This window comes from Chelonia mydas, chromosome 2 (genome assembly GCF_015237465.2).
Source record: "Chelonia mydas isolate rCheMyd1 chromosome 2, rCheMyd1.pri.v2, whole genome shotgun sequence".
NCBI lineage: Eukaryota > Metazoa > Chordata > Testudines > Cheloniidae > Chelonia > Chelonia mydas.
The window spans coordinates 118,654,468-118,787,652 of NC_057850.1; the positions used below are offsets into that span (position 1 = coordinate 118,654,468).

At 42.3% G+C, this 133,185-nt stretch overlaps 4 protein-coding genes and 1 long non-coding RNA gene across 5 annotated transcripts; 2 read left to right on the plus strand and 3 right to left on the minus strand.

Moving 5' to 3' along the window:
• Window positions 1-6,412: 6,412 nt before the first annotated feature.
• On the minus strand, window positions 6,413-21,392 carry LOC102941857 (serpin B3). Its single transcript, XM_043538826.1, has 9 exons — window positions 21,360-21,392; window positions 20,084-20,143; window positions 17,210-17,392; window positions 15,364-15,486; window positions 14,589-14,759; window positions 10,669-10,786; window positions 9,525-9,667; window positions 7,887-8,042; window positions 6,413-6,832 (listed from the first exon to the last, which is right to left on the minus strand). Exons 1-9 carry the CDS (start codon window positions 21,390-21,392, stop codon window positions 6,428-6,430), a joined length of 1,392 nt encoding a protein of 463 aa, XP_043394761.1. The 3' UTR covers window positions 6,413-6,427.
• Window positions 21,393-28,321: 6,929 nt separating this feature from the next.
• LOC102942075 (leukocyte elastase inhibitor) lies at window positions 28,322-50,008 on the minus strand. Its single transcript, XM_007058816.4, has 8 exons — window positions 49,990-50,008; window positions 41,046-41,230; window positions 38,040-38,171; window positions 37,297-37,440; window positions 35,199-35,316; window positions 33,823-33,965; window positions 29,273-29,428; window positions 28,322-29,122 (listed from the first exon to the last, which is right to left on the minus strand). The coding sequence occupies exons 2-8, from the start codon at window positions 41,211-41,213 to the stop codon at window positions 28,718-28,720; spliced, it is 1,266 nt and encodes a 421-aa protein (XP_007058878.1). The 5' UTR covers window positions 41,214-41,230; window positions 49,990-50,008; the 3' UTR covers window positions 28,322-28,717.
• An 8,605-nt stretch (window positions 50,009-58,613) lies between these two features.
• Window positions 58,614-83,207, minus strand: SERPINB5 (serpin family B member 5). Its single transcript, XM_007058815.4, has 7 exons — window positions 83,131-83,207; window positions 74,431-74,608; window positions 70,316-70,453; window positions 67,278-67,395; window positions 65,409-65,551; window positions 61,942-62,109; window positions 58,614-60,194 (listed from the first exon to the last, which is right to left on the minus strand). The coding sequence occupies exons 2-7, from the start codon at window positions 74,602-74,604 to the stop codon at window positions 59,802-59,804; spliced, it is 1,134 nt and encodes a 377-aa protein (XP_007058877.1). The 5' UTR covers window positions 74,605-74,608; window positions 83,131-83,207; the 3' UTR covers window positions 58,614-59,801.
• On the plus strand, window positions 59,197-93,190 carry LOC122464569. Its single transcript, XR_006288735.1, has 3 exons — window positions 59,197-59,395; window positions 59,505-59,613; window positions 93,089-93,190. It is a non-coding gene; the product is annotated as an uncharacterized LOC122464569 (long non-coding RNA).
• A 3,828-nt stretch (window positions 93,191-97,018) lies between these two features.
• VPS4B (vacuolar protein sorting 4 homolog B) lies at window positions 97,019-130,784 on the plus strand. Its single transcript, XM_037893260.2, has 11 exons — window positions 97,019-97,228; window positions 104,141-104,252; window positions 108,204-108,354; window positions 110,539-110,606; window positions 111,323-111,442; window positions 111,976-112,132; window positions 114,008-114,156; window positions 114,328-114,409; window positions 116,969-117,188; window positions 124,828-124,968; window positions 129,194-130,784. The coding sequence occupies exons 1-11, from the start codon at window positions 97,205-97,207 to the stop codon at window positions 129,293-129,295; spliced, it is 1,326 nt and encodes a 441-aa protein (XP_037749188.1). The 5' UTR covers window positions 97,019-97,204; the 3' UTR covers window positions 129,296-130,784.
• The last annotated feature ends 2,401 nt before the right edge of the window (window positions 130,785-133,185 follow it).

A 133,185-nucleotide genomic window follows, 5' to 3' on the forward strand; every position in this document is an offset into this window, starting at 1 on the left:
TAGTAGAAGATGCTATGGGTTTTGCATCCATGCTGCTCCCAGGCCTCCTTCTGAGGCATCACGTTGCAGTGCTAGCTATTCCATGGGGTTTTAGTACTTTAGGACTGGTGGCTTACTTTGGATTTTTCTTTACTCTTTCAAATGCCTGTGTCACTCTGTCTGGAGTGGTTCACAACCATGTGTGCCAACCTTAGGGCAGACTGTCAAGAAGCAGGGCCGAGACGCCAAACTGGTTAGATGTTATAATTAGATTTCACAAACCCACTAACAAATGTGAATTCCTAAATCTCTGTAACAGTCTTACCGTGGAGTCACAGGCCGTCCTCTTGGGCATTCCGATCTATCTTGCCACCAAGGCAAACTGGATTATGTGGCAGATGGTTGCTATACACCACAGATTACAAAATATTCAGGTTGCTCCCAGTCCCGAGAGACCAGTCACTTACCCCAGGTCAATTTGTACCTTAGATCTTTCACCAAAAACAAACACTTATAGCCAATCCTGTAATTAATTAACTAAAGATTTATTAACTAAGAAAAGAAATGAGAGGGTTTTTACAAGGTTAAAGCAAGCAAACTTATTTCCTTCTTCCAGAATTCAAGCTGATGGGACAAGTCCTTTTGCATGTAGCCTCTTCATGGGTATGCTGGAACATTTAGAAAAGTCTTTGTACCCTGATGTCTCACACTGGCCCATTTAGTTTCGGATAGCCCCTCCTGATGGGCAAGAGGTAAAACCTTTCATAGGGATTTAGCATTTTGCACTAGGTAACGGGGTTTTTTCTTGGTTCATAAGTTAGATATTTCAGAACAAACCTTTTACAACTGTATAGCAAATACTTAAGTATTACCTTACAGCATGGAAAACAGACATTATAAGTAGGATTAATACATGCAGCAACTTACAAGCATTTTATAAAGACTAAACACATGTTATAAGTCTAATATCCATCTTAACCATACTAACACACAGGTGAGCTGGTCTGGTTTCCAGTAGGAAATTTCTCAGTGCTCAGCTGAGGCCTAAAGCCTTGGCGAGAACTGACACCTGGTTTGCCAGCATCAAAGCCTGATTTGGGGTCTCTGATCATTCCTAGGGTGGGTCATTATATGTTAACGGTCTCAAAGGATCATAGGCTTCTAACAGTTGGGAACAGAATCTGGAAAAATTGTTGGCCATCCCTATAAATTGCTGGACTCCCTTTGGTCTGAGCATTTCCTTAATGGCAGTCAAAACGTCTCTCACCAAATCCCTCAGAAATCAAATTCCTGGAGTAGAGAACCTCAGTTCTTCTCATTTTCAGCCTGTCTGTATTCAGCGTAATATTGCACTCCTGGCACCTGTTTAGAAGTTGCCACAGCTTAATATTGAGGATTAGGATTGCCGCTTCCTTAATATCTCCTTCCTCTGCAATAAGAATGTTGTCAGCTATGCTCTTGAGGTGCCCAGTTGAATTTTCAGTGGAACACTTCTGGGGCCAGGCTGATGCCCATAAGCTTTTATAGCCACGGCACCTGCCAAAAAGTGTGACACAGGTTGTCAGGTGGCTGGATGGCTCGTCTAGCTCAGTACACTAGAACCCATTCTTGACATCACAAGCAGCGACAGCATTTCCCCTGGATACATCACGTAGTATGTCCTCAGTAACTGGCAATGGCTAGTGACTTGTTTTCAATGGTTTGGGGTCCATGGAGATCCTCAGTTTACCTGTTAGTTTTCTCACCAGGACTAGGCAGCTTATCCACTCTGTGCTAGTTTCTATGGGTGTAATGATGCCTCTTCTTTGAAGGCTTGTCAGATCCTTCTTCAGTGACTTCAACAGTGGTAATGAAACTCTGCATTTCAGTAGTATCCTGGGCTGCACGTGGGGATGTATTTCTAACTTCAGCTTGCCCTCTAGGTGTTCATCTCCTTGCTTTTCATCCTTACATTCTGTTAGAATGCTGGACAGCGCGCATGGTGACTGGTATCTCTCCTCTCTCACATTAAAGATATTCTAGTGTTATACTAAGATCAAATCCATGGCTTACACTGTCCAGCAATGGGTGGTGCATCTATGTGTCAACTACTATAAGTTCCAAGCTGTCTCTCATTTTGTGGGTTTCTTATCAACCATCTGTATTTTCCCACTGACCTCCAAATGGTTTTATTGTACATAACCACATCTGCTCACATTTCTCCGGTCTAATAGTGCTGTTTATCAGGGTTGAAGTACCCTACAAAGTTAGGTCAGTTTAGCTACATTGCTCAGGGCTGTGAAAAATTTCACACCCTGTGCAATGTAGTTAAGACACTGCTAGATTGACAGAAGCATTCTTCCATCAACCTAGCCACCGCCACTCAGAGAGGTGGGTTTACTACAGCAATGGAAGAACCCCTTCTATTCCTGTAGCGAGTGTTGACATAACAGTACTACAGAGGTGCAGCTACATCTGTAGTGTTTCTGGTGTAGACACAGCCTCTATGTTCCAGTTAATCTGCCTGGAATGGAAGCAATCCCTGATCTACTGCTGTAGCTGCAAGTATGGCAGTTGAATGGCTGTCAACCTTTTTGCTGTTCTGACTACCTGCATGCCGCATGTTTCCTCTCTTTCTAGGTGCTGCTTTGTAGGCCTGTTAATCACACACTCTTCCTTATTGTCTCTTTCTAGACTGACCATTGACACCATGTTTCATGTACCATGTACAGGGCAATAAGATGAGAAGACTCCACGATCCTAAAACTAAATTTCTCTTTTTGTTTACCTCACACAGGTGATGAAATGGTTAATGTGGGCCTGAGAGATCATTACACGCAGGTGATGGCACTTGGAGAGCAGGCCAGGACCAGTTAAAGATGACCTCTCAGCTGGTGGAGGATGTGGGTGGTTTTTATAAAGAGAGGAAGCCCAGAGTAGAAAAGGGCTTTAGGGAGAAAGAGAAAGGGGAAGAAACCTGTAGTCTGGGAAGTAGAGCATGGAGGAAGTTCAGGAGGGAGTTGGATGGAAGAGGGAGCAGGGGTGATGGGGAATCTTGAAGTGGGCCTGAGAGAAGGCCACCCCACAGGCAGAAAGCCTTAGGAGGGACTGGAGTTGAGGAGCCAAACAGGGCAAGACTTAAGGAGGACAGTCCCTGAAAGTCAGCACTTTGCAGAAGAATAAAAAGCTGCAGTGGGAAAGGGAGCAGACACAGGATGGTTTAAAAGTTCAAGGCAGGAAAAGGGCCTGACGCTGCTTTCCCTGAAATTTGTGGTTTTGCTTTTGAGTTGGGTTAACAAACTCCAGGGAGAAGCCCTCAGGCTGCTAGTCTGATAGAAGAGAAGAGTGGAAGAGGAGTCTGGGAGGGGAGGAAGATGGCAGATCGATTACCAGTATTGTGTAGGGCATTGTCCATGTAGCACACAGAAACCCTGGCAGGAGAGAGACTTTAAAGAGACCTGGCAGGAAGGCCAAGTCATGAGAAAAGAGGCTACCCCGAGGCCGTAGCAGCTGTCAGCAAGGAATGCTAGATGATGAGCTGCTACACAACACCCAGCCACTAGGGTGAACCTGTGATGAGTGCAACTTTTACACAATGCTGTAACTGCAGTGACATTTCCAGCCATGTGCACACAGACTGGCTTCCCAGTGCCTGCTCCAAACTCTTCCCTCCCAGTTCCATGCAGATTGCTACAAGCCCTAATTTATGCACAGGAGGCTGCTTTCTTGTTTCTCACCTCATATATGAGGAACGCTTAGTACCTTGTAGATTAGAGCTTCTTTCTTTTGATCATTTCTCAGGGGACATAAATTATCTAAACACTGGTCTAGGTAGATTGTTTCTGTAATAAACCAGTATAATGTTTTAAGACTAACCATTTATGGTTAGGAACCAAGGAAGTATAAAACTGAAAAATGAAACTGAGTAGAATTGCCAAAACATCAATATGTATTAGTAATACTCACTTGTCTACTTAAGAATGATTAGAAGAAGGTGTATGTTATGGCCCCAAGGAGTGCATCTGTATTCAGAACAGCACTTAAACACATGCTAAACACCTGCTGGAGTCCCATTGCAATCAGTGGGACATAAATGCATGGCCAAGTGCTGTCTGGAACAGGGGTCAATATGCTGTCTATCACCATGTGACCACTAGCCGTATGTTATACACTTGCTGCTTCTGTCTTACGTGAATGCACACAGATATGTCTTCAACTTCTCTTCCGCTTATTTCCCTGCCACTACTGAAAAGGGCAAAATATGTAGTGATTTATTGAATCTTTGACTTGATAGCAGTATAGATGCATTGCAATTGCACAAATTAAAAGGTCAAAAGCAAAATACATCTATAATACTTCACCAAAGAAAAGCCATAAAATTACAATCTCGAGAGCGCTGCAGAAAGAGAGTTATTTTCCCCAGTTGCCCTTTTGGAAGACAATTGGTTAATTGCAATTTAAATTTTTCTGACAAGTCAACAAAATTTTCTAATTTTGTGTTAAACGCTAAACAACTGGCAGGAAATCGCTACATGAAATTTGGAAGATCCCATATTCTTGTTCACAATAATCTCTCAGCTGGTGGCAAACACCTGGACTTAGTTAAATTATAACAAACTAAATGATTTTTAAAAGTGCTAATGCAACCGTGACACTTCCTCGGGGTACCCAGGATTGTGAGGCACTTCACCACCACCTGCCCTTAGGGTGAAGAAGTCATGTCTGGGCCTGCTGTGGATCAGCTCCCTGAAACCAACAGCCTCTTACAACATAAGCACTGCCCTCCAGCCCTTGTTTTCTCTGCACAAGTAGTGATGGACACGCATCAACCTTCGAGTCCTCAGAGCGTTCCCTGCAGCGTCCGGTCCCTGATCCACTGACCACGCACAGAATTACCAAGCCTGCCGTTCCCAAAGAAACGTTAAACACCAGCTTGTAAAATTCAACTCAGGATCATCACTTTACTTAACACGCCAGCACTCAGATATGTTTATAGTGAAAACAAGAATACATTTATTATCAAAGATTAGAGATTCAAGTAAAAGTGAGCAAGAATATTAGAATCAAATGGTTACATATAAAGCAAAATAACGCTCTTTCTATAGACTAGCTAGACTTAACTAACAGGTTGACCTCCTGCTAAAGAAGCTTATCTCACCCAAAGTTCTCTCCAGTGTTTTCAGCCCAGCCTGGCTGAGATCCCATTTTCATGAAGCAAATCCGCTGTCCATTTGCTTCCTAGCTGATGGATGCCTGGGTGTTGTCTTTGCCCCCCAAATATAGTAGAAAAAGCCTTTGAGGTGCACTTCAAGATAAGGTTCTCCCTCCCTGCTGTTTTCTTCCTATTAGTTCCTTTCTGAAGTTCTCACAATCCTTTTATTTGCATTCCATTCAGACTGGTGATAGGAGACCCATTGTGAATGAGACAATGCTCAATGTACATGTAAATATGTAGGTGGCTGAACATCTCTTGTTTGACAAAAAACCTGTTTTTTACCTTTGCTGGTGACCAGCCCCCAGACACAGACTTTAAGAACATATGTTCAGTATAGATACACTACTCCTTACATAGTATCCTTACATACATTTCACAACAATATCGATGAAGAGTGCAACACGGACTCTTATTTCTGACCTCACATGACACCCTTTTGATGAATGAGAATCAGGAGGACCCTGGAGCCCTCTGCACCCCATTGCCTGCTGGTATTAAGAGGTTCTTGGGTCACAGCAACATTTGTGTTAATTATCAATGCATGTGTCAGGAAGTACAAAGTTCCCACAGCATCCCTAATTCACACCCTGTCTGTAGGAGTTTGTATCAGTGTACAGTGTTAACTTTATATTCAAGTACTAAGAGGTCAGACTCTGTTTTCCAGCTCTCCCTTCTCCCTCCTTCTCCCTCAGTGCATAGTGCCTTCCTCCATGGTAGTCCTACTCACCTCAGCAGAATACCTTATGAAGTAAGCACAACTCTCTCTGAGTACAGGTGGCTGAAGGGCAATAGCAATAACCAAGAACAATGAGCCTGATCCTTCACCATTACATAGCTTCAACTCTGGGCCAGGTTCTCCACTGCAAGTGTTTGATCAATGTTTGTGTCAATACCCATTCAGTTCAGGATCACTACTGATTATCAAAGCTTTGGTTCAAGGTGATTCCTAGTGAGCTGGGACTTAGCAGAGGTGCCCTTCCTTAGGTGTTGAGAGAGTGGGGCATTCTTTAAGTAGGAACCAGAAGCAACCTTGTGAGGGAGAGAAACAACAGACAGTGTAGGACATGTTCATCAAAAGAATGTCACATGAGTCCTGCCATGAGTATAGTGTGCATTTTCACCCGCAACTATGGAGTCACTGGCAAGACACAGTGGAAGGAAAAGAGAAAAATGAAGAAAATAAACATTTCCATTGTATTTTCCATATCATGGTTCCATGGTCCAGAATCTCATTCATGTTAAATAGAAATTTTCTTAAGGGGAAGAGACTCTACCATAGAAGAGAATGCATTTGGTTTTTTGGTGTCTGATGAAGAAGAGGAAAGGGTGATCAGCCACAAACTGTACAGGTATTCTTACTGAGGTTATACCTACGCTAACTGCAGTTGCAGCTGCTGCCACAGTGCCCTCTTCATTGACCTCTATATAAGCTTTATGGATAGCTTCACTGACAGACAGGCCATCTGTTTTTACCATTCCAGATAAATCTGATACTCCTGGGCGAAACATATCGGTCATTCCTAAAGCTTCTAAATATTTCTTAAGTTGAGCGCTTGTCTCAATTTTGAACCGAGGAAGAAACACCTCCACTTCAACTTCTTTCAAATGGTCGGGGCTAATCCAAGTTGTTAATTTCTCATAAGTAAGTTCTTTTTCCAGCTACAGGTATAAAGATACATGGGAATCAGAATCTTGTGGTTATGCATCAAAATCAACAAGACATGCAACTGTGTGAGAAATTGGAAAAAATGATTTTTCATTCACAGTGTGGTAGCCACATCAGGCATGATTCTTACAATACTACTGGGGTCAGTAGCATGACGTACACTAACAGTATGCCTACAAAGGAATAAAAACCCCACAGCTGGCCCATCTCAACTGACTCGGGCTACATGGCTGAAAAATTGCTGTGTGGACATTTGGACGCAGGCTGGAGCCCAACCTCTGGGACCCTCCACCCTCACAGAGTCCTAGAACTCAGGCTCCAGCCTAAGCCTGAACATGTACACCACAATTTTTAGCCCCTCAGCCGCAGGGCTTTTATCTCCATGTAGCTATACAGCTGTAAAGATTTCCAAATAAGTGTTTGTCCAGTGTTGATTATAGAATCTTGTTTTCTTTTTTTTAATGTAAATATAATGACCACAATGCTGGGTCAACAGTGGGAGTCAATGGTGAAACTTTTAACTTCAGTGCTCAGACCTCTACCATTAAAGCTAAAGGACCTGATCCTGCACCAGTGAAGTCAATGGGTGTTTTGCAATTAAATTGTATGGGAGAAGGGTTAGGGAGATGGATCAGATGTTAAGTCTGGCAGCAATACGTGGCAGACAGCCTCTGTGGATCTGCCGATGCGTTACCTATATTGTTTGCATTTATTATTCATTCATTTTTAGACGAGTCTGTGTGGGTATTAACTGTTTAGAAAGGTTGATAATACAAAAATGTAGCAATTAGCTATTAATTACATTGTCACTGTTCCCCATTTGGAGAATAAAAAGGCTGGCTCATTGTTTGTTTCCTGAAAATTCAATAGACACAGGAACAGCATAAGCAGCCTGCCTTCAGATTTACTATTCAACATGCTGCATACTCTGCAACAAGGAGGAGGAAAGGTAATTTTCTTCTATACTGCCTGTCCACGTGGTCAGAGATATATTGCCATGTTCATATTCTGGTTATAAGGTTATCATCTCATCATAGGTAACTTTACCTGTGTTAGACCCGTGTAGTCTTTTGGCAGCAGTATATACATACTCAGGTCATCACCCTTGTATGGGAGTTCAAGCACCTGACAATCATGCTCCTCTATTGTAGCTATTTTATACTCGCCCATTTTGTGCATCATCTGCACAGGTTTGCTTGTAGTCTGAAAGCAATGACAATTAGTAACAAATTAAATTCATACAATATATCCTCCTGTATTTACATGTTTTTCCTTGTATTATATCTTCACTTGGACCCAAATGCTGCAGTGATTGTTTAGGGCCAGATTAGCACCTTCTAAAGAAAGGTGTATATAGTCCCCTTGAATCTCTTCAAGCATCTCACAACAGGTTCATCTCTATCTTGGACTCAAGGGAAAGGGGTCAGTGAGGCATCGGGGGAGGGGAGACTGGGAAACCCCGTAAAGCCCATCCCCATGATCCAGGATTCCACCATGTTGCTTCTCCCCTGACCCTTTAAAGCTAAGATACCATTTATCATCTCCCTGTGTCTGCACTCAGGCGCACCCACCCCACAACGAATAGAAGGTTTAGAAGAACAGTTAATGCTATTTCCTTGGACCAACACTTTCAGTAGTTGCCACTGATAGTGTGTGCCTCACAGTTAGGTTGTCGAGCTTGAGAACCATGCTAAGGACATTAAAACTACAGGCTTTCCATCTTCTGTTTAATTTAAATTTCAATATAATAGCATGTTCTTAGGTCAAGTTGACCCAGAAATGTACAAAACCTAAAAGCAACAGACATCCACAAAACAATTTCATGGAAACAAATTCCACTAGGAACAATTTTCCTTTAGCTAAACAAATGTTTCCCTCGCAACGTTGCCAACCTGTTTTTGCTACATTGTGCTAATGTGTGACCAACAGAAGGTGAAATGGAACTGAAGCAATACGAAGCTGGCTACTCTACATTCATTGCCCACCCAACATGGGGGGATGGGGGTGGGGGGAGTAGCACTGGGACAATGTGCAGAATGTCACCAAAAAAAACCCACTTTCAGTATTCAACCTTAATGAGGAGAGAGCTCAATCTGGTGACAGAATGTGGAAACCGAACACAGACTAAATGGATCGCTTGGTGGCCGTCATTGTAAATGTGGCAGCAGAACAGTTCATTGTAGGTCTGAATACAATGGAAACCAGTTAAGGGTCTATGAAGAAAATGATTAGAGGCCAGACTGTGGACTGCTCCAAATTAGGGGTGTAGTGGGGGAAGGTACAAGAAGCACCCTTATGCTAGGCCTCTGCTCAGGGGCCAGTCGGTCTTTGCTCACATGAGTGCAAATCTTTACAAGGGTAGTAAACCTAACTGCACCCGCAACCCCAAAGGGGAAGGGGAAAAGCAGGGCTTTGTCCTGAGCACTTCCACTCCTGAATGAAGAGCTGACAGGCCACAGCTTCTTATACACTGACTTCCCCTGTGCCCCAAGTGGCTTTGTGAGGCATTGTACATGTGTCAGGCATGATGCACTCTTCTAGCAGAAGCTTTGGGAAACAGCTCCCTCTCCACCCACAGAGCTGGTCTCCAGGCAGAGGGCCATATCCCATGGTAGCTCCCCATTTTCTGCCAAGCGTGTAAAACAATAGAAGCAATGATGTGATATGTGTATTTCTGTACTCTACCTTATTAATCTGAAAAGCTCTTTCTTTGGTGTTTTTTCCGTTAAATTCCACTTCCCATTGCCCTTTGAAGTAGACAGCATTCACGAGGACTAACTTAGTACCAGCAGAAACAGTGCCTGGGGCAAGGAGGTTCTTGATTTTACCTTAAAAAAATGGAGGCAAATTATTTCATTTTGGCAGTTCAGTAACTCTAGTTCCATTTATCTGTTGTAATAACATTGATGTACAGTGCATCTATGTACCTGGGTGTAAGAATATACACATGACCCTGGACACACATGAAAGATATTAGACTGACAGGCCTAAGAGGCTGAAGTCTTCTATCTATTCACAGAACAAGTGCAACACAAGCAGCATCTTTTTCACTTCCCCACACTGATGTGCTTCAAGTGAATAATGGAGAATAGATGCCATCTCCTAAAATGGCCAGTTTTAGGAGATGCTGACTAGTCTTGGATCCAAGTCAATTTTAAGTAGTGTGCTGTCATCTACCTTATCTGTAGATTTCAAAGTAGCAGCCGTGTTAGTCTGTATTCGCAAAAAGAAAAGGAGGACTTGTGGCACTTTAGAGACTAACGAATTTATTTGAGCATAAGCTTTCGTGAGCTACAGCTCACTTCACTGAATGCATCCGATGAAGTGAGCTGTAGCTCACGAAAGCTTATGCTCAAATAAATTTGTTAGTGTCTAAGGTGCCACAAGTCCTCCTTTTCTTTTTGCTTCTCTGTGGAGGAGCTCATAAATCAAGGTACTTTTTGAAGGTTCCCTCTCCTTGCTCCAATACCTCTTGCATCTGACTGAATAATTCCTTAAACTCCATGCAGTCAATCACACTGGTGGTCTCATCCAGTGCTCACTGAAGTTGTCAGAAGAATTCCTATTGATTTCAATGGGTGTTGTACTAGGTCCAGAGTCTGCTGGCTACTCTGTTCTCCTCAAATATGTTTTCTCTGTGGGAATTAATGATCCATCTTCAGGTCACTCAGGTGGTCAAATTGCTGAGAGCTGCCACTGCATACTGGGCATGCTCCAATTATGACAAAATAGTTTTCTCCTCCAGGTTTTTAAGCACCTTGTACACTTTACCTCATTGTTTTTTTATTAAATATCAAGAAATAGCAGCCAATGGCTGACTTGTCCTTACCCTTTGTAAAGGTTTCAACCCACAAATTTATCTGCTCCCTGGTTTCCTCTGCAGCATTCAGAAAATCAGCTGGTTTCAATTCAGCCTGGTATAACTTTTGGATGCAGGACAGGTATTGCTGTACAATAAGAGAGAAGATCAGAAGAATATATCAGAAAACAGGTCTCTTTTTAGGCTGTCTCCTGAATAGAATAAAATGTCGCTGTTTTTTAGTTCTGCAACACTGCAAGAAATATACAAAATATTCAAAAGTGTGTTTGTACATGCTAGAGACAGTGTGGGGACGAGCAGAAGGAACTGGACCAGATGGGTAGAGCGTAGATACAGGGCCACATAGGTTTGGACAGTTTACATAAAAGAGTCAAACACTGAACCTTTTTGAAGTTCCGCCAGCTGATTGACTCTGTCACAGACTCATTGTATGACCTTGAGAGAGTCATTTAATCTTTGTGTCTCAGTTCCCCATCTGTGAAATAAGGATAGTGATACTGCTTTTCTCCTACCCCTGTGTCTGTCCTGTCTATTTATATTGTAAGTTGTGGGGAAGGGACTGTCTTTTACTATGTTTCTACAGCATTCTAGCAGAACAGGGCCCTGACCCTGGTCGGGGCCAGTGGTGAGCTGGAGCCGGTTCGCATCGGTTCACTAGAACCAGTTATTAAATTTAGAAGCCCTTTTAGAACCGGTTGTTCCGCGAGGGGTAACCGGTTCTAAAAGGGCTTCTAAATTTAACCAGCCAAAAGTGGCGCCTTAGGCGCCGACTCCACGGGTGCTCCAGCCCTGGAGCACCCAAGGGGAAAATTTGGTGGGTGCAGAGCACCCATCGGCAGCTCCTCGCCCCACCCCCAGCCCCAGCTCACCTCCGCTCCGCCTCCATCTCCTCCCCTGAACGCGCCGCCCCGCTCTCCTTCTCCGCCCCCCCAGACTTCCCGCGAATCAGCTGTTCGCGCGTGAAGCCGGGGTGGGCTGAGAAGCAAGCGGCGGCTTCCCGCTCAGGTCCAGGGAGGTGGAAGTGAGCTCGGGCGGGGGAGGGGGGCATGAGGAGGGCCGCCCGTGCTGCAGCAGGTAACCAGGGGGGGCGCGCAGGGAAACCTCACCTCCGCCACTCTCGGCCTGAGTGGGAAGCCGCAACCTGCTTCTCTGCCCTCCCTGGCTTCCCGCGGAACCGCTGTTTTGCGGGAAGCCGGCAGGGGTGGGGGCGCGGAGAAGCAAAGCAGGGCGGTGGGTTCAGGGGAGGAGGCGGAGCGGAGGCGAACTGGGCCTGGGCGCAGGGTGGGGAGCTGCCGGTGGGTGCTCTGCACCCACCAATTTTTCCCCGTGGGTGCTCTAGCCCTGGAGCACCCAGGGAGTCAGCGCCTAAGGCACCACTTTTGATGTGATCAGTGGGGGGAGCAGGCGCTCTCCCTGCTCCCCTCCTAGCTACGCTCCCCTGCACTGAGGAGCCAGATGGACCTGCTGGATGCTTCCTGGGAGCTGCCCCAGGAAAGCACCGCCAGGACTCCCCACCTCGCCCCCTGGCAGGTGCCTCTGGCTCTTAGGGGTGGGGTGGGCACCCACTACGGTGGCCCATGAGACCCTCCTGCCCGGTTCTGGGGGCAGTCAGGGGACAGGGGAGAGGGGTGGATGGGGCAGGGATCCTGGGGGGGGGCGTCAAGGAATGCGGGGGGGTTGGATGGGGCAGGAGTCCCGGAGGGTGGGGGTGGGCAACAACCCCCTCGTGGGGTGAGGAGGGAACCTGTTGTTAAGATTTTGGCAGCTCATCACTGGTTGGGGCCCCTATGTTATACTGCTCATCACAAATAATAATGACTTCTCCCCAGACTTCTCACTACTGCTGTGGTGAGGCTGGTGTTTGCTTTTCCATGTGATCTTGTTATGTAAGGCTGATTTACTCTCTGTTTTTTAGATGCAATAAACATATACAGCCCCCTGGCAACCTAGCCACTTTAGCAGGCATTTAGAGAACATCAGGTTCTGGTTACACAATGGAAGGTGGACCTAGGTCGCTCTTGAATAACCAGAATATCTGGTTGTCACAAGTCCTCTTGTGGTCCTTAAATGGCTGCTTATGCCCTAAAGGACTGGGGGACCATTTTCACGTAGGCCACTTCCTACTCCCATTCAGAGGAAAGATGTGATAGATGCGCCTCCTCTTGCAGCAACCAATCCTTAGGTCTCTCAGGTTTACTTTCCATCCTGGGTAGACTGCGGAACAGGAGAAACTGGTGGAACAGGACCCACTACAAGTCTTTCTGTTAGTTCTACAGGTAGAACCCTGAATTTATCTTGGAAGTAGAAACCAATATATACTGTCTGGCCACTTCTGTCGCTGTCTAACTTAGTGTGTCCATGACTGTATTTTATAGCTTATGCTCAAATAAATTGATTAGTCTCTAAGGTGCCACAAGTACTCCTTTTCTTTTTGTATATTTATATGTAATTCATGAATGTTTTGAAGCACTGTCCTGTAATGTTTCTTTTTCCCCACCAGCCAAAATAACTGAAGATGACTGCAATGGTGCTGCCACATAAAATTTAAAACTAGATGCAAATTTTGAAAGCTGATTTGTGAATAGTTTTTGGGCCTATGAAATTTCACACAAATGAAATGGTGAGGCCTTGTAAATAATGTGAAATAAACTGGTTAAAAATGTAGCATGAAACCCCAGAACATAGCTAGCAATTTTATTGAATTTGCATGAGCCAGAATAATTCTAGCTCACTTTTCCATCATTGTATTGCTTCTAGAGTGCTAACAAGAGTAAAAAGCATTAAAATCTTAATTTTGTCAATGAAATAAACAAATACAACTCTGAATATATATCTGAGTATCTGGTGCCATGATTAAACAGTTACTTTTTTGACTATAGCTACCCTCTAAACTTTATTTTGCTGTTGATGTACTGAAGTAATTATTTAAGTAATAGTTACAAAGCTGAAGACAAACCTGGGTAACAATAATGTACTGTATAAAACAGCTTTTCAGGGTGAGGTTTACATAACGCTGTCTCTTTGTTATATTTTTGTACAGTGTCTAGCCCAGTGAGATCCTGGCCTGTAGGCACTACCATAATATAAATAGTAATAGTAAACACTTAGAAATTTTGCTTTCAGTGCTTTACAAGACACCTAATTACAGTTAGGTTATAATGCTCTATGACCAGGGGAGAAATGAGCAGAGCCTGTAACTAAGGCCTTAGATTGAAGTTATCTTAAATATTCCATTCCGGAACCACTTTATTTTAAGATGATTGGCTGTTCTGCCCTACTGTTCAGTACCTCCATGGGATCAACTCCACCCCTTGTCTAAGTGGACACAACTCATTGTGGTAAACCCAGGACAAACAGCTACAAAAAAGGGAGAAGTAGTAATTAGTCCCAGGGGATTAAAAGGCCTCTCCCTGTCCACTGAGGAGAACCATGAGGAAATAAGGTTCAGCTGGAAAAGGGGTTGCTAGAGAACTAATTAGGTTCATCTGGCTCCAACTGCTGGAGACCTTTTTTTTTTTCTTTTTCTTTCTTTTTTTTTTTTTTTAACCCTCCCCGGGGTGGAAGTAGGGGGAGGAGGTGAGAGAGTGAGAGAAGCAGGGAAGCTGCCAGTAGAACAAGGGCAGCAAGACACAGAACCCTTCCAGGAAGGGAGGCTGCACTCCCTGCCCAGAAGGGAGGGAAACTAAGCACCAGGGACTGACCAGGGAAAGGACTAACCAGACCCTGTGCTACCTGTAAGGATTTGCCTTGCCCAAGCCAGTGTCTCCCAGGCTAAAAAGGACTGAGTCTGCTGAGGAGAACAAGGTACGTTGCCACATCACATACAAGTCAGCAGGAAATGGGACCTCAGCTGAACTAAGCCCATGTTGTTCATCTCTATCTGTCCTACAATGTCCCAGGCCATTAATGTGAATCCCAGTGCAACTCACCTGAAGAAAATTGAATGTCTTTTCTCCATACAGTCTGTTGGCATTAGCCAGTTCGTAAGAAGTGGTAGGTTTGTTGATTGCGGAGAAGATGTCATTAAACTGGGAATGAATCCCTCCAGATATATCACACTGATCATCAGGAACCTTCAAATAACACAAAGCTGCTGTAGTTTATTTCTGACTGAAGAAGGCTGAGAGTAACAGAGACACTGGTTTTTTTAAAATAATTGTTCTCCTATTAAACCATTCAGATTCAATAACTTAACAAGCTTTGCCTTGTCTGACTTGTTCTTGTTCCTGACAGTGCAAATCTGTTATAAGGCCTAAGTATTTCGTGGCTCTTTTGGGATGTTCCACTCGTTACTTATGGAGCACCACATGTGAAAATTTGTTGAATAATGAAAAATGTTCAGGGTAGAAGAGTTTCAAATGCTTTCTGTATGTCTGATTTATACATGCAAATGTGCTCAGAATCATGGTAGAAGCTCGTAAAATAACAAGATGCAAACTGAACTCATCACTTGTAAATGCGGTTATGACTCTTGCATTCAGAAATCAAGCATATAATTGTACAATATTTTCAATAAAAAAACCCTCTAAAACTTACTTACTGTGATCTTGTATACATTTTTATCCTTCTCTCTGTACTTTCTGTCACCCAACATCACAGCATTCCCCCCCCCCCATTTTTATGTTTTAATTCAAATCTGCCAATTTTGAATTTGTATTCAAATTCCCCAAAGTTTCTCCAACTCCAACACTTGTTCTAAGATACCGGCTGCTGGAGAGGAAGAGGTTGTCTGTGACTGCTTTCTGAATTGCCATCACTTCTTGTTGCTTCAAAAGAGCTTCTTGTTCCTGGATTTTCATTTTCTGCAAATTCTCGGAAATGAAGCACCTGAGGTGGAAATGTAACATTGCAACAGTCATACGCTATTTTGATTTACTTATGACAATGTGTGAAACTGAACTTGTTACAGAGAATTCAGTTGTCTGTCTTACCTACTGTCCTTTCTACTGGAGATGGACATCACACTTTCAAAACGCAGGTGTTCTCAACTTTTATCACTGAACGCTCCAGTCCATCCATTGACATCAAAATCAGCAAGCCATTTTGTGAATACTACTTAAAATCACTAGAAGGGTGAGCTATATTTTTATGATTGTGGTAATCACTTCCTATTTCTGCCCATAATATTCAGTTTGTTAGATCTTTTTGCACTGTGTTGCAATAGGGCAATAAATTCAGTAGGATTCTGCAGGCACGCAGCAATCTGCAAGAGTGGATCCTATCACATGATTGGGACTTGGATAAAAGCTTATTTTTTACAAAACCTAAATGTAAGGAACAATCTGAAGACCACTGGAAATGCTTTCAGAGTTTGCTAGGTTTAATTCCAACAAATGCAGTGTTTGTCTGTCAAATGTAGAATTAGTTGCTGCCCATATTTAAGTGGACATGAGTTTTGCCTTTGACTTCAGTGCCAGCATCATTGGAACCTGTGTGGTTATTTTTTAATTTCATTCCTCTCATCTGCAGATCCCTTTACATCCCCTAACTGTATTGGGTCACACATCTAGCCTTCAAAGAAAAATATTCATCTCAAAGCTCTAATAATGACAGTTGATTTATTCAGACTGATGATACGTGATTCTTGATTCGTACTAACTCCTGTGCAATCCAAGCTTGAGCAGTACAAATAATTTTCCAATGAAAAAAGTTGACTCATACAGGCTCATGGGATCCGAAATAAGTTAATACTTTTGCCAAACTAGATGTTCAATTTATTTTTTTAATAACTATGACCCAAAATTGTGACACTTCCGTACTAGTAAGTCTGATGCTCAGCATGTCCATAGTAAGCAACTAAAAAGGACCTTCCGTCTGAGATACACACGTTTCTGAAATAACCATTTACTCTATGTATCTCCCTTTTTGGTACAATGCAGAACACAAAAATGTCACCAAAACAAAATAAATAAAAATGCCTTTAAAACCAGAGGCACCAGGCAGTGCACAATAACGTTACCACAGAAATGTATATGTAAAGTGAATGTGAGAGGCTGGAAATTGCAAACATTGAGGAAATGTTTCTCTGGGTTTTATCAAAGATGACCTCTTCTGCTGCTGGGGCTGTGCCTATTGGCCAAGAGGCTCAAACATTCCTATGGGGTAGACCAGCCTAGGCAGAAGGTAAGTGAAGCTGTACCATAGGCCATAGTCTCACAAACAATAACACACCCAGGTACCATTGTGCACTACTCATGTTCATGATGACACTCATGTATGGAGCGGTTTGCAGGATCAGGGCTTGAGGGGGAAAATCTCTTGCTCTTGGACTGGAAATGTTATTTCCAGTTTATAATAATGTTCTCAGCCTGCAGCTTCTGCCAGGCACCTTTTCAACTACATAAAGTTTAATTCCATTCAATATAAAAGTGCCTTTGAGACCTTAACTAGGACAATTGCTACTTGTGCAGGCTATGTTACACGTGGAAAAGGAAAACGCTCTGCATTAAAAGAAAAGCCTTGAGGAGCTCAACTAACATTGCACATGGGAATGGTCTGCCATTGCTGAACAAATACGAAGGAATAAAACAAATGATTTATTGTTGCCTACCGTTTCTGTCTGGGTGGCAGTATTACCTCTGGCCGCAAGAAGGACCATGCCCAGGGCAGCTGAGATACTCAGAGGAGAATAGATGATATTGTCAGACGGAAAATCTTTGTTCAGTACTTTGAAAAAGTCAAGGCAAAATTTTGTAGTTGCTTCACTGATGGAGTTCATTGTGAAAATGAAAAGCTGTCGAGAAAAAAAATAAACCAAATCAATAGAGTTCAACAATATCTTTTCTCAACCTCTTACTGCATCAGATGTTTTCAGTGGCTTTCTTGCTAGTTATACACTCGTGTCTAGCCTCAGGGTGGGCATGGGCATAAGTTTTGGGAACACTGTGATACAGACTTTTGAAAAAAGAATTCCCATTAAGAAAACAGCCTCATCTCCAATCCTCCTCCCAGGAAATTGAGACTCTCCTTTTTCTTCCACTTCTGGGGCTAATGTACAGTGCTACAAGGAGTAAAATCTTCTACCCACACAGTTTCTTAGAGCAATGAAACCCACTGATGCATCTCCCCATCTGACTTCAGGGGAGTTACTCATGATTTATAGCAGTCTGAGTTCAAAATCAGGCATCCTGAGAGGGATTATTGGATGTTCCAATTTCTGTTTGTATGTGATCAGGGCCACACTAGGCTCGCTTTTGCACCCAGTTATAGCTGGAGCAACTTCAGAGGAGTGAATCCAGATATACACGGGTGTAAATGAGAGTCTAATTTGACCCCTAGTATCTAGGTAACAAAAACAGACAATGGGTAGAAAATGATTTGAATAATATGGGATAAGGTATCACCAAATCAGTTTATTCTATTGTAAAATAAATCTACACTATGTAAGATGTGTGAACATCTATTTATTGCAATACATTTTGCAACTGGGATTGACTGAGAGGAAGATTATACTCTAATCCATCTCCATTAACTCTGAAAAGGGGTACCCTTGATTTCTTCCCAGATAGCTATTTCAAGACTTTCACAAATTGATAAAAAAGATCCGGGGGGGAAGTTTTTCTGACAAATAGTTTATCTGCTAAAAAATGTAATCTTGGTTGACCTGAAACTATTTGTAAATTTGACCCAAATTTACCAGAGTTTGGGCCAAAAAAACATTTCAGGTTAGATTTGTTAAGTGGTTGGTGGTGTGGTCCTTGCTCCTCTATAGCTTTAGCCCAGTATTTAGGTGGTGGTGCTCTCCCTTATAACTTCTGCCTGAAGGTTAGGGCATTCACCTGGATGTGGGAGACCCAGGTTCAATTCTCCCCTCTCCCTGGTTTGGAACAGAGAGTTCAATTTTGAATCTCTCACTGATCAGGAGATTACCATAATGATTAGGCTATCAGATATTCTGGAGTGAGTGTCTCCCACTGAAGCTGTTCAACTTTGTGTAAATTAAATAGTCATTGGTCAGGGACTTGAATCTGAGTCCCCCGTCTTCTTCTCTACACAAGTGAACAATGTAGTGGTTTTCCTTTTCCAAATTCTAATCCACTGTTCCTCTGAAATTGTGTTATACACATCACCTTTCATTTTGTAAGAAAGACATGAGAAATAATTTTTCCATTCTACTCACCACTGTTAAGGCCCCAACTGGAGTACTGTGTCCAGTTCTGGGCACCACAATTGGGAAAGATGTGAACAAATTGGAGAAAGTCCAGAGAAGAGCAAAAAAAGTGATTAAAAGTCTAGAAAACATGACCAATAAGGAAAGATTGGAAAAGTTGGGTTTGTTTAGTCTGGAGAAGAGAAGACTGAGGGGGGACATGATCACAGCCTTCAAGTACATAAAAGGTTGTTATAATGAGGAGAATGATAAATTGTTCTCCTTAGTCACTGAGGACAGGACAAGAAGTAAGGGGCTAAATCGCAGCAAGGGATATTTAGATTTAACATTAGGAAAAATTTCCTAACTGCAAGAATATTAGAGAGACAAGGTGAGCAAGGTAATATCTTTTATTGGACCAACTTCTGTTGGTGAGAGAGACAGGCCTTTGAGCCACACAGAGCTCTTCTTCGGGTCTGGAAAAGTTCTCCTAGCATCATAGCAAAATGCAAGGTGGAACAAATCATGGACTGACAGCCCAACACTGAGTTTTTAAAAACCAGTTAGACAAACGTGTCAGGGATGACCTAGATTATACTTAGGCCTGCCTCAGGGCAGGAGACTGGACTAGATGACCTGTTGAGTTCCCTTCTGGTCTTTCATTATATGATTTCCTTACTTAAATATATTGTTTCCATCTCAGACTCTTTTCAAAAATATGCACAGATTTACTGCCGTCTGAAGTTGAGAAGAAAATTTGTGTATTATTGTTAATACAACATGCTTTGTTACGGAAAAAGTAAGAAGATTGCTGACAATTTCTTTTCCTAATCAAAAGCTGGCAAATTACAGATTTCACAAGAGTTGATGATTATCTGTAGCAATGTGATATGCTTTGGAAAGTGGTGACACCTGCAACATCTTATGTAAATTCTGCAAGCCAAATTTTGCTCTTACACTGATATAAATGCATCATAATTTACCTTAAACCAACAAGATCTGTGGGGGGATCAGGCATTCTGAAAATCATGCTGTTTATTTAGGTACATAAATCTGGGTTTAAGTGAGTACCTTTAGGCACCCACATCTGAAAATTTTGCCAAAGTGACTTGCCCACAGTCACGCTGGAATATAATGGCAGAGTCAGGAATAGACTCCTGAGCCCCAGCCTTGTACCATTAGCACACGCTCCACTGGGGATGTAACATTCTGGACAGCTGGACTAATCCATGCAATCCTAAAATGGACTGGGTATAGCAAAAGGATTTACAAATATTCCCTTCACAAATCATAACAGTAACTAAAACCATAAACTTACAAAGAAGAAATGCTTACCTGGCTATAGAGAGGAAGTTTGAAACTTGCTAGATATTTGGTGTGGTGTCTTGCAGGGTGCTGGAATATAAAGCATTTGCAACACCAACTGGCATTATCATGTGTCGAAATTATTAGATGTATGATTTCTTAACGGTATCTTGCATAACTAATTAGAATGCAATCCACAGAATATTTTTTGTTAGTCATAAAATATAATTATCATTCTTATACTCCTGGAAAGATAAAACACTATTTGTCAGAGGCTACCTCTGCTGTATATTTTCACTGATCCTCCAACACAAATCTGCCCTAAATATGGTGGATTAGGCCCCCTTCGGAATCCTCCTCCACTGCCATAGAGCCACCATAGCCAGGACTAATGAACAGAGTTTGGCTAGGGAAAAGTGAATGTGCATAACTTTATTCACATGAGAAGGCCCATTTAATTTCACATGAATTAAGTTGTGTATGTGCTTAAGTTTTTGTAGGATTGGGACCTGAATCTTTATACTTTCACCAATCGCATAAATAATCTCAGAACAGAGATAGGATAATCTAGTGGTGTTTTATTTCGTAGCTGAGAGATCTGACAAGGCACGGGACTGGATAACAGATTTGTCAGTTTTAAGGCCACAAGGGACCATTATGATCATCCGGCTCAGAGGTTCCCAAATATTGCACCAAGGCAACCACCAACTGCATTTTCTTTTCTTTTCTTTTCTTTTTTTTTTTGTAATCCATTAATACACGTGTGCACCCTCTGCCTGGCTCCACAACCCAAATCCCAGCCTGGTGTAGAGGGAAGCCCCACCGGGGACAGGATTTGGAAAGAAAGCCTGCCCCAGCTGTTGTGGGGTGAGCAAGGGGTGGGCTTGCTCTCCAAGCCTGCACCCTCCCCCAGGGCTTCCCCTCCAAACTGGCTGGGCTGGGAGAAGTATATGTTTGTCTAGGCCAGTTCTGGCCCTGGACATGATAACCGATCTGTAACCTTCCAGGACCCACTGGTGGGTCAGGACCCACCGTCTGGGAAACACTGATCTAGCTGGCCTCCTGCATAACACAGGCCAAAGAACCTCCCCCATTAAACTCTTCTTCAAGCCCATATCTTGCGTCTGAGCTATGTATAGCGTATCGTTCAGAAAAATCACCAGTCTTGATTTAACGATGTCATGTGATGGAGAATCTTACCCATGTAGGTAGATGTAGACTGTGATTAAGTCAACGCTTAACCTTCTCTTGGATAAACTAACCAGGTTGACCTTAAGTGTCTCACAACGTGGTATGTTCTCCATACCTCAAAACGTTCTTGTAGCTCTTTTCTGAACATATTCCGATTTTCAGCATCCCTTTTAAGGTGTGGACTCTGCCAGCTGAACTACTTAAGCTGCTGCACTTCTTACTGTTGCTGCAAGGGTCTGTCCAATTTAACCAAAACTCTAGAATTTTGTTATGTTTTGAAGAAATTTATATTTTTGCAAAATTTTTTATGTATATTTTCACAATGGGGTATTTACTTTTTAAATGATTTCTAACAAAATGGATGTCCCTTCTGTGCAAATAATAAAGAATCTTGTGTAACAAGTATAATTTCCTACCCACCTGGGGCTCAGAAAGGTCAGAAGAGTAGCCGGGTCAGGAAACTCCAGGATAGGGTTTGATGCAGGGAGTCAAGAAACAGCTGGAGCTGATTGGCCTCTCAGGGAGCCAGGCTGTGGCAGGTAAAAGGAAGAGGAAGTTAGCTTCTAGGATCTGACATTGACTAGCTAACAGTATGAAACTGCTGGGCCACAAAGGGGCTTTTTCTAAGGTGCTCATTCATTTGTTTAAGATCTGTCTGGAATTTCCTTATACATTTTCTATGAAGGAAGAAAAAATTGGAGACTTTATTAAATATCATTTGGAACTTTTCCCAGATCTCTTCCCTGAAGGAAATAGAAGCTAAAAACTTGGTTTAAATCCTGAGGAGAAGGTTGTTGGAATTGTGCTACTATCCTCTGAAAGAAAAGAGGCACTAGATATTTTGTTTTCCCAGTTCTCACAGGGACGCAGCCTTTGTTTGTTCAATGTGGAGGCAAGGTAACTTTGGGGACTGTTTTATGGATGTCTTGCTCTACTTCTTTCACCATACTAATCGTGATAAGGAGAGGGGGGTGTGCCTCTGAATTTGATTATCCTTCAAGATGATCTACAACTAGTCAGAACACTGGGGCTGGTGGGGCAATAGCCTCCTTAGAGCCAGTTTTTTTGAGTTAGGACTTGGTTCCCAGATGGGTGGTAACCAAGCACAGCCCACATGATGTGGGATCTTGATCTCCTGAGGGAGTGCCTTGAGGCTGACCACAAGGTTTCCCATAGTAGAGGGGACTGGAAGTTATCAAAAGACCAGGACTGCTTAGAGCAGCGTCCGCTTTCCCTCACCAACCAGAACAGAAAGAGACCCCCGTGCTGGTGGAATGACATGCAGGACTGGGTACATTCCGGAGTGGTGAGGAAACTGAGGCAGGGAATGACATACAAGTGTCCTGTATTTTGCATGGAGGTGTAGCATTTTGCTTGTGCTGTTGAAAAGAAAGTGTGATCGGCAGCGCTGTCAACTCTTGCAGTACCTCCCTGATTCACAAGAGTTGGGCTGGGGTTGCAGCCAGCCTGGTGTTAACATCATAAGCTCCAGCTTGCCTGGGGGGAAAATACCCAGAATGCCTGAATCAGGCAGAGCTCACTTCCCCCTTTCCTCAGGAGCTGATGCCATTCTCAGAGGGCGAGGATAAGGAAGAAGCAGAAAGAGCCTTGCAGCTCAGGGTGGCTCCCCCTTCCCCTGTGAGCAATGGGGACAACTCCTCAGCTCCTCCCCTCTCTCCCTGCAGCATCTGGCCTGGGAAGGGGCAACAGGGGATGAAAATCCCTCAGAGCTGCCCCCAGTCTATAAAGGGAAAAAGGGGGACCTGCTGCAATCCCCCCTCCTAGGGAGAGAGGAGTGAAGAGCCCCCAAAGCTTCAGGAAGAGCAGAGGTGAGGCTGTGGGTGAAACACAATTGATAAGGGGTGGGGGACGGGAGTGAGAGTTCCTGCAGCAGGGGTGAAAATCACTTTAATAAATACGGGAGTATTGGCAATGCTAATTCTCTCTCTCTCTCTCTCTCACACACACACACACACACACACACACACACACACACACACACACACAATGAGCAATGGGAGGTCAAATATCAAAAGTCAGATTAAAATAAATACAAAATTATCTCTCCCCCACTTTAAAGCTCATTGGGCTGGGGGACAGACTCATGATTTTTGAGTCTTGGGGATTGGCAATACTGGATTGGTTTAGAAATCCCTCTGCAAAGTGTCTTATTGGCTTCATCAAGGGTTCCCAGAAGGGTTAAACTGTAAACCAGAGTGCCCACTGGGAGGGTGGAGCTGTGGGCAGAGTGAACTTGCCTGTGGGGGTTCAGCTGTGGCCATCGGGCTGAGGCCTCTTCCGAGAAGGGGTATCAAGTAGTCTAACCTCAGAGGGCTGTTGACTGGGGCTGTGACATTGACTAAAAGATTTTACAAAAAGCGCCTGCTTTGTGCAGAAAATGTTGACTTTATGTTCTAGCCCAAAACCTAAAACATTTTGGTTTTCAGCTGAAAACTGAAAAACTCTTATTCAAAAAGCCTGCTGCGGTGCCTCCTTGGAGTTGTCGTGCAGTAGATGAGCCAGATGGGAGTCAGGATGGTTCCACAGGATGGACTTGCTGGGGGTTTGGTTTGGGCTTGGGTATTCGTATCAGGTACAGTAACTCCTCACTTAACGTTGTAATTATGTTCCTGAAAAATGCAACTTTAAGTGAAATGATGTTAAGCGAATCCAATTTCCCCATAAGAATTAATATAAACGGGGGAGGTTAGGTTCCAGGGGAAAAAAATTTTGCCAGACAAAAGGCATTATATACATTTTAAACAAGCAGTTTAATACTGCAATCATCATTGCTGAGTATGAAGCTTGGTTGAGGTAGTGGAGTCAGAGAGTGGAAGAGGGTGTATTGTCCGGCTGCTCCTCTGCTGAACTTTCCGAACTCGAAAAAACACATCTAGAGATTGTTGTTTTGATTTCCTTTTTTTTTTTTTTTCTTGGTAAATTTCTTTATAGCAAGTCATTAGATGACCAACTCCCCTAATTACTTTGGATCTGCGTTCCCTGTCAGGATTGCCATCACTCAACCCTCAGCCCGCCCACTCCACCCCTTCCCCCAAACCCCCACCCTTGACCCGCCTCTTCTCCCCCCCCCTTTACTTTGCACGCTGCATCCTCGCTTCTCCCCCCCTCCCCCTGAACGCGGCAAGCCAGCTGATTACCGCGGGCAGGAGGCAGGGGAGGGAAGGGGGAGGCATGCCGAGTCCTCGCTCCTCCCACCTCCCTCCTGCCCAGGGCAATCAGCTGGCTTGCCGTGTTTAGGAGGGAGGGGGGTGGAATGAGGACTCGGGGCGCAGGCTCCTCCACCCTCTCCCCGTCTCCTGCCCGGGGCAATCAGCTGGTTCGCGGTGTTCAGGAGGGAGGGGGAGCCTGAGTGCTGAGTCCTTGCTTCTCCCCACTCCCTCCTGCCTCCTAAATGCCACAAGCCAGCTGATTGCCACGGGCAGGAGGTGGGGGGAGGAGGGGAAAGGCGCTGATCCGTGGGGTCTGCCAGCAGGCAGGAGGCGCTGTGGGGGGGAGGGAGGCTGTCAATTGTGGAGAAAGCAGGTAGCCAAACAACGTAATAGTGGAGCATTGCACAACTTTAAATGATCATGTTCCCTAATTGATCGGGGATGACTTTAAGTGAGGAGTTACTGTAATTAAAGACTGTTTCATAGCCACAAAGGTGCAAAATTAAGGTTTCAGAGGCAACTTTAAGTTGAGCATTTCCTAGCTTCTGAATGTTTGACTTTGCCACCTGAATGTCCCTTTAATATTGCCTTTTAGTATAACAAATGATTTCACCAGTTCTACTTTCTGCTGTAACTGTACACATCAAAACTTGCAGTTTTTTGGTCTACTTACAGGTTTTTTGATCTAGTAGAGAACAAAACTGTAATTCACGGGAGCTTGCTCCAAGGAACTTCCATAAAGATTATAGTGTACTTTATGCCAGAACTGCCCAAACTACAGTCTGCAAGCCAGCTCCCACCCACAGTCTTGTTAAATGGGGCCCGTGAGTTGGACAGAGTGCAGAGGGCTCTCACCTACTGCATATTTGCAGCACTGCTAGTAGCTTTACAGGTCCTGGGAGGAGTACTAAATGCTTCTCTTTATTAGTGCAAATAAATGAATTAAGTCAGTCTAATGTTAATCCATGCATTTTGTTGCAATGCCTCTGTTACATGCATTTTTAACCATAATTTTCTGAATTCCCTACAGTTTGTGGGGTCTCTGCCACTGACTTTCACAGAAAGATGAAAAGGGAACACACCTCGTCTCTTCCCATTATCTGAAAATGTGAGAAAAGGAATAATGTCTTCAAAGTCAAATCAAAATAACTCAGGCCAGGTAATGGGAAACACTTATTTGCAGATGTATCAGGCTTTGGGCTAGAGCATGGATAGTGGCTGAGGAGCTGTCCCTGGAGATGCTCAAAAGAAGATTGGCTAAAACAAGGGGCATTATGTCTTGCATTAAAATCTGAGGGTTGTTCACATGCTTCCATCTATAACAACTGCATTGCTACTGGCTTTGTTGCTCAGCAAAGACTGGGCACTTTGTCGCTGCAAGGCTGGAGGAAGATCCATTGCCTGAGCCATTTAAAGTTGGGCTGGATAAACCACTAATAATATACTGTCAACACTCTGCACACATAGATTAGATGCCTAATAATAAATATTAAGCAGTGGCACAGTGCACTTAATTCATGTCGAGTAGTTGATAATTGCTGCCTTCCAAAGAATTACCATGGCAGAGTGAAACTTCACTGTAAATATAGTGAAGCTTTTTTTTTTATAGGCCCAATCTAGCTCTCGTGGAAAGAATCCCATTGACGGGAGTGAATATTGGGTCAAGACCAATAAGTAAGATGAAATTCTATTGACATGTACCAATTTCACTCCTTTCTAGGCCAAAGCCTGGCAGCCTTTTATAAAGATTTTTCTCTAGCTGAGGTCCCTGGCAGTTGCCTAATGACTGGAGAATTTGGGTCTAGGGTTGTAATGAGTTCCAATCTCCATGAATATCTGGCCAATGACTTTTTAACTGATGTGTAACTTCCATCATTAGTGACCTTCTCCCAGTTCATACCTGCCTCTTTTACTACAGTCTCTGTGACTGCAAGAGACAATACCAAATCAAAACCTCGACTAGTGATTTTCATTTTCCTTCAAAGTTGCCTGGCAATAGTGCACATGAGTGTGATAATGGTAACAAATATTGTGGGGTGGCTCTTGTACAGAGCGAAACATGGAGAAACAGTTTGGCGTGGCTAAATGCCTAAGACCCGTAGGACTTAGAATGACAAATGCTCCTTAGATACAATATACTAAGTGCTTGTTGATCATGATGTAGTGGCTTATTTCCTCTATTTTTTTTTCCTAGCCTCCTTTCTGGACTTTTGACTTTCATGCCTCTGGTAATAAGCATACCCCTGGAAGGATGGTTTGGGGATTATGATGTGGGACTGGAATACAGGTGATCTGGGTTAAATTTCCTGCTCTACCACAAACTTTCTGTATATTCTCGGGCAAATCACTTTAATCTCTGTTCCCCATCTGTAGAGCAGAGATGGCACTTCCATTCTCCCACCCTGTATTTGTCTTGCAATTCCTGCCCTGAAGAATATATCTTCTATAATGTGTACAGATGGGGCTCAGTGACAGGGCACTATTAGGAGCACCCTGGTCACGGAGGTTGCTGCAGCACTGGGAAGAGCGCAGTCTTAATTGAAGCCAATTAATTGATTTCTGTTGGGGATTACTAACACTGGGGTGACAATTGCTGGACAAATCGGGCAATGGGCTCAGTAACTGAAAGGCTATCAGTGGGAGGAACAGGAAGAGGAAGCTTGACCCTTTCTGTCACTTCTAACCCTATGACCCTAAGTTCAGAGGGTGAGTTTGGGCTGAGGAGTGATGGCTGCATGGAAGCTTTCTCCTACTGTAAGCCTGGCGTACACTGTTATACTTTGTAAGGAAATAATAAATACATAAGTGATGAAAGGGTTACAACCTAGTGTATGGTTGAGATTGTGAGACCACATGAACCAGGTAGGCAGTGTGGTACACAGGGTAGCCACCGAGCTGCCCTGTGATAGGAGTTGCAGTTGTGATATGGGGCCTATGTGCTGCATTAATACAAAACAATGCTCCAGCTATGTGACAAAATTCAGATACCATGTAGATAAGACACCCAAGTCACACTGCATCACTCTCCTGTGTAAATCTTTGTAAACTGAAATCTTGTGGGTTTATGTGCAAAAAAAAAAAAAGAGGGTAGGGGGACTTTATGTGCAATTGATTTTTAATGTAGTGTAAAATAGCACAAAGACAAATCAAGCATCCATATCACAGGTAAGGCGTTGCATTTATTGGCACATACATGGTTATTTGCTGTAGGGAAATATTTCTTATTTGAATATGAATGAGAAAAGAGAATTTCAGGGCTGGACTGCCATCTGAGTCAAGTTCAGACTTAGCACACAGCTGCAGAAAGTGGGGTAGGGAGAAATGTGACCCTTCTCTACCATTTTTCTGTTTCTGATACTGGGCTGGCCAGGGCCCCAAACAGTCCCTATGCTGATTTAATGCATCCTAATCACTGTCCTAAATTAGAATGGCTGCAGTAACAACTGTGACATAGGGACCAGGATTAGTGGAGCACTAGTCACTTTTCCTTTCTCTAACCCCACCATGTCTTCTAGGAAGATGTATACACTGGAATAAAGGACCTTCAGCACAGCTGCAGCTGGCCTGAGTCAGCTGACTTGGGCTCAGGCTGTGGGGCTAAAATTTGCTGTGTAGACATTCAGGCTCAGGGACTCTTCCCCCATCATGGGGTACCAGAGCTTGGGCTCTAGCCCAAGCCTAAAAATCTACACTAGTTTTAGAGTTCCGCGAACCTCAGTCAGCTGATCCGGGCCAGACTCGATTGTTTAATTGTTGTGTAGACATACCCTATGTGGACGAGGGAGGGGGAAGGTGACATAGGGCCAGATACCTACCAACAGGAGTCCTTGGCTACACTTTCAGAGCAACTGTGTGCCTGCTTTGCTATGGAGTGTTCTTAGTTGGGATCAAGAATCTGGCCGACGATGTTTAAGACCTAGTTAATGGATGCCACATGAGCTGCAATTGGGTAGTATGTGGGTTGGTTAAAAGTATAGTAACAGAGTAAGACTCCATTATAACTACGCTGATCAGAAGCATGAAGGTGCTATGCCAAGTACTTCTTGAATTTGAGCTCAGTCTGAACTGCTGACCTATGTTAGCAAAAGGGATTCTGCTTTGTGGGAGTGTCCTGTGCCCCTGAAATGGACCCTAATTCTCTCCTCTCTATGGAAAGGATCTAAAGAGCCATCACCAAAATTATTAGCTTGTTATCTCAAAGGATTATAAAAACACTAAGAAAATAAACTTGTCCTAGTATTTCATGGTAGAAGAATATAACATAATCTGTCTGTGCTTGCTGAGGTAGAAAATTGCCTTGATTTTAAGGAGAGCAGAGTTTTCCCAGGAAAAGTATGGTATTGGTGGGATTGTGCTGTATAAAGAAAAGGAAAGGATGGTCAGCCATAAACAGATCACCAGATGGATAGGATCTGTTAACAACAACACTTCCTGTAGCAACTGCTGCCAAAGTGCCTTCCTCATTAACTTCCACATAGGCCTTGTGGACAACCTTTGACAGAAACAGCCGTCGTGAGGGAGCCATTCCAGAGAGATCAGCTTTTGATTGCTCAAAGACATCAATCATCCCCATCTCTTGTAAAGGTATGTTGAGATCAAAGGTGTCTTCAAGTTTGAACCGGGGCAAATACACCTCCACTTCTCTCTCTCTCATACTTTCCAAGGAAGTCCAGTGTGTTAATTTCTCATAAGTCATTGCCCTTTCAACCTATAGGGTCCAAAAGAGAGATCACGATAAATGACAAAGGAACTGAGAAGTTCTGAACACTTCAGATCTTTATCTAAGTTTAATTCAGATAAAAAGGAGAGCCAACATTCGGGCTACTTCACAGATATTCAGTGGTATAATGTCCTGTACCTGTTCCAGACCAGTGATGTCATCGGGTAGAAGTATGATCATATTCAGTGCTTTTCCAGCATAAGGGATCATAAGAATCTGAGCATTCATCTCCTGTATGTGGGCAATTTTAAATCTGTCTTTCTGATACATCATCTGCACAGATTTGCTCTCATTCTATTTAAAAGAAAATGATACATAAATACAACTGACAGTGCCCTCCTGCATTTGAACAAAAGACAATGTGAAGTGCTCACAGGAACACTGATTGCAGATAGGATAAATATTTTATAAATCATTTACATTCGTAAATTGAAAAACTATCAATCAAGGCATAGTATTGCTCAAGCTAGTGTTTAAAATGGGATGATCATTTGACAAACAGAAGGTGCTGAAAACTGAACAAAATGAGGGAACGTAGTAGATTAATACTGGGGGCTTCCACACCGAAAGATCTGGGGCCTGATGGGGATATCAAACACTGCTGTAAATCAGGATAGCCTCGACTGAAGTCAGTCCTGTTCTGGTGTGAGAATCAACTCTCAAAAAATCAGGCAGCTGAGTTCCAGTGCAAAGGCCAAATTCCGCTTTCAGAGCATTGATGTAACTCCAGAGTAACTCCATTGATGTCAGTGGAATCACTCCAGATTTAAAGTAGTGTAATGGAGACAAGAAGTTGGACCTAATGTAGATCCTGGGCAAGTGGTCTGGCAATGTTAACTGAGGGTAAAATGTTCAAAAGCTGCGAAATGGCTTAGGCTCCTAAGTCCCATTTTCAAGCATTATTAAGGCACTTAGGAGCCTACGTATCATGGAAAGCCAGTGGGGCTGTTGAACTGATATCAAGGGCCGAAAGAGAGAAATGTTTATCAACTCTTTCACTGTCCAACAGTGATGCATCATTTTCTGCAGGTGCCTTGGATTTACTCTGTTCCTTGACAATCACCCAAAAACATTCCTTCTAAAGTTCAAAGTTTATTAATTAAACACAAGAAGGAATGAAACATTAAAACAAGCATTTACAGTGAAACTGGAATTGAGTGATTATGCAAAACAAACTTAATTAAAACCTATTCAAGTTTGTTTCCTTTTGCTGGAGGCGAAATATCAATCTCCCATGTTTCAGCAACCGTTCTTTGATGAAAAAGGAAGGGTTACTTTTACTCTCCATCCCGATGTGTGAAGGTTATTGACTTCTCTTGTTTTTAACATACACATGAGGTGGAGGAGAAACAGGATGCAAATGGTGGGGGAAACACAGGCTCTTACTTTCTTCTTTCCAGGAGGGTGCTCCACCCCCACTCTGCCCTGAGCCCCTGCCCCACACCATCCCTTCCCCCAAGCACCCACCCTTGGTCCACCTCTTCCCACCCCAGCTCCGCACCATCCCTCCAGCGTCTCCTGCCTGACGCCAAACAGCTGATTAGCGGTTGGCTGGTGGGTGCTGAGCCCTCACTATTTTGTTTCCATGGAAGTCAGTTAAAACTGGTGTAAGTGGGAGGAGAATCAGGTCTACTGGAGTTATGCTGGTATAAAACCAGCATAAGTGTGATCAGTACTCAAATAGCAAGATCAAGGAAAATACACACATCCCAACTTGTTCAGTTCACCTTCCTGATATCTTTCAAATATTGTATGTCATTGGAAATACTTGGCTTGAATAAAACAACACAGGAAAGGTGAAAATCATTGCTAACCAGTCATTTAAGTAACATCTCTATGGCACTGTTAGGTAAAGGAGAATGGTAATGTTGCTGAAAGCCATAGAATAGAAGCTTTTTGGAAGGGAGACTTCCCCCCGCACCCTCGTTCTGCCTGTGACACAGCTTCTTCAGAGGCTCCACACAGGAAGAGCTGTGGAATGACTTTGGTTGGAAAAAATGCTGATGTCTGACAAGCCATAAAAGTGTAGCCTCCCTGTTTTTATGAACCGTGCAACCAAACCATAGTTTGTCTCCTAGAATCCTGAGCACTTCAACACAGGAAGCTCCCCCATTTGTTTGTACCTTGCCCCTGTACAAAGACAGAGCTTAATAACAGGTATCATAACATTCAAAACCGGTAGGAGAACACCTCAACCTCTCTGGCCACTCAGTAAAAGATTTAAGGGTGGCAATTTTGCAACAGAAAAGCTTCAAAAACAGACTCCAACAAGAAACTGCTGAGCTTGAATTAATATGCAAACTTGATACCATTAATTTGGGTTTGAATAGAGACTGGGAGTGGCTGGGTCATTACACATATTGAATCTATTTCCCACACCTTCTCGTCAACTGTCTAAATGGGCCATCTTGATTATCACTACAAAAGTTTTTTTTCTCCTGCTGATAATAGCTCATCTTAACTAATTAGCCTCACAGTTTGTATGGTAACTTCCAACTTATCTCTGTGTGTGTGTGTATATACACACTTACTCTATGTTCCATTCTATGCATCTAATGAAGTGGACTGTAGCCCACGAAAGCTTATGCTCTAATAAATTTGTTAGTCTCTAAGGTGCCACAAGTACTCCTGTTCTTTTAGCTTAATAACAATTATTCATTATTCCTCTTCCCCCTGCGAGAAGAAGATATGGCTTTAAATGCTAACCTGCTCTGAAGTTCATTGTTATGCAAATAGAGTTGCTCAATTTAACAAATGGGATTTCAATACCTTGCTGACTTTTGTTTCCCAAAATTTGTTGGTAATTCACTTGCACAATTTCTCCCCATCTCTGTGGGCTTCTGTATGATGTAGCAGTGCAGCAACCAATACCCATGTCCGGATTACAATCATATCTAGGTTTTCTGGCAGTCATTCATTCATATCATTCATCTTCTAGAAGTTACCATCTTTAATGGCAGGTTTCAGAGTAGCAGCCGTGTTAGTCTGTATTCGTAAAAAGAAAAGGAGGACTTGTGGCACCTTAGAGACTAACCAATTTATTTGAGCATAAGCTTTCGTGAGCTACAGCATCCGATGAAGTGAGCTGTAGCTCACGAAAGCTTATGCTCAAATAAATTTGTTAGTCTCTAAGGTGCCGCAAGTCCTCCTTTTCATCTTTAATGGGCGCCTCATCCTCTTTTATATCTTTGTTTAGGTTGTTGTTCAAGTCTTATTTTAGGTGTAACCAATTTGCTCAGAGAAGAATCTTTAAGGTGACACCTTCTTTTACTGTTCAATAAAATTCCCCTCCCTGCTAATTTGTATTCAAATAAAAAGGTGTAGCTGAGATTTGTATGTGATATGGTGCTCACAAATGCATTGACTGTTCTCAGCTATAGAACAGACTCTTTTTCCATATTCTGAAGAAAACAGTAAACGCTTTGGATATAAATGAACCCATTAGATATTGTAGCAACACCATCTTGCTAGTCTCTTAACCCTGCAAAGGGGTGGGTGGGAATATAGGTTGCTGACCTTTTTTTGTTTTGTTTTTTAATGCGTAAAGAAGATTTAAACAGGACTCTCAACAAAAATCTGCATGTTTTATTACTGTAGAAATTCAGGTCTCATCTTATCTATTTTGTTTTTCCTCTAGCTGAGGTCCCTGGAAGTTTCCTAATGACTGGAGAATTTGAATCTAGGATTGTAATGGGTTCCAATCTACATGAATATCTGGCCAATGACTTGTTAGCTGAAGTGTAACTTCCACCATTTGTGATTTTCTCTCAGTTCATACCTCTTTTGAACAGGCACCTGAGGCCTCTAAGACCTCAGCTAACAGGGAAAGCCAGCTTTGACATTCCCTGAAATCCCTATGGCAAACAAAGAAAAAAAAAGTTACATTTTTTTTAAAAAGGGCTTTTTTGGACATGATAAAAAAGCAAACACAAGCCTGTGTTGGTTGTTGTTGTTGTTTTTGCTTTGCAGTTTGCCTTTCAATGTGAAGTATAATGGGCATTTTGTTGTGATTTTATTTTTAAATTCCCAAAACTTATGGTTTTTGTTGAAGTATAATGAACACTTAATAAAATCTGACACAATTGCCTTAAGATTGTGAGAAATCTGAACTTCAGACTTTCTTGTTTCTCTGCCAGTTGTGTGTGACATCACTAGTACCATAAACCAATTCATGGCTAAACCCCGACCTTCCTTCCCTAAGGTTTCTGGCACTTATCTGGTGTTACTAGCACCTGCAGGACTAGGCTTAAGATTCTGAAGTCGAAGCTCAAATTTTCTGCATGTGCTCAACTTCACTCACGAGTCAACAGACTTATGCTGAAATTACTTACATGTGTAAGTCTTTCCAGGATCATGGCCTACGGGAAGTGATGGTGTAGTTAAAAATAAATAAATCTGTATCCTGGTGTTTAGACCATGTTCCAAGTATGTAGCGTACTAAGCAGTTAACATTGCTACAGTTTTGCTCTTGTTTTCTTCATTCACTTTGAGATCACTGGCCTCTACTGAAAAACATCTTTCATGCAGTAGAAGAGTCGGGTTATGCTTAATATATACCCTCATTTTGCTTGTAAGGTTGATGGGATGCCAATGTCTATAGGTCCATATCTAAGTTGTGCTCTGCAGTGACATTGCTGAAGGTGTCTAAGATAAAACAAAGCTAAAAATATAGAATTCTGCTACAGTACCTGGTTTATCCTAAAGTCTCTTGGCATTGTGTGTTTTTTTTCAAACTTGTATTCCCAGGTTGCTTTGAAGTAGATTGCATTCACTAGCACCAGCACAGCAGTTGAGTCAATAACACCAGGAACAAAGAGTTCCCTGATTTTACCTTAAAAACAGTCAGAGAAAAACAAGCTAAATGTAAATTATTATTTGAGACAGACAGATCTAGCTGAATTTTCATTTATCAATATTTATTTATTTGCAAGGTTAATTTAACATGGGGAAAATCTAGTTCTTGGCTCTGCAAACTAAATCTTTCCGTTTATCCACAGAACGGGGATGAAATAGCCAGCTGCATTGTAAACTTCTCTGTGCACTGCTACTAATATGACTCAGCCCTGATTTAGAAGGATTAAGTAGACAATTCACAAAACCCATCTCATTCAATGAGGGTACAGACATTCACCCCTGTGCAGGGGGCCAGGACCATTTCAGTTACATTTTTTTAGTCAAATATGGACAGAATGGCTCTGGGGATTGGTAATAATCTGTGTAGTTTTTTTACTTCCATTCTGAGGACTGAAGCTGGAGTTCATTGAGGCACAGCCCTTGGGCTGGTTCTCTGCACAAGCATGCATTTCCAGCCTTGTGAGGCTGCTTTTAAAAGATGAACCTCAGGTTCTGATACTAGGAACCTAACTGAAAACAACAACTCTTTCCACATGGGTCACTGGACAGTCATCAGGTGATAACTTCTTATTCAAAACTGACTTGTTTACAGAGACGAAGACAAATCTCTGACTTAGAGAAAAAGCTCCACTGCTCAAAACCAACCCCCTGGGCCATTCTGTCCACCTTCAGATTGAAATTTCAAAGTTTGATTATCTTTGGCTAGGTGAGACTGCAGCCGAGGTAAAGGGAATGTGCCATATGCCAGCGTGCAGGAGATCATTACTCATGTTTGGGTTCTTAATGGAGATGGTAACAGAAAATGTAAGTTACTCATGACGTGACCCTCCCTGGCAGTTAGGACATCATCCACGCCCTGGGCATTCCTCTGTAGGCTCTGCTTTCCACATGATCAGTCTCTCGATCTGTCTTCTCCCATTCCCTGGCTTTGCTGCACCTCACAGCTAGACCCACAGCTTCTGTTGCCCCCATTTGTCACCCCAGCACTGTGGACCCGTATTCTTGCCCATCAACCAGGACATGAAAGCGATGTTATAAAAATGAGAATGTGATAGCAAATTCATATTTTTAAAGTTAAAATATTTTAGACGAGTACTCACACACACACATACACACACACAGGTGGAAAACCTTTTGCTTTCAAATCCTGATTCTTCTTTTGTTGAAATGGTGAGAAAAGCCAATGACAATCGGAACTATGCTTTCTTACCTTGTGTCTTGCTTTCAACCCAGGAATTTATCGTCTGTCTGGTTGCTTCCGTAGCACTTTCAAAATCAACTGTTTGCAGCATTGCTCCATATAATTCCTTAGTGCATTCTAAATATTGCTGTACAGTAAAATAAAGATCATTAATGAATGTTAGAATCCATAAATCAGATCCTTGATGTAAGCAGAGTCAGGATGAGCTCCACCCTGACATCTGGTGGTGAGGTGTGGTAAGTTGTGGAAAAGAACTTCAGGGGCTGATCTCATTTGCATAGGCACACCCACCCCGCCTAGAATGAGGCCATAACTGCCCAAATCGTCACTTTGGCTGTTGGGGGATCCCCAGTGTCTCTGTTATTGGGGCGGGAAGAATAAATTGTTATTACCCTGATTATGGGAACTGTGCTTGGAACTGTACTTGGCCTTTTGTGATGATGGAGGGACTCACCATCAACTAAGTAGCACTCGCTAGGCAAGGGACATGGGTTCCAAAACTCTGTGAATCGAGAGAGGCTTGAGATAGGTATTAGTACCTGGTGGTGTGGGCCCCCTTGTGAGGGCCTGAAACACCAATTGCACCTCTGTCTCTCTCCACTGTGGAATGTCAGAGCTAATTTTGGGTCTATTAAGAGTCTTGCTACAGGTACTGTGCTGAATTCACTTTGGCCTTATGGTGCACCAGCACTAAGGCTCCTACTACTATGAGCTGAAATCAGTTTGCACTGTGTCAAGTAGTGGGGAGCTGGAAGATCTAGAGTGCAGTGGTGCTGTTCGTGGATAGGCTGGCAGAGTGTTCGTGAGACAGCGAGGTGAGCTGTGCAGAGCAGAGCTGTTCGTGAGATGGCGAGCTGTGCAGAGCGGAGCCGGTCGTGGTGGAGCGGTCGTGGTGGGGCAGTCAGCTTTGGGACACATAAGGTCCCACGTAAGGTGCCCCTTACCTCTTTCCCCCACACACAGGCACGTTTTAGCCAGACTGGGGAGTAACACTATGCAGATGAACTTTTGAACTCTGGGGCTGGACTTTTTGGACTTTGGGTGATTTGTGGATTGCTGGGCTCAAGAGACGTTTGGGTTCTGGGGCTCAAGAACCCGAGGGAAAGGATGTGGCCCAATTTGCTGGGGTGGGTCTTTGCTCATGGTTTGGTTAATGATCACTAGTTGTGGTGTTTCCCCAATTTAATGCTGATGTCGTTTACATTATGCTATTAAAGATTCTCTGCTACACCGAGACTCTGTGCTTGCGAGAGGGGATGTATTGCCTCTTTGAGGCGCCCAGGGGGTGTGTAAGATTTTCCCAGGTCACTGGGTGGGGGCTCGAGCCAGTTTTGCATTTGCTTTGATGAGAGGGAACCCCTGTGTACTGAACCCGGCCCTTGCTGCTATCAACTTGGCCTGGCAGAAGGGTTACATCCATATGAAACTGGGTGACTCAAGCCAATTAGAAAAAAAGCCCTGCTCTTTTACAATTTGTTCAGGACTGAACTTGATAGGGAAACTAAAGTACTAGAAATTTATTCATTGAGCATCTGGACAGAGCTAATTGCCTTATAGTACAATCATGAACTGGACCCTTATTACATTGGTGATTTTTCATGGAGAATTGCTTATCTACAATAAGTGTAAAAATAAGGATTAGATCAGACATAGAAAGTTACTGTTGTTATTATTTATGTTGAGCATCTGGTGCATTCAGCCCACTAACACGTAGTTGAACAAAAAGGGAAAAGTCTCCTGACCATGAAGGAAGATTTCCCAAGGCCACAAAGAGGAATTAGGCAGCCAACTCCGACCAAAACGTCTTTTTATTTTTTAATTAACAAAAGTTTTGGATTCTTTTTCTTTGCCTTCTGGTTTCTAAGCCTCTAGGGTGTACTTGGGTCATGTTTTCAAGTTTTCCTGAGGACTAGAAGCTTGCTTAAAACAACAAAAACACAAAGTTGAGATTTTCACCCAATCATAAGTCCAGGGGTTAGGGCTTTAAGGAAAACATCAAATATTGTGAAACGTATGCTAAAAATAACAAGAGTTGGCATCCCTGAGTCTCTGGTATAAAGGTGAGCTTTGATTCAATTCTCACATGTAACAAACACAGGTAACTTACCTGATGAAAATGATATCCTTTTTGTGCAAACAGACTGTTGGCCAGGCTCAATACATAGCTCTTGTTGAGATTTTTCAGTTGGGAAAGGAGTGTCTGGAACTCTGAGTGGATTCCTCCAGCCAAGTCACATCGGGAAGGAGACGGCTTCAAACGAAGTACAAATAAAGACGCTTCATTTTCTCTTTGTTAAAGTTGTATAAAAGTTAAATACCGGGACTGATCGTTCCATTACACAGGGCGTTTGAGTATCTCTATCAGTGGGAGCTAGCAATGGATATAAACAGCAGCACAACCACGGTAGCGCAGCTAGCGGCAACAAGTACAAGCCTGCCTGAAACTGGTGGGCATGCACACGGCATGGCTCAGCAGCGCCTCCACTGCCCTGACCCATACTACGGCGGCTCTACTGCTATTTATACTCACCCTAGCTCCACTGAGAGCCAGCATGAGTAAGTGTACAAAAGCAGGGGAATTGCTCCCCTGGATCTTAGTAGAGAGAGAAAGAGAGAGAGAGTGAGTGAGTGAGTGTGTGTGTGTGTGTGTGCGCGCGCGCGCACTGATTTCTCCAGGACTGGGCCCTTAATCAATCAATCACGACCTCCCGGTCAAGGATTTCCTAGTATACTACAGCGGCCTCCTGCCTGTGATCATGACTCCTCTAACGGCTGTCACTGGCCATTATACAGCCTGCAGCTCCCCTTACAGCTATGAAAATGCTACTCTATCTTGGTCAGAAGAGGTACCTTTGGGAAGTGAGGAAGTTCATGATATTGCCCTTCGTTGAGATATTTGGGCTCAGCTTCTGTTGTCCCACTTTCCGAGACAGGCCCAGTTCCAAGGTTTGCACTTCCTGCAGCTCTGTTCAAATGAAGAACCTGTGATTGAAATTGTAACATTACGGCAGCTGTAAGCAGCATAAATGCATTCCACAGAAAGGCTTTTTCTTATCTTAAGACATTTGTTACACTAGATACCAGCTGAGCAGGAAACAGTTTTCCTGTCCTGACAAAATATTTGAGATTTTGAGAAGTTTTCCAGTCCCAAATTGGGATAAAATGTCTAAATCTAAAATTTTTGAACCCACAAGCAAAAAAAAAAAAAATCATTTTGGGTCAATCAAAACATCTTGTTCTGATGATTTTGAAACACTTCAGGTTCTACTTTACATATTTTAACTATAAGTAGATTGTTTCTAAATTAGTCATTTTGAACAGGAAAACAAAATTTTCATTTTGAAAATGTTCAAGGTGTGAATCTCAATTTGAGATTGACACTTGAATTCAGAAAGAAGAGGAGGTATTAGCCCCTTTCTGGGGAAGATTAGAACTCCATCCCTGTTTTAACATAAGCATATTCAGTATAGCTGTCAAGGCCGTTGGGTGGGTGAAAAGGGAGCAAGCTCCGCCTTGAGAAAGTGTTCATACAGCAGTCAGGTTCTGCACATGGTAACCTAAGAATACCAATCATAGAAATGGAGGGCTGGAAGGGACCTCAAGAGGTCATCTAGTCCAGTGTTTCTCAACAGCCTATCCATGGACCGGCGCCAGGTCCTGAAATCTTCCTGACACACTTTAGGAAGACAGCAAGCTGGTATCAAAAAGGTTGAGGAAACACTGATCTTTTCCAGCCTCCTGCAATAAGACTGGTCCAAGGAAACCAAGACCATCCAACAGGTGTTTTCCTTGTCTGCTCTTGTACCTCCAGTGGTGGAGATCCCACAACCTCCTTTGGAAATCTATTCCAGAGCTTAACTATCCTGATAGATAGAAAGTTTGTCCTAATATCTCATTTAAATCTCCCTTGCTTCAGATTAAGCCCATTACCTTCAGTGGACAGGGAGAACAATTGATCACCATACTCTTATAACAGCCCTTACCATATTTGAAGACTATTATCAGGTCCCCCTTCAGGCTTTTCTCAAGGCTCAATATGCCCAGTGTTTTTAACCTTTCCTCATAGGTCAGGTTTTCTACACCTTTTTATTATTTGTCACTCTCCTCTGGACTTTCTCTAATTTGTTCACATCTTTATCATATACTGCACGTTCTCTTGACTTCAGTGGGATTTGTGGCTGCTCAGCAATTTATGTACATAAATATGGATTTAAGAACCTACTTTTGGCACCTAGATTGAAAAATTGTGCTGGACTTTGATTGGTAAAGATAATTAAAGGGTCCATATCATAGAGTTTCTAGAATCCAAGCCTTTTTACTTCTCCTGAATTAGGATGTTGCTAGGTACTTCTGAATATGTCTGAATGGTTTTCCTACCTTTATGGTTCTCAATATCGTCTTCTAAATAAAGAGATTAAATTGCTGGGTCAAATCTGAACTGATGGAACCTGTCCTGAATGGTGCGCTAGCAATTTAAAACAGCTGAGGAGGCAGCCCATTGTTCTTAATCCATAGTCTAATTTTTAAGTAGTCCAGCATTTCATAGTTTTATTCTGAATTTTTCTTCAAATCTAAGATTAAGACTAAGAAGTGGTTCACACACTAAAAGCCTGATTCTGATCTCACATCAGTTTTACAGCAATGTAAATCCACTGACTATAGTGCAACTACTACAAATTAATACTGGTGTAAGAGTAGAATCAAGTCCTCTCCCATTTTTTGTTTGAGAGGATGACCATCATTTCAAGGAAATAAAGGGGACTGATATGAAAATACAGGACAACATTTAGTTTTGTTTTTTTTTAAAGGACAGCCCCACACAACATAGATGCTACAATCTTTGTAAATGCACTCTAAAGCCACTTATTGGTAGGTAGCTTAAACAAAAGGACATCCTTTAAAGGGCTGGTTGAAACTTTTCCTTTAAAAAAAAAAAAAAAGGAAAATTGGGGTCTCAGTCAAACAAAATTTTGTGGAAAGTGTCTGCTTTCTTCAAAAAGGTGATTACTGTTGATGTCAGCAAACCAAAAACACCTAAAGTAAAATTTTTCAATCTTTCAGAAGTTTTTGACCAAATGTTTTTGGTTTTTCAGCAGCTTTTGGCCAAAACATTTTGGTTTTCGGATGAAAAGGCAAACGTTTTTGACAGAGGAAAAAAATCCTGATTTCTGACCAACTCTTACAACTTTGCTAGTGGACAGGAAGTTTGAAGGGCTTTCTGAGAGGATGAGTCCTACACAGTGGCAAACTAAACTTTGTCTTTTCTGACTTTCTGATGAGCAGTGAAAAACTTAAGGGCCTGATTTTCAGAGAAGTAGACCTTCTGTAGGTTCCTTTGACTTTAAAAGGAGCTGTTGGGCTCAGCACTTCAGAAAATTAGACCCCAAAATGTCAACATTGAGCAGCTGAGCTAACACCTCACTAAAATGAACAGGACAGTTCACACCTCTCAGAACAATTGCTCCAGGCTTTCTGCTGGCATCTCTGCACTGGTTATATTTCCAGTTTTAAGGATTTCTTGACAAACATAACTACTAGAAACATTATTTTTAAAATGGAGCCCAAGATGGTGGCAAGGGAATGGTGGCAGACTGCCATGTCACCATGTGACTTAAGCCCTGCCTCTACGCCGCTGAATCCTAATCATATCATTAGTCAGATACTACAAGCAGGTGATAGAAATCATGATGCAGCAATTTTGAAAACAGTGTTTCTTTTCTTAATTCTGCATTATCCCCGGAAAATGCACTTTTTTATAAAATTCTCACATAATTTGCCATTACTTTTAATGTTTGCCTTAGCAGAAAAAAGCATGTAAAATATAAAAGCATGTACACGTGTTTTGTTGACACTTACCGTTTGCATCTGATTAGCAGTGTTACCTCTGGCACCCAAAAGGACCATGACCAGGCCAGTAGAGATACTCATAGGGGAGAAGAAGATATTTTTGTTTGCAGCATTTTTGTTCAGTTCATTGTAAAGATCAAGGCCCATTTCAGTAATGGCTTGAGAAATGGAGCCCATTGTGAAGTCACAGATGGCTAGGAACAAAAAAGAAGAGAACCAAATCTGAATAATTTACTTTGCTCAACTTTGTGAGACTAAAGCCTGAGTTCAGCTGAAATTACTATATCTGATTGCTAACCAACAGAAGCTTAGGTGCTCCTGAGCCAAGGAGGCTACTACTGATCATCATGAACCATCTTGTATAGCCATGAGCCATCTTCTTTCCACTCTTCTCCACTTTCCAAGGTACAGCTCCTGACTGTGCCCAGCTTAGCAGCAAGAATGCAGCTGGGCCTGGGCAATGATACTAGATCCAGCACTGAACATGCTCTGATTTCCTAATGTAGGACTGGATTCTTCTCTGCCTTACTGAATGGTCTGCAGTGCTGTTGTAGCCGTGTCAGTCTCAGGATATTAGAGAGACAAGGTGGGTGGGATAATATCTTTTATTGGACCCCCTTCTGTTGGTGAGAGGACCTGAAGAAGAGCTCTGTGTCAGCTCCAGAGCTTGTCTCTCTCAACAACAGAAGTTAGTCCAATAAAAGATATTTCCTCCCTGTTACCAGATGTGCCCTTTACTTTGGGGTATGCTCATTTATTAGGGTTACTCTTCTGGGGCGGGAGGGTTCTGTAATTTTATTAATGTACTACTTATGTCACTTGTGTGTTCATATGGAGCTCTACTCCTTCCTTCTGCAAGTCCCCTCCCAATGGAGCTGTCCTGCAGGACCTAGGTTCCCCAGGACTGGGTTCCTCTAGCCCTAGAACCAGGTGAACACACACACACACACACACACACACACACAGAGCAAAACTGAGTGGACCAGGTCAATCAGCACGCTCAAGCTGACCCCCTTATATGTCCCTGTACTCAATAGGCTGGGCTAAGCAGCACTTTCAGCTGTCCCCCCTTATATGCCACAGGTTTACCACTTCCCTATCTCCAGTTTCATGTCACAATTGTACTGGTAGTAACCCACTTGATGAGCAAACCCCACAATATTTTTGGGCGCTACAGGGATCTTTAGCTTAGGTAAAAGAAGCGTTGCTGCAGAGTAAATGGGGGAAGCTAAAAACACAAAAGAGTAAAGTTGAGAGAGAGAGAGAGAAGCAACCAGCTTAACCATAAAAGTTATTTATTGAATAATAGTGATAACTACACAAGAAAAGCCTAAACCAGCATAACATACATTATTAAAGGTCAATACCTGAGGTAGAAAGGAAAACAGAGAGAGAGAAAGAAAAGGATCTCACCGTTCCCTGAAGCATGAACTGGTTGGGGTTCCCAGGTGATAGTGGTAGTTCAGGGTCCTGAGTGCAGAAGACAGGCAGAGCCCCCAGCACGATCAGTCAGGAGAAGAAGGAGTCCCAGTGGAACTGATGCAGAGTTTGCGTCCATGCATCAGAACACTGACTGGAGGGTGAGTAGGGATTTTTGTAGAGAAAATACAATGGTTCAAGGGAGAACACTAGATTTGTCTATAGGTAAACTGATGACTTAAGGGTTTTCTTTAGGCTAGACAATAGGAGCTGATCACTCTTGGCTCTGGGTGGTGTTTTCTTCCAGGGAGCTCACAATGCAACTAGGCTGCTTTAGTATTTTGGATATCAATCAAGGATTCATTACTAGAATTGGTCTGATAACTGCTGAGCTGGGTGTGTGCAGGCGTAGGTTCATTAACATCTGGAGCAGAGATCCACAGGATGCAGTGCATCCCTGCTTTTCTGATCCCAGAGTTCAGTGCAGGTCTCTGTTCTCCATTCTTTATGCAAATAGAGATGTCTCCCTGTCCCATCTTTCATGCAGATGAGGCTAGGGGAGTTGTCTCTGTTTTCCATTCTGTATGCTAATGGAGATGTCTTAATCTTGTCACCCTTGTCAGGAGGGGTCTAGGTGTGTCTCCCAAAGCCCTTCACTGCTCTCTGCAAGCCTTTTCTCTGGTCAGTTTTGGTTCAAGCAGAGACTGGTGTGTGGGGGGGTGTCTTTTATGAGTCAGACAGGCTAGATACGGCGCCCTGGTTCCCCAAAAACACAGAGCTGACTGGTATCATCCCCCACCTTGTCTTACTGAATGATAGCTAAGCAAGTAAGAACTGTGAAAAAGTCATAGCTAAAATTGATTGCTTTGCTCTTTCATGATGGGCAGGTCATGTTTTTGAGAATAGATCACTATTAGACTACTCTGGACTAGTTAAAACAGCACTAGGAGAGAATAACCTAATTACATACTACATATAACCTACCTCTCCCTTATAACTATGAATAGTTAGTTACAAGGTAAGGGAAAATAAATAGGTCTGTTACTATCTCTAGCAATCACAATTATAAGCTAAGTAGCCATGCAATTGATTTACAAAGATCACTACATCTATTACAGGATGAAACACTCAATGGAAAAAATATGAACTATAACTTGGTCCTTAATGAAAACTGTACGATATACAGAATGTGAACAGCTTGCAGGTTCCCTCATTCTAGTGTGTCCTCCTCTAGTCTGTCTAACTAAATGATCAGGACATGGCCTTCAGGAAGGCTTGTTCACCTGATCTGCACCATGGAAAAAGTGAACTTATTTCAGATACCAGTTCAGTTGAGTGAGAGCCAGGGAAGGAGACAGATGTCTCTTGCTTGCTGTAGGCCACTGGTCCTGAGACTGAGCTGGGTAGCGCCCAGCCCTCAGAAGAGACTGAGGCTGGAGAGGAGCTGCTGAGATTGCCAGCGGCCGACTACCCCAACTATCCCTGGCCACCGCAACCCCTCCCCCCCGGATTATGATAGGAAGTAGCCCAGTGCTCGAGTCAGTGTGTTTCAGTGGGATCCCTGCTGACCCAATGGTGGAGCCCTCTGCCACTGTCAGGGCCCTTGGCTGGTACCCAGTGGAGTAGGGTGGGCCCTTACCCCCTGCTGCCAACCGCACCCCACCTTCTCCCCACCTTAGGCTGAATGGCCTATTTGCTGCTTTGCCCTGCCTGAGGGCCAGAGCCCCCCTAGGGTGTTGGCTGCTCTGCCCTGCCTGAGGACCCGTGCCCAAGCCCCATAGATCACAGCCCTTATTTGCTAATTCCCCCTGTGACTGGGTTGGCCTCCCTTTGAGCCAGAGGGGGAGGGACAACCACTAACCCACTACAGGCAGAAGGGGTTTTCAAAGACTCACAACCATTAAATTAATAGCCCACTTTAATTGAATTGTCTTGTTAGAATTGTTAAGGCAACGCCCATCTTTTCATGTACTCTGTATATATATCTTCCTACTGTATTTTCCACTCCATGCTTCTGATGAAGTGGGTTATAGCCCACGAAAGCTTATGCCCAAATAAATTTGTTAGTCTCTAAGGTGCCACAAGTGGGAGGGATAGCTCAGTGGTTTGAGCATTGGTCTGCTAAACCCAGGGTTGTGAGTTCAATCCCTGAGGGGGCCATTTAGGGATCTGGGGCAAAAAGTGGGGATTGGTCCTGCTTTGAGCAGGGGGTTGGACTAGATGACCTCCTGAGGTTCCCTCCAATCCTAATATTCTATGATTCTAAGTACTCCTTGTTGTCTTAACCATTAAATTGTGTGCATCATCTATATAATCATGAGTTACATCAGTGAGTTGTACTGTAACGGAGGACAGAACTGGGCCCCAAGAACCCAGAAATAAGAAAAAATGCAAATGTTTCCAAAAATATCTCAAAATGGAATTATAAAATAAGCTCAAAAGGAACACTCAAAACAGGGCAATGGTGAGACACCTTTCTGAGAAAGCCAATCAAATCTCTCTTGTTAATATGGCATCTTAGCAATTAGCCATAACTGAACAATACAAGTTTTAAACTCATTACAAAGCAGTAATTAAAAAGCATGGATTTAAACACCAGTCTCCAAGATTCAATTTACATTTTTGAAACAGTCCATAAAACGATATACAAAAATAAAATTACAGAAGTTAGGAATAAACAGATCCATTTAGGCCATAAAGAGCATATCCTTTGCACAATTTTTATTTTGGCTGCTGATCAGGCAAATAGAGCAATTGCCCATATAACAGAAACATTATTGCTGTACAACTAATATTCCAATTTTTGAGTCCATGATGCAAAAGGCTTCTGAGCCAAGATTGGGAAGGAACATTTAGTTATCAAACTGCAATAAAAGTTGCAAAATAATAGGCAACACAGCAAATCTTCAACCTGGCCACATCATCTGCACGCCCAGGTTGGTTACAAATTTTGGGAGGAAAATACTGCTTCCCCTCAAAACCACCAAAACCTCATTGATATAAAAAGTAAAAATAAAAGGGGGCCAGTAGACATCCTTGTTGCCAATTGTAATGGGAATGGGATCAGTTAATGTCCTGACCCTGGCCACCATTTGACCTTGATGGGGGGGCTCAAAAGATAAAGTAACCTAAAATCTATCCCAGCCTTCCTTAGTTTCTCCCAAAGATGACCTCTGTCCACAGAATCAAAAGGAGACTTAAAATCAGCAGTCACATCAAACTCTCCTCTTAAGGCAACAATATTTATAAATTAGATGTGTGAGCATGAAACAATTATCTGTGGTTGAGCAGCCATGCCTAAAGCTGTCTTGTTCTTGTACAGAAGGTCAAAGCTCTCAGCACAGTCCTCTAACCTCCCCTGAAAATAGCTGGTCTACATTTTAAAGACCAAATTTAAAAGGCTGATTGGCCAGTAATTCCCAGGATTATTTATATCCCCTGTTTTTTATAAAGAAGGGGAAAAAATGCCAGCAGAGCAACTTATAGGTTATAGGAAGAATCAGGCAATATTTTAAATTATTGAAATATAGAATGGATTCAGGATGACTAAGTTTGTTCCCCCCTGCCCCACATAAGTTACTTTGTGTTCAAGTTTTGAGAAACAACCATGTTCAGTCAGTGTATTGGTTATAAATTTATGAAAAGATTAAGCAGGCAGTTATAAAACAAATATAAGTTTAAGTGACATTATACCACTAGTGACGTGAACTTATAGTTCTCCTGACTGAATGGGTTTAGTGTGTGGGTGTTGGCGGCCTGTGATATACAGGAAGCCACACTAGCTGATCTAATGGTCCCTTCTGGTGTTACACTCTGTGACAATCCAGATGTGATAGAGTGTCTCTGGATGTCGTCATGACCAACAGTAGTTCCTCTCCCTCTTTTTTAGATTCAATGGAACAACAGGATGGAGTCTGGGCTCTGTCTCCCACAGTATTCTTGCCAGCAAGTTAAAGAATTATGGGCTGGATGAATGGACTATATGGTGGATAGAAAGCTGGCTAGATTGTCGGGCTCAATGGGTAGTGATCAATGGCTCCATGTCTAGTTGGCAGCCGGTATCAAGTGGAGTGCCCCAAGGGGTGGTCCTGGGGCCAGTTTTGTTCAATATCTTCATTAATGATCTGGAGGATGGTGTGGATTGCACCCTCAGCAAGTTTGCAGATGACACTAAACTGGGAGGAGAGGTAGATACGCTGGAGGGTAGGGATAGGATACAGAGGGACCTAGACAAATTAGAGGATTGGGCCAAAAGAAATCTGATGAGGTTCAACAAGGACAAGTGCAGAGTCCTGCACTTAGGACGGAAGAATCCCATGCACCGCTACAGACTAGGGACCGAATGGCTAGGCAGCAGTTCTGCAGAAAAGGACCTAGGGGTTACAGTGGACGACAAGCTGGATATGAGTGAACAGTGTGCCCTCATTGCCAAGAAGGCCAATAGCATTTTGGGCTGTAGAAGTAGGGGCATTGCCAGCAGATCGAGGGACGTGATCATTCCCCTCTATTCAACACTGGTGAGGCCTCATCTGGAGTACTGTGTCCAGTTTTGGGCCCCACACTACAAGAAGGATGTGAAAATATTGGAAACCGTCCAGTGGAAGGCAACAAAAATGATTAGGGGACTGGAACATATGACTTATGAGGAGAGGCTGAGGTAATTGGGATTGTTTAGTCTGCAGAAGAGAAGAATGAGGGGGATTTGATAGCTGCTTTCAACTAAATGAAAGGGGGTTCCAAAGAGGATGGATCTAGACTGTTCTCAGTGGTAGCAGATGACAGAACAAGAAGTAATGGTCTCAAGTTGCAGTGGGGGAGGTTTAGGTTGGATATTAGGAAAATCTTTTTCACTAGGAGAGTGGTGAAGCACTGGAATGCATTACCTAGGGAGGTGGTGGAATCTCCTTCCTTTGAAGTTTTTAAGGTCAGCTTGCCAGAACCCGCAACTACCATCACAAGAGTTCGCCATACCCCCTCCAAGCAGCTGCGCAGACTGTTGGGGAGGGGGACTTACAGGCTGCCACTCACCTATCCGATGCAATGTACCCAAGTCCCGGCACAAAGATGTTAGAGAGCTTATTCCTTCACTCTCCCACTTCCCTGGTCCTTCTCGCATGAACAGAGAGCAGCAATACTCGAAGTCCGAAGATGCAAACAATTCGATGTTTATTGGGGTGAACTTCCAGCAAGCTTAAATCCAAGTTCCTTTTTCCTTATTTTCGAATCCCAACTTACTTCCTGTTTGCCCCTAATTTATATAGTAATATTCTTAGCTATACCTTAACCAATCATTCTACTGAAATTTAACTAACCAATCCTAACATATTGTAACATGATTAGCTAACCAATTATATCCCAACACCTTAATTAGTTTACACCCAGCAAAATTAATTATACAGCAGACAGAAACAATCACAGAACCAGACAGAGACCATGCCAATAAACAATAGCAAAGTGGGAACTATAATGACAAAACAATACAGAAGTGAGGATTTCACAACGACATCTATAAAGACATAAGGGTTTCCCAGCTGTGTCTATTGATAAGTGAGTTTTTACCAGACAGAAAACTATCAACCTAAATTTCCTTTTACATCTTCTAGGCACTTCCCTTTCTCTGGAGGTGACAGGCATTATCAGGACAGGATTGTATTCCTAACAGCCCAACAGCACCTTTGTCAAGGTTTCTCCCCCACTCTGAACTCTAGGGTACAGATGTGGGGACCTGCATGAAAACCTCCTAAGCTTACTTTTACCAGCTTAGGTTAAAACTTCCCCAAGGTACAAATTAATTTTATCTTTTGTCCTTGGAATAACCACTGCCACCACCAAACTCTAACTGGGTTTACTGGGAAACGTAGTTTGGACATGTCTTCCCCCCCCCCAAATCCTCCCAACCCTTGCACCCCACTTCCTGGGAAAGGCTTGGTAAAAATCCTCACCAATTTGCATAGGTGACCACAGACCCAAACCCTTGGATCTGAGAACAATGAAAAAGCATTCAGTTTTCTTACAAGAAGACTTTTAATAGAAGTAAAGGAATCACCTCTGTAAAATCAGGATGGTAGATACCTTACAGGGTAATTAGATTCAAACATAGAGAATCCCTCTAGGCAAAACCTTAAGTTACAAAAAAGACACACAGACAGGAATATTCATTCTATTCAGCACAGCTATTTTCTCAGCCATTTAAAGAAATCATAATCCAACACATACCTAGCTAGATTACTTACTAAGTTCTAAGACTCCATTCCTGTTCTGTCCCCGGCAAAAGCATCATACAGACAGACACAAACCCTTTGTTTTTCTCCCTCCTCCCAGCTTTTGAAAGTATCTTGTCTCCTCATTGGTCATTTTGGTCAGGTGCCAGCGAGCTTACGTTTAGTTTCTTAACCCTTTACAGGTGAGAGGATTTTTCCTCTGGCCAGGAGGGATTTTAAAGGGGTTTACCCTTCCCCTTATATTTATGACAACCTTCTTTCAATGTGACTAGTTTGGAATGTGAGGATGTGACCGGTAGCTTCCCAGCTTATGGCCGCCTCTGTTGCTTAGCCAAAGGCCTTAGCCTAAGAACAGGGCCTCAGACTGTCACAGTAAGAGAAGGACCTTACACTGGCAGACAGTGATTTTGATTCTTTCTTTTATACCTCTAACTAGCCAAGTGATAAGAATACACCTAAATTCTTAAAGTACAGGCCTTTGCAGACAGGCCTGAATATCTATATCCTAACACTGTGCTTAAGTCAGGAAACTTGGATTCTCATCCCAGCTGTACCATTACCTTTATGAGTGGCCTTGGGCAAGATACTTAACCTCTGTCCCTCAATTTCCCCATTTGTAAAATGAAATAATGAGGATCATTCTCTTTGGTAAAGCCATTGGCAATGCTCCACTAATTAGTAGCTAATGCCTTGGGAGTGCATCCCTTCCGCTACTTTCTGACTCTATTTGTTCCTGCATGAAGAACTTTTATATCTGTGTATTTACCTACATCTATCCTGAGCTCTGTGTGCTTTTTACCAAACATTAAAGCATAATCCAAATATCAAAGCCAACATCGGATACTTCCAGAGCCAACATTAACCTCCCAACCAATACTGAAAAACTAAAGATACTCAACTCTCCCACCTTTCACCTCTAGTTCTCCAAAAGCCAAAGAGAGGGAATAGGATTTGCATTGTGCCGTGCAAATCAACAGATTTGGGTTATTTTAGCCAAGGGCCTCCACTAATTACAACTTCAACAGTATCACATGCAGTTATATACATATGTCACAACAGATTTTATCACACAACATACACTTCTAAGAATTTTGAACTTATCTCCTCCATGTTCAGATTTTTCATGGTGCTTTTGTTGCCTAGTTCTTCAAAAGATGAACAACCTAAAAGATCATACTGTCCGTCCCCTCTGAAACATTGTTTATTTTGCAAACCTACAGAATTCCTTAATTTTAAAAGTTTGCTTTTAAAACAGCCTTCTTCACCAATCACAGTTCATAGTTATAAAACAAAATTGTTTTAAAATTGTTTACCTTCTTGTCTGCTTCTTGTCTGCTGAGTAAGTGAGCTCCAAGCAGCTTTCTGTGGCTGCTAGAATATAAAAGTCTCTGCCACTCCCACTGCATAATGGTCTACCCACTCTCTGCAGTGGTGATGAAATCATTATAATTTAGTCATGTCAAAGGCCCATCATCTTGTAGTTTCTTGCAGCATTATGGAGGAACATAGTGTCCAACTATCTGCAATTAGAGCTTTATTTTGACTATTTTGCCTGGCAAGTCTAACAGTCTATATCTGTTGCCAACATCTCCTGATCACAAAGCCAAGATACTCTTCACATGGAAACTCAGGATCCAGACCTGCAACGAGCTCGGTGAAGGTGGATCCCTCGGGGCACCCCTTTGAAGTCAATGGGGCTCTGCATGTGCACAGAAATCTGTCCAGGCAGAGCTCATTTCATGGGTTGAGGCCGGAAGGTGATATTATCTTCAGAGACTCCTTGCTTGGAATTCAGTCTAATTGCAGGTAATAGAGGAAACAATTGAGATGTGTTACTTTTCTATTTCCTAGGGCCATCTCTCTCTCTCTCTTTTTATTTTATTTTATTTGAAGATAATACAGAAAGCTAGTTTTAATTTGTATTTAAAGATTTTAATCAAGAAGAGAAAATTGTCTCCTTGAACAAAAAACACAAAAAAACAAAAAATCCAAAGTCAGGACAGCTTTTAAATGTTAGTTACAAGTAAAAATAGATCAGGAATGGCAGCGTGGGTGTGTTTCTAAAAGCTGGACATTTTTTCTGAACTGTAGCTCCCCCTGCAACAAAACCTGATTGAAAACCACCTTCTCCCAGACTCCAGTAGTAACATTAGAAAGGGGGGTAAAAAACCTGATGGGTACCAATGACAACTCCTCTGCATCCTTCTCCCGATTACCGTCTTATCTACGGCTGTCCCAGTGAGTGAGAACATTGTACAGTCTACCACACAAGAACAGCCAGCTCTGTAGTGGAACATGGCAGGTAATTAGCCAAGACTGACTTTAAGGACATCCAATTTATAAGGACCCCTCCACTGGTCACGTGGGCCAGCACAGTCCTCTGAGATTCTGGACAAAGAAGTGCAGCTAGTTGCTCCTCAGCAGAACCACAAACCCATCCTGCAGCTACAGAGGGTTTGAGGGAGCTCACTGAAGAGGCAGTTCAGCTATCAAGCACCCAGCACAGGCAACTGGACTTCCAAGATTTACTGATGTGGGGGCCAACAATGGAGCAACAGGCGATGGCTGGTGGAAGGGCAAACACCCTCTATCTCCTGGCTTTCTAGAAGCCCATCTCGAGAAGGAAACTGCCAGAATTTCAAACCTGAGCAATCACTATCTTTGCTGCTGCTATCGTGTAGGTCTGCAGGCAGGTGAAGGAAGGGAAGGAGTTTGTTGGGAATGTCATAAGAGGATTGTTTGGGGAGGCCCTGGGAAAATGTGGGTAGACTTTATGGGGAGAGATGGCAGCTGTTGTGGGAAAAGGACAAAGGCTGAAGGATAGCAAGGCGGTATTGCGGGGCAAAAGAAGTTTCAGAGTACAGGATTCAGACAAAACAGGGTTAGAGAATTGGGAGAGCTGAGGGGATGTTTGTAAGAAGCAGTGGATAGATTAATGGACAAAATATGGTTGGTATGAGGGCCAGGGAGGAAATGTGAGCTATGAAGAAAAAGGGAAAGAGATAGGGGAATGTTGGGAATGTAATGAGGAAAGGGGAAAACTGGTGGGGGGGACAAGGGGGAAAGGTATAGGAGACTCAGTGGTAGAAGGAATTATGTGGAAAGAGTGGGCAGTGAAAGAGGCCCAAAGGAGAAAGAAAGATGTGCGTAGGGTGAGAAAAAGGAAAGAGGAATAGGGAGAGACTCAAGGTAAAATAGTATAAAAGGACAAAATAGAGACATATAGCAAGAAAAAAGAGAATGGCTGTGAAATAAGAAAAACATTAGGTGAAAGGAGAGAAAGAAGGAACCAAAGAAATGGGGACGGGAAAAGGAAAAACAAGAACACAAACTCTTCTCTTTTAATTATATTGTGCATGAGTTGTGAATCCTTTCTGTTGCTGGGCAGTGGAGAATCAGGAACCCAGATAATCAGAGTATCATGGACATGGGAGCAGGGGAATAAAAAAGATTGTGGAATTAATAAGGGAGGAGAGTCTAGTTTTGTATTATTAATTTTGGACTGTTTTTGGATATCCCTTAAACATTGCCCCCTAAAGCCAGCCTTGGGCTTGAGAGAAAGAAGGAAAAGCTGAGTACAAGGAAAGTTGAAAACTTTTCATGATGAGCATAATTGCACATTTCATAAAACATGAAATGGGTTTGGGAACCTATGAGGTATAATTCCTCAAAGCAGGGTGTGCCACACCATTTTTCAGTCATATGCTGCTAATCTTTTTAATAGAAAGAAGAGTTGGATGCAACTCCATACAACATCTTATCCAAATTAATTTGCAGAATTTAGGGAGGCAGATTGGAACTACCCAGTTTAGAAATTTGGCCTGGGCACAGTGGGTGACATCCTGACCTTACTGAGGTCAGTGTGGGTTTTGCCATTGACTTAGTGGGGCCAGGATTTCACCTTGGAGATAAAACTCCAGCAGATTGATATTACTGTATCACCAAAAAGACCCGGTCAGAGACCTGTTGTGTTAGGTGCCAAACACACATGGTCCCTGCTCTAAGGTGCTTACAACCTAATTAACAACATCAGGATCTGAGCAAACTTTCTGCCGGAACACGGGCCTTCCTGTCAGATTCTGGTCAGTGAGCAGCAGCTAGTAAAGCTTACAAGAGGGAGTCTAGGCCACTTGGGACTTGATGTAAAGCCTATTCAACAGGAGCCTTTTCCCTGACTTCCAACGGCTCACTCTGTGGCAGAGCAAATACAATGATGGTGGTGGTTTGTTTATTTGTTTCTCATCTTGTCAGCCCCACATAGTGGCCAGCCAGGTGCGTTCTTCCCATTTTGTGCAGCATCACCAGAAATAAAAACTCTGCAGATCCAGTTCTGCCTTCAATAATGTCTCAGTGCAGCTCCATTGCCATGAATGTCTTTGTTTGCATGGGTGTAGCTGATGGCATCATTCAGCAGAATCTCTATTACTGGGTGTGGTGCACAAGATGAAAAGAACTCAGCACGACTCTTGGATCTTGGGGTGATGAAAACAATAATCTCTTTGCTTGCAAACTGAGAAAATCAGATGTGGTAATCAGTGAGCCATCTGGATACGGAACTGAGAGGTCACTTGAAGTCACTTTTTAGGGGAGAATCAAATTTAAGAGTGGGCTGGAGAGCATAGAACAGGATCCATGAAGCATTTTCCTCCATCATCACAGATTCCCTCCCTCCACCCATTGGGTCTCCAGAAATCCTCAGGAATTGGAGAGTACAGGGGGTAGATGCTGGGGAGAAGCTGTGGGAGGAGAAGGAGGAGCAAAGAAATTCAGAGCAGGGAGACATAAGCTCTTACTTAGTTTGTAAACTCTTTGGGCCCCAGACTGTTTCTGTTCTGTGTTTGTGCACCTAGCACAATGGGGTGCTGGTCCGTGACTAGGGCTCCCATGTGCTATGGTAATACAAATAATAGTATTAGTAATAGCAACCTGTGGGAAGACCCTCAGGGAGAATTTGAGAAGGAAGAAAAAGGAGGAAAAGAGAGAAATAGCAAAAAGATGGAAGGAAAGCAACATGGAGCAGGGAAACAGACACAAACAGAAGAAGCAAAGGAAGGGAGAAGACAATATAATTCCACTGGGTGATCCAGAAAAGTGGAGGTAAATATGAAAGCAGAGGAATGAGAAGAAAGCATATAATGCTTTTCAAAAGAAGTAGGCTGTAACTTCTTAAAGCCCGTAGGAAAAATCGCTGGTGCAAAAATAACACAACTTAAGCAGTAGGATCATCAGGAACAAAAAAAAAAAAAAAAAGCAGGATGGCTGATGTCACTATGGGGCAGAGTTACAATTGACCTTAACTGTGGATTCCATATTTCAAATGTTCGGGTTCTTTTGAGTTTAACCTTCACTCTGAATAATCTAATGGTTGCTTCTTTATTAATGATAAAGGCAATGTTCTGCTAAGCCTCTTCTTACCATTGAACTACCTATATTTACATTGCACTCCAGCCTAGCACACATCTTTGTCTTGGAATACATTCTGTGCTAGTTATCTGACTGCTTGCTTATACAAACTATATCTAAGCAGGGTCTGAATGAGCTCTCCCCTGACATCTAGTGATGAGCTAGGGAAAAAGACTTTAGGAACCAACCTTGTTTGCATAGACATGCCTATTCTGCCTACATGCTCAGCATCATGGAGCAGATTTGCCCAAATGATCACTTTTGACTGGTGTTGGATTGCAAGTCATGTTGGTGTTGAGTGCAGGAGTAATGAAAGGTTGTGGTTCTTGGTATGTGAGTTGGGGGCAGGAGGCCGAGCTTGGCCTGCCCTAGCTGAAGGGTTCACCCTCAACTGAACTACAATTGCTAAGCAGGGGATAGGGAGGCCAGTAAAAGGGAGAGAGGTGTGGGGACAAGTGTTTGTACTTGGTGGTATGGCCTCTGCTGAAATTAGAGAGCTGTGTTAAGTGGTGGGACCTCAAGAACCTCTGAGGTTGTAGTAGGGAGACTGGTGGCAGCAGAGAAAGTGATGACTCAGCAGCCAACAGCAGTGGAGTGAGCAACAACACAGTCACAGAGGGAACAACGATGCAGCAGTGAACGGCAGCGTGGAGGTCAGTGACGCGAAGTGAACGATAGCACGGCAGCAGCAGCTGAGGCATTGCTTGATGCCTTTCATCCCCCTCGGGCAGGAGGTGAACTCACATGAATGCACCTCTGAACTCTGGGTCATTGTTGGCCAAGGACCACAACTGTGAGTGGGGTGCGGTGAAGGGAGAGGGGAATGGCGTGGTAAAAGAAAATTACTTTGTCGGACTTTCAGACTGGACTGTGAGAAACTGAGGCAAAGGGCACTGCCCAGTGTACTCTGGGGTGGGCGTTTTGCTTATGGTTATATGCTTCTGAATCATGCTTGTAGCATTTTCTTAAATTAATGCTGGGTTCCTTTTCCTTTCTCATTAAAAGTTTTCTTTTCCATACACAGCCTGCTTGCGAGATGGGAAGTACAGCCTTTTAGAAGCACTCAGGGGTGGTGTGTATTTTTCCACTTTCCCCATCTATAATATGGGGATAATAGCACTTCCCCATCTCACAAGGGTGTTGTGAGCATAAATAGTCTAAAGACTGTGAGGTATCAGACACTGTGGTAATGGGGGCTACGTGGAGATTGAAGGTGTGTACAATGAAACAATGCTTGGTATCCTATTGGGATCCAGGAAGTGGGCGGGCGAAGCTTGGTATCAGTGGGCAAACCAATCAGTTCCATAGACTTGCAAGTAGATGGGATTCTTCTTCAGCTGCACCCTCTGGCACGCCACTGGGTCTCCAAGGATATCACACCACCTATTGAATCAGCAACAGCACTTCCTGCAATACCTGCCAGAAGTGTTTCTTATGAGATTTCCCATCAAATACAGTCCAGGCCCAACTCTGATTAGGTGGTGAGATCAGATGAGATAACAGCTCACAGGGGGGTGGCATTAGGTCTGAGAAGCTTTGATTTCTAATTGTGTGTATGAGGGTCTATTTCTAATTCAAACAGCAAGCAACTTGCAGCAAGTGAATATTTAGATATTTAGGCTCCTAACTTCCATTGACATCCATGGAAGTTAGGAACCTCAATCACTTTGTGGAACTGGGCCTTACTCACCAAATAGAATATTTTCACGCTCTGTTCTTCTGAAACTGGCAGGAGGTGTGAAAAAAGGGAATTTGGAAAGTCATAGTTGTAGCCAAAATAATTATTGCTCTGGGTTTCCTGGTCACAAGATCGCTTTACCAAAAGGATTAGTCAGTTAGAGTATGTCTACACTGCAATTAGACACCACCGTTGTCCCGTGCCAGCTCACTTGGGCTCTCGGGCTATGGGGCTGTTTGATTGCAGTGTAAACGTTCAGGCTTGGGCTGCAGCCCCAGTTCAGGGACCCTCCTTCCTCACAGGATGCTAGAAGTGCAGGTTTTTTATTGCAGTGTAGACATACCCTTAGTTGAGTCTCACTTTATTGCACAGTGTTAGCTGATTGTCATTGAGAACATCCATTCAGATGGAGAGAGATATTTAGATATTTGCAGGCTGCTGGGAAGTGAACTATTTCCCTTTCTGTAGGCCCAGACAAGGATTCTACTAAATGATTGCCATCCCTCATTTCCCAGCGGTGATGGCTTCGTATTATGGTCGCACCTACAAGCCTATATAGTCTCTAGATATGCTACTGAGGTTGCTAAGTGTTATTGACACCACTTTAGAAATGCAGAAACTGAAGCACAGGGCTTACGTGGCTTGCCCATGGTTACGCGCAGTCTATAGTACAGCTGTGAGTAAAACCCAGAACTCCTGTCTTCAAACCAGCTCTCTAACCACTAGACCCAGGGCTTTCCCCTGTGTTGCAGAAATGTTTTTTTTCTGGAAGGTAGATGCCTGTATGTTCTGAGGCTATGGCTACACTAGAGAGCTTACAATGGCACAGCTGCACCCAGAGGTGGATTTACAGTGAAACACAGGGTGCCCTGGCACAGAGCCCCCAAGGACAGGGGGCCCCAGGGCCGGGCAGCTGCAGGGACAGAAGCTTGCCGGCTCCTGGGGCTCCTGCTGCAGGCTCCGCACCCACCAACAGCCAAGCTCCCACCTCCTCCCCCAAGCATGCTGCGTTCCTGCCCCTCTCCATCCCTCCCAGCGCTTCCCCCGCCACCAAAGAGCTGTTTGCCAGAGCTCAGGTCACTCCGGGAGGGAGGGGGAGGAGCGGGGCTGCAGCACACTCGGGGGAGGAGGCACGGAAGAGGCGGGGGCAGGGCCTTGGGGAAGGAGGTGGAATTGGGGCAGGGCGGAGCAAAGGCGAGGCCCCCCCACTCCCCCTACACATACCCCCCCCAGCCCCCTGCCCTCCCTGATTCCTGCACCCCCTCCACGTCCCTCCCCCACCCTGAGCACCAAACGGGAGCTCCTGCACCCCCCCCACATTCCCACCTGCACCCCTCGCACCAAATGGGAGCTGCCCCAGGTAAGCACCCCAACCTCCTGCCCCAACCCTGAGACCCCTCCTGCATCCTAACTCCTGGCCAGACCCTGCACCCCAACCCCCAGGCCACTCCTGCACCCTAACTCCCTCCCAGACCCTGCACCCCCAGCCCCGTGCCCTCCCTGACTCCTGCACCCCCTCACACATCCCCAGCCACACCCTGAGCCCCCTCCTTCACCCTAGCTCCTGGCCAGACCCCGCACCCCAATGCTTTTTTACATTTTTTTTTATAAAGTGCTCTTATCCAAAGCACTTTACAATAGTCAGCTAACGGTACGAACAATATTTGGAAAGATCATTAAGTGTTCCATCGAGACCCTCAGCGATTTTCAAGAGGTCTGTGGAAAAGTCAGTTCGACTACAAAAATAATCAAGGTACCTCACTTCATTTTCATTTACTTCCTACTACTTATAGGAGGAGGAGGAAGAAAAAAAGAATGAAGAACGGGGGCGGGGGAGGAGATAAGAGAGAATGTTCTCTTTTTTTGGCTGGGTCCCAAGGAAGGGTCCCAAAAATGAAGCTGGGCACAGGGCCCTACTAACTCTAAATCCGCCATTGGCTACACCTATGCATCTGCACTGCTGTAAGCGCTGCAGTGGAGCTGTTCTACGCTGACGGGAAAGATCTCCCGTTACCCACAATGAGCAGCGGTAGCTACGTTGGCGGAAGAAGCTCTCCCTCCAACATAGCGCTGCCCACATTGGCACCTAGGTCGGTGTAGCTTAAGTTGCTCGGGGGGGGGGCTCATTCACACCCCTGAGCGGCATAAGTTATACCAACATAAGTGGTAGTGTAGACATAGCCTGAGTCACATGCATTCCCACTGAGAGGGACTTTGCTTTCAGTTCAGAAGTACCAAGAGAAGTCTTTCGTCTGTAACGTTCACATCTGTTTGGACTTACTGCAGATTTTGAACCGTTAGGGTTGTACATTTGACAGTGAAATGCTGATATATTGGTTCCCGTGGTGATCCAGAACGGTTAGGTCTGTTATCTTGGCTCTTAGGCTTAGGTGAATTTTCAGAACCCCACAATCTGCCAGAAGACTAGCACCAATTGCACCATACTGACTTTGGGGGCTTTGCAGGCATTTTGCTGAAAACTCATTCCTAGAAAAACGCAGAACTCCAACTAAAGCTCCAGTTTACATTTGATCTGAACAGCCGGAAGAGATGCGCTATTTAACCAACCATTTTAATTGTGTATCTCTCCCCATCAGTCATCCATTCATTACATAACCTGCTTTAGCGCAATATCTTAAAAAAACTCAGTCAGTATTTGGAGATGCAGTAACCACCCTTCTGATCTCCTGTTTTCACCACACAACAATTTTTTTTAACAAAAAAAATATATCCAAAGTGTGTCTATCTGTCTGCAATATCAATAGTACAGGATTAAAGGGTGGGCATGAATATAACAGAAACCAATTTTTGGCCTTTGAACCACAGTTTAAAAGTAGACAACACACACTTCTTTTTATAATGCTTTATTCTGAATGGTATAAGGTAAACTAATACTGAACACATGCAGCAGGAAGACCTTAGCCAAAAATTAAACCTACTTACAGTGCTGTTATATTTAGCTTGAAGACCTTGTTCATAAAAAAATATCATTTTTCCATTCTTGCATCAGGAATTAAATATATTAATCTAATCCGTGTTAATGTCTGGATTTCCTTTTTACATATCACATTAACTGCGGGGATCGTCTTTAACTACTCCTCTGAAGTCAGAAATGACAGGCAACACAAGCCTGAGACGTGTGGCAGTTCTAGCTCCATAGCAAATGTTTGGTGCATTCAGTATTTCCAGTTTTCATTTTCAGAATATACACAACATAGGCTCTTTATAGCTGGAACTGCCACTGAGCAGTAGTGTAGTCGAGGGTAAACTGAATTTACCTGCTTCTCATTTGGGGAATATGGAGTTCAGTCTAGGTTAATTTACCCACTTTAGGTAAGGTAATATCATTAATTATTTTATTATCTAGCACATTTCTTCCCTAGATATCGCAGCAGTTTATGAAGGTGAATAAGAATTGTTAACTCCGTATTACCGATGGCAGCCCCAGTCCTCCAATAGACTGTGTAGACACACTGCTCAACCCGAATGGAGTCTCACTGTTCCACTCCAGCACACCAGTGCACAGTCAACCGAAGGATCAGAGCTATAATCCCAAATGTCAAAATATTTATTTATTTACTTTTTTGGAAGTAGGAATACACTTTAAAGGTTTGGGAAGATTCTGGACACAGCACAAGGTAAATTTATAGAAAACTGAGCCAGCTTTCATTATGAAATTCCAGATCCCTCAGCAATTCCAATTCACCTTCCTCAAGGAAAATGGACTTTGATTTAATTTTCTTTTAGAAAAAGAAATGCATCAGAGAAACATGAATGTTTGTTTGCTGCTGGAGATGGGGTATTTCCTGATAAAAGACATGAGATTTCCTGTGTGGTGGTAAATTCCTTATTTTAGGTGAGTGAAACAAAAGGAGTTAAATTGCATCATTTTATATGACTGCTGCATGTGAAAAGTACACGGTGTTGCCTGTTTGATATATGAACATCTTAGATTACCTTTCAGTGGTGGTACTCAGGGTGCAAAGCTTTACAGAAATAAGAATCACAACAAATGGATTCTGCTTTTCTCAATATATGCCCTATTTAAGGAGAACAGAATCTGCCAGAAAGAATGATGTTGCGAGTTTTGTTGTGCCTAAACAAGAAGATGAATGGATGGTCAGCTTTAAATTCATCTTTGTGTTGCAGAATCCGATATCCTGGTACCTCTCTCAATTCAGCACCTTCTTCATTTACTTCTAGAGAGACTCTATGGATGATCTGTGACAAAACTACGCCATTAGTCTCGGACATTTCAGAGAAGTCTGCTACATTCTCATTAAAAATATCTGTCATCCCCAAGCTTTCCAGAGCAGGCTTCAGATCGTAATCCCCTTCCATCTTAAATTTGGGAAGAAACACGTTCACTTTGGTATTGGCCATCACGCTGGGATTGGTCCACTGTACTAATGTCTCAGGAGTGAGCAGCTGTTCAAGCTGAAAGAATAAGGCAAGGGAGCATATTAATTGTCAGTTTAAGGGGAAAAAAGACCCTCCCCACTGTTCTCTTCCCTTCAAAAACCAAAGATAAGGGACTTAAACTTGCCCTTGATATATAGTAATTATCATGCCTAAGGGTAAATGGTGCTTTCAGTTCCATTGATAGGTTCCATTGATAGAACTCTGGTTTAACTCACTGGTGTAGGTTTCTATAGTAACTCCATTAAATGAGTATAATCTGGTCCTTAGCACATTACAAGTACTGTGTGAGTAATCATCACAATAGTCCTGTGAGGTAAGTACCTCAGGGAATTTGGGAAGGACAGGTTAAGTGATTTGCCCAAGGCCACGTAGAAAGTGAAAAGGCAAAGCTGATACGTGAGTCAAGGCCTCTTGATTCCCAAGCCCAGCAGCAAAGGAATTGCTGCCATTTGAACTAGACAACAGACTCAAGCTTCAAAATTCTGATCTGGATCTAGATCAGCTTTGTCAGTGTTTGTTTCCAGATATTTTATTTGGCCCAACGCCTGAGGGGTGTGCAGAGCAGGCGATTTCATTGGAATCCATGTTGAACTTGAATTAAAGGAAGGCTCATGATCTGAACACAACTTCCATGTATAAATGCTAGTACCCACAGAACTGCATGTGCTTATGCTTGTGCTAACACGGTTAGGGCCAGATTCTGAGATCCTTACTCACAGTGAGTAGCACAGAGGTAAGTGGGGCTCCTTGACCCTTAATGTCTGAGCTGTGAATGGAGGTGAACCACATCAATTTATAACTTTATAATAAAATGACACTAATGTAGTTCATCTTTAGAATATGCTTTTAAAAATTTCTTCCAGTTTGTGTGCAGTTACAGTGAAAAAGCAAATTGTTAGAGATAGTCAGGCACCCTCTGCTCAAAATTAGACATTAAAAGCCTTAATTAAGCGTCTCATCTGTATAATAAATCACTAGTACATACCCATTGTCAAATGAGGGAGACTGAGGCATGAAAAGTGAAGTGACTTGTTTTTTTACTTTGAACAAGTTCAGGTCAGAGCTGATAAGAGAACCCAATAATCATGACTGTAATGCCCAGACCTAGAAAGATAGTTAGGTTCCTAACAACCCTCTATTTCAACAGAGAGACAAGGTGGGTGAGATAGTATCTTTTATTGGCGACAACTTCTGATGGTGAAAGAGACAAACTCTGAGAACGCTGAGTCAGTTCTAAAGCTTGTCTCTCTCACCAACAGAAGTTGGTCCAATAACAGATATTACCTCACCCACCTTGTCTCCCTGACATCCTGGGTCCAACATGGCTACAAATACACTGCAAATTTTAATTTCAGTGAAAGTTAGAAGCCTAAGTACCTTTGTGGATCTGGGCCTAAGTGCTTTGCTATAATCACCAGGCTACACGTACATTAACATGGAAACTAGATCTCTGGGCCAGATTTTTAAAGGTATTTAGGTGCCTAAAAATGCAGTGACGCACCTAGTGGGCTCTACAAAAGCACTTCGTCCTAGACACAGCGCTCCAAGTGATTCATTTCCTTTAGCTGAGGTGGAAATACGATTTCACAAACATGACATCCAGTGCAGAGAAGCAGGAGACGATTAACTCCTAAGGAACCAATATCCTGTTCCCTTCTTAGTAACTTGAGAGTAATACAGAAAATATACCTTAGAAGCAGAATTATTGTAAATGGAATGCTTCTCTTGGAAACAACACTTAAACCTTGTCTATTTCTCTTACCTGTTCCAAGCCAGTGGTATCATCCTCAATCTCTTTTGGTAGCAGAATGAGCATGCTTATGTGCTTGTTGAGGCAAGGCAGCTCAAGGATTGCGATTTTTAATTCCTTTACGTAGCCCAAGCAAAACGTAGCTTCCAGGTTCATCATTTGCACTGGTTTCGTTTCAGTCTGTAAAACATACAGGGAACAACTTGGCAGCCCCTTTCTTTCACAAATGGGATGGAAGGAAGGAAAGCGTGTGTGCTTGGATGAGAGTGGTACCTATGCATCATTTCTTTGGATTGGGGCATTTGTTTGCCTTCATATACAGTGAAACCTGTCTGGCCTTATTCCAGGATGACAAACATGGGTGGAAATGGCCTTCTAATAATGGTGGATCAGGATTCTACTTAATAGACTGGGGAACACTTTGGGGAGGTTTCTGAAGACAGGAGGTTGCCTCAGATGGGTGGCCTCTGGTACCAGTTTCACTGTAAATTACAATGTATAACATCTAAAGGGCATCGCAGTATCAGTCACCCTAAAGCACTGAAGATATGCCAATGGCTGAGGCACAACATAATCAGCATGAGGTAGCAAAAAATTAGCAACAACTTAGCTACAAGCGGAAAGCAATAAGAGTGCCCCTATTTTATAAAGAACCTTACAATTTCCATAAACTGTTTTAGTACTAGTCTGGAAGGAACTTTGGGGATCCAACCATACAATACAGCCAAATGTTCCCTGTCATTAACATTTTGACTACTGTCAAACAAAACTATTAACTGATCTTGAGCTGGACCAACATATCATTGACCCAGTAAGAAAATAACGGTCCACATTACACAAGCCAAGGACATGCTATTTCACTAGATGACATAGTGAAATATTGTGGCCTGAAATGTTCCTAGTTTGTAGATGACCTTCAGCTAGGTGCTCCAAAGCTCTAACATGAAGATCTAGATAGCTTTGCACCATCTTCTTGCAGAGCCCAGACACTGTTGTCTCTGCTTTCCCTTTAGAAAACCAGCTTAGTGTCTCCGCTCTGATAAAATGGAAATGTTGCTGATGGGTAGGGGGAAGCATTTGGACTGAGGAATGGGCAGGAACTGTGAGTATGCCTTCTCTGGGAGGTGCAACTAGCCTTCACCAGTGCTGTTAACAGTCATAGAATCATAGAATATCAGGGTTGGAAGGGACCCCAGAAGGTCATCTAGTCAACCCCCTGCTCAAAGCAGGACCAAGTCCCAGTTAAATCATCCCAGCCAGGGCTTTGTCAAGCCTGACCTTAAAAACCTCTAAGGAAGGAGATTCTACCACCTCCCTAGGTAACGCATTCCAGTGTTTCACCACCCTCTTAGTGAAAAAGTTTTTCCTAATATCCAATCTAAACCTCCCCCATTGCAACTTGAGACCATTACTCCTCGTTCTGTCATCTGTGACCATTGAGAACAGTCTAGAGCCATCCTCTTTGGAACCCCCTTTCAGGTAGTTGAAAGCAGCTATCAAATCCCCCCTCATTCTTCTCTTCTGCAGACTAAACAATCCCAGCTCCCTCAGCCCCTCCTCATAAGTCATGTGCTCTAGACCCCTAATCATTTTTGTTGCCCTTCGCTGGACTCTTTCCAATTTATCCACATCCTTCTTGTAGTGTGGGGCCCAAAACTGGACACAGTACTCCAGATGAGGCCTCACCAGTGTCGAATAGAGGGGAACGATCACGTCCCTCGATCTGCTCGCTATGCCCCTACTTATACATCCCAAAATGCCATTGGCCTTCTTGGCAACAAGGGCACACTGCTGACTCATATCCAGCTTCTCGTCTACTGTCACCCCTAGGTCCTTTTCCGCAGAACTGCTGCCTAGCCATTCGGTCCCTAGTCTGTAGCGGTGCATTGGATTCTTCCATCCTAAGTGCAGGACCCTGCACTTATCCTTATTGAACCTCATCAGATTTCTTTTGGCCCAATCCTCCAATTTGTCTAGGTCCTTCTGTATCCTATCCCTCCCCTCCAGCGTATCTACCACTCCTCCCAGTTTAGTATCATCCGCAAATTTGCTGAGAGTGCAATCCACACCATCCTCCAGATCATTTATGAAGATATTGAACAAAACGGGCCCCAGGACCGACCCCTGGGGCACTCCACTTGACACCGGCTGCCAACTAGACATGGAGCCATTGATCACTACCCGTTGAGCCCGACAATCTAGCCAGCTTTCTACCCACCTTATAGTGCATTCATCCAGCCCATACTTCCTTAACTTGCTGACAAGAATGCTGTGGGAGACCGTGTCAAAAGCTTTGCTAAAGTCAAGAAACAATACATCCACTGCTTTCCCTTCATCCACAGAACCAGTAATCTCATCATAAAAGGCGATTAGATTAGTCAGGCATGACCTTCCCTTGGTGAATCCATGCTGACTGTTCCTGATCACTTTCCTCTCCTCTGGGTTATGACAGAGTCATTGATGTCTCTGGATCACCAGGAGTTAGTTGTAGTGTGTTGTACTTTTTTCAGTCTCTGCATGGCCCACAGGCTGTGACCATTCTCTTTGACACAAATCCCACCACAGTGATCTACTGTTCTGTAACTTCTAGACTGGATTTCCGTAATGTGAGCTATTTAAGGTTACTTCAAGAGTATCTGAAGTCTTCAGCTAGTGCAGTGATTTGTCTCAAGCTGGGGAGCCATTCTGAGTGTATAACACCAATATTCTGTGCCCTGCACTGGCTACCTCTTTGGTTTAGGGTGCAGTTTCTGGTATTGGTTACAATCTCTGGGGTGCAGTTACCTGTGAGATTGCACTTCTCCCTCGCTCACATAATGGCAGTTAACGGTCACCCTTTCTGTCAATGATACTCTAGTCATAGTGTACTACTGCGGTTCTCAGCCGGGGTCCGGGGCCCCCTGGAGGACTGCAAGCAGGTTTCAGGGGTCCTCCAAGCAGGGCCAGTGTTACATTCACTGAGGCCCTGGGCAGAAAGCTGTGCAGGGCTGAAGCCCAGGGCCCTGAGCCCTGCTACCTGGGGCGGAAGCCAAAGCTTGAGCAACTTAGCTTTGTGGGTCCCCAGGCAATTGCCCTGCTTGCTACCCTCTAATGCCGGCCCAGGCTTTTATATGCAGAAAAACAGTTGTCGGGGCACTGGTGGGCTGTGGAGTTTTTATAGCGTGTTGGGGGGTGGGGAGGGGCCTCAGAAAGAAAAAGATTGAGAACACATGGTGCAGTAAACTTCACAGCATAGAGAAAAATATATCTGGTAAGTTTTCTTCAGATCATAGAAACTGATGAGGTGGGGTCTTTGAAACTGAAAGTATAAAACCACCAACCCATTAAAATGTTAACTGGTTTAAGGCACCCAGGCCACAAAACAAGTTTCAGTAGAGAGCTCCATGACAGCCTAGTAATACTGAAGATTTCTATTTCAATTCTTCCAAACTTTTACTTACTTTGAAACAGGGTTATTTAAATGCCTTTTTTAAACATACCTTGTTGATTTTAAAAGGACATTCTTTGATTTGTTCCTCTGGGAACTTCTTCATCCAGTTTGTTACAAAATAAGCTGTATTAACCAGGAGGATCTTAGTCTGGTCATTTATACTCCCCTCATTCAAAATGTTCTCCATTTTACCTGTGCACGTTTTTTAAAAAAGCATGTCATTAATAGAATACAGCAATATTGTTGTTCGAATAGTTGATTACTCTGCCAGATTACAATACTAGCGTTGGCTAGATACTGTACTCACAGATGAGGAAATTTAATTCAAGAGGGAGTCACCCTACTTGTGATTTTAGTATTTGTAGCCTACCTCGGAAACTGCACTTCCAAATGATGCAAAATATTTATTTTGTGTTTTATGTGGTGTTGAAATCCAGATGATTTTTCCTATTCTGGGTATATTATAATAAATAAATTTCTTAAAAGCTATTGAACTTTCATTTTTAGTGAAATAGTTACAGGTGTTTATTTTATTTTTATAGTTGGTTACATTTTTTACAAGGAATATTTTAAGGACTGGAGACCAAATTCATCTTGGGTGTAACTGTCTTGGAAGTACTGGAGGTTAATGAATTTGATCCATTGTGGTCATGGGTAAATAGGAAGTGCTATTATGAGAGAGCTGCAGCCATTCAGACACTAGATACAGAAAGGTAATGGCTAGTGAGCTGCAGCCTTCTATAGCAAGTTTCTTTGAGATTCAGTTTGTAATTTTGGGAGCAAAAGGCAAAGTTCAAAGCCAGTTGCCGCTAATTTCAGATTGAGATGGAATCAGACGAATGGAAAAAAGCAAGAAGTGCTGTTTCAGTTATAGTACACTACCGAGAACCACATGGTATGCTTTAAAGTCATATGCGTGTGGTTTTTGTTTTGTTTTCCAGACACTCTAAAATTTTAGTAATGTCATGAAAGGAACTGGATTGACAGCATTCTAGACTCATAACTTCTCTTTATGCACAGTTTTAGGCACAAAATAGGCAGTACAAGCTACCTGCACAATCCCATCTGTGCCAGTTCTGGAAGAATGAAAACTTGAATCATGTACATCTAATTTCATAGTCCTACCACTGGGGTTGCTAGTGACCAGGAAATCCTGTGAGTGCTCAGTAAATACACAGTGCTATCAAGCTCTGTGCTACCAAACTCAGCAGCAGGCTGGCAAGAGCTGGAAATGCAACCCCCCTAAGGAATTCTGCACGCTCTGTCCTGGGACCATTAGTCTCCCAGTCACTGATTCAAATCTGGTATCCATTGGTGGTGTCCAAAATATCATTAACTTCTGACAGCTGTTTGGTGGCCTATTTGATATGAGTAAGTGATCTCAGTCCAATTCTTACATAAAGACATATCCAGATAAGGAAACATCACCACCTTTTGGCACCTTTATGTCAGCGAACAGGCCAAGGAATGAATGGCCTATATGAAATTAATTGAACCCCCCCACCCCAAAATCTGGAATCTGGGGAACATTTGCCATTAGCATATAACTTTAAAGCAGGTCATATATTGGAATAAAATTATTAATATGATCCTTTGAATGTTTGTTTAGGCCAGAATGTGAACCTCTTACGTCAAAGAGCAATTACTCTCAAATTGACCGTTGAATTCTCACCAGGATAAGGAAGGCTTTCACAATCTAGTCCTTAGTTCAGTTTCACTACTGCATCTTTTTTTGGTCAGAATATATTTAACATCTTTATCTTAAGGATCACACTAAAAAAGCATGTTCCTGTTTCTTTCTTTTCTTTCACTATATATTTATGTCTGAAAATGTTAACAAAAAATGTCACAAGGGAACAGAATTCCCATTTCTCGTCAGAGACGTTAAGTAGGGTCTCCTGGATTTAACTATACTTGCCATCGGTTAGCTCCGAAACAGATTTGTTGATCTGCTGCCTGGTTTCCTCAGTTTTTTCCTTGAAGTCTACTAGTTCCAGTTCAGATGGAAAGGGTCTCTTGGTGGCATTGATAAACTCCTGAAAGATACACAGAGCCAAATACATCCCTGGTGCAATTCTACCACATGGGTTCATTTGACACAGAGATCCTGTGAATGTCATCAACTCAGAGGTTCAACAGGAGTCAAGATTCAATTGTATTACATGAGGGAATAAATTGACCTATGGCCCTTAAAAAGTGCCCATTTTACCACAATTTGAGAAGATACAATGACACCACATCCATGGTCTTCCTATTGCAAATGATTGGTAAAAACAGAATAGTTGGTAAAAACTATTCACACAATCTACATCTTCAACATCCTGACAGTATATTTGAAGAGTTTAATGGATGCTATTAGGTCTCCACTAAAATAAGGCTGAAAAACAGTTTACATGATTATAGCTTTGTTTTCACTGGATTTTAGCTTTCTGAAAAAAAGCTTTTGGGCTGAAATTTTTCATGCTTGTGCTCTGTCCAAAGGAGGTTTGTTTGTTTGTTTTTTTTTAAATTTTGAATGAAATCTCTTCAGCCATTTTTGAGTTTTGCGAGTTGAAAAAACAAAAAATCACTTTCTTTTTCTTTTTTTCACACTTGTTTTTTCCCACACAAGTTAAAAAAACAGCTGAGCTTCAAAACCTGATATACGTAATCATAATGTGTGTGTGTGTGTGTGTAAATTAGGGGCACACTTACACACCCTCTTTTTTTGAACCTTTGGGGTCACGAATTTAAGATCTGAAGAACTTGAGGTTACATAAATCCTTAACCCAGCATAAATGCCTATTGTGCCTTAAAGCCTTTTTACTGTAAAGATTTCAGGTAGTTTAAATATTTATGCAGCTGTAAGGAAGCCGACATTCTTATCCTGATGTAAATGTTTAAGTTAGCGGAAAAGGTTCTTAACCATCTTAATTATATGAGGTTATTCTAAGAGTTGATGCTGCTGTAATGATTTTCCTTTGTAAAAAAATCTGGCACATTAAATGCAAATAAACCCTGTTAATGCAAAGTTAATTGCACACTGGAAGTCTCCAAAAATCAGGAAATGCCTAAGTTAAGGTTCCCGATGTAATGTTGATGTACCAGTATTACATGTAGTAATTCAGCTCCTGTTTGTCTGGATAAACGTGTTAATATATATATAAATATATAGCCATTCATCATAAAAGACTTAGCATAAAACCACACAGGATGTGCAATGCAGAAGTGTTAACGTTGCTATTAGAAACTTCATTTTTTCATTTTCTTTTTTTGTTTTTTAACTTTTTTTAAAGGTAAAATTACAATAAAACTTTAACATTCTACCTTGTACATTACTTAATTGATGGTGTTTCTTATTTGACACAATGTTTCCATCTAATAACAAATATTACTACTAAACAAATAGGGAGCAGATACAATAATACTTATATAGCACGCAGCTTATAGGCAATTTTATTTATTTTTTTACAATACTGTAATTCTATAATGTATGCCTATTTAATATCATAACACTATAGCTCTTCCTGGTGACCCTAAAAATTGAATGGTCCTCTGTGTGGTGACCCTTAATAGGAGTCAACAGGTGATACAGATCTAACAAAGTCTAATATACCCTCTAAAGAGTATATCACAAGAGACTTTTAGTTAGCTTCCACTAACCACTCAATACTTTAAAATAAAATGTAAGCATGTCTTGTACTTGAAAACTTCAAGCCTGATATTAGGGGAAAGAAATTGTAATTGGTGGAAGCTATAGAGTAATTGTTTGGTCTTGTTTTTCATAATTTAAAGTGACACTCACTTGATATCAAGTCAGTTTCCAGATGTGAATAAAAAATAGTTTCAGGTAACAGACTGCCCCTGGCTCCCCATTCTAATTATCGTGGTTTCACAATCACAAGGAAAATGACCCAAAAGGAAAACGTGAAACGGACTCTTTAGGAGAAACAGTGAAATTGACACTACACAGAATCCTGTTAAATGTTCAGCCTGGAAAAACAGAGAAATAGATTTTTAATTATCTTTAGGTGATTACAGTCTCCAGTGGTTCTCAAGCAGGGGTCTGAGGCCCCCTGGTGGGGCCGCAAGCAGGTTTCTGGGGGTCCTCTAAGCAGGACTAGCATTAGATTCACTGGGGCCCAAGGCAGAAAGCCAAAGCCCCACCACATGGGGCTGAAGCCCAGGGCCCTGAGACCTGCCACCCGGGGCTGAAGCTGAAGCCTGAGCAATGTAGTTTCACTGGGGCTCCTGTGCTGTGGGCAGAAAACCATTTGTTGTGGCACAGGTGGACTGTGGAGTTTTTATAGCATGTTGGGGGGGACTCAGAAAGAAAAAGGTTGAGAACCCCTGTCCTAGGTAAAACAATTTCAGACAGTAACATTTTAAAGCTGATTAATAGAGTTGCTATGTTGTGCAGGGTCTTCAAAACACAGAAAAGTCATTTATGTTTGATGGGAAAGGGAGACCCAGGGGAAGGGGAAATTTTTGATGTAATCATATGTTTAAAGACTATCATAATGATTGTTCACAACGAAGCAGAGTTAAGGCAGCATGGGCAACTTTAATTCTGGCATTTTGTCATTTCTGAGTGCTTGACTTTGTAACTTTATTTTTTATTTCAACAGTCCATGCTAATGTATAGCTAGACAGAAATTAGTAAACTACCGTTATATCAGTTTTAAGTAAGGGGGCTTGCTTTCTAAAGTTACTACAATAGCATGGATAGGTAGAGATTTTTGATTATTAATAACTTGTTTAGTGTCAACAGTAGGCTAGGCATTTTGATACGTTGGCTTGATTAAAATTTTTTTTAGAAAGAAATACAGTTTAAGGAATAAAGACATTTTAATTCTGAGGCCAATACAGTAACATCCAAACAGAGACAGTCTATTATGTTAAAATAACCATAAGGTCTGTATGGCCAGTCAATACACTGGCCAAGCAGCCTATCAAATGTATTCCTTAACTACTTACCGTGGTAGGGTTAAGAGACTTTTCTACATAGAGCCGTTTGACCATTTTCAGTGAATAGAAAGAGCTGAGTTTGGAAACATCAGACGTTACTGTTTGGAACCCAAACAAAACATCTTTGACATCTTCTAAATGGAGTGCCTGTTAATGAACATGTTAAGATATTATGCGTCTTTCTTGGCTTAAAACTCCTAGCTGTTCAGTAATAAACAGTACTAGTATGTGGCCACTGTCATTGCTCCTTATATTTACAATGGTAACAAAGCTTCTTTCTCCCTTTATAAGCCCTGTTTGCAAATCTCACATAAAGCTAAAGTCCTGATCCTGCAACGTTATTTGTGGAAGTAGTCCCACTGAAATCAATAGGACTAGTCATGCAAGTGATGCTAATCACGTTTGTTTTTTCAGCATTGGGCTGTCACTGTGTCCACAAATTCCAGTCTCTCCAAAAAAACTTTGAGTAACCTCTTGTAGCTTGAGAAAACATCATTCTTAGGATCAGGACAGCTGAAACTTTTTAAACATTTGAAGCAAATTACAGAAGCTTTATTGAATTATAACTTTAAGGTAAGGAAATATCAGTAGTTCAAACTTCTTATGCATTTACACCTCCCAAAGAATTAGTGAACAGGGAAGAGCAGTTTTTATACAACACAATGGTATATAAACTATTTGGGGGTGGAGGGGGAGCAGAAGCAGAATTGCTTAAAGAGTAATCAGATGCCAGCAGCTACAGTGACATGAAAAATACAGCTGACAATTGGGTATCTAACTCAGAAATGCAAAGCCCAAGCATTCAAAAATCATGAGTCAGGTTCCAAAGGGTCATGAGATTTAAAAAAAAAAAAAGAAGAAGTGGATTCTTTTTGTCTTCTGGTTTCTAAGCCTTTCAGGTACACGCCGGTCACGTTTTTATGCTTTTCTCAGCAACTATGAGGGCTAGAAACTTTCGTTTTAATATAAGCAGTGGGTTTCTTTACTAATTGCCTTCCTCTAAGAGCCAGGGCTTTAAGAAAATCATCAAATATTACAAAAGTCACAATGAAATCCTGAGAATTGACGATCCTGCTACCCCTTTAAATGTAAGTGCTGATTTTGCTTTTGGACAGCGGGAGGAGAATTTCTAGCAGTTTCAATTTGAAGATCACCTTCTAAATGTAAACTAATCAATAGCATTAAGTTTGTCACACTGCTTTAAATAAAAAGCCCCGCCCAGCTCTCATTGACTCCCCACTGGTCATTACAGTGTCTATTTCAAGTTCCTGAAATGAGGGACAGGGAATAGTAGAGTATAATTGCCCTTTCCCCACATCATTCCTTCCCCAGTAGATGTAATCCGTTCACTGCCAGTGTGCATACACTATGTCCCCCACCACCTTATCTATTCCCCTGCAAGTGTAATCCTTTAAGTGCCCCACCTCAGCAGGTATAAGAGAGCACACAAAATGACTGATGAAATGTTCAAGTATGATTCCAGAAATTTGATTGGCTAATATATAGGGCATTATCTCTATAGAGATGTTGTGTAAATACCAATGAGGTGCGTATCTCCTACAGAAAAAAGAAAAGCTCCAAGCCTATGTCATCTTCTTTCCAGTTTGTCTTTGTAACCATAGAAAAATTGTCTTGGGCAAGCCTCACCCATTATCTCCTCATGAAAAGCCCCATACCTTGATTGCTATTGTTTAAGCATGGGAAATATATCTGTATGGCAATTACAGCATACATGAAGCAGTTAGTAAAGCTGCAACCCTGTAAGTTATCCAGCAGGGGGAGACGCTTCAGCAGTTTGCACATCAGCAATACTTCCAGAGCTATATCAGGGCTTATCTTAGGGGACACTGGCACCTGGAAAGGAAGGGTCTACGGCACACTAGTTTGCCATGTAGTAGCACCCAGGGTGGACACTGCTACAGGGCACTACCAGTACATCAAAGCACACTGCTACGGTGCACAACAGCAGTACATCAAAGTACACTACATACCTTTCAGTGCACTGTAGCTGTGTCCACATGGGCCATCACTGCTTGTTCTACTGCATTAAGCCTCTCTTGACTACTTTCAGGGGAAAGGGTGAATCTTATTGCCAATGGAATTAAGTACTTTTACAGTAGAACCTCAGAGTTATGAACACCAGAGTACGAACTGACCAGTCAACCACACACTTCATTTGGAACCAGAAGTATGCAATCAAAGCAAAGCAACAGGGACAAAAAAAAAAAGCAAATAATGTACAGTCCCGTGTTAAATGTAAACTACTAAAACAATAAAGGGAAAGTTTAAAAAAAAAAAAGATTTGACAAGGCAAGAAAACTGTAAAGAAAACTTTATAGTACGACAGTTAAAAGCTGTCTGTCTGCAGTTTTCTTCTGCATAGTAAAGTTTCAAAGCTGTATTAATTAAGCTGTATTAAGCTGTATTAAGTCCATGTTCAGTTGTAAACTTTTGAAAGAACCACCATAATGTTTTGTTCAGAGTTACGAACATTTCAGAGTGATGAACAACCTCCGTTCCCAAGGTGTTCGTAACGCTGAGATTCTACTGTACTACTGATGGATTTTGGCAAAAATTGTTTTATGCATGTTTCCCTAGACATCCCTGCAACACACACTGCTATTAAAACACCAGGCTTAGCCTGAGTAGGCATTGCCAATCATGCTGAATTGTGCTGTAAGGAAAAGCCATTCTCCAGAAAGTTCGGTGGTCTCAGTTGTGTAGTAAACCACACCTGGTACTCCTGGGGGAATTCTGCACCACTGCACATGCACAGAATTCATGTGCTGTGCAGAATTTTTTTTTACTCCTTTTGCCCACCAGGGGCTGCCAGAATACATCAGCTGCTCCCAGGTGCAAGCAGCCCCAGCTGTGGATAGAAAAGAGAAAGAGGTTGCTCACAGCATCCTGTCCACGGGGCCAGGTCAGGAGGCACAGTATATGCGGGAACAGACAGCATGGAGCTGCTGTGGGGGTCACAGAATGAGGTTCAGAAGGGCTAGTGGAGAGGACAGACTGGGGCAAGGGCTGAATAGGGGGGTGCAGGGACACATGGGGACGGGGGAGGGGATGCAGGAATTCATGGGGATAGTGGATGGCTGAGTGGGGGTTTCAGACCACATAAGGATGGAGGGAGGGGGTGACTGAGTGGAGACAAAGGGACAAATGGTGATCGGGGAGAGAGTCAAGGGACATCTGGGGACAGAGGAGGGGGCTGGCTGACCGAAGTACAGGACCACATTAGGGGAGGGGATGGTGAGGGGATGGGGAGGGGAGGGAGGAGGGGATGCAGGGCCACAGCGGGAGGGGGTGGCTGAGTGGGGGTTTGGGGACACATGAGTACAGAGGAGAGGGGGATAAAGGGATACATGGGGATGGGGGGAGGAGGAGTGGCTGAGTGAGGTTGCAAGGACGTATGGCGATGGATCAGGGATCGGCATCCTTTGGCATGTGGCCCATCAGGGAAATCTGCTGGCAGGCCAGGACGGTTTGTTTACAACCCTCCAAGTTCATACCCAGGCTCCTTCCCAGCAATTATTTTCCTCTCCCTAAGCTCCTCCATTAACTCTGATTCCCCCAAGCCTTTGCACTGCTTCTGAGGGGTGGGGGAAAATATGGTTTTGTATTTTAGTTTTAATGAATTATTACTCAGAGTTCTGTATTACTATGTCTAGTAAGGAATCTAGTTGTCAAAAAACATTTCCTGAATCTTTTTTTGTTGTCTGTATTGTTATAGACATAGTTGTTGAGAGGTATTTTTAAATAAATTACCAACTGAAACTGGCATGATTATTGTGTTATTTTGACAAATAAAATATGCAGAATTTTGCAGAATTTTAAAATATTGTGCACAGAATTTTTATATTTTTGGTGCAAAATTTTAAATTTGGGGCACAAAATTCCCCCAGGAGTAAACCCTGGTCTGAAAGAGATGCAAGCCTTGGTGCAATAGACCATGGTATCACCTAAACCATGCGCTTTCCCCCACATACACATGTTGGAAGAGCTTTTACTGTATACTATTACCTAGCAGGGGAGTTCAACTTTAAAAAGAATAAGTAAATACATAGTCTATAATGACCAGTTGCATAATTTTATACCTAAAAATGAAACTAGAGGCTCACCTTTATCATTTGGGTTGCGGTGTCACCTTTGGTAGCTTTATATGCCAGAGCAAGAGAAGTTGAAGTACACAGTGGAGCAAAAACAATATTGGCTGTTTTGTCCTTCTCACACAATTTTTTGAACATATCAACTGCAAAGGCAGTGTTTGCTAGACGCAGAGCATCGATAGCCATTTTCCTGAAACAGAAAAAAGAAAAAAAAGACCAAGGTAACTAAAAAATCTACCACTTGCTCATGCTGTAAAGATTTCTGGGGTGCAACACTGATTTGTTCATCATAACAGCAGCGGGAAGCGGGGGAAGTTTGGTCAGATCAAGATAAAACAGTGCATGTTGAGGCACAAAGGGCCAAATCTGTATTTAATCTATTTTTGATGTCTACAGTTAAACTACACAGATTTAAAAGGTACCTCTCCTGTGCTCTAGGTACCCCTGACACTGAAACACCCCTTTATTTGTTTCATTGACCTTCGTGTCTCTTGGTTCACAATGAACTGTTCCATCAAAGCCTACGATGAATTTTTGTGCATGTCCATCTTCTAGAGCAGAAGTTCCCATTCCCAGATTGTGACTGGTGGTCCTCACACTAGTGCTCAGCAAAGAGCAGGCTAGTCCTGTAGGCTGAGAGTTTCAAAGAAGGCTAAATGAGTTAAGTGCATTTTGTATCCTTTTGAGACTAAATCCCACTGAAATTCAATGGGAGTTGGGTACCAAACTCCCTTAGGTTCCTATGGAAATCCCAACTAGGGTGCTGACTTATCATTTCCAACTGTTTACATTGCAATTGCTTTCCTAAGATTTTTATATGTAAGCAATTACTGTCATTGCCACAGGGATGTTTAGGTGATCTGTGAAATCAGGAAGGGATTGTCCATGAGACAATCTTTGTATTAAAATGTGGTCCTTGCTATGAAGGTGTTTGGGAACATTTTGATCTTGTAGACTGTCAAGTTATTAGGAACAGATTTGGGCCAAATTCAGCCCTTGTGTAAGGTGTACCTCAGCTGTACTGTAGTCAATGATCCAAATTTGATTAGTAGGATTTAAGTGTTCCTCTGGATTTACAGAAGAATATGGCCCATTGGTTTAGTTAATCTGGGCCAGTTCTGTCCCCAGTACTATGATGTCTAGAAGATGGATGTTAGCTGTGAGAGTGCTGTTACCAGAAAAGAGAGCAAAATTATAACAAAAATTTGTCAGGTAGGGCTGTTAAAAACATAAGTGAATCCAGACAATCTCACATTTTTTTATATTTTCCTCCAAGTTAAATTCTAGCTTCAGATCCTGAAGATCCACATCCAGAATTTTTTCCCCTTAATATGAAAGGGAGAAAGCTACTTTTGTAAGAACCTTTAGGTTTTCTCTAAGTTTCAGTGAACCTTTCACAGTCTATTTACTTCCATTTGAGATGGGCTTTTTACTTGACTAGCTACTTAATCTTCTGCTGCATTCTCAAACATTTACTAAGCTATTTTACATCTCTGTCGTCATAACCAGAAAAGATCCCATTAGGGTTGCCAACTTTCTAATCGCACAAAACCGAACACACCTGCCCTGCCCTTCTCTGAGGCTCCACCCCCACATTCACTCCATTCCCCCCTCCCTCCATCGCTTGCTCTCCTCCATCCTCACTCACTTTCACCGGGTTGGGAAAAGGGGTTGAGGTGCGGGAGGTTGTGAGGGCTCTGGCTAGGGGTACAGGCTCTGGGGTGGGGCTGGGGATGCAGGAGGTGTCTCCGGGCTGGGGCTGAGGGGATCAGAGTGTGGGAGGGGGCTCAGAGCTGGGGCAGGGGGTTGGAGTGCGGGAGGACCTGTGGGCTCCAGCTGGGGGTGTGGGCTCTGGGGTGGGGCTGGGGATGAAGGGTTTGGGTTACAGGAGAGAACTCAGGGCTGGGGCAGGGGATTGAGGTGCAGGAGGGGTTGCAGGGTCTGAGAGGGAGTTTGAGTGCAGGAAGGGGTTCTGACCTGGGGCAGGAGGTTGGGGTGTGGGCTCTGGCCGGGTGGCACTTACCTCAGGAGGCTCCCGGTCAGCGGTTCAACGGGGCTGAGGCAGGCTCCCTGCCCACCCTGGCTCCACATGGCTCCTGGAAGCGGATGACATGTCCCTGCAGCCCCTAGATGGAGGGACCAGGGAGCTCTGCGTACTGCCCATGCCCACAGGCACCATCCCCGTAGCTCCCATTGGCTGCAGTCCCGGCCAATAGGAGCTGTGGCGTCAGCGCTCTGGGCGGGGTTACCGCATGGAGCTCCCATGGCCACCCCTGCATCTAGGGGCTGCAGGGACATGCTGCTGCTTCCAGGAGCTCCGTGAAGCCAGGGCAGATATGAAGCCTGCCTTAGCCCTGCTGCGATGCCAACTGGACTTTTAACGGCTGTGCTGACCAGAGCTACCAGGGTCCCTTTTCAATTGGGCGTTCCACTTGAAAACCAGACACCTGACAACCCTAATCCCAGTGGATACAAGCAGCACAGTATATTGGAACTGCAATAAGAACCACTAGCCATGTGGACAATGGACTGTCTGTAATCAGGTACCTATTCAATATTGCATGTAGCAAATTCTTTTTTTTTTTTTTTTTGCACATTGTGAAAGAATTTGTACACACTTGCCTCCATTTACATAATAAGTGCAAAGACTTCTGACTGTAAATTCTAACATCTGTATGCACAAACTGTGTAGGTGTGGTGTGCATGCACATTGCTGTATGTACGCAGAGAGATGCTGCATAGAGGACCTATTGAAAATGTGGCCCTTGCTGTTTAGTAGAGACTTCTAAAATAAACAATAGTATTTGTAAATTTTATGGGAATATATATATGTGCATATTAGTGTTTCCTGTACACTAGAATTAACTTGTCATCTTAATAGTCAAGGTTTTTTTATTAGAGAGGGCCTTTTATAAGAAAAATAGCTTTGATTTCTTTTTAATTAACTTCTGTATGTAATTCTAGATTCACTTTTGTAAAGCATTTGGAGATATCTTTAGTCTATAAAAGACACTATGTAAAAAGATTATTGAAATGTATTGCACAATTTAATAATATGAAGCAACCAAATGGCATCATACCAGGTCCCTGTTTAAAAAGCACACCTAATTTATACTGCATTCTTGCAAGGTTTTCTCAACGTCAGTGATTATTGGCAATGGATTAATTTCCTTGCAAGATGCACCTGTTTCCCAGAAACCTTTCAAAGTATACCAAATGCTTTGGTAAACATATGCCATGAGTGTTCTATCACATTTTTACCTCAGCTGTATGCCACATTGTGGTGTGCATAGCGAGGCATTGGAAATATGCCTTATGCTTTGTGAGGCATAAGGCAGAGAGCCATGTGTCTGCTACCACCCAAGAATTGCAACCAAATCTATGCCACACACTCAGACCCACAGATAGGCATGGCTTATTCCTAGTAGAGTATAGCTCATTAATTTTACATTTTGTATTGAGCTCTTACGTAAATGTATTTTTAAATTTTGAGACGCAAAGGTTATGCAGTGTATCCTTCCATTGTGAGAAAAGCATTCAGAGAAAATAGCAGAGAAAAGAGAAAAGGAAAGAGAAAAGCACTTATTGTTTTGACTTATTTGCTTTTAAGTTTCTCTATCTTTTTTTCCTTTTCCTGGACTACAGTAACTCCTCATTTAACATTCTCCCTGTTAACGCTGTTTCATTGTTACATTGCTGATCAATTAGGGAACATACTCATTTAAAGTTGTGCAATGCTCCCTTATAACGTCCTTTGGTAGCTGCCTGCTTTGTCCACTGCTTGCAGGATACTCTGGAAGAGCGGCCCCTCCTCATGGGGATTAAAACGGGGGGGAGGGGCCAGCAGCCCCCGCATCAGCTCCCCTAAATTCCCTGTAAGGTATGTGGCTCAGCAGCTGCCCAGCAGCAATTCAGGTGGTCCTCCCCCCACTGCCCTGCTGCTCCTGACCTGCCCTCTGCCTTGGAGCTGCTCCCCAGAGCTTCCTGCTTGCTGGGGGGCAGGAGGGGGAGGGGTGCTGATGTCAGGATGTCCCCTGCGCCCGCCCCCCCACTCCGTACCCCAGAACGGGGGAGTGGGGAGGGATCTTGCAGGAAGCTGTTGCTTCCTGTCTGAACTGGCTGATCTGCTTAAAAGGGCAACGTACTTGAAATGCGGTCAGCGTACTTAAAGGGGTAATGCACGTCTCTCTCTCTCTCACTCATGCACGCACCCCCCAGCACTTTGGAAAGTCAGTGCCTGTGCAGCCGTGCATGTGCTGTCAGGAGAAGGGCGTGGTGCGCTCCAGCTGGGTAGCATGGGCTCATCATCATGTTCAGTTTTTGCAGGGAAGTGTTTGTAGCTACTGCCCTGCATCTATTGTGTTTCCTCCCTCCTACCTCAGTCCATGCTGCCTTGTAGAGTGTGAGGCTACATTAACAACAGCATATTAACCCTTGAGGGCTCAGCTGAGTGCTAGTTCATCATTTAGCAGAAAGGCATTCCCTAGGAAATATCCCACTGTCTGACTTCACCACCTCAACCAAGCTCTACAATCATTCATTGCTGTGTACAATATTAAACTGTTTGTTTAAAATTGTTTAAAACTTATACTGTATATGTATATAATGTCTTTTGTCTGGCAAAAAAAGTTTCCCTGGAACCTAACCCCCGCTATTTACATTAATTCTTATGAGGAAATTGGATTCGCTCAACATCATTTCGCATAAAGTCACATTTTTCAGGAACATAACTACAACGTTAAGTGAAGAGTTACTTATTTAAATTTCTTCTCCATACCCCAAAAGCCAGGCTGACCTTTCAGTAGTAGTTTAGGGCTCAACAGCCACTTTAAACAAAACATGAAATATAGAACAGTTACAAGAGACAGGGAGGAAAGAACAGGTGAAAACTGACCTTTTATTTCTCCTAGAGTCTCTTTCTCTCTTATTCACTTGCTAGTTACACACATTCACTTTTATGTGTGTGCATATATGTAAAATATTACATACCCACACTCCTTCCCAAGCAGCCTGCATTATTACATACACGCCTCCCCCACCACCAGCACACACGTTTTAACTCGTTTCCCCACCCTTCTAGTATAATGAAGGTAGGGATTATTTTGTTTCGTTTTCAATAATGTGGTCCCAGCCATGTGCTAATGGGAATTGGTGTACAAGTGTGACATCATCAAAAAGACAATGGACAATTGGCTTCCTTGGCAAGACTTAACAAAACGTAGAATGAAATGTGCAACTTATCTGAAAGATTTTCTTCTTAAATGCTAAACTATTCACTAGAAGAATAGAATATTACACCTGAATTTGGTCCTTCCAGATTGTAACTAAAAGATTCTACAAAGCCATAATAGAATTATTATTCTCATACTTAATGCAAATCATTCTACTGTGGAAATGCAAGTGAGTTAAGTGTCTGACTTGGTTTCCAGAGAGTAAGAGTACGAAAATTTTACTAAATTGAGTGAAACTCTTCTTCCTTATTCCTGTAAAAAGCTGCAACACAATGACTTTGAAATCCTTCCCTTCCATCTCTTTTGCTAAGTCCGATAGTGTTAGAGAAACATGAATGGATATGACCAAAGATTCACGCTTCTTTTGTAATCAAGTGCATTCCTTACTGAAAATTGAAAGTATTGCATGAAGAACCTTTCATTGTACTGTATATTGATCCAATAATTAGTCCTATTTGAGAGGCTGTTTGCCAAATGGATTCTATTTTGGGGATGATAAACTACTCGACATTTATAATTTCTTTTTTCTAGTGATCTGATTGCCATCAGTAAAACATAGAATGTTTGTTTCAAAAGGCTTTAGTGTCATCATTTTCCCTAAGACACTGTATTGGGATTGGAAGAATAGTGCCAAATCCATCATTTTTTTCACCTGCATGTATCAAAGCTTGTTGCTGTGGGTTATAAACCAAAAGGGTTTTCATCTGGTTCTGTTCTTTCTGGTAGTGTATTACTCTTCTTTGGAATTTCTAGGGCAGGCAAAAATCACAGATAGTCTTCACTAGAGATAGGTTTATGATGCCGTAGGAAGAAGTTGGAGATTATGATGGAATGACATCAGGGAAGGCACAGAGCACATACAGTGTCTCACTTGATCTCCTAGTAGGTGGGCAAGATCTTTCCTGGATGAATGATAGTTAGCCAAGGAGTGGCTGAGTTGGGCAGTGTGTCTGCAGACAAACCTCCTCGGCTGATAGCTCTTGAAAATGGAGCCAGGAAAAAAGGCTGACCCTCACCCTTCCTTCTGGCATTTGGAGTGAAGGGGAAGAGGAAAAAGCCCCCAGCAATACCCTTTTCCCCACAAGGGTGGGGTTTTATTTGTCTTTTTGAAAGTGCAGGAATCTATTCCTGATGTCCCCGTCTTCCCGCCCCACCCCCCAAACTCCCACTGGAGCCGTGCAAATGTTACTCAGCATTAGGGTTGGACTAGTTCTTACTTCCTGAGCATCCCCACTGGGAGGAAGCAAAAGGCACTTTCATTCTGGTGACATCCATCACACTCTCTTGTCTGCACTAATTGGGGTGGATGAATGAGTTTGTAAAAATACCCAGCCTGAACTTTACCCTAAACCTTGAGCCAGATAAAATTCAAATGTTATGGAAGGTTTGGATCAGTCTGGATAAACATCTGTGATCAAATCAGAGCAGCTGGCCCACCACAAATCTTTAAACCTAAAGTACTGTGGTGGCCTACAGGAGTCAAAGACACACATGGTAGGCTTCCTCTGAGTCATGGAATCCCAGCCACCAGATCTGAAGACAGTAATTAGTCCTCGTCCAAGAGAGACTGGGAGATCTGCTGAGGCCTCACCATCTCCCACACCCAACTGAGCTGGCAGACTGTTAGCAAAGATTATGATCCCTACTGATGGTAGGACATGCCTTGGATCCACAGAGAGATTAGAGAAAATACAGAAGAAGTATTACCCTGTGTCCAGATTGGAATGTTCAATCTATTGATCTTTTGTATTCAGAGGGAAGGGATCAAGATGGAGGAACAAGTGAGGGAGGGAAAAGATGGGATCAGAAGAAAACAATCCATCTGGGTCAAAAAGAAGGCAGAAGAATGTGAATCAGAGAAGCAGGGAGGCTAAAGACTTCAAAGTGAGGAAAAGCTTAAGGTAACCATTCAAAGTCTATATTATCTTCCTTAATAAAATCATTTTGGCATCACACAGAACCAGCTTCAAACTCTATCCATACCTTCAGATCATTGGTTTTAAATATCCTTTCACACGGAGCAGCCATGATCAATGAGGTCACAATAGGTAATAATCAGGGGAATATTGATATTCATGTTGAGACCTGCATGGTTCAGAGGACTGGTAATATGATAGGAAGCTCTTAATCTCTGCATCTCCCGTTTTGAATCCAGCTGAATCAGACTCAGCAGTAACCAGTGTTGTGAAAGTGCTCTGTGGGAAATTACTTTGGTCTCAGGCCAGTTTCTAAAAGACAGTAATCTACAATACAATAACTATCAAATAGACATACTTTTTCGGTAGTCTAAGTAGAGGAGAAGCAGTTAAATCAGCTATGGAGAAGGACCATCTATTCTGAGAAGCAATCCCCCAAAAGAAGCATAGGGCACCCTTGTGTGGGGTAGTGGGTGGAACCCTGTGTTGCTGCTATCTACACAATCCTGGGAATAATGATTGGACTTGAATTTCTGGAGCTGTCAATATGGCCAATATGTTCACTTCACGGCTGAAACTGAATGGAAGTTTTCACTGAGCAGAGTAAATAGTGTCAACCTCCCATGTCCATGCTTGATGCGTAGGACACTGACCTTTAAAACGAAAATGGGCTCAATTCAACCCTTAAGGAAGAAAGGTATAAAAGAACTAGAAGGATTTTGTGTGTCTTTTTAAAAGAAGAAGCAGAAAATAAAACTAGTTCTCCTATTGGCAGATCATCCAGTGATGTATAAAGGAGAACACGTGAAAGATATGATCTCCTCTGAACTGTCTTTTCTTTAAAAGTGCAGGCCTGCTCTGTTGACTTCAGTGGGAGCAAAGAGTTTTACACTGATTTTATTGGAAGAAGGATAAGGTCCTGTGTCAGGGGATATGAAAGAGAAAGCAACTTTGGGAAAAGGAGACAAATTGAACCAAAAAATTTACTGTGCCTAGTACATATGGAGTGAATTAAGGAGACTAAACAGCCAGGTTGAAAATCAAAATGATTATTAGGTTAACGTCCCAGCCCACAGCGCAACCTAGTCAGGATTAGTCATAGTGCACAGAAAGCAGAGCAGAGTGTACACACCCATATAGAAATTGACAGGAAAATTCCTTCTGCAGCAGAGGCTCTTACAACAATCTAATAGTCTAAATCCCAAAACACACCTGAAGGGTGCCTTGACCTGTAATACACAATCAGCCTGTTGTAACACAGGGAAAGTAATTTCTACAACAGAATGTATGAAGATTTTAATCATTCCTACTCTTTTCAACCACAGCTACCTGATCTTATTCACTATTTACGATACACCCTTTCAGTGGAAAGGAAGGTAACTTAGGAAAAGCAATTGGCTTTGGATGGAACTCTTTAGATGAAAAGCTCTACTGAATGAAACAAAAGAAATACATGCCGCAGTTTAAAATATTATTTTTTTCTTACTGGCCTTTCTATCCCACTTACTGATATTTTACAACAGATATTAGTTAGAGGTGAGTAAACAGTTTTGATCTGCACTTACCTTGCTAGGCAATAATCCTGGTAAAATGAAGAGACAAAAATTAAATCGGCACAGCAGAAAGAACTAAGTGTTTGTGGTGCCACCCCACAGAGCAGAAAGAATCTATTAACTCACCTGAGAAGTAATGCCACTCCCACTTTCCCAATCTTAATTTGTGCATAGACTCTCTCTCTTTTTCTTTCCCCTTAATAATCCTTCTTGGCAACTCACACATAGTAGGAAAATAATGATTCAGACTGGTGCTGCTGCTATTGCTTGCACAGCTCTCATAACTGACAACATGCTCCAGCAGGCAACAGCAGTCTGTGGATGTTGCCTTCAGATTACAAGAGCACTGGAGTGGGGGGAAGAGTCTAAAAGATAGAAAATAGGAGCGAATGAGCAATTAAAAGATCTTCTTATCAAAATCAGTGCTCCAGGATACATGTAAACTCATGCCACTTTGGAAAATGACACACAGAAAAATAAGCAAATTACATGTGTGCATATGGCCACTTTAAATCCTTTCCTTTTTTTAGCTCCCAAGTAATGTTTCACTATTTTAGATTGGCCCCTGGGTGCACTTGACTTTCTTCTTAAAAAGCACATGGCCAGATTGGGATTGGTCTCCGTGCAGGTGCATAGGGGAGAGAACCAGTTGCACACCTCTTCTTACACCTCTAGCATAAGGGCTTACTGAAACTAGACCATGCTCTTGTGAATGCAAGGACTGCACTGCCCACTGGGACACTAGTTACTCAGGAGGCAAAGCCTGAGTCCCTTTCCCCCACACCTTTGCAATGGCCAGCAGATCTAGCTGCCTGGAGAGGGGAGCATATGCACCTGTGCTTCCCAGGAGCTCCTGGATGCATCATGCATTTCTGTGGTACAATGTCTAAGCTTCTTTTGAGGCAGTAGAGTTCCACATCACCTCCAGTGTAGGCTAGTACCTTAATAGCACAATGTGACCATATGTACTGGGACCATTGGGTGCTATTGCAATAGAAAAAATGATTACTAAAAATAATCATTAAAGTCTATTTTCAGACTTGAAACTCTGACATTTAGAGTTGTCTAAAGGGAAGGAATAGAAAACAAGAGAACTTCTTTCCATTCACTTCAAATGTTACACGTACTCAGACACAATCGGAATTTGAAAGCCGAGAGGAACATTATGAAGCTGCAGTTTCTCATTTCATTTTTCATATCGCTCCGATTAACAGCCTACACTGTGAACTCCTAATCAGCAATACTTGCTCCCAAAGAGGCTCTTTGAACAAACCCTCCGAATGAAATCCTGTTGAATTCCATAAAGTGACAAGGGATTTGTTTTCAGTCACTTACCCAGAGATTGAAAAGGAAAGTGTTTTCACTTTGCAATAATAGGTGACTTCATAACAGAGAAAATAGTAGTGTGTTTAAAGAAGCTAATTAAAAGGTCCAGCAAGTCAAGCATGCTGTACGAAGCTATGCAATCTTTGCTTTTGTTTTCCACTTGTGTGAAGACAACAGCCATTTTGCTCTCAGACTTGCTGCAGCACCCACAAACACATGCATGCTCTCTCAAAGTGTTGCTTCTTTTCTTGTTATTCCTAATGTAAAATAAAAGGCATTCTGACTGTAAATATATTTGCTCTGTGTGGATGGAAAAAGGTAGCAAACACTTAATGCATTATCATAAATTAAAGACAACAGCACCCCAGTACAAAAATATACAATCTCCATAGTAAACTTGGTGATCTAGCCAAGTATAATATCATTATGTATCTATTTGTAGTTTCCATTGGAGAAATTATTGCAAATTTAGAATATAGTCTTGGCTGCTGCACACAGAAGGTACTGGGTTCCACTCAGAGAGTGCACAAGTGATCCAAGGCCAAAGCTTGCAGTCTTTATTAAGGCAAAACTTCCAAAGACTATAGAATTTGGTCCATTTTGAAGGAGTTTGGAAGCTTCCAGGATGAGAGGCTCCATGAACCATGTCTTGATTCCATTGAAATCAACAGCAAAACTCACATCCACGTCAAAACCCTGGCAAAACCCTCTAAAGTTAGCAGAATCAATACATAAGTTATTTAGCATACGTTTAATAATAATGAGGAATTTACTATGTTTGCAATTACTATGATACCAACAGGCTGTACTGGAATTATGGTGCCTGTGAATCTACAGATGTAATCATATGACACTAGTGCTGATATCACCTGGGTTATGTGGAATATCCCACTCTCCCTCCTATGGATATGCAGAGCTTTCATGATGTGAGTGCTAGTGCTAGCACGGCATTGAAATTCTGGCACCTTCATATTAACAATATGTGGTTTCAGGAGCAGGGTTTGAATAGCCTTAAATGTTGCTCTGTCAGGAAGAAGGGGAAAAAGCAAAAGAAACTAGCATCAAGTCTTTACTTGATCTTTGCAGGGGACACCAACTAAAACTTGCTGGCTCCTTCTTAGCAAATTTTCTTACTCTGTTGACTGAATGGTTAGTTCTACTAACTTCTACAACTACCACAGGCCATATCTAGCCTTCATTCAATTACTTTTGTTCAATTTACTCTAAGCACTTACAAGACGTGGAGATTCTGACCTGAATCCCCCACGTTATGTTAAAAATAAATAGATTCAAAACAGTTTTTTTTACTAACAATGTAATAACCAATATCTTCCCTGTCACGAATGAGAGAGAGAGAGAGAGAGAGAGACGGTAGATAAGGTAATATCTTTTATTGGACCAACCTCTGTTGGTGGAAGGCACAAGCTTTTGAGCTGCACAGAGTTCTTCTTCAGATCTGGGGAAAGAAACCAGTCTGAGCTGCATACAAGTTGGGACAAGCCCGTCATGCTTAACAATCTATCCTAACTTGTATTTAGCTCAGATACTCTGGTTTCCTTCCCTCAACCTGAAGAAGAACTCTGTGAAGTTTGAAAGCTAGTACCTTCCACCAACAGAGGGATTTGTCCAATAAAAGATATTGCCCCATTTATCCTCTCTCTCTCTCTCTCTCTCATATCCTGGAACTAACATGGCTACAATACCACAAATGAATTAACGAAAAGAAAAGGAGGACTTGTGGCACCTTAGAGACTAACAAATTTATTTGAGCATAAGCTTTCGTGAGCTACAGCTCACTTCAGCTCACAAAAGCTTATGCTCAAATAAATTTGTTAGTCTCTAAGGTGCCACAAGTCCTCCTCGTTCTTTTTGCGGATACAGACTAACACGGCTGCTACTCTGAAACAAATGAATTAGAGAGCTCATATTTAACTCCTTTAACTTGGAAAACAGACACAATTTGAAAGAAACTGGGTGGCACTGGAGGAGTGGAAACATCATGTGAAAGCATTTTAAACATAAAGTCTGAAACTTCGCATGGACTAGCATTATAATCTGTTGTCAGATAAACCTTTTTTCCTTTTTATCCAGATAATTTCCCCACCTTTAATAGACAAAATGTTTTCATTTTAGAAACAGTTCTCCCATATTTTTAAAATGTACAGTGGCACATACCCTCCTCACCCCAAAAAGTTAATTTCCAATTATGTTTTTTTTCCACTTTCGCTTTGTCTCACTTACCAAATGATTTGTTTGAGATAGCTGATAGGCTTAATACATAGCCATTGAGCACTCCTCCCTAGAATTTTTTCAGGAGCATGAGCTGATGCTTCATTGGGAACTAATAGTCAACAGATACACACAAGGGGTATATAGGTTTATTTAATAAAGTGGTAGATGGGGTATTTTTCATTGCATCTAAGAAGTAACCTTATAACTGTTTGCTCATTTATTTACTCAGCTTTCCAGTCTAGTGATCACTTGACAGACCCTCCCTGCCACTCCCTCAGAACGCCTCATGAGAGCTTTGTTCTAACATGCTCTGACAAAAAACATTTTTCTCTCCAACCCGGTATATTCTGTATATGTGAAGTATTATTAGTATCAATTCTTAGGGGGCATTTTTTTCTCCCATTGATGTTCAGAGGATTAGCATGTCTGACCCATATTAATGATAGCTGAGCTTAGATGCAGGATAAATTATCCATGAACTGAACTGATGAGCAAATAAAACACTTAAGTACACCCCATCCTGAAATGTAAAGTGTCTTGTAATCCAACTGGGACTGTTGTCTAAAAGGGTGCTGCAAGGAAGTCAGTTATATACAAAATAATTTTTACAGTTTTACTTTGATTTGCAAGCTTTTTGTTTTTTAACTAAATTTAAAAAATACAATGTCTATAAGTAAAATAGGGTTTTTTTAAAGTCTCCAGTTGTGCATGTAGTTTGTATTCCTCAAATAACAAGGGTGCTGATCCCTGTTTAACAGTAATATCTCCTATAAGTGGTTTAAAAAAGAACAGACCAGGAGTGATAATGTATTATACGTACAGCTGCATTGAAAAGGACATAAACATGACAGTAAACAGTTAACCATCTCATTTTTCTCTCTTCTTCCTAAAGTGTTAGCACCTATGGCCATGGAGATTGGTTCTATGGTTAAAAGTGGCCATATTATTCTTTAGTGTGTTATCTCTGGGTGTATGCATTTTACTGTGCTGGTGGTGGTGCTAAATTTGAGAGATTAGATTGGCAGCATAATAATAAATATAGGATTGTGTTCTTAATTTTTGTAAGTGCCTTGAGGCACAGGCAATGGGCACATGCCACTTTATAAATATTAATCGCTGATTATTATTATTGTACCATAGTAGCATCCACAAGCTCTAACATCTTTGTCTCATTGTGCTAGGCACTGTACATACACACAGTAAGAGATGAGATAGTCCCTGTCTTGAAGATCATGCACTCTAAGCAGATAAGAAGGACAAAAGGTGAGAGACAGGAAGTAGTACTTTCCCCAGTTTACTGGTGGCTAACTGAGGCACAGAGAGGTTAGGGTACAGATGTTCAACGGTGCTCAACATGCACAATTGAGGCTAGATTCTCCAGAGCCAATACCAAGCAGCTTAGTTTGAGTACAATGGGAGTTACTGCATGTGGAACACTTTTGGAAATCTAGCCACTGCATTTAGGTGTCTAAATGTGAGCTGAGCTCTTTTGTAAATTAGGCCAAAAATGACTTGTCTAAAGTGACACAGAAAGTCTATGACAGAGCTAGGAAGTGAACCCTATTTCCTGAATCCCAATCTTGTGCCTTAACAACAATACCATTCTGAACAAGTGTGACAGGGTCGGGCCAGATGGCTACAGGAGAGTGATAGAAGGCAGATACATTAGCCCCACGTTAAGTAGGTCCCTTTTCCATGAGTAAGGTAACAGGGAAGGTTCCAGAACAATCAGGAACCTTCTGGAAACAATTAACACAGACAGGCTGATTAGAACACCTGCAGCCAATCAAGAAGCTGCTAGAATCAATTAAGGCAGGCTAATCAGGGCATCTGAGTTTAAAAAGGAGCTCACTTCAGTTTGTGGCGCATGTACGAGGAGCTGGGAGCAAGAGGCGCTAGGAGCGAGAATGCGTACTGTTGGAGGACTGAAGAGTACAAGCATTATCAGACACCAGGAGGAAGGTCCTATGCTGAGGATAAAGAAGGTGATGGGAGGAGGCCATGGGGAAGTAGCCCAGGTAGTCGTAGCTTTCGCACACCTGTTCCAGGAGGCACTCTAGGCAGCTGCATTCCACAGGGCCCTGGGCTGGAACCCGAAGCAGAGGGCAGGCCCGGGTTCCCCCCAAACCTCCCAACTCCTGGTCAGACGCAGGAGGAGTTGACCTGGACTGTGGGTTCACGAAAACGGCCAAACTGAGGGCTGCCTTGAAGCTCCAAGGCGAGCAAATCTGCCAATAAGCGCAAGACCCACCAAGGAAGAGGAGGAACTTTGTCACACTAGTAGAGAGGGAAACTAGTGGGAGCTAAACCTGAACTATAGAAACTAATTTAATATACAATATGTAGAAGCAAGGACAGAAGGAAAAGAAAAGTCTCACCTGCCCCACCCCTTGTTAATTATTTATTATTCAAGCCATGAATTGAACACATGCATGCCAGAAAATTACAGCCGTTGGTGAGGCATTGCTGACCCATTTTCAAAATAAGTTACTAAATAGTCTGAGGTAAGATGAGTTGATAGATGTATGAGAAGACAGCTCACAGGAGTTAATATCCAAGTTCCCTCACTTGTCTCTTTAGTAAGCTCTGGGTTTGGGGTTTCCCCCCCACCCTCTCTTTTATCCAATGTCGTCAGCAATGCTGTGGGCTGATGAGTCACTTTAGTCCAAAATCCAGGTAGTTACAGAATGTCTGAGTGATTAATCTGGGTGGAGAAATACACCGTCCCAAGTAGTTTTTGTGGGGGATTTTTTATCAACACATTCTGGTATAATTCTGTTTCCAGAATATTTGTAATTTTAAAAAAAACAACTCTTTAGCATCAATATTTATTATAGGTTTCACTAAAAATGGGCCTGAATCACAAAGTTCTGGACTGAATCTGGAGCTCAATTTTCTCTTGCTGTGTATGTATATTTGGAAGGGCAGGCATTATTTGGAGCCAACACTCCAATTTAAGGCTATGTCTACATTTCACAAAAAAATGACATTTTATTTTATACAAAGATCTTCCAGTATCTGATTGTTCAGATGGTGTTACTGGATTGGCTATCACAATTGCTTTGCATAAATTCTTATACAAGAAACAATTGATAGTCACATACTATAACATCAAAATCTGCTCAAACTTTCCACACCTCAGATTTCATTTCTAGTTATTAGGCTTTCCTCTGTCAGTTAAATGGAAAATAAACTTGTACTTTTTGCCTACAAAACTAAAAAATCAAATAATTTCTTCTCATTTGAATTTGCATTTTAGGAATGCAGGCAGGGCTAGGTGTGTGCATGTTGTTTCTTGCTTCTGCAGTTGGTACTTGGCAAGCCTGTTAAGGGCAACAAAAATCACACTCCGCCCTTTGAAGTTTTACTTTAAGGAACACACCCTGTGCATTCACCTCTATATAAATCAGATACTCAGATTTAAAAGTTATGATAGAAACTATTCTTGATTTCCAGGTGTAAGATTTATAAATAATGGGCCAAATCCTCAGCTGATGTAAGTTGGTGTAGCTCCCTTGAAGTCAATGGAGCTATACCAATTTACACCAGCTGAGGATCTTGCCCAATCATCCCAGCATCTCTAAATTTCCACCACAAAATATGCTTGAAAGAGTATTATATTAGCCATTATAGGACACTACCATTCCATAATTTTATAAAAGACAGCACAAGGAATTGGTGATGGATCTAGATAACAAATGTTTTCTGGATAGGGTTTCACCCCCCCACCCCCACCCCCAACAGTATTTACTCAGTAGGCGGATAAGCTATTGATACCTGTCCGTCTTCATTTCTTCTGCATTGTGACAAGCCCTGTTACTGTTTATTGGGAAAGCTTCTGAAGACATTTAAGGTGCTGCACAGTGAATTAACATATTTTACAGTCACAGTTATAAAGTGATACCTTGAAATGAGGAGCTAGGAAGTCTGAGATTGGGTCTACAAGAACTCATGAGAGAAGTCGATTTTTAATTCAATGTAAAATAGAAAGATTCCTGTTGGCTTCAAAGACCTTTGGATCAGGCTGCTAGTGGTTTGTGACTCTGTGTGCAAGGAGATAAAATAATAAGCAGGGATGTGTTGCCTACCTACTGCCAGTGAGAAGTGTATTGAATGAGGAAGAGGCTGTAGTGTACCTGTATTTGGATTATAGGTTTGCTAAAATGACACGGAAAGTGTTACTGAATCTCGCTTAAAAGTTCTCCTACTTTAGATGAAGATTTTTTCCTAAGAATGTTCTGACTAATGAGAGAGAGAAAAGGACTACTAGTCCCAGATTCAGGCACCTCCCAGTCCCATGCAAAGCACCATTAAAAGGACTTTGAGCAGAGAATCAAAGAGGGATTGGGAAGGAAAAAAAAATCTTCCCTTTTCCAGCCCAAGTGTTTGGTGGGGAGTGGTTGCGTGGATACTGATAATCTTACTATAGAAATGGGGCCTCTGTGTGCCCCCTAGAGGGGGTTTGGGCACATGGATCTGCGGTACAGTGGTAGCTGTACTAGCAACTTGCTCACCACTTAGCTACACAGTCAGCCCTACCAAATTCATGGCCCTGAAAAACATGTCACAGACCGTGAAATCTAGTCTCCCCCTGTGAAATCTGGTCTTCTGTGTGCTTTTACCTTACACTATACAGATTTCATGGGGCAGACCAGTGTTTCTCAAATTGGGGTTCCTGACCCAAAAGGGTATTGCAGGGGGGTTTCAAGGTTATTTTAGGGTGGAGTTGCAGTATTGCCACCCTCTCTTCTGTGCTGGCTTCAGAGATGGGTGGCCAGAGAGCAGTGCCCAGCTCTGAAGGCAGCGCCCCACCAGCAGCAGTGCAAAAGTAAGGGTGGCAATACCATACCATGCTACCCTTATTTCTGCTCTGCTGCCTTCAGAGCTGGGCAGCCGGAGTGGCGGCTGCTGACTGAGGGCCCAGCTCTGTAGGCAGCAGTGCAGAAATAAGGGTGGCAATACCCTATCATGCCATCCTTCTGTGCTGCTGCTGATGGTGGTTCTGCCTTCAGAGCTGGGCTCCCGGTCAGCAGCCGCTGCTCTCCAACTGCCCTGCTCTGAAGGCAGCGCCTCCGCCAGCAGCAATGCAGAAGTAAGGGTAGCAGTACCACAACCCTCCCTACAATACCCTTGTGACAACTGCACAACTCCTTTTTGGGTCAAGATCCCTACAATTACACCACCATGAAATTCAGATTTTAATAGCTGAAATCATGAAAGTTATGATTTTAAAAATCCCATGACTGTGAAATTGACCAAAATGGACCCTGAATTTGGTAGGGCCCTAGGCATGATGATACACCCCTACTACTCCAGTACTGTGTAGAGAGGCACTGCATTGGCTTGCAGAGACCCTCATGGCCTCTCCAGGCTTACACAGATGCATCCGATGAAGTGAGCTGTAGCTCACGAAAGCTTATGCTCAAATAAATTGGTTAGTCTCTAAGGTGCCACAAGTACTCCTTTTATTTTTGCAAATGCAGACTAACACGGCTGTTACTCTGAAACCTGAAAGAAAAAATGGAACTCCAGAAAACATGATCCTCTCCAAACAATGTGCCTCTTTCCATTTCTAGAGGAACTACCCCTCAGGGCAACCAGAAAGTTCAGTCTCTATCCCAATTTTGTTCTTGGCCTCTCTATAAAGATTGCCATTGAGCAGAGCCGGCGCTAGGCCTAAACAGACTAAGCAATTGCTTAGGGCCACGAGCAGCTCGGGGGGGAAAGGGGGAAGGAGAGCATGGCCATTCACTTTTTATTACGTGTTGTGTGGAAGGGGCCCAAAAATATTCCTGATTAGGGCCCCAATGGGCTAGTACTGGCACTACCAATAAGGGTGCCAATTAGTGCCAATCGTGAGGCAAATTTGTGATGAGGAATTGGTTGCAGATCACCCAGCTCACTTCATATAGGCCAAGCAACTATCAGGTAGTAAATTTTATTTAAATTCTTAACAGTGATTTTATTTTATTTGTATTCAAGTAGAATAGTGGTTAAAAAAAAAAAAAGGTTCCAGTCAGGTTCAGGCCCCTATTGAAGTATGCACTGTACAATGGCGCAGGAAAGTCCTGGCCTATGGAGTTTACGAGCTAAACAAAAAGAGCTAAACTTGATGTGGCTGCATTCTGTCAAAAGATCACATGAACATCTGCACAACATTCCTTAACTTCTGCTTTGTATTTATCTATTCAACTACTTTTACTGATGTTCTGGACTAAATTCAGTTCTTAATTACATCTGTGTAAAACTCCATTAACTGCAGTGGAGATAACTCTGGATTTATACAGGTATAATTACACTGGTGTTATATCAGGGATGAATTTGACCCACTGACAACTGTTTAAACTTACTAAAGAAAGGGGTTAATTTCACTTGTTTGTATCTTTGATTCTTTTTTCTTTCTCACCCTCAGGTAACGTTGGTTTACCACCTACAAAAATTTACTACGCTCTTTTCAACTTACGTTGACATACAATGGTACCATTATCCTACAATAGCTGTTGTGACTTTAGTGTGAAAATCTTAATAAAGAGATATTGAAAATATAATGCAATGTGAAATGTGTAATGATTAAAGTAATTAAACAGCCCAGATTTCCTTTTAAGTTTAGCATTTCACACTGGGGTAAAATATTTCTCACACACATATAAATCAAAGCCAAATCTTGTATTTTCGAGTCAAAGGTATAGTATTACAAGGGAAATTTCTCATCACACCCATTTGCTGAAACATTTTCATATTTTTGCCTCCCCATGCTTATAAACTGGAGCAGTAGCTGAACCCAAAAGTCCAGAAAAAAAAGTGTGTGCTGTCAACCCAAAATGGCAATTTTTCTCTTTTCCCTCACCCAAAGGAAAAAAATTGTTGCGGGTCAAATGAAACATTTCACTTCCGGTGAAACTGCCAAAATTTCAGAACTTTGTACTGGATTCCACCTGAACTCATGAACAGTTCTGGTTGACCTTTTTCTGCATTTTTCAATGAATTTTCAAAACTGCATTTTTCAATGAATAAAATATTTGCCAAAAGGGTCACCTAGCTCTATTACAAACAAAAAAAGTTTCAGTATTAGTACATTCAAAATACAAACACAGCTCATCTAAACACTGCTATGGCAGTGACAAATCCAAAGAAATGCACAATTCATGTCAAAATGTAGGAAATACCTTTATTGTATAGACACCATGTGGCCCCTTCCCTTTCCCATCAGTGCATCTGCGCCACTATAAGCTCTGTAGTGTAGCCACAGCCCAAGTAAAATGGATTAGCAACACTGCAGCAAAGTCTCAAACAGACTTCATGGAATCTTTGGCTGTACTCTCTTTTTAAGGTATAAGGTTTGGAGTAAGGTTGGTGGTGGGTTGGTTTGGCAGGGATTAAATGTGTTGTTGTTGCGGGCAGGTAGAAGAGGTATTAATGTGAGCATCATTCTTGTTATGGTGTAAAGGTTTTGCCAAAGAGGAAGGTTTCTTTAGTATCTTCTAAAGACAGACTTTTAGATTCTCTTCATCTGCAGATATTCTGGCATCTTTTTCGTGGCAGTGGTTGCGTCGGTGGAGAATGTGATATACAGTTGGGTCTCGGCATGTTGTTAGCCTCAGGTCTTGCCCAAGACCTTAGAGCAAGTCAATGTCAGAGCTGGTGTTATAACTCGGGAGTTCCTGATCGACTTTCAGCCTCAAATACACTGTAGTTTCTAAGATAACATTTTATATTCTAGGAATAGGGAAATGCTGCACTGTGTTAAACACTGGTGGCCACTGTAAATTGTCATGGTATCATCTGACTTTTGAACTGGGGCACAGATGAAGTTCAGTTAGCTCACTTGCTTTCACACAGGTGTATGATCACCACCAAGTGGCTCTTAACAAATTCCAAATCGCCACAACAACTGCCAGGCTTTGGGCGGCTCCACCTGTACATTACATGCTAAACATTTAATGGGATGATCTTCATATAACCACAACCATCAGCTTGTATTGGCAGAAATAGGACAAAACTTGCACAAAACTTGGCCCCTGTGGGTAGGGGAGGTGAGAGGGTGTGGAGGGGTACTGGGGTATGTGGAGGGATACTGGAGGGTGGATTCTGGGTGCAGGGAAGTTTGGATAGAAGGGTGCTTGAGTAGCAAGGAATGGTGGGATCTTTGCTAAGTATGTTTGCTGTGTGCCTGGGACGCTGGTGGGTGGATGAGGACTGCAGCGTATGGGGCCCGCAGGTGCATGGGAAGGTGCTTGATGGGGGCTGACAGAGGGATGAGAGAGACCAAGATCAGCACTGGGCCATTCCTCTGATGGTGCTGATTCTGGTGCTGCCACTGCCATTGCTACATCACCTCCATCTTCTCCTGGCTGTGATCCAGCTGTGGGAGCAGCAAGAGAAAAGGCAGAGAGCTGCTTGCTCAGTAGGTGTCACAACAGCTTCACACAGTAGGAAGGCACAATTGCAGGTGAATGGCTGTTGACTTTCTGAAGTTCAGCTGGATGTGATAGAACCAGATGCGTAACTGTTAGAGCTGGGTAGGAAACAGTATTCCCATGCCATGAGAGTTTACAAGATTTTGAAATCTTTTCCTGTCCTGAACTGGGATGACAAGTTGAAATCTCAAAATTTTTTGCAAACCGAGAAGCTGAAAAAAAAAATCAGATTGGATGAATCAAAACAGTTTCTTTCAATTTGTTTTGATTTTGACCTTTAAACATTTTTTAAACTTTTTTTAGTATACATTAATTAAAATTTTAAACAAAAATATCATTTTGAACTGGAAAACAAACTTTTCATTTTGAAAATGTTGGCCTTGTTTCAACCATTTCTAAACTTTTTTTTCAAAAAATTTTTATAGTGCAAGATTCATTGAAACCAATCTTTTCCCATGAATAGTTTGACAAATCAGCATTGTCCAGTTAAAAAAAACCTGTCACACAAAATGCATGACATGTGGCAGCCTCCTCTTGCTGTCTCACTTTTTTCTTTTTTGCACAATAGATTTAGGACTTGACAGAATTTATTTTAAAGATTCTTCATGATATTAAGGTACAAAAGTACAAGTTGATCAAACAGCTTTTTAAAAATCAAAATATTGATGAACCTTGCCCCACTGTGTGATATATACATATATAAAATGAACAGCAAAAGATGATGGTGTTTGACCACAAGATGGCATCATTACAATACAAGAGGCATAGAGGGAAAGATATTTGGTTGCTTTAAAAAACACTATATGATAATAAGACTTGATCTATCTGAAACAACCAGCCATATCCTGAGATCCTTACTCAATTTTTACTCAGTACTTACTAGGTCAATGGGAGGTTGCCTAAATAAAGACTGAGTAAAAAATAAGGATGTCAGGATTTGCCTCAACAATGGCAAAGGAATAAAGAGTAATGATCCATAGGCACACTTACAAAAATACTGCAGCGGAATGAGTAACACAAAACCTGATGTTTGTGAATGAAATAGAAAAGGAGTACTTGTGGCACCTTAGAGACTAACAAATTTATTTGAGCATAAGCTTTCGTGAGCTACAGCTCACTTCACTGGATGCATTCAGTGGAAAACACAGTGGGGAGATTTATATACATAGAGAACATGAAACAATGGGTGTTACCATACACACTGTAAGGAGAGTGATCAGGTAAGGTGAGCTATTACCAGCAGGAGAGGGGGGAGGGAGGGGGGAACCTTTTGTCTTGATAATCAAGGTGGGCCATTTCCGGCAGTTGACAAGAACCTGTGAGGAACAGTGGACTTGTGTGGACTAGTCCAGGCTGAGGTTGATAGTGGGAGGGAAACTGTTGAAATCATGGTGGAATTCCTCAAGGGTTTCTTTTCCATGGGCCACATGATGGTTAGTGATCCATGAGCCTACACAAAAGCCCCACATAAGCACTAAGATTGCATAGCACCCACCAGTGTGCTAGGCACTGTATGTCCAAACAGAAAATCCTGGAGCCAGCTTGGAAGTGGTTTACAGTCCAATTTTAAACATCTGGTGACTGGGGGGGCGGGCAACTCACAAAAGGGTGGAAAGAGCAGGACGCTCCCAGTGCCCAAGCCATGGCCAGAGCTGTGCACGCCGCCGGGCGTGCAAGGAGAGGTCCAGGACTCAGGGGCCCACACCCAGGCTGCAGGTGACACGCAGGAAGGAGCGGACGCTCCTAAAGCGGGGACCGTGTGAGGCGACCGACGCGCGGCTCAGATTGACAGGCAGGGGCCGCCTCCGCCCCGCCACACCGCGGCGCTACCACGGCAGGCGGGGAGCGGCCCGTGGAACGCGGGGGGTGGGGCTGCGGCGGCTCCTGCGCACAAGGTCCCGGCCGGCCCCGCCCACAGCCTCGCCAGCCTCCGCCCAGGGAGCGGCTGCGTGACGTCACGCGCAGTCACGCGGGCGCTGGGCGGAAGCGGAAGCGGAGGGGGGTCCCGGCGGCGTTTTGGATACGGAAGTAGCGCGGGGTCCGGGCAGTGGGTTCCGCAGCTGGGAGCAGCGCCAGAGACCGGACACAGCGCGGCAGCGGCGTCGCCTGCCATGGCCGCGTCATCCAACCTGCAGGTGGAGACAGGCGGAGCCGGGGCCCCGCCCAGAGCGTCCTGCTGGGGGAGGGGGTGTCGGGGTCAACGGGGGGATGGGGGATTGGGGAGGGGAAGCGAGGGGGTGTCGGGGCCGAGGGTGGTGTGGGGGGAGGGGAGGCGAGGGGGCGGGCGAGGTCTGGGTCTGGCGTGGGGGGAGGTGAGGCGAGGGGGCGGGCGGGGTCTGGGGTGGGAGGCGGGGCTGAGGGGAGCGGCTACGGGGGGATGTCCGGCCCCTGGGTGCTGGTACTTCCATAGTGCATCCCTTACATGCCTGAGGCTCTCGGCACCGGTTGGGACGGCTTCTGTCGAGTATCTTGCGGTTTGTCTCGAGTCGGATAAAAAGCGTGGGGTTTACTTTAAACCGTGTCGCCTTACCCGCTTTTACCTACCTCTCTCCTCAATCCCTAATGTTAGAAGGGGGCATTTACACTTGGTAGGTGGCCAGGACGATCTTCATTCAGGCAACATATGTTAAAGCATCTCTTGTCCTGTCTACATTAAGCCTTTAAAATACCTTGATTTGTTTTTAAAATGCACCCTCTGTCATAGTTTAAACAAATTGTCCTGTTGGTATAATATGTCTGCCCTGCTTGGGGGTTTATCCCCTTTGTCCATTTGCCCTTAGTGTCCTGGTTCAGTTGCTATGTACAGTGATGTTCACTGTCATCTCTTACCATACTCCCAGGATAGCACATAGATTTACCTCCTCATTTTTCAATTAAGTCCTCAGTTGTTTCTGATAACTTGAAGAAGCATATATCCCTCATGCTACCATATATTTGAGGTTGGAGTAGGAGCAATCTGTAATTGTTAATATCCCCTCTGCTCTGTTGGCTGCATGGTCACTTTTTGGGGGGTGGGAGGGGCACTATGCTTCCCTTCTCCTTGTCTTCTCACAAAAGTAGTACTGGTATTGTTAAAGTGGTAACACACTTACAACTGCTGTCATGCTAGATTAGTTATAAAGGTGGTTATACTGATATAACTATTTGGTTTAAATAAAAAATCACCCCTGTAACTGAAATAGTTACACTGTGACAAAACTGGCTGCAGACCAGGCCCTAGTTTTTTTTTTTGTTTTTTTTTCTCTCTCTCTCTCTCTTACACACACACACACGCTTTTTTTTTTCCTGATTCACTATTATTTGTATTATCATAGCACTTAAAAGAACATTTTGTAGAAGACTTCCTTGCCACAATGAAATTGATGCTCTGGAATCTCTAGCAGTCTAACATGTTGTTTCTGTATTATTTTCCTGTGTTTATAAAAGGGGAGGCATAGGCCCCTTTTCAGAGTTTTCAGGCTAATTTAAGTGGGTTTCAGAAGTGGCCAATGAAGTATGTAGATTTTTGTTTGTTTGGTAGGAGCAGGACAGGAAGGTAACACAGCCTCCTCGCTTGCTGGGGATCTGCTTTAGCAGATGGTCTTTTCACATACCGCTCCCCATCCCACCCCCCAAATAAAAGATTTTGCTCATAGTTTTAATGAGACAAAGATTCAAAATTTTTCTCACACCTGTTGGCTCCCATTTAAAAGGTCTCCGTTTTGAAACAAGCTCCTTTTAGTTTAATCTACCTGAAACCAAAAGGTTTTTGCTCCAGTGCCATTGTGTCAAAACCAAACAATAAAGATACTGTGCTACTTCTCTTCTGAGCCCTACTGGTGCTGCTGCTGTGTATCAACTTTGTTTTGTCTGATGTGTTAGAGAGAGCCCAAATCCTGACATGGATGTATGCACAAGAGACAAAGGACAATGCATCCAGTGAAGTGAGCTGCAGCTCACGAAAGCGTATGCTCAAATAAATTGGTTAGTCTCTAAGGTGCCACTAGTACTCCTTTTCTTTTTATATACACAGAGAACATGAAACAATGGGTGTTACCATATAGACTGTAACAAGAGTGACCAGGAAAGGTGATCTAGTACCAGCAGAAGAGCCGGGGGGAGGGGGGGGCACCTTTTGTAGTGATAATCAAGGTTGGCCATTTCCAGCACTTTACAAGAACAGCAGGAGGGGAAATAAACATGGGGAAATAGTTTTAGTTTGTGTAATGACCCATCCACTCCCAGTCTCTATTCAAGCCTAAGTTAATTGTATCCAGTTTGCAAATTAATTCCAATTCAGCAGTCTCTCGTTGGACGGGCCAGCAATGCCCCTCTGCCATGTACATTGGTCAAACTGGACAGTCTCTATGTAAAAGAATAAATGGACACAAATCAGACGTCAAGAATTATAACATTCAAAAACCAGTTGGAGAACACTTCAGTCTCTCTGGTCACTCGATTAGAGACCTAAAAGTGACAATTCTTCAACAAAAAAACTTCAAAAACAGACTCCAACGAGAGACTGCTGAATTGGAATTAATTTGCAAACTGGATACAATTAACTTAGGCTTGAATAGAGACTGGGAGTGGATGGGTCATTACACAAAGTAAAACTATTTCCCCTTGTTTATTCCCCACCCCCACCCCCCACTTTTCCTCAGACATTCTTGTCAACTGCTGGAAATGACCCACCTTGATTATTACTACAAAAGGTTCCCCTCCCTCCCCCCCGCTTTCCTGCTGGTATTAGCTCATCTTAAGTGATCACTCTCCTTACGGTGTGTATGGTAACACCCATTGTTTCATGTTCTCTATGTATATAAATATCCCCACTGTATTTTCCACTGAATGCATCCGATGAAGTGACCTGTAGCTCACGAAAGCTTATGCTCAAATAAATTTGTTAGTCTCTAAGGTGCCACAAGTATTCCTTTTCTTTTTGCGAATACAGACTAACATGGCTGCTACTCTGAAACCTGTCGTTGGAGTCTGTTTTTGAAGGTTTTTTTTGTTGAAGAATTGCCACTTTTAGGTCTGTAATTGAGTGACCAGAGAGACTGAAGTGTTCTCTGACTGGTTTTTTCTAATTCTTGACGTCTGATTTGTGTCCATTTATTCTTTTACGTAGAGAATGTCCAGTTTGGCCAATGTACATGGCAGAGGGGCATTGCTGGCACATGATGGCATATATCACGTTGGTAGATGCGCAGGTGAACGAGCCTCTGATAGTGTGGCTGATGTGATTAGGCCCTATGATGGTGTCCCCTGAATAGATATGTGGACACAGTTGGCAACAGGCTTTGTTGCAAGGATAGATTCCTGGGTTAGTTTTTTTGTTGTGTGGTAAGTAAATTGTTAGCAGTTAAGTGGCTACATTTTTGTATTGGTGTGAGCCAAATAAAATCAAATTCTAAATACTTCGTTAGAAATGTAAAATCATCCAATAATCTGTTCCCCTTCTCCATGCACAAATATAAGTACAGCTGTTAGGTAATCTGGAAAGAACAGAGCGTTGTATAAAAGGACATTTTTTGATGTTTGAAGGCCTCTTCCTCCTTGTTTGTCAGTCCTTGTTTGCCCTGTTTTTCCTGGAAGACACTCTTGAGATACCAAGGATATGAGACTGGATTAACTGAGGAGTAATTACTGTTGTTCAGACTGTTTACAACTTTTTGAGGTTTTGTACTGCAAGAGCTTCCAGTCTACAACTGAGTCCTCCAAGATAAACTTCCAGCAAATTTCTTATTGGGGGAAATTCTTCAAAGGCAGATCTCCCCCTTTTATTTCTGAGAAGATAGGGAAGAAAAGTAAGAAGTTCCTGAAAAGTTTTTCATACATAAAGAATGGCACAAAGCCATACTTCTTCCCCACTTCACCTAACCTGAATGAGAACCACATTCAGAACCCTTGAAATACAGAATTGTTGCTACTTTAGAGTTCAAGTAAACATAACTCTTAACTTATAGTTATAAATACTTAGCACTGCTACATTACATCCTTTTTTCCCCCAGAACTAATCTCAAATCATAATGCAGGTTTTATCAGGTATTTGTATTGAAGTGGTTCACGTGGCTTAGTCATATTGGAGCCTCACTAAAGATTCTTAGTAATGGTTGACTTTGATAGTGTATACTGAGAAATTTTTAAGCTATGAAGATAAAATACATTTGAGAATGGTGTGGATTCTCCATACATCTTTTCAATTAACATAAGAGATCTCTAATAAAAATTTGGAAGCGCTGGATTGAAGGTACGCTGTTGATTTACTCTATATGAGTACAACACTCAGCACAAAGGGGTTCTGACCTAGTTAGCCTCTAGCTGCTACTGCAATATAAATACTAATAAAAATACTTCTAATTTGACTAGATTTCAAGTTGTATGCAGTGTTGTAGCCATGTTGGTTTCAAGTTAGCTGTAGAAGTACTGTAGACAGATACTGATTGTTGCCTAGTACAAAAATATTTTTTACTGCTAATATCTCTTCAAATAAAGACATGAATTTGCGGTTTGTTGCTGTATCTACAATTCTCTATTTGTTCCGCTCATTTAAAAATAAGGTGCTTTTTTAAATTTTCATAGCTTTTGTATTTTAATATGCTGGAAAGAATTAGGAGGTCAAGTACTAGGTAACCTAGTAGAATAGATTTTAAACTCATTCTGTATTCTGCCAAACCACATTAAAAGAAAATAAGATCCTGATCCTGAAAAGACTTATGCAAATGCTTAGCTTTGCTACTGTGAGTAGTCCAGTTAACTTTAATAGAGACTACTCACAGTTCATATAGATAAGCAGATAAGTCTTTTCAGGAAAAGGGCCTAAAGGTTGCACCAGTAAACTCTTACAGCCAAATTCTCCAAATGCTTAAATGTGAGTTAGTTTTTATTCAAGCAGGTAGTGACATTGATATTAATGGGATGACTTGTATGAATAAAGTTTACTCATGCCTGTTTGTAGAATCCAGCCCTCCTTAACTTTGACATTTCTTAGGTAAGGCTGTATGTGCAACCTTGATTCTACTCCTTATGAACATATTATCATACGCACACAGTATTTCTCAAATTATATTTTATAATTTTAGGTATGTATGTATGGCATCTTATATAAATGACTCATGGAGTGCATTTCTGTGAAAGATTTGGAGGAAGTGAGATGGGTGGAGTCCTCCATCATTGACTGCACACCTAGCAAGTGGCATTTTACTTAGCTGTAAACAATACTGTGAATTATAAAGTGTCTTGCAACACATGCACAAGGGAAGCAGAGTTACGGTAGCACATGCAACTTCAGCTTTGGCATTTCATGACTTAAGAGCTTACCTGTGTAACTTTAACATTAATTTAAAATAGACTTTTTAATTGATTTTTGCTCTTTAAGCAGGAAAAGATCTAGACACCACTAGAATGCCCCCTAACTCATGCACCTTAAAAAGTTCATAGAAGAGTCCTTTTCCTGGATCCTCAGGAGTTGCACTCTTTCCTTTCTAGTGTTTGTCTGTCACATACAGTGCAAACTGTATACATGAAATTGATGAATGGCTTGGTACACCCTTAAAAGATTAAGAGAATAGCTTTGTCACAATCTCGGCACATGTCAGCTTACTATTGTTTCTCATGTTGCTTTTAAAAGTGTTTAACAGAAAAACCTTGAATTGTGTTCATGTAAAGTATGACTTTGCAGAACACTGAAAAGTTCTTATCGGTAAGACCTATTCTTGTCAGATTCCTTCTTTCTACCCCAGCTATGTTAGCATTAGAACATTTTAAAAGGTTGCATTCATGATTAATAAAAGGAAATGTTTTTCATGTTTTGATACAAGTGAATTGTTTTAGCTCAGACTAAAAAAAATAGGAATGTACTCCAATCAGATCTTAATATCAGGTTCTTAGGTCAAACTTCCTCAAGCAGCAGGCAGTTGAAAACTGACTTAGAGTAGAAATGTTTCAGTGCCTTTAACTCTAGGTGTCACTACTGTTCCACCTAGAATATATTGTTAAAATAAATTGGCATAACGTTTTGTTTCATTTGGTGGTTTCATTTTATGTGTGGTTGTTTTTAATCACTTTTGTGATATATCCAGACTTGGGTCACTTGGCTCTGTGTCCACACTGATCTCAGCCAGCTCTCTCACAAAGCTTTGTGTCCTTGATATTTCCCAGTTCCACTCTGAAGTCAGTCCTTCTCCCTGAGACACCCAACAGCAGTTGCTCCAACTTAAGGCCCTGGTTCTACAGTGAGCAATAAGTGCAAGGAGGAGACCTATGTGGAGCTTATTACATGATCGTGGCCTAAGTTACTACAATTTGTTATTTTGAATGCAAGCATTTGTTTGGCATACTTATTTTTTTATTCTGTGCTGTTTTATTTTGTATCAGATAAAACTCATTAAGACTTACCATTACAGAAAGCATAACTCTACTTAGTCACATGATATAATTAAGCAAAATAAAAGTCTGGGTAAGACCTGTATCACCCAGCTGCTGCCAGGAGTCTGAGTTTTTTCTCCTTAGTATGTTTTCTTTCATTTGGTAATGGAAGAGTACACTCAATTCAGTCTGCAGTAGAACTGGTTTTTGGTATTACATGTAAATTTAACATTTCTACTAATAATTGTACCTCTGGTATTGTTTTGGGTAATTACTACTTCTGGTGTTTACAAGAAGACTGGTTGCATATCACCAGTGAAGATGAGCATGAGTTCATTTGCTGAATGTGACCATCAGGTGGTCTATATGTACTCAGTGAGTTTTATTTCCGTGCTTCTAGAAGTAGGTCTCATTACCACGAAATTGAAAGAGATCCAGTTTCCTGGCAGATTAGTTACATAGTATTTACAATTTAATAATAATTTAGCAATTTTCAATTATCCCATATTCAGAGCTGTACAAGGACAGTCCTGATGAATTTATAATCAATTACCTTCAACTTGTTTGCACAGTAGATATTCATATTGTAAAGGCGAGGCATCAGCTTTTAGTGCAACCGCTTAAATTATCACGCTAATGTTGCAGTTCTCTTGCATAATAGTTGTCATTTTAATCACACCGCTTTTTCTTTTGCTTTACAGAAAGCAATAGACCTTGCTAGCAAGGCAGCACAAGAAGACAAAGCAGGAAACTATGAGGAAGCACTCCGCTTGTACCAACATGCTGTGCAGTATTTTCTCCATGTAATTAAATGTAAGACTTAGAACATTAGCTAGCTATTTGCTGAAATTTTTTAAAAGCTAAATTATATAAAGTTACAGGAGTCTACCTGATAGAACCAAAATGGAAAATATTCACCATGTTAAGTATCAACAAGTGTTTTGTCTAAAGATACTAAATCTCTCAAACAGTCAAATGAGACTTGCCAGCTATACTTTGATTTAAGGGCACATATTGTGTATCTTCTTTTCCACCACGTACATGCTCTCCAATCTTGTAAATAGTCCACTTTGTTGATATTTAGAAAGGAATCCTGCTACCAACGCTAGATGTCTTCAAAAAGTTCCAAGGTGGCTACAGTGTAGGGGGGACGGGTGGAGGATGGGAAGAGTTAAGTATTTCCTTTTTTATGTAGGGAAAATCAGGTGGTGTCTGGAAAGCCAGTCTTTGTGTAGTGACGCCACAGTTACTGTCCTGTCCTGCAGGTGAAACAATGTCACGCTTCCCTTTTTCATTCTTTCCATTGACAATTCAAGCTGCTTATGCTTACCTTCAAGATTCTGCACAAAAGAACATAGTTTAGGCCTATATTTATTCTCTCATTTTTCTGCTGCCAATACCTTGTCTACAGTTCCCTTTATATTCTTCCTTTACTGTTCATGCTTCCTTCTCTGTTGCCTCCTTATGCCTGAATTCTTGCTTTTGACTTTGATGTGCAAGGAGATGCCTGTCTTAAGTTAAATTCCACCTTAAAATGTGTTATTTCTGCCAAGCCTACCAGTGCAAACTCACCCCAAGTTAGAGGTGCTGTTACATATACAATAACTTAAAAATCTTAAATAACTTCCATTTGATCATTCAGGGCAGTTTGTGTGTGGATTTTGTTTGTCTTTTGTGTTTGTCTATATCGGGGGTCGGCAACCTATGGCACGCGTGCCGATTTTTAATGGCACACTGCTGCCTGCCGGGTCCCAGCCGTCAGCCCTGCTCAGCCCGCTGCCGAACCCAGGCCGGCAGCAGGTTGAGCGGGGCAGGTGGCCGGGACCCCGGCAGGCAGCAGCGTGCCATTAAAAATCCTGCCCGCCCTGGCCTGCTCTTCTCCACCCACCCCCCCGGCGGGGGCAGGATGAAGAAGCTTGGTCCTGCCAGCTGCAGGGCAGGCAAGGTCCCCCCCCCCCGCCTTTTCCCCCAGTGTGCTGGGTTCCTGCCCCTCCTCCTCTCCCTCCCTGCTGCCGATCAGCTCATGGCCCTTGTGAGGGAGGGGGAGAAGCGGAGCTGCAGCGCACTCGCTGCTCCGGGAGGAGGTGGAGAAGAGGTGGGGGTAGGGTCTTGGGGAAGGGGGTGGAATCAGGGCATATCCCCTCCAGCCCCTTGCCGTGAGCCGCTCTGGGCAGGGGGCTGGGAGCACTCCCACAACCCTAGCCCACACCCCCAGCCCTCTGCCATGACCCCTGCACCCCCCCACGACCTCAGCCCTGACTCCAGCCCCCCACACATACCCAGCCCCCCGATGCCCTGACTCTTGCACCCCCCACATTCCCACCCCACCCTGAGCACCAAACAGAGCTCCTGCGCCTCCCCTCCCCCCACATTCCACCTGCACCCCTCGCACCAAATGGGAGCTGCCCAGGTAAGCACTCCACACCCAAACCTCCTTCCCCAACCCTGAGCCCCCTCCCTCATTCTAGCTCCTGGCCAGACCCTTCACCCCAACCCTCAGCCTGCTCCTTCATCCCCAGCCCTGTGCTCAGTGCACTCCCACCCTCAGCTCAGTGCAGAGAAAGAAGAAGAGAATGGGCTAGAACCAGGGAGAAGGTAGGTACCCACTCTGAGCACCGGCAGCGGGCTAAGCGGGGCCAGCAGCCGTGACCCTGGCTGGCAGGAGCCGGTGGACGGAACCCCAGACTGGCAGCGTGCTGAGCCGCTCAGCCTGCTGCCAGTCTGGGGTCCTGGCCGCTGGCCCTGCTCAGCCTGCTGCCAGTCTGGGGTCCTGGCCGCAGGCTCCGCTCAGCGTGCTGCCGGCCTAGGTGAACGGAACCCCAGGCTGGCAGCGGGCTGAGCAGGCCGGCAGCGTAAGATCAGCATTTTAATTTAATTTTAAATGAAGCTTCTTAAACATTTTGAAAATCTTGTTGACTTTACATACAACAATAGTTTAGTTATATAATATATAGACTTATAGAGAGAGACCTTCTAAAAAACGTTAAAATGTATTACTGGCACGCGAAACCTTAAATTAAAGTGAATAAATGAAGACTCAACACACCACTTCTGAAAGGTTGCCGACCCCGGTCTATATGTTATGCTCTATGGGGCAAGAGAATGTATCTTTCTGTGTCTTCTGCAATGCTGGGCACACTTTTGGGACTTAATAATAGAGTAAAGTGTGCATGCCTTTTGTTGTGTAGCCTGAAATGCTTTTTAATAGATTAGAGACCAGGAGGACAATAATAACTATTAATGTGCTATCTAAGGTTGACAAGATAAATGAGGTTTCTGTCGGTGAAAGAGACAAGCTTTTGAGCTTAAACAGAGAAAACGTTGGTCAGATTTTATGCCTATCTCCCTTTCAGTGTGAATAACAACTATTTTTTTTAAGAAACTGGAAGATTGCAGAAGGGGGTTGAGAACATATAATGTAAATAAACAAAAACCACTGCTCAACACTGATCTCTTAAACTACTGCCCAGTAACATCCGTTTTTTAAGCAAGCAAATCAAGAAGCCATCCATGTGCCAGTATCCTTGATCCTTCTCAATCAGGCAGGCTTTAGGTCAAATAATGACGCAGAGATGGCTACCTCCTGACAATAGCCATGGCAAGGGCATCCATCTTAATCTTGATGGCCTTCTGTGGCATCTGATACTGTTGATCACCAAGTACTCCTGGCTTGCCTACAAGAAGCTTTGAGACTAACAGAACTACCTTGAAATGGCTTGGATCCTTTCACACCAAATCCATAATGTCATATTCAACTGATCCTGTACTTCTAAAGCCCTCACCTGTGGAATCCCACAAGGCTCAATCACTTTCCACTATATTATTCAACATCTGTCTGAAGCTTTTGGGAGAGCTGGTAGGTTAGCATTAGACAATGTGCAGTACAACATCTCGTTTTCTTTTGCTGTTAAGAGTACCATCAACTTCTATACCTGGGTGAAATCAGCACCTGGATGAAAGCATCTTGCTACAGTTGAACCCGGGTAAAACAGATGATTTTGGTAAGAAGAAGGGAGTGCTTTGAAGAACTTGCCGCCTCCTAACGCTTCTCCATTATCAGATGCATTTTCCCTCAGTTGTGTCTGTAGCCCTGTCCTTTAACCTCAGTGCTGTTGGATAACCGTATAGCCATGGGATCCAAAACGCCCACAACTGGCCCTAAAGTTGCACCCCATCCTATCAGTACAAACCTTGTCATAGTGACTGCCACACTTGTGATCTGCAGGCCTGATTATTGCAGCTCATAACTAGGAGTGAAGCCACATGCTTTGAAAAAGCTCCACCTGTTACAAACCACAGTAGCCCGTCTGCTTAGCAACACAAACCACAATGAACATATCACCATGGAGCTCTGCTTTGCATTGTCTTCCCATTCAATAGAGAGTCCAGTTCAAAGTGTATCTTAAGCAAAAACCTGTTAGCTTAATCAAGTTTTCTCTCCTACAGGATAAGGAGAAGGAAATAGCTCTCTTGAAATAGTTGGCTGGTGTTTAGATAATATGGTGGATATTGGCAATATAAGCATCGAAATGCTTCTTGAAGCATTCACTAAGCACAATGGATTTCTTGTAGGTCGGAGGTTTTCAATTTACTTTTTGTTCATTGAAATTGGAGAAACTACTACACGCTACTTTCTTATGTATTCTGTTAAATTTAGTATTAAAATGGGGACAGAATTATTACCCTTTTCTGTTTTGATTTGTGGGTTTTTTTTTTTTTTTTTGCTTCCAGTAAAGCATAACCATTTTTTTCAATTTTTTTTAGATGAAGCACAGGGTGATAAAGCAAAACAAAGTATCAGAACGAAGTGTACAGAGTATCTGGACAGAGCAGAAAAACTGAAGGAATATCTGAAAAAGAAAGAGAAAGCTCCACCAAAGCCAGTGAAAGAATCTGGTCCATCTGATGAAAAAGGGTATGTTTTTTTGGAGACGGTAAAGCAAAATGCAATATTTTTCATGTTCCAAACTCAGCTGAAACTAAAGTTAACTATTTGAAAGAACATTTTAAGTAAGTTTAATGCATGTGACATGTATCAGATGAGCAATACTGAAGTACAGTAACTAAGCAAACAACATGGACAGCATGCATACTAACACTACAAGCTTTCGTATGTTGCTTTACCAATATGCCTTAGTCCTACCATGGAAGATCCACTTGCAGTAACTCGCTCCAGTAAGTTAACTCGCATCTAGGAGGTCTTTAGCCTTTCTGCTGGATGACAGCTGTGGTGGCCTAAGACATGGACACCTACCTACTTAAAAACTAGATCTTTAGAGCACCAGTGACTAGATTTAAACCACTGATAACTTGGGCCAGTTTTGAACATGTGCTCCAGAGGTTGAAGCTCTGTATCACGTTCCCAATCCATTGCACCATCTAGTCATATTTCTATTCACCCAGCTCTTGTTATTGGCAACAGTATTTGTTGGACATCTAGATAATTACATTTATACCTAATATTTTATGTCTTCATTGAAACTTAAAACTGCAGTAAAATTTAAGTGATTTGCAGAAAAACTGTCCTCGTTTGTGGCTTGTAATCCATCTGTAGAGAGGATTTAAAGTTGTACTTGACTCAGATTGGTAATTGAATTCAGTTTGCACATTGCAGTATATCTCGTGTTAAAATCAGTTACTGTCACTTCTCCCGTATCAGAGTCCAGGGATCCTTATTTTTTCTGCAGAAGTTGATGGCCTCAGGAGACCCTAATGCAGCAGACAGTGTAGTGCTCTGCTTCAGATGCCTAACGTTTTCAGTATTTGCAGGAAAAAAAGTCTCCTGAACTCTGATGGTGGTAAGGAGGAGGAACGAAGCTTATTTTCAGTGAGTTTTTTAAGTCTTCTAAATGCACTGATACCATGCTCAGTTATTAAGCTGTTTGCAAGAGACAAGGTGGGTGAGGTAATATCTTTTATTGGACCAACTTCTGTTGATGAGAGAGACAAGCCTTTGAGCCACACAGAGTTCTGCTTCTGATCTGGGAATGGTATTCCAAGCATCACAGCTAAATGCAAGGTGGAACAGATTGTTTAGCATAAGTAGTTAGCACATATTCTAAGGGGCCATTTTAGGTAGAGTAGCCCATTAACATCTCAGTGATAGGACAAAAAGAGGGATTAGTGGGTTACAGATTGTTGTAAAAAGCCATAAATCCAGTGTCTCTGTTCTGTCCATGATTTTTGGTGTCTAGCAGTATTATGAATTTAAGCTTCGAGGCTCGTCTTTTGAAAATGTGCAGGTTTCCTTTGAGAATGAGGACTGATAGATTAGATCCAGTGATCGCTTTGTTCACTACAACTATACTGCATACAGTTTATTTGCAAAGCTTTCTAGTTTCCTTTTTCAGTGAATGTAGCTTGTCCCTGAAACTCTGAATACACACGTGTCAGAACTCTTTCTAGCTATAGTACTGGTCAGCTGAGCAACAGTTCGTTTGTAAAAGCTCAGAACTGCACCATGTTCCACATGCTTATGATGGCTGTAAGATTGTGCATAGGACGTGCCCTCTATGCTGGCTTTTCACCAACCAAGGATTTCCCTTACGTCTTCTCTTAGTTCTCTTTACGCTGCTCTGGCAACACAAAGAGGAACATAGCACTAGCTGGATCTTACCAGTAACTCCAATTGCTGCTCCAAACATATAGAGGATTGCTTAGATCTGCCTGCACTGAAGAAAGGACAATTGTACCTGTAATAAATCTAATTAAAAACAGTAAAGGTGGAATTTAGGCCATAAATATTTTCTACAAATCATGGAAACGTTAACTCCATAGGGAAACTTATTAAAACATACTTCATTAGAATTGTCAACAATATTTTAAAGAAATCACATTTTATATGAAGCTTAGAATGACACTACTTGGCTTTATATTTTTGTCACATGATTTTAAAAATAAAATGACCTCATTCAACAGGGCTGTTGGGCCCTCAAAGAATCTACAGAATTGAATTAAAAACACATTTCGCTGAATATCGCTACCAAAATGACGGAACGTGTGAGGTAGAACGTAGTTTCCATTTACAAAATTGTTTGTCTTGTGTAAGACAGGTGGCTTTCTTTGTAGTTGAACATCTTATTACTTGTGTCTGAATTAGGACTGACAGTGATGGGGAAGGAGAGTCTGATGATCCTGAAAAAAAGAAACTGCAAAATCAACTTCAAGGTAGTTCTGAAACTTTTTTTTTACAAATCGTTGTATCAAGTGACTTGTTAAATTAGGCAATTCTGATTTGTTGGTTATTTTTTTTTTGTCAACAAAAGAGCTGTAGACTGACTTGCCACAGAGTATTTAAATACAATAGAAATTCCTCTGTGCCTTCACTATTTACAAAAGAGGCTTTATTCACATCTTACAGATGAGAATGCTGAGGCCCAGAGAGGTGAAGTGACTTGCCCAGTCACCCTGTAGACTAAAGGCACAGCCAGGAATAGAACCAATGTCTGAGGAGTCACAGTCAAGTGCTCTGTCCCCTGGGCCACACGGCTTCACATAAGGACTAGCCACTTTATTTTAAATAGAAGCTTAAATTCTGCAGAAACTACTGGGGCTGATTTAGAGGGCTCTGGCAGGCAGTGCCTATTTACACACAACCAAATGATGTTAAAGAACAGTGTCCTGTCCCTAGGAAACTTGCACTTGCTGGCCAAATCATGGTCTAACTCTAGTTAGCCACAACAGAACTTGAACCCTGCTTAAGTATTGTGGTTAAACATTGCTGAAATCTGTATATACTGCAGTCTGTTCATGGAAACCATGCTGGAATCGACAAGCAGCCGTTCATATGTGAACAGGGTCCAAGATTTTAATTCTTGCTTATGACAGCAGAGGCTCTTTGACAGAATGTACCTTCCTAGTTTATCTGGTCTCTTATTTTATAGGTGCCATTGTTATGGAGCGACCAAATGTAAAGTGGAGTGATGTTGCTGGTCTTGAAGGAGCCAAAGAAGCGCTTAAAGAGGCAGTGATATTGCCCATTAAATTTCCTCATCTGTTTACAGGTGAGATAAATTTAATATACATTCTTGGTTCTAATGGTTGCAGTTTGGGGGAGAGGTGTGGCTGGTGAGGGGTGAGAAGTATTTTACACTGTCATCATGGTGACCTATGTCTAGGTGTCCTCTAAGAGCTTCTATTCCATAGTCTGGTGGGATGTGTATGCTGGGATGGTGGGAGCAGTTGGGGAATTGTATTGGGAGAAAGGAGAAGTTGGTTCAAGAACAACTCATCTCACATGGTAACTTTAAATACAGTGATGTTGTAAGCTGTATTTCTCTTACACATTTGCTAAGTTTGGGAAACTGATGATTGGTATAGTTTATTAATAAAGCAACAAGTTATATATGAATCTAAATTATGTAAATACAACAGATACCAACTTCTTTCAACTGAAAAAGTGAATAAATATATAAACAATTTTACAAGCTTGGATGAGGTTTCATTTTTCTACCAAGTTCTGTACCAACCTGATCCTTGTATCAGAATTCTTCAGGCAAGTCCTTTTTTCTTTTCTTTTAAAATATAACTCTCGTAGGAAAGAGAACACCTTGGAGAGGAATTCTTCTTTTTGGGCCACCAGGAACAGGAAAATCTTTCTTGGCAAAAGCTGTGGCAACAGAAGCCAACAACTCTACATTCTTCTCAGTATCCTCCTCTGACCTTGTCTCAAAATGGTTAGGAGAGAGTGAAAAGTAAGTAGCTCAGTTGAATTTTTTTTTATACTAAATGGTTTTATTTGGTTCTGAAACACTGCAATCTGTCAGCTGAGGTTCAAGAATGTAATCACTATTATTTTCTTTTTGCAAATATTTGCGCAACTTCATGATGCTTTCAAAAGTAGGTAAAATTTGAGGTAGTTTGTATACTAGAGCTGGCCCGAAACTCAGAATTTCAGGGTTTTGAAAAATTTTAGTGTTTTTGAAATTTTCCATGAATGGGGAATTCAGAAAAATTTTGCTTTGGAAATGTCAAAACATGGTGTTTTTGTAATGAAATATTTTCCCAGAGATCACTGGCAGCTCCTGAGTGAACAGACTTCATTCTTGTCCAGTTCGCTCTGGAGCTGTTGGGGATTAAGGGATTGCAGCTCCTGGGCAGCCTGCCATGTGGGCTGCCTGACTTCACAGCCTGGGGAGCCAGATGCCCTGAGAGTCTTCCAGGCTCTTGGCTCAGTGGCAGGGAGCTCAGCGGCAGAAGTCCACATGATGGGGCTGCAGACTCGAACCCAGGTTCCTGCCAGTCATTTGATGAAAGTTTTGTAAAAACCCAATCTTTTCCTGAAACATCTCAGGTTCACAAGCCAGCACGTTTCTTGGAAAATTTCTGGCAGGCTGTATTGTATATGTCTCGTTAAAATAACCAAAAAAGGACAGGAAACTTAAGTTTCTTCCCAACATCAACCTTGACTCTCTCTTCTACAGCTGTGCATGAAAAGAGGGTCTTCACTATATGTGGTCCTTGGTGTGGATCCTTTAGTATGAGGATCATTTTTCTCCCTCCTGTCTTGTAGCAAACTTGGGAGATTTATTAAAAGTGAACTTCAAAGGGAAAAAATGGTAAATATTGGCTAACTATTTTTGCTTTTTTAAGGTGTACAAACAAAGTCTGAAAGGCTTCCTGGGAGAAAGCTCTTGAATTTTTTTTTTTTTTTTTTAAAGACCAAGAAATGTAGGTCTTGCCCATTTTGTTTTTCCAGGAAGAATTCATAGATGATAGAAGAACTTGCAAGCTTATCACACCAGAAATTCTGAGGAAGTTAAATCTGAGAGGAAAAGTGACTGTCATTTACTGTTAAAAATGCACAAATTTTAGACACTTTAAATATTCCTGTAATTCATATCAGTTGAGTCAGGGTTACTGATGGCGATGGAAAAGCAGGAAAGATATAAAGCCCCCAGGTTGACTTTTTTGGGAGAATTAGAGAACGTCATTTTTTCACTTGTAAATGGAACAAATTTGAGAGACAGACCTGGTATCTGACACCATTTTTATCCACTTTTCAGAGGTTTACCTGACACTTCTCTGTTTTAAATTATTGGCGTCAACTTTTATATTGATCATATTTTTTCCTGAACAAATAAATATGAAAATGTGTAAGATCTCAGGCATATCAACCCTTCTGGCTACTTCCTTCACCTAAAGAGAACTAATGTGCTACCAGATACAGTATTTACAGAAGTCATTATTCAGTATTACTCTTTCAAAGTTTCTTGAGTTGGTTATATTACATTAAATATGTAACAGAACAACAAGTCTGTTTCTTCGTTTTCTGCCCAGCTTGTAAAGGACCGAAAGCAAACATGAACAGATCTTTCACTAGCTAGAGCATGACTGAAGCACCATACTTTATAGTCCTCATTTCCCTCCAGCATTGCCAGATGACTTTGATTAGAGGGAAGCACCATTTACAGAGCTAAAGAACTTTGCCTCTTGAAGATCCTCAGCTGCTTACTTAACATCATGATTATGAACCTTGATTCCTTATACTGTGGTAAACTTGATATGATGCAGTACAATAATATTGACTTGCTGTATTCTCATGGAAGATAACTTAATTTTTTTTCTAGATTAGTGAAAAATTTATTCCAGCTTGCCAGAGAAAACAAACCTTCTATTATCTTCATTGATGAGATAGACTCTCTGTGTGGATCAAGAAGTGAGAATGAAAGTGAGGCTGCTAGACGAATTAAAACAGAATTCCTAGTTCAGATGCAAGGTAAGATTAATGGCATTAAGGAACAGTTAATTAAAGCAATTAATATCAGTTTTGGCTTTTTTGACACACATTTTAGGTAAGATTTCTGAAGATAATTTGTAGTTTTTCAAGATGTTTTAAAATGCTTTAAAAAAGTGTTTACATTATTAAATATTACCTGTTCTGGTGTAGGAGTTGGTGTAGACAATGAAGGAATCTTGGTTTTGGGAGCTACAAACATACCCTGGGTTCTGGATTCTGCTATCAGGAGAAGGTAATTTTATAACAAAATGTGTATTGTCCAGTAAAATACGCAACTTCACACTATACAGCACAAAGTGTTAGGTTTTTTCAGTTCACTAGTGATTAGGTGGTGGCTTAATCTGTGAATGTTCGGAAATACTATCCTGCTTTAACTACCTTGTATGGGAGACCTGAAGATCTATACACTGAAAAACTCTCCAATTAATTTATAGTAGATCCTGAATGTGTGGGCAGGGGGTCCTGTGGTCACCTTAAATAATACCAGTCAGACCAATATTTGGTTGCATGCAGTATGTGTTGGTGCCATGTAGGTCTCTGCCCCTTTATCTCCCTCTTCTCACATGCACGGAGTTCTGAGTTTACCTCAGTTGAAAACACCTACTTCGTCTAGTCTTGAGGCTTTCTTGAGCAGAGAATGGCAATTATGCTGAAGTGCATTCAAATGAGAGAAGCTAATTTTTGGGTCTCTGTAAGTATGGTAAAGGGCCAGTGCATGGACTTGTTGCACCACATACCCCCTAGCTCAGTGGTTTTCAAACTGCGAGTTGTGACCCAGTACTGGGTCACGGAATGTAAGGCACTGGATCGCAGTGGCTCTGGTCAGCACCGCCAACCAGACCGTTAAAAGTCCCATTGCGGTGCTGCCTAGCTAAGGCAGGCTAGTCCCTACCTGTTCTGACACTGTGCTGCGCCCTGGAAGCGGCCAGCAGCAGGTCCAGCTCCTAGGCCCCGGGGGTGGGCCACAGGGCTCTGTGCACAGCCTCTGCCCCAAGCACTGGCTCTGCTGTGGGGGAAGAGTAAGAGGGGGCGGTACCTGTGGGAGAGAGCCAGACAGAGCTGGACCTGCTGCTGGCTGCTTCGGGGGGCGCAGTGCAGTCTGCGACGCCAGGACAGGCAGGAATCCTGCCTTAGCACCCCCATTGCACTGCTAACCGGGAGCTGCCGGAGGTAACCCCGCACCCCAAACCCTGAGCCCCTCAAAATCCAGAGCCCCCTCCTGCACCCCAAACCCCTCATCCCCAGCTCCATACTAGAGCCTGCACCCTCAGCCCAGAGTCCTGACCCTGTCCCGCACCCCAAACCCCTCATTTCTGGCCCCACCCAGCAGCCCTTACCCCCGCACTCCAACCCTCTGCCCCAGCCCTGAGCCCCTCCCACACCCCAAACCTCTCATCCCCAGATCAGTTGGGTTGTGGGCATCAACAATTTTCTTTAACTGGGTCGCCAGAAAAAAAGTTTGAAAACCACTGCTCTAGCTAATATTTTGTGGCAACTTTTCCAGCATTGAAAAATGAGACTACATTGTGCTTTGCGTGCATGCATTTTGGGGAAATAATCCCAGCAGTCTAAGAACAATAGTCACTGTACTTGTCAGGGAGAACTGCAGTTCTAAATCCTCCTAGTAATACCATATCAGGAGGAAGGCTTGATTAAGGTACCAAAATTTGTAGCAGAGTCTCGCTGAACATGCCCTGAAGTTACATTTCAGTTGATGAACTTTATTTAAAATAGATTTGTAAACTTAAGAGACATTATTAATAGTTGTTCAGCCATAGTTTGGTTAATTGAGCAAAAAAGCTGTTTTGACACTCCACACCTCAAAAATATTGAAGGGATTTTTGTCCCTTGAGCTTCTTCTAGAAACAAAATCTGTCTGCTGTGACTAAGGGTTTGTCTACATGGAGATTTAGTGGGCAACAAATCAGGGTGTAAATCTACAGCTCAGTAACTGGCAGTGTGGACCCTGCTACCATGCATTATGGGCACATCTACTGTACAGGGGAGGGATGTGATTCCCCTGCTTGTGTACACATGCTCTCACTAGCTCTTACCACGCTGTGGCTAATATAAACAGCAGCATAGCCAGGGTAGCATGGGTAGCAGCAGCAGAAGCCCAGCCTAGAACTGTTGAGTACTTACTCTGCGGTTTCAGGGAGGGTGCGTACGCTGCATGGCTAAGCTGTCCCTCCACGGCCGCTACCCATGCTACCAGGGCTACGCTGCTGTTTATAGTCAGGCTAGCTTGATAAGAGCTAGTGCAGATACGGGTACCTGAGCAGGGGAGTCACATCTGTGCCCTGTAGCTGGAGCCCAAAAGTTACATAGTGTGCTTTGATGTACTGCTGTTTCAAACATAAAGCATGCTGTGGAACTTCTACTGCATGGTAGCAGGGTCCATGTGACCAGTTAGTGTGTGGCAAGCTAGTGCACTATAGATTCACACCCCTGCTTGCCATGCACTAAATCTCTATGTAGACATGCTGCAAGCATGGGATAATTTCAAACCCATGGGAAGATTTCTCAGTCATGAAAAGGAAGAAACGGGGTTATAATATTCTGAATGTAATTTTAATTAATGATTGCTACTATGGATATTACAGTACTTTTTTTAGCAGACTTATAAAATAGTTATAAGATTCCCCACACTCACTTCATGCGCGCACACACTCTTAAAGCTGTAATGCTCAGATTGCTTCCCTATTCCTTCTAGTTCTGTTAGACCATTTGCATAAACTGCTTTCCATCGAGTACCTGCAAGAGTCAGTGTTTGTGGCTTTTTTAAATTAAGGTTTGAGAAGCGTATTTATATTCCTTTGCCTGAGGACCATGGTAGGACTGCTATGTTTAAGCTTCACCTTGGGAGCACCCCAAACAGCCTGACAGAATCAGACTATCGAGAGCTTGGAAAGAGAACGGATGGCTATTCTGGTGCTGACATAAGCATCATTGTTCGCGATGCACTGATGCAGCCTGTTAGGAAAGTGCAATCAGCTACTCACTTTAAAAAAGTAAGTATGTTTAAAAAAAAAAAAAAAAAAAAAGTTGCGGAATTTCCAACTCTTAGTTTCTAGAGTTCAGATCTCATTTTATTTTGAAATTTCTGGCAATTGAGCTTTTAACTTCTGATTAATTAATATTACTTGTATGTGAATTTTCATATGTTTTTAATCTATGAAAAGAATGTACATGCTAGGACAAAGAGCTTTTCTCTTAGCTCTGTTTCAGAGAACTGGTCTGGGCATGGAACAGGAATCCAGGAGTCTGTAACTTGTATTCCTGACTGACAGATTTCCTCTGACTGCTGCTTAAAGGGACACCACCGACTTTGGAATCATCCACTTAAAACCCACGTTAAAAGTAGCTAACTTCAGGTGTTAACATCTTCCCTGAGCTCCATGAGAATTGGCAAAGGCTTTTATATTTGCACTTTTCTGTTGTATTTCTCTTCCCTGTTGCTATAAGAAAAGCCTATGCAGATGGTAATTGCTTATACATGAGCACTGAAAAATCTGAAAAGTAAATAAACAGGAAAAAATAAATAAAATAAATTTCTCCATCTTTAAACTCTAACAATCTTAGGTGTTGGGACAGTAATGCTTTAAAATATTTTGAGTGACTTTTTTTAAGTTGATGTCACCTGAGCGCTCTGAGCAGGGACTGTATCTCACTATTTGGACAGCACCTAACATCTTGTGGATTACTACCTCAGCACTTAACACGCAGAGGTACAATGAAAGGACTTTTAAAACTGCCGTGGGATTCCATGTATATTATCTTGCAAGGATTTCTATATCAAATACAGTCCATTTAAAAATGATTTTTCTAACTGTTGGACTTGCAAGCTCAGCTTGAGCTGAAAGTCAGCTGGGTTCTTTCCATCTCACAATGCTACCAAATCCTACAGGCCAAATTAGGTCTGTTACATCTATGGAACTCCTCTGCCTTTACAGAATTTTCCCAAGTGTTACTGATTGGGACTTGTAACTAATTCTGTTGATGCACAAAATGGAATAGAGTTCAGCTTGCCCGCCTAGCTTGGTTGAGCGGTGCTAAAAGGAATTTAAAAACCTTACAAATCTTTTTTGTCAATATAGTCAGAACTATCCTTCTGCATATACACTAGAAGCAGATCTGTTGAGTAAGGTAGTGCTGTTCTTTCTATAGAATCCCTTTTCAGGGTAGAACTATACTTAAATTATTTATATTTCTGATACAAATTTTGTTTTGTAGCTGTTAAATTAAATCTACCAGAAACTTATATAAGCTTCTCTGCACAGGTGCACGTTCTCTTCCTTTAGCAAAAGTAAAATCTCATTTAACATTTGTTCGCTTTTGAAAGCATAGTTTTCCTGTTTCTCTCAGAAAACATATCTGTTCTCAAGATGGTGAAGGAATGGGGTTTCATTTAACTTGTATGTGGTAGCAGTTCTGCCACTCTTGAGAGGTGGACATCTCCAGACGTCCCGTTTTTAAAGGGACAGTCCTGTATTTAAGCCCTCCTGCAGGTGTCCCAACTTTTTTCTTAAAAATGGGCCAATTGTCCCATACTTTGTCTCCTTCTCCTTTCTCTTCCCCCTCTCGTCCCATCCCGTGCCCTGAGTTCTGCCCCCAAGGAGTGCAGAGCTGCTATGTCCCCTAGGCACCCTCCCATGTTGAGCCACCTCTCTCTGGCAGGTTTGCTGAAGGCCCTGCAGTCAGGTTCCCTGGGCCCTGGTGCACAATGCATCCTTAGGGCTTAACCCCTTCCTGCCTGCACTATAGCCGGTGGACAGGAGGCAGCTGGGTTATGTCGGTTGCCTGCAGCAGCCTAGAAGTGTTAGCTGCCTTTCAACACTGTGCGGGCAGGAAGGGAAAAGCTGCTTCCAGCCACAGGGGAGGGGGATAGAAGAGATGAGCTCTGCAAGGATACGGACCAGGTCATCCCTTCCCCGCATCCTCCTCCCCTGTGGCTGGAAGCAGCTCCTGTCCCTTCCCTCCTACGCAGTGCAAAAAGCTGTTGCTGGCCAGATGCTGGGGTGAATCGTGGCAGAAATCTCGTGAGGGGGGCATGTGACCCTGCATGTCCCCCCCACATGTTGCCTCAGGAAGACACAGCGCCAGATACCAGGAGAGGCAGGTCCGTCCTGGGGGCCCAGCTAGGCATGGAGGGTGGAGAGCGCTGGGCAGGGAGGGTCGGTTCGGTCTCACATACCCATGTGAGAGAGATGTACTGGAATGTGTGTGTGTGTGTCACCTCTCCCCATGTGAACCCATAATCCTTAAAGATAAAAAGGTAAATAAAAAGAATCCAGATATGCAGTATTTCCTTTTTAACAAGGGCTTTGTTAACTTGATGTTAGTTTGTACTGCATAGTTCTGATTGATTGCCGTTGAACTCGGTTGAATATGAGAAATTTTACCAGGTGTCCCATATTAAGCATAGGGAAATATGGTCAGCCTAGAGGGTAGTGTCTTCTGTTCAAATTAGAAAAACTGTTATTAGATGGAAATTAATTCACACACTGTGAGTTTTCTTAGTAAAGCCTAAATTAAACTGAACTGCTACAATTATTTCTGGTTGAAGCTAGGGTTCTCATCCTGTATCACCTTCAAAGTAACACATTCAGCCTCACAACACGTATGGCAAGGAGGGAGATATTCCTATTTTTACAGATGAAGAAATTGAAGCACTGTTGTTAAGGCTCCATTTACACTACAAAAATTGTATTGAAGATATAGTTGTCCCTCACCTAATTAGAACAGCTGAAATTTGTAAGATGCATTGGCCTCAGACATGATTTTAGACTCATTTATGTGACCCATTGCAACATATTAGGTCCAGGCCACACTAAACATTTTAATTGTGCTGTAACTAGGTAACAGTGGATTGTGGATTGTAAACAGGCCCCAAATTATTTTCCCTGGGTCACAAAGGAAGTGTAAGGCAGAGATGGGAATAGACCTCTGGTCTCCACTCCCATTCCTTCTCTAATAAAGACCACACTTCATCCGTGATCTCGTATTTGTTCGTGCCTAACAGTGACAATTATAGTAGCCTTAAACCCTGAATAGAACCACATTTAGTTCTTTCAGGAATGGTAGCAGCTAAGTGGTCAATAGTACCAAAGGCTGCTAACAGATCTGATAATGAGCAAGAGAACATATTTAGATTCCATCACCGTGAATAGACTGCTAACCTAAGGGATCAACAGCTTTTTTTCCATGTGATACACCCTGACTGCTGTACTCCAGATTTAACTGGACATGCCTTATTCTGATGGTGGATAAACATTGATATTTTAAAAATAAATTACATAAGTACATTTACCTTTTTAAAATAAAACTATTTTAAATATGAAATTATGATGACCTATGTTAAGGACTAAACTGTCACTCTAATCTATTTAATTTTTTATATATAATTAAGCGGGAGGTGCTGCAGTCTTAAAGTAAAACTGGTGAAAGTTACTGGTTGAGCACCTGGAATCAGAATTTGTTAGTTTCAAATGCAAAACAAGTTTTAATAATTGTTTTTCCCATGTATCCAGCACAATTAAGGAAGTTGTATTTAACTAGTAAAAAAATTAAATATGGAGTTCATTTTTAATTGAAATCCAACTTCTTTCTAAATATAGCTTGACACAATAGAAATCTAATAAATGAGAAATGCATTAGTCACCATTTTCTAACATAATAAAAAGGTACAAAATTAAGACTCTGCATTAAATGTAAGTAAAGCTATATAGTTCCTTCAGTAACCATGTATAGTATATCCTGATTAGCAAAAAAAGAAAATGTAGTGTAAATACTCTATTTAGTTGTAAATCAACATGTTTTAATGGTCACTAGCTAATGAGGATCAACTTCTCCTTAGGAGAATAAAAAGTACAGATGCAAAACAACATTATTTAAATCAAGGTTTCCTGCTTGCTGATTTAAATCATAATTAAAATTGGCGATTTAAATTATCGATCTACCCTGCTTTATCCCAGTGTTCGCCATAGCCTTCCCTATCCAAATGTTTTACCAGTGTGCTGGAGTGCTGCTTCAGGAAAAGCTGAGCCTATCTGCTCTGTTGTGCCTTCTGGGATACAGTTAGCTTAATCATGGGTGTCAAAAGCTTAGCCTTATCAATTATTTGTATTATATTAGCTCACTGTGATTCTGATCAAGGCTTATAGGTTCTAAGTGCTGTACCAGTACAGAGTAAGCCATGCCTAGCTCTGAAGAATGTACAGCCTATTTAGACGTATAGGCAGACTACCAAACAAAATATTCAATATGTCAAAAGTATAAGACTCATTAGTTACATTCCCCCCCAAATCCCTGTACTTTAAAAGCAGTTTGCATGTATTCTGAATTATTGAGGATGTATAATACAACAAATGACAATGTAAAATAGCATTGTCAGCACTAGTTACATTACTTAAAAATGTGAGGCACCTAGTAAGTTAACTCTGGTCATATATATTTTGGATATATGACTGTGGAAATATATAAACTAGGGCTGTCAAGTGATTAAAAAAATTAATCTGGATTAATAACGTGATTAATCACACTGTTAAACAATAATAGAATACCATTTAAATATTTTTGGGTGTTTTCTACATTTTCAAATATTGGTTTCAGTTATAACACAATACAAAGTGTACATTGCTCACTTAATATTTATTTTTTGTTACAAATATTTGCACTGTAAAAAGCAAAAGAAATAGTATTTTTCAGTCCACCTAATACAAGTACTGTAGTGCAATCTCTTTATCATGAAAATTGAATTTTAAAAGATAGAATTATGTACAAAAAAACTGCATTCAAAAATAAAACAATGTAAAACTTTAGAGCCTACAAGTCCACTCAGTCCTATGTCTTGTTCAGCCAATTGCTCAGACAAACAAGGAGATAATACTGCCTGCTTCTTGTTCATGTCACCTGAAAGTGAGAGCCATTGTAGCCGGCGTTGCAAAATATCTACATGCCAGATGCACTAAAGATTCATATGTCCTTTCATGCTTTAACCACCATTCCAGAGGATATGCATCTATGCTGATGACAGGTACTGCTCGATAACAATCCAAAGTAGTGCAGACCAACAAATGTTCATTTTCATTATCTGAGTCAGATGCCACCAGCAGAAGGTTGATTTTCTTCTTTTGGGGGTTTGGGTTCTGTAATTTCCGCAGCAGAGCGTTGCTCTTAAGACTTCTGAAAGCATGCTCCACAGCTTGTCCCTCTCAGATTTTGGAAGGCACTTCAGATTCTTAAACCTTGGGTTGAGTGCTGTAGCTATCTAAATCTCACATTAGTAGCTTCTTTGCATTTTGTCAAATCTGCAGAAAAAGCATTGTTAAAATGAACATGTGCTGAGTCATCATCCAAGACTCCTAGAACAAGAAATACATGGCCGAATGTAGGTAAAATAGAGCCGGAGACGTACAATTCTCCCCCAAGGAGTTCAGTCACAAATTTAATTAACGTTGTTTTTTTGTTTTGTTTTTTTTAACGAGCGTCATCAGCATGGAAGCATGTCCTCTGGAATTGTGGCCGAAGCATACAAATGTTTTGCATGTCTGGAACGTAAATACCTTGCAGTGCCGGCACAAAAGTGCCATACGAATGCCTGTTCTCACTTTCTGGTGACATTGGAAATAAGAAGTGGGCAGCATTATCTCCCATAAATGTAAACAAACTTTTTGTTTTCACGATTGGCTGAATGAGAAGTAGGACTGAGTGGACTTGTCGGCTCCCAAGTTTTACATTGGTTTTGAGTGCAGTTATGTAACAACAAAAAAATCTACATTTATAAGTTGCATTTTCACGATAAAGAGATTGCACTATAGTACTTGTATGAGGTAAATTGAAAAATACTGTGTATCATTTTTACAGTGCACATATTTGTAATCAAAAAATATAAAGTGAGCAGCGTACACTTTGTATTCTGTGTTTGTAATTGAAATCAATATATTTGAAAATGTAGGAAAACATCCAAAATAGTTAATAAATGTAAATTGGTATTCTATTTAACAGTGCAATTAAAACTGCAATTAATAGCAATTAATTTTTTTGAGTTAATTGCGTGAGTTGACTGTGAGTAATCCATAGCTAGGTTCCCTGTAAGCTGCACGGCTGCGCAGCAGGCTATTTAGGGCCACGCAGGTCACCCGGCTGCTACAGAGGTGCCAGGGAGAGAAGCCCCTCCCCAGGCCCACCGGAACTGCCGCGGTTGGGGAGAGGCGCCCCTCCCCGGCCCAGTCCAGGCCTGCCAGAGCTGCCATGGCTGGGGAGAGGTGCCCCTCTCGCAGCCTGGTCCAGCCCAGCCCCCCTGGATCTGCTGGGGAGAGGAGCCCTTCCCCCCAGCCGAGCCCCACTGTAGCTGCAGTGGGGGGAAAAGGCACCCCTCCACCCAGTCCAGGTGCTGCTGTGGAGTGACAGCTGGGGGGAATCCTCTCTCTCCCTCTTCCTCCCCCTGCTGTAGCCCCAGGGCAGCCTGCACCTCAAACCCTCATCCCAGAGCCCTCTCCACCCCGCACACCAACCCGCTGCTCCAGCCCTGAGCCCCTCATTCCCAGCCTCACCCCAGAGCCCACACCCCCAGCCAGAGCCTCACCCCACCGCACACCAACTCTCTTCCTCAGCCCTGAGCCCTCTCCCACACTCCAAACCTCTTGGCCCCACCCCGCCACATGAATTTTTTTATGTACACCAATATGGAGGTGATTTGTCACACATCACCTCCACATTGGTGCACATAACAAAATTCGTTCCACACGTGAGTGGGAAAAATTAGAGGGAACACTGATCAACAGCCCTAGTATAAACATTACTTTTTTCCCCCACTAGATGGCCCCACTTTCCATCTCAAGTTCTGTAATGCAGGAGCTGGAAAGCGGCTCAGAAGACTCTGTGGAGCAGTAGCTCAGTGTTTAGAAGGGACCTCTGCGGATTTCCCATCTGCTATGCACTCTAGGATGACTGTCCAGATGTTATGGGAAGGCTGATAGTGCTGGGTGATCTGCCCCTGCTATTACCAGAAAGTGGGAAGGGTGTCAGCTGTAACCCTTGGCGCTCTCAGCATTTCCCTAATTCAGTTTATAGATTTGTATAGTTGCTTCTGAGAAGTGCTTCAAGCAACTTTTGGCACTGAGAGTCATCTACAAGAACTTAGACCTTACCCAACCCCAAAAGAAGCGGGGTAAGAGAAGATTTCCCTGAAGTGACCTTTATGTTCAGCTGTGGCTGCCACCACCCTCATGGTCAAAAAAGATCTGGCTTCTGTTTCACAGGACTTCAGCAAGAAAGTGGAGGCTACTAGTGGGAGGGAAGTCAGACTAAAAAGAGGGCACTCTTTTCAAATAAGGCCAAAATTTTTTTCAATTGTCAAGAACCTCATATGCTTCAAATGTAGTTAGGTTTTATGTTTTCAAAAAGTGTTAGTATTTACTAACGGGTGGTTTACCAATAGTGAACCTTTTGGAAGGTATGAATAAAATAACTTCCCCCTCTCCCACTCCTTGCACAGTAAATAGTGAAAAGTTCTCTCAACGTCGATTTCTTTCTGTAGCAAATAATGTATTGACTGGCACTTGGGGTTTTTTTAGCTTCTGTCTGTGGTCTATAAGTTTTTCTGGAATGCTTCACTCGTATGATTTTTTTTTTTTATTTTATTTCCAGGTCAGAGCACCATCACTGACTAATCCAAATATTTTGGTAGAAGATATGCTTACGCCGTGCTCCCCAGGTGATCCTAATGCCATTGAAATGACCTGGATGGATGTCCCAGGGGATAAGCTGTTGGAGCCTGTTGTTTCCATGGTCAGAATTTTGTTTTTATTACGAAATGTGTTCCGTCATGCTTCATAGAACTTTATGATAATCTTAAAGCAAAGTTTTCTACACATGGGTGCTTGAAGCTAGGCACCTAAACTAGTGGCCTGGTTTCAGAAGGGCTGAGCCCACCCATCAGCACTCAGTTAATCCCAGCATGCCATTTTAGTCATGAGTCTGGCACAGTTTGTTCAACAGTGCTGAGCTCTTTTTGTTATACAGAGCCAACTCTCCCCACATTGACTTACAGCTTCCGTGTATTCATCCTGCCCATCTGCTGACATGCAGCTAGAACCTCTCTGTAGTCAGCTGTTAATTGTCTGGTAGTTTACCAGGTGGCTCCTCCACTGTTCATCCCTGCTTTTCAGTGGTCCCTACCACCCAAACACCCCTCAGATTCTTCCCCTCTGTTGTCACTGATTTTTCCATCACTGTCATCCCTGAATCTCAGGATTGTATTGCTTTATTGAGAGAATATAGTCAATTGTTATACTGTAGGCTGATGTTTACAGATCGAAAATGATGCTGAAAACTCCCATTATCAAATATAATCATTTGTCACAAAATTGTATATATATATATATATATAATGGTAGTTGCAGTGGATTTCGCACAAAGGTGTGTGAGGACCACCCCCATTCCTTTACTCGTCTCTTTAAAATTTATCTTTAGTCTGGAGCATGGAATATATTTATCATGTGTAGAGAAACAACAATTCTCTCCTGTTTATAAAACAGATCATAGTCTTTGGATCACTCAATTTCAGTTCAATCAATATAGCGAAATCTGTTACATGACACTTATTGGTGCCATTTTTTTTCCAAGAATTGCAAGACCAGATCTATACAAAATAGTGGTTATAAGTATATTTGGCTGGAGGGAGCGTTGAGGAGAGATTTGAGCTGCCACTATACATGTTGTACCTATTCAAGTAGTGACTGAAAGAGTTTATCAGATCATCAGTGCTCATGAAATTTAAAAGTACTAGCTGGGGTATCTTAGCTGCAACTTTTACTCAGAGTAAAAGTAGTCTGCATTGGGGAACTTTTAATTAGTAGTAGGTTTATCTCAGACTAAATAGGATTTAGCCCAAGGCACTTGTTGTCTACTGGGCAGAAAGCCACCTCAGGTTCTTATGATTACCTATTTGTCTCAAAAATAGAAAAAAATATAAAGCAATCATGTATTATAAGCGGTCAGTGAATGACACAGACACCTTTGACATGGCATCTCTGGCATGACTAGGAAGTTCTGAAAGCAGTAGCCAGTCATAGCAGGAGTCTATCTGCTGCACTTACAGAGAACTTTATATGGCTCTGGGTGTGTGTATTTGACCTTGTTCTCTTAGTATAGAACAGAGATCGGCAACCTTTGGCACACGGCCCGTCAGGGAAATCCGCTGGCGGGCCGAGACGGTTTGTTTACCTGCAGCATCCGCAAGTTCGGCCGATTGCAGCTCCCACTGGCCGCGGTTTGCCGTTCCAGGCCAATGGGGGCTGCGGGAAGCAGCGGCCAGCACATCCCTTGGCCCAGGCTGCTTCCCGCAGCCCCCATTGGCCTGGAACAGCAAACCGCGGCCAGTGGGAGCTGTAATCGGCCGAACTTGCGGACGCTGCAGGTAAACAAACCGTCTCGGCCCACCAGCGGATTTCCCTGAAGGGCCGCGTGCCAAAGGTTGCCGATCCCTGGCATAGAACATTTAAAAACTATTTTTCACCATGGATGTCTGACTTCTTGCATTTTACTGTCTGCATCAGAACTTCTATGTGAAACTGACCAGTCTAATTTTGCCATCCATTCTAATACAATTCTTTAGTGTTAAAAGCCTCTATAGTTGGAGTTAACTTTTTTTAGCAACTAGCTCTTTACTTAGTTTTCAGTGCTTCTCCATCTCCTTTCTCAAAAACAAACAAAAACTAAAAATTAACACTAGCCGTATTGTATCTGTGCACCTTCAATGGGTATTTGCATAAGTTAGTCATACACAGATGTGTGTGTGCACACCCAATTTTGCAAGTCTAGCCCTGCATCTCGATTTGATGGTCTAACAGGATTTCTGTCTACCTTTTGGGCACTATGTAGAGCTGGTGTGACACTTTGGAGACTACCCAGACTGGCAAAGGATTCTGTTTCCACCTGCCCTGGTACTTGGGGGCCTGTGTACTGTGCATCTATGCTTCAGATCCCTGACATCAGTAGCCAGCCCATAAGCCTAAGGTGTCACCCTGGCTCTCCCTAGCCTACTTGCTCTTTTGCAAGGTGATACCAACAACCCTTCTAGTCCTGTGTCTCCCCACATATGTCCTCCCAGGTACTTGGACTTTTCCCCTGTGGTTCGTTGCCCCCAAAGGTGTGACACCAGCCCCTCAGAACTCAGTTCACCATGGCCTACACATGCCACACGGTTTGCCCAAGAGAGACCTGTTTGGGACAAAAATGAACAAAAAGTTTTATCGAATAGAAAATCCACAGATCAAAGACAAAATAGTAAGGGAAAGCAAACATCTGACTCTCACAGAAAATAAACCTGAAGACAACCTCAGGCTTTACACCTCTATATCAGATAAATTCCTTTTTCTAATACAAGTTACTTTTGCCTTAATGCAGTTTCTCAGCTATAGGAGCGATCCAGCATTCACAGACAACCTCGTGCCTTGAGACTGTCCCCCAGCTTCTGAATTAAAAAAAACCCTCAGCTCAGTTCCAAGCCTGCCTTTAAAAGGGTTTTCCTTTTCTTTGTGTTTTTGTTCTCTCAGTCCATGATGATTCAAGGTTAATCACAGTTGTTAAATTTCCTCCTGATTTGATGTTGGGGAGCCACTGTGCTCTTTTCAACTTCGAGTTACTTCAGAGACTTTCCATTAACTGTAATGGCCCACCGTTGTCCTTTCCTGGTACTTGAAGGCCTAGTTACTTGAAGCCTGAACAACTGTTTTGGGAGGTGCCCCTCCATGCCGGAGTGCTCACCACCATACTGTAAAGTATGGCTGAAGTTGCCGCCCAGTTTTCTATATATACAAATACATGAATGTGTTTATGTATCTCCATAATGATTGAGTGTAGCACACTACATGATTTCATAAAAGACCTTACTCGATATACTTTTATAGTACAGTAACATTTCTATGCAATCAGTTGATTTAACTGCTTATTTTGGGGGTTCAAACCTTTTGTTCTCCCCTGGGGGTGTCTGGACCCAGATTGTTACAGGTGGTATTGTTGAACATATTTAAGGAACCCAAGTTCTTCACTGGCAGCAATCCTATGTTTGTGTCTTTCAGTGTTAGAAATCAGCTCTTGTTCTTAGTCAGATCAGGCATTAATGCCTTTTAAAGAGTAGTCAGTTAATTTTGTGATCATTGTCTGCAAAATAGTCCTGTTAACGTTTCATGTGTTTGGAGTTGGTACATTACAAACCATATTATTTAAAAAACACTGCCAATCAGTACTACCTAGGATTGAAACTACAATTTTCTGTACCGAATATTAGTAAGTGCCTTTTTATCTCCAGGATTCTGGCTTCATAGATAAACTTTTTCCCCTGTTTTAGCCTACGAAAAGCCGGTGTGTCATAGTGGTGGTTGGCTGAATTGAAATGACACCGATATTAGCCTTTTGAGACTTGTAAAAACTGTTTTTGGTAATTGGAGAGGGTTTTCCTATCAGTCATGAATAGCTAAACTTTGCTAGATATCAGTTATAAAATATTTGTTTCATATACCAACGCAGCATCTATTGTATTGTACCATGGCATGTACTTGAACACCTGATTTTTTCCTCCCTTACATAAATTATTGTAGTTAAACTTATGATAGTGAGCAACAGTTGACAGACCCACCGTATGAAGTTGTTATTCCCTTTCACTAAGCAATGACGAACCAAACTGTGTGCTGGTTACCGGAGCAGGTTAAACCTAAAAGTTTTACTGGCCAAGGTTTCACTGTTAGAAATGTCACTGATATACCTCTGTCTTTATTCATGGACCACATATTTTATATTATGGAAAGTATGCATGTAAATGTTTTTGGCTCATTTATACTTTTGTATGACTTGTTACTTCCACGTTTCATGGCTGTCCCAGTTGAAGATTTTTTTCCAGTGTGCATATTAGCAGCACGATTATTGGATGTGATATTGTTGCTAATGTTGTGTTTATGAAACTACTTCTGTAGTTCTTAATATATTCATCTGTACTATTTTCTTTCTCTGACAGGGTGATATGCAAAGGTCACTAGCTAGCACAAAGCCAACAGTAAATGAACAGGATCTGGAAAAATTAAAGAAGTTTACAGAAGACTTTGGTCAGGAAGGCTAAACCAAAGACAGTTGTGGAACACTCAACCTTATGTTTTCTCTTTCATAGGTATTTTTGCCTCCTTACTGATGGCATTTCAAATAATTTCCAGTGAAAAAAATCACTTCCTTCTTACTTTGCACATGGAATAGAAGATATCTTTGCAAAGACCCTTTGAGCTTTTGTATTGTATTGTTTTCCTCAAATGTCTATTAAATGTCTACTGAGAGGTAATACTAAGAGTATAATTTTAGGATCATATGGAAAAGCAAAAGTGATGTGGTAAATTGTATTTAAATATTAGAAATCTCTTAAAAGATTAGTTAAGTTTTACTAAATGTTAAATTTTAGGTAATATCTGGTAGGCCTGGCTATAAATTATTGATGAAGTCCCATTGGGCCCAACAATGAATGACCTTTTTTGGTGTGGGAGAGGACGTGTGTAACTGTCAAGTGTTCTGAATGTCAGTCAATTAGCCTGCACATTAATTGCTTTATTTTCAGTTAGATAAATACATCAAAATTTGCTAATAAATCTGATATTGCAGATGTACATGTCCTGTAAAATAGGTAAGCAAAGAACACTGTGATGGGGGCAAATATTTTGAACTTATGTAATGGCCAGTACTTATGATAAATACAGATATTGAACTGGTCTTTGGCTCTTTTTCTGGTATGCTGTGTTTAATTATTGCCTTAAAAAACAGCAAACTTTTGTTTTTTAATTCTACTAGCTGATAGACATCTGTCACTGTGCAATCTAGTAAAGACTCACTAAATTTAAGAATCTTGGAAGAAAGTTCTTCACTGATTTTTTTTTTTTTTTTTCTTTTAAATCCAGATTTACTTTCAGTGGGAGTTTTGACCAAACATACAGAATGTTTTAGAGTACTTGCATAAGATTACATAATTGAAGGCCTGCAAGATATAACCAGTCTTTGAATGTTGTAAGGGAGGTACTTCTGGAACTAACTTATAATCATATTTTCAGAACCTGGGAAATGTAGGGAGGAAGTAGTAAAAGGCTACAACTTTGAGATGATGGGCTAAATTGTCCTAAGTACCTCCTTTAATACAGTGCATAGCACGTATCAGTTTAATGCTTAAAGATTTTGACAATACCTCTCTAAACAAAATACACTAGTAGTATCACGTTACTTTCAGTGACTTTTTCTAAAGGAGTATGGATTCTAAGATGTGCCTGAATGTAACTTACAACACTATAGTGTCAGCATTGAGTTTGTGCCTTGTAAGTTTGCACTGTAAATATGAAAGATCATTGAGGTATTTAGAATACAGTACATTCCATTATTACTGTAAAATTCTATCCCTGCATATGCTTTGTTTAACTTGCATTAAAAAAGTTTGCACATTTCATAGATATAATATATGGTCACTTTTTGATGGGTTTGGTTTTCTTTTATGTACATATTTTGTGTACTGTATAAATCATAGGACTGGTGAAATTTGCTGTGCTTAAATGAAGTAAAATGTCATAGTACAACTACTATATTCAGTTTATTCCTTCTGTATTTTCAAGTATTTATTGGACAAACTTTCTACTGCAGTTCATGGGTACAGTTTGCACTATTACACAGAAGCAATCTTAAGATATTTCTTATAATTCACATAGTACTGAAACTTCATTTCCTTTTCAATAATCTTTCACTGTCTGTATTGTATACACCCAAATTCCTTTTTACATCATTCACGTCAATGAAGTAGTTGTTCCTTTGTCTCACATTGCAGTCCGTGTGCATAATTCTAAATATTTACAACCCTAACAAAATTGTTTAGTTGTGGCAAGTGTTCTGTGTTCAATACTTTTGCTATAGCATTATCAACTTGCATTTCTTATTTGTAATGAGGTCCACAGATCCATGACATTGGGTGGACAGACCGGTTCCCCCCCAATCCACTTTAAGCCATTTTCTCCCTTTTTCTTTAAAATTTGCTTTGATCGTCAGGTCTGTTGTAAGAAAAATCCCCTGTGCCTGGCACAGATGACAGCAACACTCCTGGTACCAGCAAGCGATTGATCCTTCCTTTCCCTCCCCCCTTCTCAGTGTAGCGGGAGGGTAGGTTGAAGCACAGTATCAAAGGGTCAGGGAAGCTTCCTTCCCAGCCTCTGGAGCTCTTGCCCATAGCCATGTATGTTGACCACAAAGCAGCTGCCAAATCCCTCCCCCTGCATTGCTTCAGGGGCAGGGAGCTACTACTAGGGACCTAGAGAGAGAGCAAAGAGAGCAGGCCAACCTCTTCCTCCATTGCACAACAGGCCCCTGCAGTGGCTCAGCTTGGTATCCCTGCGGTGGTGTCAGCCTAGCTCCAGGCCACATCCAGGGATCTCCTTTACACAAAGCTTGGGACCCTGGGAAGCCCCCAGCTGCAACCTTTCTAGCATAAAATCCCCTTTCTCAGGGCAAGAGTGCTACTTTAAAGAGTAACCACAAGGTCATTATCCCCCTCCCTCCAGGGAACCATCTGTCTGAAATGTTTCTCCTGAGAAGGAGAAACCAAGATGAGGCATTAAATGAGGTTTCACAGATGTTCAGACCCCCACTAGTTACCCCAACAAAGCACCAAATAAAGCCCCAGTCCCATTCATCTTCTGAAGAGTCTGATTCAGGGGACTCTTCTAAGAGGCATAAGGTCAAATCTGTTTCCCTCTAATTGCATACGTCTGCAAAAAGAGGCAGGACAGATAATGTTCAGCACTTGGTTTGCCCTGTTCACCTTCCTGGAGTGTAACAGGGCAGATTATCCTCAATGTACCCTGTGAGTGTGCCACACCTAAAGACTGGGAAAGCAGTGGGCTGGTGTCCTCAGATGCTGCAGCATGTGTTAATGGGCTGTCATTCCTAGCTCTCACTGTGGGTCACTTGGCCCTAATGTCCTGGTTATTGCTCTCAGCTTCTGTTGCAGGTTGCCATGCTTCATTACCACCTCCTTCCCACAGCAGATAACTATGGAGCAATAAGAGGGACATCAGTCCAGACATGGAAGAACTGGCAGGCACTAATGGACCTCTTGGCCTGTCACTTCTTTCTTCTATCCCATTCTGTGAGGCCAGAAGGTTCCTCAGTTTGCACCAATCAAAATTTATCCAGGTGACTCCACTGAAAATAAACACGCCTTTGTCCCTACTGGTCAAGGACTTATTTCTAACTGGGAAAAAAAATTTTTACCTGAAAAAGTGGCCTCGTCTCTATACAGGCCCTTCAGAGGCAGCCAACTCCAGGCAGGCGTAAGCTCAGCCCCCTCCTTTAAGCATGAAAACTGTTGAGGGCATCAAGCCAACAAGAATAAGTAAATAAGAGAGAATTGTCATTTGACACCCTAAGTGCCCCCACATGCTTTCACAAGCAGTGCTGAGGTGGGCGGACAGTATTGCAAGTGTGGTCTTGCTCCGCCTAAGAGCTTCTGCCTGAGGAGGAATCGGGGCATGCAGACAGCCATCCTAGATCTCCTATGCATGGGAGCAACTGAACCTGTCCCACCTCTTCAGAAGAAAGAGGCCTTGCTGTATATTATTCCTAGTCTCCTCCCTTCCCTCCCTGCTAAAAGTCAAGGCTACAAAGCACTTCTTGACATCAAGTAAATGAACAGATACCTTGAAAAGAAAATTCAAGATGGAAACTTTAAAATCCATACTAGCTGCCATCGATGAAAGGGACTGCAGGACATCAGTAGATGTGAACAATGCCAATCTCCATACACCAATTCGACAGTCTCCCAGATGCTTCCTAAACTTTGATTTTTTCCAGCAAAACATTACCAGTACAGGTCCTTGCCCTTTGGTTTAGCAACAGCAGGGTGGCCAGAGAGGAGCAGCAGTGGCTGCTGGCCAGGAGCCCAGCTCTGAAGGCAGAGTCGCCGCCAGCAGCAGCGCAGAAGTAAGGATGGCATGA

Excerpts from the sequence above, each read along its gene's own strand:
- LOC102941857 (XM_043538826.1), bottom strand. The coding sequence starts at position 21,392 with ATGTTCAGAAAAGAGCTACAAGAACGTTTTGAG. Across the intron at positions 9,668-10,668 it reads GGTTGAAACCTTTACAAAGG|GTAAAATCAAGAACCTCCTT; the intron begins GTAAGGACAAGT and ends CATTTTTTTAAG. Across the intron at positions 8,043-9,524 it reads GAGCTTTTCAGATTAATAAG|ACTACAAGCAAACCTGTGCA; the intron begins GTAGAGTACAGA and ends CATTGCTTTCAG.
- LOC102942075 (XM_007058816.4), bottom strand. The coding sequence starts at position 41,213 with ATGGGCTCCATTTCTCAAGCCATTACTGAAATGGGCCTTGATCTTTAC. Across the intron at positions 38,172-41,045 it reads CTGCTAATCAGATGCAAACG|GTTCTTCATTTGAACAGAGC; the intron begins GTAAGTGTCAAC and ends TTTCAATCACAG. Across the intron at positions 29,123-29,272 it reads ACATCACTGGTCTGGAACAG|GTTGAAAGGGCAATGACTTA; the intron begins GTACAGGACATT and ends TGGACCCTATAG.
- SERPINB5 (XM_007058815.4), bottom strand. The coding sequence starts at position 74,604 with ATGGCTATCGATGCTCTGCGTCTAGCAAACACTGCCTTTGCAGTTGAT. Across the intron at positions 65,552-67,277 it reads TGTTTCGGAGCTAACCGATG|GTAAAATGGAGAACATTTTG; the intron begins GCAAGTATAGTT and ends AAACGTGCACAG. Across the intron at positions 62,110-65,408 it reads GTCCTTTTAAAATCAACAAG|ACTGAAACGAAACCAGTGCA; the intron begins GTATGTTTAAAA and ends TATGTTTTACAG.
- VPS4B (XM_037893260.2), top strand. The coding sequence starts at position 97,205 with ATGGCCGCGTCATCCAACCTGCAG. Across the intron at positions 114,157-114,327 it reads ATTCCTAGTTCAGATGCAAG|GAGTTGGTGTAGACAATGAA; the intron begins GTAAGATTAATG and ends GTTCTGGTGTAG. Across the intron at positions 124,969-129,193 it reads TGGAGCCTGTTGTTTCCATG|GGTGATATGCAAAGGTCACT; the intron begins GTCAGAATTTTG and ends TTTCTCTGACAG.